Raw genomic sequence first — 144179 nt, 5'->3', positions numbered from 1 at the left:
TTGAAAACGGCGGATGTGGCGATTGACCAAGTGTCCGCGATTGTCACTAAAGAAGTGCTCTCGACTGACAAGGAGGAAGTTTTCGACTCCTCGTTAGTGCTAAACACTACAACAGCGCAAGTTGACGTTGCAACTCAACTGGTCGCGGAAAAAACTGAAGTGCAAACCGAGACAACCACAGCGGAGTACTCCGAAAAAGATAAAGCTCCAACAATGACCGCCAATGTCGAGCAGGAGTTGGGGGAGGGAGTAGTGCAATCGGAGGTGAACGTGCATGAAAGCGAGGCACCTTATATCCCATCCAGTACCGAAACCAAGACCGCCTCTTACTCGGTTGATAAAATTCAGAGCGTTATGGTCTCGCAAACTACTCTGAGTGAAAAAGAGGCACCCTTCGACGTTCTTCAAAAACCCGATGAAGGATTTGCGCAGTTAAACGTCCTAGGACAAGAGACTGTCGAAAAATCGGAGGTCTTTGTCGAAACCGCCACGGCCGAGTTGAAAACGGAAGACGTCGACAAGCACACCGTTGAAACCACGCAACTTACAATTGAAGGCATCATTCAGACGCAACCAGTGGTGCGAGAAAGCGAGAACGTCTGGACGCCCGATGCCAAAACCATTTCGAAAACTGCAGATGTCACAGTCGGCGAAGAAGCCAGCGTGATCATTTCCGAAATCGTGACCTCCGACAAGGAGAGCGCGGTAACACTAGATCAAGCGCCGGCTCTAAGCACGGCAAGCGTCGATATTTTAGACCAACGCGTTGCGACCAAAACAGAAGTGCTCACCGAAAGCTCGATCACGGAACTAGTCGAAGAAGCCGCGGAAACAGTTACAGCGTCCGTAGGGCAAAGGCCCAAGCAAGAGCTGGTGCAGTCCATCGTGTACTCGCAAGATTCCGAGGTGCCACTGTCCGAAGGCTTTAAGCCGACCACAAAGCAAGCCGATTTGATCGTTGATCAAAGCGAGGGCATCACCATATCCGAAATTGTGTCAACCGACAAAGAAACTGCGCTAGACGAGGCGGAACAGGTCGACACAACCACCGCTCAATTTGAAATTACCGGCCAAAATGTCGCACAAAAATTACAAGTGTTTTCCGAGAGCAACGTGACTGATTTGGGCGAGTTTGACGCAAGCAAAGTCACGGCGGAACTGAAACAAACACCGAGCGAAGGTGTGATCCAAACCGAAGTCCAAACGCACGATACCGAAGCTCCGTACAGCCAAGATTTGAAAATAGTAACGAAGGAAGCCGAAGTCTCCATTGAGCACTCGGAGGGCGTTACCAAGAGCGAGGTGCACGTCGCTGAAAGCGAAAGCACACTCGAGACGACGGAAGTACCCGAAACAACGGTCGCGTCGCTCGACGTTATCGGCAAAACTGTCGCGCAACAGTCTGAGGTCCGCAGTGAGTTTCTGTTCTCAGATCTACCAGAAGAGGACGTCAAGAAGGTCTCGGCTGATTTAAAGCACGTCGAAAGTGAAGGTGTTGTACAGACCGATATTGGCGTACATGAAAAAGAGGGCGATTTTGTAAAAACCCTTGAGATGCCCACGAAGCAGGCTGATCTGCTAGTAAAGCCAGAGGAAAGCCTTGTGGTTTCTGAGGTGGTAGTCAGCGAAGTCGAAGAGAAGTTGGATGTCAGCCAAAAGCCAACGGGCATGGTTGCTGAGGTGGATATTGTCGAACAGAAAGTAGCCGAGCATTTGCAAGTACAGACCGCAGCGTCACTGGGAGACTTTACAAGTGAGGATGTCGGAACGTTTACTGCGACTGTAACTCAAGGTGCTAAAGAGGGAGTGATGCAATCACAAGTGACCGTGCAAGAGAGTGAAACGCCACTAGTCGATAAGCACCCAGCTGACTCAAAGTTGGCCGACATTGCTGTCGATGGGGCCGAAACCGTTGTGATCTCCCAAATCGTATCTAATGAAGCAGAGGACTTGTTCGAGCAACCAATGCAGCCTGAGGGAAACCAGGCGACTTTAGAATTCCAAGAGCGGCGAGTCGCAGAGACCACAGAGGTCCTATCGGCCTCCACAATAACGAAATTTACAGAAGAGTCGCCCAACGAAGCAACAGCAGACGTCACACAAACACCAATTCAAGGGCTAATTCATAGCGAGGTTCGCATTGAGGAATCCGAGCAAACCTTTACGGGTGATTTCCAGAAGATACCCTCAACAGCCGACGTATCGCTTGAACAAGAGCAAAGCGTAACGATTTCTGAGGTGGTATCAAGCGAAAAAGAAGACTTGCTGCAAGATCTAAAAAAACCAAGCGAGTCTCAGGCGAACGTTGAACTAGCCGGACAGGCGGTTGCAGAAACGACCGTAGTAAAACCGGAAGAAGATCTGAGGCAATTAGCGGCATCAATCGAAGAAAGCAAAGGTGTTGCGGAAGTCAGTCGAATCCCCAGTGAAGCTCTGGTGCAAACGGCAATTGAAGTGCAAACCACAGAAATGCCCTTCGATGACAAATTTACTCCTGCAGTTAAGCAAGCCGACGTAGTTTTGGACGAAGACAAAGGTATTACCGTTTCTGAAGTCACCCCCAGCGAAAAAGAGGATCTCTTCGCACCGACTGAAGCGCAAATAACAGCGAAGGCCGACACGGAGATTACCGGTCACGTGGTGGGTCAGAGTACCGAAGTTCAGGCCGAAACAGTCGCCTCGGAATTTTCAAAGTTCGACCTGGAGACGCTTCAGGTGGAAGCCGGCGTCCAGCAATTACCGCTGGAAGGGATAATACAATCTGAACTGCGCGTACAAGATAGTGAAATGCCGTTCACGACTCCTGCAGCGGAATTTAAGTCGGCCGATCTAAGCGTTAACCTCGAAGAGAGCGTGAAGGTAACTGAAATAATATATCAAGAGAAGGAGGCAAGCTTTAAACCGGGCGAAGGCCCAAAGACTGAGCACGCCGAGTTAGAGGTCAGCGTGCATGGAATTCCACAGAAAACTGTGGTGGAAACCTCCACGGCACCTGGCGAATTCAAACCAGAAGTGGTAACGACACAGACAGTGGATGTTACCCAAACTTCTCTTGAAGGAATAGTACACTCTGAAGTAAACGTCCAAGAGAAAGAGCAAATGCTAGCGCCTAAAGATGTGGAGACCATGGTGCAAGCAAACATCGCCATCGACTTGCAACAGCTAACCACGACGCACGAAATTGTAAGTCACGACAAGGAAGAGAAATTCGAAAGTCAACCATCGGCGACATCCATTGCGACTGTTAACGTAGAAGATCGTAAGATAGCTGAGACTTACCAGCAAGTGTCAAACGAAAATATAACCGACATGGCCAAAGTAGAAGGACCCTCACCTGGGAGCGCTGAACTCATACATGACACGCTCGATAGCGTCGTACAGACTCAAGCTAGCGTATCCGAATCTGAAGGTACCTTCGAAGAGAAGTTCAAACCGGACAGTAAAATAGCCACTACGATATTTGAGGAAAAAACCAGTATAGATACCTACCAAACCATTACCGGCTATAAAGAAGCGGAATACACGCCAAGTTCCGCCAATGTAGAGATGGCCGAGAAGACCATTGACACTACCGAGGCATTAGAACATCTGCAAGTGCAAACTGGGGAGAATATCAAAGATTTCATTCCCCAAGAGCAAGCCCTCAGTATTGCCAATATCACGCAAGACTCGCTAAAGACGCTTACCATGCAAGAAGAAATGGTTCACGAACGCGAGGGAACGTTTACTAAAGCACCAAGCATCAGGCACGAAGCTAGCGTTGACTTGGAAGAAATAGTTTCGTTAAACATCAGCGAAGTTATTACCAGCGACAAGGAGACGAGTATAGTTGAAGAACAAAAACCAGAGGAGAAGCGGGCCGAATCAGATGTTGTCCCGTTGGAAAGCGTCCAGAAGCATGAAATCCAAGTTCAGCATTCTACCGATACTTTGAGCAGAAAATCGCCACAAAAAGACATCGCACTTCCAGTGCAAACAAGCTTAGATACCATAACCGTCCAGGAAACACAAATACAAGAAAAGGAAGACACATTTGAAGAGTCTCCAGTTGGAGAAAGAACGGCGGAAGTGGCATATACTCCACAGGAGCACGTCTCGGTATCAAAAACAATTACACATGAGAAAGAAGGCGAGCGAGAACAAGATAAGGTCCCCGATTCGGTATCGGTGACTGCCACAATTCCCACTCGGGATAGTGTTCAAACTTCGGAGGTTACAGCGGGGTACAATGTGGAGGAATTGAAGCAGCAGGAGCAACCCAGCGAGCTTGCTGGTAAAACTTTGGACGCGCTAGAGACTGTCAACGTCAGTCAGTTAATATGCGGAGAGAAAGAGGAAGTTCTAGTGGTAAAAGCCGATAGAACTGAAACGGCAAATGTCGATCTGGAAGCTCCAGAAGAAAGCATTATTGTATCAGAAGTCAATTTAGGAAGAAAGGAGGACGTGTTCACACCATCGTCTCCCGCTTCAAACGTAGCCCATCTGACAATATTAGACAATGTGTCAACACAACGCTCCGAAGTGGAAACCTTAGACACGTTGAAGGAGATGGTCGACAAATCCCAACCGGCTTTGGCTCACGCAGTTAAGAAGCACGACACTAGGGAAGGTGTCATTCAGACAACCACATCAGCAAGTGAGAAGGAGGAGTATTACGATGTGAAGCCGGAAAGCTCGCAAACTGCAAGTACGACTGTAACCTACCAAGAAGGTATTAAAGTGACGGAAATTACCCCCATTGAAATGGAGAGCGAAAAATTGATCTCTGGGACGGCATCAACAGAAATTGCCCAAAAGCAAACGCCTAAATCATACGCAGCCATACAAGAGCAAGTTATTGAAATGCAAGCGGAAGGCACGTACGTGCCAGATAAGTTGCAAGAATCTTCGGCGAAAACCACAATAACCGCAGAGAATTATGGCGTAATAGTCACCGAACACACATCAACGGGTGAGCTCGAATCTGTACTAAGCGAACAAACACCTCACAGCAAACAGTTAAGAATGGCCCTAGAAGACCACGACAGCAGTCTCCAAGTAACGGAAGTAATACCAAACGTACGCGAAGGTAAGTACACAAAACCTACCAGGCACGACATAACATACACAGATAAAACACTCGCGACAAAGAACACAGTAATTACAAATGCACACAGCATTTTCAACAACAATGACACACAATAATTATTATAAAACTTACAGGCCACCTGGTCGACACTCAACCACACACAACACGGGCAAGAATAACACAATCAACAACTCAATCCAACGTTACAGAACAAATCATACCCGACCTTAGGGAAAATACAGATACAGTTTCTAAACCTGACACTGAGGAAACATACGAAATTGTAACTAAATTTAAAAGCTCGCCGGATACAGATGAAAACATAACAATTGTAACGAAACGTACGATTATCAAACAAAAAGACAGCCAACAAGATTCTGGTACAGTAGTCGTAGAGGAGGTAATAGACGACACGACGCCTGAAGATGAAAGTGTCGTCATTGAAGAAGTAACGGAAGAGCAACCGAGAAAACGAAGAGTGAAGAAAATCAAGACGGGCACAAAGCAAGAAGTGATAATTACAGAAGCAGAGGAAGAAGAAACCAAACCCACAGTGGAAGAATTGCCAGAAGAGAAAGAAGTTACTCAGGTCATTAACGATGAAGGCAAACGCACCAAGCGTGTCATCAGGAGACGGAAGATCATTAAAAAGGAAGGTGGTAAGCAAGAAACTACCAATATAGTTACAGTAGAAGATGAAGGTCAACCGGCCCAAACCACGGTAACGGTAGAAGAAGAAACGATACCAGATGAAATGACCCAACAGCCCATAGTTGAGGAACTTCCCGAAGAGGAAGAAGTAACGCAGGTTGTGGATACTGACGGCAAACGCACAAAGCGAATTGTAAAGAGAAGAAAGATCATCAAGAGACAGGATGGCAAGCAACAAACCACCGATATCGTGACAGTGGAAGATGAAGGAAAACCCGCTGAAACAACTGTGACGGTTAAGGAAGAAGAATTCCCAGAAGAAACACCCAAGCAACCCATAGTTGAAGAACTTCCCGAAGAGGAAGAGGTAATTCAGGTTGTGGGTACAGATGGCAAGCGCACAAAGAGAATCGTGAAAAGACGTAAGATCATTAAGAGACAGGATGGTAAACAACAAACCACAGATATTGTGACAGTAGAAGATGAAGGCAAACCTGCCGAAACAACTGTGACAGTCAAAGAGGAAGAGGCACCAGAAGAACTTCCCAGGCAACCTATAATTGAAGAACTCCCTGAAGAAGAAGAGGTTACTCACGTTGTCGGTAAAGACGGCAAACGAACTAAGAGAATCGTCAAAAGACGTAAGATCATCAAGAGACAGGATGGAAAGCAACAAACCACCGATATCGTGACAGTGGAAGATGAAGGAAAACCAGCTGAAACAACTGTGACTGTCAAAGAAGAAGAATTCCCAGAAGAAACACCTAAGCGACCCATAGTTGAAGAACTTCCCGAAGAAGAAGAGGTTACTCACGTTGTCGGTAGAGACGGCAAGCGCACTAAGAGAATCGTCAAAAGACGTAAGATCATCAAGAGACAGGATGGCAAGCAACAAACCACCGATATCGTGACAGTGGAAGATGAAGGAAAACCCGCTGAGACAACTGTGACCGTAAAAGAAGAAGAATTCCCAGAAGAAACACCCAAGCAACCCATAGTTGAAGAACTTCCCGAAGAAGAAGAGGTTACTCACGTTGTCGGTAGAGACGGCAAGCGCACTAAGAGAATCGTCAAAAGACGTAAGATCATCAAGAGACAGGATGGCAAGCAACAAACCACCGATATCGTGACAGTGGAAGATGAAGGAAAACCCGCTGAGACAACTGTGACGGTAAAAGAAGAAGAATTCCCAGAAGAAACACCCAAGCAACCCATAGTTGAAGAACTTCCCGAAGAAGAAGAGGTTACTCACGTTGTCGGTAGAGACGGCAAGCGCACTAAGAGAATCGTCAAAAGACGTAAGATCATCAAGAGACAGGATGGAAAGCAACAAACCACCGATATCGTGACAGTGGAAGATGAAGGAAAACCCGCTCAAACAACTGTGACGGTTAAGGAAGAAGAATTCCCAGAAGAAAGACCCAAGCAACCCATAGTTGAAGAACTTCCCGAAGAGGAAGAGGTAACGCAGGTTGTGGATACTGATGTCAAGCGCACTAAGCGAATTGTAAAAAGACGAAAGATCATCAAGAGACAGGATGGCAAGCAACAAACCACCGATATTGTGACAGTGGAAGATGAAGGAAAACCAGCTGAAACAACTGTGACGGTAAAAGAAGAAGAATTCCCAGAAGAAACACCTAAGCAACCCATAGTTGAAGAACTTCCCGAAGAGGAAGAGGTAACACAGGTTGTGGGTACTGATGGCAAGCGCACTAAGAGAATTGTAAAGAGAAGAAAGATCATCAAGAGACAGGATGGAAAGCAACAAACCACCGATATTGTGACAGTGGAAGATGAAGGAAAACCAGCTGAAACAACTGTGACGGTAAAAGAAGAAGAATTCCCAGAAGAAACACCTAAGCAACCCCTAAGCAACCCATAGTTGAAGAACTTCCCGAAGAAGAAGAGGTTACTCACGTTGTCGGTAGAGACGGCAAGCGCACTAAGAGAATCGTCAAAAGACGTAAGATCATCAAGAGACAGGATGGAAAGCAACAAACCACCGATATTGTGACAGTGGAAGATGAAGGAAAACCAGCTGAAACAACTGTGACGGTAAAAGAAGAAGAATTCCCAGAAGAAACACCTAAGCAACCCATAGTTGAAGAACTTCCCGAAGAGGAAGAGGTAACACAGGTTGTGGGTACTGATGGCGAGCGCACAAAGAGAATTGTAAAGAGACGAAAGATCATCAAGAGACAGGATGGAAAGCAAATAACCACCGATATCGTGACAGTGGAGGATGAAGGAAAACCGGCTGAAACAACGGTGACGGTCAAAGAAGAAGAATTCCCAGAAGAAACACCTAAGCAACCCATAGTTGAAGAACTTCCCGAAGAGGAAGAAGTAACGCAGGTTGTGGATACTGACGGCAAACGCACTAAGAGAATCGTGAAAAGACGTAAGATCATTAAGAGACAGGATGGTAAACAACAAACCACAGACATTGTGACAGTAGAAGATGAAGGCAAACCCGCGGAAACTACTGTGACAGTCAAAGAGGAAGAGGCACCAGAAGAGATGCCCAGACAACCCATAATTGAAGAACTTCCTGAAGAAGAAGAGGTTACTCACGTTGTCGGTAAAGACGGCAAGCGCACAAAGAGAATCGTGAAAAGACGTAAGATCATTAAGAGACAGGATGGTAAACAACAAACCACAGACATTGTGACAGTAGAAGATGAAGGCAAACCCGCCGAAACAACTGTGACAGTCAAAGAGGAAGAGGCACCAGAAGAAATGCCTAGACAACCTATAATTGAAGAACTTCCTGAAGAAGAAGAGGTTACTCACGTTGTCGGTAGAGACGGCAAGCGCACTAAGAGAATCGTGAAAAGACGTAAGATCATTAAGAGACAGGATGGTAAACAACAAACCACAGACATTGTGACAGTAGAAGATGAAGGCAAACCTGCCGAAACAACTGTGACGGTCAAAGAGGAAGAGGCACCAGAAGAAATGCCCAGACAACCTATAATTGAAGAACTTCCCGAAGAAGAAGAGGTGACGCATGTCGTAGGAAAAGATGGAAAACGCACTAAAATAATCACAAAAAGACGTAAAATTATTAAAAAGCAAGACGGGAAGCAACAAACCACGAATATTGTGACAGTTGAAGAGGAAGGCAAGCCGGCACACACCACGGTAACTGTTTCAGAATCAGAGATAGAAGAGCTTGAGCAGAAGAAAGTAAAACCGAAAACTCGTAAAGTTCTCAAACGAAAGGTAGTAAAGGAACTACCTGAAGCTCTTGAAACATACGATGTTGTAGCAAAGGATGGTAAGCGAAAGCGATGCACTAAGCGTGTACGCAAAATTATAAAAGAAATTGACAATAAGTTCGAAACAACAAAAATTACCACAACAGAGATTGAAGGTGAAAAGCCCACCACCAATATTACCGTGGAAGATACTGGACCATTACCTGAAAGTCAGTTGTTAGACGCGATACCAATTAAGGAGTTGCCCGAAACTGTTGATGTTGAAGACATCAGCGATGACGAGGGTAATAAGATTAAGAGAATTACAAAACGCCGAAAAATAGTGAAGAAGGTGCACGGCATAATTGAAACTACCGAGATTATAACCTTCCAAAATGAGGGAGCGCAACCTCAAACGATGGTTGTTGTGCAACAAGCGAAACCAGAAACAGCCAAGTTTGTACTTCAACCGGAACACATCAAAGATGAGCAGGGGGTTTTGGACGCTGTTAAGTACATTTTGGTATCAAAGGCTTTGGATTTGGAACTCCCTGATCTTCCAGAATCGCTTCTGGACGTACCAGAAGATGAGCAGAAATCAAAGCCCAAAAAGAAGAAGGTTGTAACGAAGAAAATTTCCGAATCTGAGATCATCGATCAGATCGAGGTGGTAGAGGAACTTCCTGAGAAGGTAACTGTAGTTGAGTACGTTGATGACGAAAATAAACCACGTGTGAAAACCATAAGACGGCGTATCATTAGAAAACCGAGAGGTAAATTGATTGAGGTTACAGAAATTGTAACGACGGAGGAGGAAAATGAGGTTCCACAACATACGGTGACCGTGACTGAATATGATCGTGTGGAACCGAGTACTGAGCCGGTTGTTTACCTGAAGGAAATGCCAGAAACTCAGGAAATCGAGATTGATACCTCATCAGATGTTCCGAAGAAGAAAATAACCAAACGGCGTAAGTTAATCAAACGACTTCACAGAGGTTTGGAGACGATCATCATTACTACAGTTATATACGACAATCAAGCACCGGAATTCGGGGTTAGTATCGAGTATAGTGGCACGGAGGCGCCTGTTGATGACGAAGAGGCCGTTGAAAAGCTAAAACGAATTATGCAGAAGGTTCTAATTAAGGAGCTTCCAGAGGAACTCGAAGTTACGGAAGTTCCTTCGGATACGGGCAAAGTGAAGAAGCGAGTCAAGAAGACCAGGAAGATAATTAAGCAGGAGGGAGAGAAGTTGCAGGAAACTGAAATAGTGACCGTGCAGGATGACGACGAATCTCCGAAAACGAATGTGACCATCAAGGAGATTGAACTACCGGAGGATGAGGAGAAGGTGTTGGTCGTTGAGACACCAGAATTGATTGAAATTAGCGAAATACGCGCTAAGGATGGAAAAGCCAAGAGGCGCATCAAAAAAGTGCGTAAATTGATGAAAGAAACAGAAGGGGGATTGGAGACTACCTCAATTGTTACGGTGGAGGACGAGGGCGAATCTCCTAAGACGTACGTAACTGTGGATACAACTGAAATGACGGAGGAAATTAAAGAGCAAGTTGATAGCCTAAAATCGGAGACTGTGGAAGAATTGCCGGAAGTTGTCGAAGTAAGCGAAGAGTTATCGGAGGATCGAAAACCTGTTAAGAAGACGAAGAAAACGCGCAGAATTATTAAAAAAGGCAAAGAAGTGGTTCAGGTAATTGACCTAGTGACTACCCAGCAGGATAAAGATGAACCGGTGACGACGGTATCCACGCAAGAGATTATGCTTCCTGAGTTTGTAAGTGAAGCGGTGACTGTGGAAGAAATTCCGGAGGTGACCGAAGTTGAAGACGTGCGCACCGACGAGAACAGGCAAAAGCGCAGAGTTAAGAAAATTCGAAAGATAGTAAAGGAAGGTGATGGAAAGTTGAAAACCACGGAAATTGTGACGATTGAAGATGAAGGAGAACTACCGAAAGTTACCGTAGAAGAGAAGGAAGAGGAACTTCCGAAAGATACTAAAAAGCCACGCAGGAAAAAGACAAAGGAGGAACCTACCGAAATAAAGGAGCTTTACGTACCTTCCCTGCATGATATTAAAGACGAGAGCGATGTCTTGAGCTCCGTAAAATTGGTGATTTTACAAAAAATTGCGGGATTAGCACCAGCTCCTTCGGTAGTTGAAGAGGAAACTACCGAAGATCTTCCTAAGAAAAAGATTGTGAAGAAGATCAAAAAAGTGAAGAAGATTCCAAAAGAAATAATTACCGAATTGCCCGAAACGGTAGTGGAGCAAGAAATCTTGACTGACACCAGCAAGCCTAAGAAAAGAACAACAAAAACGCGCAAAATTATTAAGCAAAAAGATGGCGTTGTGGAATTAACCGACATAGTTACAACCCAAGATGATAACGAAGAACCACGGGTTGAAGTGTTGATTCAGGAGGTTCCCCTCCCCGAAGCCGTAGACACATTTACTACCGTGGAGGAAACGCCTGAAATTGTTGAGACTGCTGAAATTAAGGATGACAGTGGAAAGACGCGGAAACGAGTAAAGAAAACCCGTAAAATAATTACAAGGGATGGTGACAATGTAGAAACCACCAAAATTGTTACCGTAGATGAAGAAGGTAAACCATCTACAACTGAAGTAACGACAACCACAGAGCAGATCGATGTTAGGACACCAACAGAGGCTGCAATGGAGCTTCCACAAGTAATTGAGATAGAAGAAGTGGTAGTTGGCGGCAAACCAAAGAGAAGAACAAAGAAAACGCGCAAAATACTCAAAGAAAAAGAGGGCGTGTTACAGGCAACCGAAATTACGACAGTGCAAGACGACGATGAAAGGCCAGAGGTGACAGTCACCACTCAAGAATTTAGGCGACCTTCGGAAATAACTGACGGAGTTAAAGTAGAAGAAATTCCTGTTGAATCGGAAATAATCGAAGATGGCAAAAAGAAAAAGATTAAAAGAGTTCGTAGAATTGCGAAAAAGGACGGCGATAAAGTGTACACTACCAAAATTACTACAACTGAAGAGGAAGGTGAAGCACCAATCACGACTGTAACAGTTGAGGAATCGCCACTTGAAGAAAAACCCAAAAAACTAGTACCACAGAAATTGGAGGTGGTAAAGGTAAAGCCTCAAAAAGTAATCACAATGTCCAAAGACGAAGCTATCAAGTGGGGAGAGATCAAGTTGAAAAAGCCCACACTGCCAAAGAAAAAAGAAATCAAGAGCACGAAGTTGAAGAAAATACTACTGAAAAGTAGAATCAAATTTGTGGATTACCCACCAAAGGAATACACGCCTACAATTAGAGAGCTCCAACCGGTTATAAAAGATGCCGGTGTTCTATCAAGAAACATGGAAGAGGCGGAGAAGGTTATCAAAACCAAACGTCGCAAGTTGAAGGTTAAGCAATTGGACAAAGACATTGACGATTCCAAGCAAAATTTGGAAATCGTCGATGACGAGTACAAACGAGGAAAGGCAAAGGACGAGAAAGGGAAACCGGTAAAAATGACAATTGAGAGATGGGAGATCAAACCGGAAAAAGTTAAAGTGGTCGAATCTCTAAAAGAATTGGAGCAAATACAGCTAAAGAAACCGCGCGCGCCTAAGAAACCGGACGACCAAAAGGTGAGGTTACCGAAGTTCCGCCTGAAATCGAGAATATCATTTATCGAGTTCCCCTCTAAGGGAGAAACCCTCCGACTCCCACAAATATCTCGTATCGTAACCATAAAGGGCAAGGGAGACCTATCCAGAAATATTGAGGAAGCTGAGAAGCTTAGGAAGAGAAAAGTGAGGAGATTGAAGGTGAGAGACGGGGAGGAGGTGGACTTGGAAAAACCCGAGTTCGGTGAAGAGGATGAAGAGGAAAAGGAAACGGAGGAAGAGGAAGAGAAACCCAAGTATAAAAGAGAAGGAAAACCTGAGAAGGACAAAGACGAAGAGGAAATTAAACGTTTGGTGATTGGAAAGGGAAAAGTGCCCGAGGTAAAAGACGAAAGAGAGATAGTCAAACTGAAGCCGGTATCGAAAGATAAACCTGCACCTGACGAAGAGGAAAAGATAAAGAAGGTTAAGGACAAACCTCAAGATGTGAAAAAATCTAAAAAACCGAAAAAATCTGATATAGAACTGTCGCCTTTTGAGCCCTATGACATAGATAGAGAAGATGTGGAACTATTAGAGAGGGACAAACCAGAGAAAGACGAAGAAGATGAAGAAGGTAAGGACGTAGAGAAAACACCCAAGCTTAAACGAAAGCCAAAGAAACCTATGCCTGAATCGATTCTGATACCTCTCGAACCTGGAAAACCAAAGCCGAAAGATACCGAAGAGGATAAAGACGTAAAATTCAGAAAGCCTCAAAGGGATCTTCCAAAGCCAGAAGAGGAAGGCATTCGCCTGAAACCATTTGTAAAAGGCGACGAGGACGAAGGTGAACGTAAGCCGGTCGACAGAGACTTGGGCCCGTTGGCTCCTTTGCCCACGGGCGAACCAACCGACGATACAGAATCGCGTGTCGTAGATGATCGCGATAAAGATGCAATCAAAGAAAAGAAGAAACGCAAGAAGAAACCAAAGGAAATTGTGGAACTGCCCGAAACAACTGAAGTCACAGAGGTTATGTCCGAAGAAGGAAAACCGAAGAAGAGGGTGAAGAAGACGCGCAAGATTGTGAAGGAAGAAGAAGGTGTTGTTCAAACCACCGAGATTGTTACAATTCAAGATGAGGAGGAGCAGCCCACAACTACTGTCACAATACAAGAAGTTCCTCTTCCGAAACTGGAAGAGAGAGTTACAATAGAAGAAATACCGGAAGTAATCGAAGTCACTCAGATTGTTGCCGAGGACGGCAAGCGTAAGCGTAGAGTAAAAAAGGTGCGTAAAATAATTAAGCAGGACGATGATAAACTACAAACAACTGAAATTGTCACGGTCGAAGATGAAGGAAAGGCACCTGAAACAACTGTCACAGTTGAGGAAGAGGAGATAACCGAAGAAATTAGAAGGACGAGCAGGAAGAAGCCGAAAAGAGCAATCATCGAGGAACTGCCTGAGGTAACAGAGGTTACTGAGGTAGTATCCGAAGGTAAACCGAAAAAGAGGACGAAAAAGACCAGAAGAATAGTTAAGGAGGAAGATGGGGTGTTGCAAACCACCGAAATAGTTACAATTCAAGATGATCAAGAGCAGCCAAAATTGACTGTCACAGTACAAGAAGTTCTCTTACCGGAAACTGTTGAAGATGCGGTTACCGTTGAAGAAACTCCGGAAATTGTTGAGGTTATAGAAGCTGTTTCTGAAGACGGTAAACCTAAAAAACGCGTGAAGAAGGTGCGCAAGATTATAAAACGAGACGAAGACAAAATAGAAACAACCCAGATTGTTACAGTAGAAGACGAAGGGAAGGCGCCGGAAACGACGGTGACAGTAGAAGAAACCGAGATAGTAGAAGAGCGGCGAAAGAAGAGGAGGAGGAAGCCTAAGGAGGCTGTCGTTGAGGAGCTTCCGGAAGAAATTGTGGTCACGGAAATAATCTCGAAGGAAGGTAAACCCAAGAAGCGAGTGAAAAAGGTTAGAACGATTGTAAAGGAAGAAGATGGGGTTCTGCAAACTACCGAAATTGTCACAATTCAGGATGAGAACGAGCAGCCGGAAACTACTGTCACAGTAAAAGAAGTGATACTTCCAGAGACTGTCGAAGACGCTGTTACGGTTGAGGAAATGCCTGAAGTGGTTGAAGTCACAGAGGTTACCGACCACGAAGGCCAACGCAAAAAGAGGGTTAAAAAGGTGCGAAAGATTGTGAAACAAGATGAAGATACACTGCAAACGACCGAAATTGTTACTGTCGAAGACGAGGGGAAGGCGCCGGAATCAACGGTGACTGTTGAAGAAACGCAGGTCACTGAAGAAACCAGAAAGCTACGTAGAAAGAAGCCCAAGGCTGCAATTGTGGAAGAGTTGCCCGAAACGACTGAAATCACCGAGTTAATTTCCGACGAAGGTAAACCCAAGAAGAGGGTTAAAAAGACAAGAAAAATAGTCAAGGAAGAAGATGGGGTTTTGCAAACCACTGAAATTGTTACCATTCATGATGAAAAAGAACAACCGAAAACGACTGTCACAGTGCAAGAAGTTACGATTCCAAAGACCATCGAGGAAGCCGTCACTGTCGTGGAGATGCCCGAAATAGTTGAGGTAACTGAGGTTGTTAGTGAAGAGGGCAAACCGAAGAAACGGATTAAAAAAGTGCGCAAAATAGTTAAACAGGAAGATGACAAAATACAAACCACTGAAATTGTCACGGTTGAAGATGAAGGAAAAGCACCGGAAACTACTGTAACAGTTGAAGAAACTGAAGTTACAAAAGAAGTGAAAAAGAAGCGCAAGGTAAAGCCTAAGGAAGCAATAGTTGCAGAACTTCCAGAAGTAACAGAAGTCACCGAAATAATAACCGAAGAAGGTAAGCCCAAAAAGAGAGTGAAAAAGACAAGGAAGATCGTGAAAGAAGAAGATGGGGTTCTACAAACTACCGAAATTGTTACGGTCCAAGACGAAAGAGAACAACCACAAACCACGGTCACTGTAGAGGAGGTCGCTCGTCCAAGTCTTTTGGAAGAAGCAATTTCCATTGAAGATATGCCCGAAGTAGTTACCGAAGTGGTTGCCGAGGATGGTAAACGTAAGAAAAGAGTCAAAAAAGTACGAAAAATTATTAAACAAGACGATGACAAAGTGCAGACGACTGAAATTGTCACAGTTGAAGATGAAGGAAAAGCACCGGAAACAACGGTGACCGTGGAGGAAACGCAAGTGATTGAAAAAATCAAAAAGAAACGCAGAAAGCCTAAGGAGGCAATTGTTGAAGAGCTCCCTGAAGAAATAGAAGTGACTGAAATAGTTACGGAAGGAAAACCTAAAAAGAGAGTTAAGAAGACCCGAAAAATTGTAAAAGAAGAAGACGGTGTTTTGGAGACAACCGAAATTGTAACCGTACAGGACGAAGAAGCACAACCGCAAACGACTGTCACAGTGAAAGAGATTCCCCTACCTCAAACAGTAGAAGATGCCACAATCGTAGAAGAACAACCCGAAATAGTTGAAGTTACCGAAATAGTTGCAGAAGATGGTAAACCTAAAAGAAGAACTAAAAAAGTGCGCAAAATCCTGAAACAAGTTGATGATAAAATTGAAACAACAGAAATTGTCACAGTTGAAGATGAAGGTAAAGCACCAGAAACGACGGTGATTATTGAAGAAACAAGGAAAAAACGTAAGAAACCTAAAGAAGTTGAGAAACCCAAACCTGTGGAAAAGGAGCTGTATGTTCCGTCCTTGGAAGAAATTAAAGATGAGAACGATGTATTGAGTGCGATGAAATTGGTTATATTGAAGAAAATGGCAGGATTACCCACTGTGGAAGGTGTTCGCGAAGAAGAAGAAGTTGTAGAAACAATTACAAAAACAAAGAAGAAACGAGTAAAGAAACCCAAAGAAGCAATTGTCGAGGAATTACCTGAAGTAACGGAAGTCACCGAAATAATCGAAGAAGGAAAACCGAAAAAGAGAGTAAAAAAGACTAGAAAAATCCTCAAAGAAGCGGACGGAATTTTAGAAACTACAGAAATTGTCACTACCCAAGACGACAAGGAAAAGCCCATTACCACTGTCACCATTGAAGAAACTGTCCTTCCAAAGACCGTTGAAGATGCCATCACCGTTGAGGAAATTCCGGAAGTGGTTGAGGTAAGCGAGATTGTCGCGGAAGACGGTAAGCCGAAGAAGAGAACCAAAAAGGTGCGCAAAATTATCAAACAGGATGATGAAAAAATACAAACAACGGAAATTGTCACGATAGAAGATGAGGGCAAAGCACCGGAGACTACAGTAATAGTTGAAGAAGAAGAGATCACGGAAGAAACTAAAAAGAAGCGGAAGCGGAAACCGAAAGAGGCAATCGTTGAAGAACTACCCGAGGTGACTGAGGTGACCGAAGTAATAGCCGAAGAGGGTAAACCTAAAAAGAGAGTGAAGAAGACTAGGAAGATCCTCAAAGAAGAAGATGGTGTTGTGCAAACAACCGAAATCGTCACAATTCAAGACGAAAAGGAAGAACCTAAAACCACTGTCACAGTGCACGAAGCAATCCTTCCGAAGACTGTCGATAACGCCGTTACTGTAGAAGAAATGCCCGAAGTGGTAGAGGTTACCGAGGTTGTGGCGGAAGACGGTAAACCAAAGAAGAGAGTAAAGAAAGTGCGCAAAATTATCAAAAAAGACGATGACAAAGTTCAAACGACTGAGATTTTAATAGTTGAAGATGAAGGTAAAGCACCAGAAACGACTGTCACAATAGAAGAAACTGAGGTCACGAAAAAGGTGCGGAGGAAGAAACCCAAAGCACCAGTAGTTGAAGAATTACCCGAGCTTACCGAAGTGACCGAAATAATTACTGAGGAGGGTAAACCGAAAAAGAGAATGACGAAGACCAGAAAGATTATCAAAGAAGAAGACGGTGTTTTGCAAACGACTGAAATAGTAACAGTTCAGGACGAAAAGGAGGAACCTAAAACTACAGTCACGGTACAAGAAGCTATCCTTCCACAAACAATTGAAGATGCTGTCACTGTTGAGGAATTGCCTGAAGTTGTAGAGGTTATGCAAGTTGTTGCTGAAGATGGCAAGCCAAAGAAGAGAGTTAAAAAGGTGCGCAAAATAATCAAAACGGACGATGACGTGGTGCAAACCACTGAAATTGTAACCGTCGAAGATGAAGGCAAGGCGCCTGAAACGACAGTCATCATAGAAGAAACAAGTGCGGCTGAAGCACCTAAAAAGATTCGTAAGAAGAAAGTTAAACAAGCAATCGTTGAAGAACTACCCGAGATTACCGAGGTAACACAGATAATTACTGATGAAGGTAAACCTAAGAAACGGGTAAAAAAGACTAGGAAGATCATCAAAGAAGAAGACGGCATTTTACAGACTACTGAAATAGTGACAATTCAGGACGATAAAGAACAACCAAAAACCACTGTCACGGTACAAGAGGATATACTTCCGAAAACAGTGGAAGATGCCGTCACCATCGAGGAACTGCCTGAAGAAATCGAGGTTACCGAAGTTGTTGCAGAAGACGGCAAACCAAAGAAGCGAGTTAAAAAGGTGCGTAAGATAATCAAAAAGGATGATGACAAGGTGCAAACCACGGAGATTCTGACCGTTGAAGATGAAGGCAAGGCACCTGAAGTTACGGTTACCGTGGAGGAAATCGAAGAAGTCAAAAAGATTCGCAAGAAGAAACCGAAGGTTGCAGTTGTTGAAGAATTACCCGAAGTGACCGAGGTTACAGAAGTAATCAGTGAAGAAGGTAAACCGAAAAAGCGAACGAAGAAGGTTAGGAAGATTGTCAGAGAAGAAGATGGAATTTTGCAGACAACAGAAATCGTAACAATCCAAGATGAGAAGGAAGAACCTAAAACTACTGTCACAGTTCAAGAAGATGTTTTACCAAAGACCGTTGAAGATGCCGTTACCGTTGAGGAAGTGCCGGAAGTGGTAGAGGTTATAGAGGTGGTAGCTGAGGACGGAAAACCAAAGAAGCGGGTCAAGAAAGTGCGCAAAATCATCAAAAGAGACGATGACAAAGTACAAACCACAGAAATTCTGACTGTTGAAGATGAAGGCAAAGCGCCCGAAACAACAGTGACCGTCGAAGAAATCAAAGCCAGCGAAGAACCCAAAAAGATTCGCAGGAGGAAGCTCACGGAAGCCGTCGTCGAAGAACTGCCCGAAGTAACTGAGGTGACAGAAGTAATCACTGACGAAGGTAAACCTAAGAAACGAGTGAAGAAAACTAGAAAAATTATCAAAGAAGAAGACGGCATTCTGCAAACAACAGAGATAGTAACTATTCAGGATGACAAAGAGGTGCCTCAAACCACTGTCACAGTACAAGAGGCTGTTCTTCCAAAAGCTGTTGAACACACCATCACCGTTGAGGAAGTACCAGAAGTGGTGGAAGTTACTGAAGTTGTTGCAGAAGACGGCAAACCAAAGAAGCGAGTTAAAAAGGTGCGTAAGATAATCAAAAAGGATGATGACAAGGTGCAAACAACTGAAATTCTGACTGTTGAAGATGAAGGCAAGGCACCGGAAGTTACGGTGACCGTGGAGGAAATCGAAGAAGTCAAAAAGATTCGCAAGAAGAAACCCAAGGTTGCGGTTGTTGAAGAATTACCCGAAGTGACCGAGGTTACAGAGGTAATCAATGAAGAAGGTAAACCTAAAAAGCGAACGAAGAAGGTTAGGAAGATTGTCAAAGAAGAAGATGGCATATTGCAGACAACAGAAATAGTAACAATCCAAGATGAGAAAGAAGAACCTAAAACCACTGTCACAGTTCAAGAAGATGTTCGTCCAAAGACCGTTGAAGATGCCGTTATCGTTGAGGAAGTGCCGGAAGTGGTAGAGGTTATGGAGGTGATAGCTGAGGACGGAAAACCCAAGAAGCGGGTCAAGAAAGTGCGCAAAATTATCAAACGAGACGATGACAAGGTACAAACCACAGAAATTCTGACGGTTGAAGATGAAGGCAAAGCGCCCGAAACAACAGTGACCGTCGAAGAAATCAAAGCCAGCGAAGAACCCAAAAAGATTCGCAGGAAGAAGCTCTCGGAAGCAGTCGTCGAAGAACTGCCCGAAGTAACTGAGGTGACAGAAGTAATTACTGACGAAGGTAAACCTAAGAAACGAGTGAAGAAAACCAGAAAAATTATCAAGGAAGAGGACGGCATTCTGCAAACAACAGAGATAGTAACTATTCAAGATGACAAAGAGGTGCCTCAAACCACTGTCACAGTACAAGAGGCTGTTCTTCCAAAAGGTGTGGAAGACACCATCACCGTTGAAGAAGTGCCAGAAGTAGTGGAGATCGCGGAGGTGGTTGCTGAAGATGGTAAACCAAAGAAACGGGTTAAAAGGGTGCGCAAAATAATTAAAAAAGACGATGACAAAGTGCAGGTGACTGAAATTATAACGGTAGAGGATGAAGGGAAAGCACCTGAAACGTCGGTGATCGTCGAAGAGACTGAAACCAAAAAGATCCGCAAGAAAAAACCGAAAGAGGCCGTCGTTCAGGAATTACCCGAAACGACTGAAGTCACCGAGGTCATTTCCGATGAAGGCCGACCCAAGAAAAGGGTAAAGAAGACGCGCAAAATTGTCAAGGAGGAAGATGGGGTTGTACAAACTACAGAAATCGTTACGATTCAAGATGAAAAAGAAACTCCCAAAACCACTGTCACTGTGCAAGAAGTCGTTCTTCCAGAAACCGTCGAAGACGCCGTTGTCGTTGAGGAGATGCCAGAGGTCGTCGAAGTGACGGAAATCATTGCGGAAGATGGTAAACCGAAGAAGAGGGTTAAGAAGGTGCGAAAGATTATTAAGCAAGACGATGATAAGATGCAAACCACCGAGATCGTCACAGTGGAAGACGAGGGCAAGATGCCTGAAACAACGGTAGTAGTTGAGGAGACCAAAGTAACCGAGAAGAAGCGCAGGAGGAAACCGAAGGATGCGGTAGTTGAAGAGCTACCCGAAGTAATCGAGGTGACCGAAATAATTTCCGATGAAGGCAAGCCGAAGAAAAGGGTGAAAAAGACTAGGAAGATTGTCAAAGAAGAAGACGGTGTCTTGCAGACTACTGAGATTGTTACTATTCAAGACGAGAAGGAGCAGCCCAAAACGACCGTTACAGTGCAAGAAGTTGTTCTACCGAAAAGCGTTGAGGATGCCGTTACCGTCGAAGAAGTACCTGAAGTTGTTGAAGTTAGCGAGGTTGTAGCGGAAGACGGTAAACCCAAGAAGCGGGTCAAGAAGGTGCGGAAGATTATAAAGAGAGACGATGATAAGGTTGAAACTACGCAGATTGTGACCGTGGAGGATGAAGGAAAGGCGCCAGAAACGTCTGTTATTATTGAAGAAATCGAGTTGCCAGAGAAACCAAAGAAGAAGCGCAAGAAAGTTCCAAAAGAACCTGAAGAGGCTCCCAAGGAACTGATCATTCCATCTTTGGAAAGCATTAAAGACGAGCAAGGTGTTTTGGACGCCGTTAAGCTGGTGATCTTGCAAAAGATTGCTAAGTTGCCCGAAGTTCCCGAAGTTACTGAAGATACTAAGGTTAAGGATGTAGATGAGACCGCCCAACCGGTTGTTTTCCAAGCGGAAGAAGAAGAAGTCATCGATATCATCTCAGATGAAGGACTACCAAAGAAAGCTAAAAAGCGAGTGCGTCGAATTATAAAAGATAAAAAGGGGAAGCAACACGTAACCGAAATTACTACGATTGAAGAAGAAGAAAAGGCTCCAATCAGTGTGGTTGTTGAAAAAGAAGAAGAAATGACCGATGAAGTGAAGAAGATGATTGAAAGTGCGACAGAAATGGAATTGCCAGAAATCACAGAAACAACTGAGATGTTTGGACCAAACAAAGTTCCCTACGCTACTGCTACCAAAAAACGAACAATCGTACGAGCAAAAGACGGAGCAAAGACGATAATAGAAATTGTAACCACGTTAGACGACACTAAACCAATACAAACGTTAATAAAAGAAAGTGTTATTCCTATCAAACGAAAGAAAGTACCAAGAACGCCCAAGAAAGAGAAAACACAAAAAGAGAGCGAAGGTAAGCGTTATTTTAAATGCAAAAGAATAGTGGATAATGAAACTGGTAAGGAAAAAAGGTCAAGTAGGTTTGTTTGCAGTCGTATCATTGAAGCACGTAAGGTAAAAATATGTTTCTCATTACACCCTCCAGCACAACAACATTGCAAACAAAAACTATTACACATTACCAGTCTCACAACCCATTTACATAATTGAACCACACCGTCGTTGACAAACAATAATCCTTAACCTAATATAATTTCTGTGAAAATTTACAGCTGAAGAACAACCAGTGATTACAGAACTTCCTAGCGACGAAGAAACAATTACGGTAAGTGTAGACGATGAAGAAGCGACTACGCCAGATCGAAAGAAGAAAGTGAAACGCATAAGAAAAGTGAAGAAACCAACCGCGGAAGAGAAAGAAGAAATAACCGAAGAAGAAAAGCCAGTTGTTCCAAAACCCGAGAAGAAGACAAAACCGCTTCCCCAGAAGGTTGCCCTAATGGACGTTGAAATGAAGACAATGAAACCGCAAAAATTGGTGATAACGCAACAGGAAAACAAACCCATTAATCTTGCCGACATAAAGCTACGCAAACCGAAAGTTCCAGAAAAGAAAGACGCCAAACGTGTGAAGCTCCCGAAGTTCATGTTAAAGAGTCGCATCAACTTTATCAATTTCCCGCCAAATTCCGAAATCGAAAAGCGAGGAGTTGTTTCGGAATTGAAGCCGGTTATCAAAGACGCTGGCGTGCTATCTCGAAACCTGAAAGAAGCAGATGAAGTTCTGAAAACCAAAAAGAGGCGCCTAAAGGCGGGCAAGAAGGGCACCGATGAATTGGAGAAGGTCGACAGTCTTGAAGATGATTCGGAGAAACCCGAATTGGAGAAGGTGGATGAGTTGTTCAAATACCAAAGGAAGCCAAAGGAAGTAAAGGATGTTGCACCCGAGGAGGCCAAGAAACTTGTGATTGGAAAAGGTAAAGTGCCGGAAGGAGAGGAAGAGCCTGAGGTTGTCAAATTAAAGAAGATTCCTCAGAAACCGCAAGAAACTGTTGAGGCCACTGATAAAGTGCCTAAGAAAGACAAGGTGCCAGATAAAAAGAAGCCGGAAGTAACCGAGGGTGAGTCTCCTGAACTCTCTCCATTCGAGCCCTATGATATTGAACGGCCAGATCGCGATACTCTCGAATTAGAAAAGCCAGAGCTGGAGGAGGAGGAAAAACCAAAACCAAAAGAGGAAAAAGTACCAAAACTCAAGGAAAAGAAAAAGAAGCCTAAACCTGAAACCGAAGAATCCAAATTGATTAAGGGAGTACCCAAGCCCAAGGACGAGGAAGAAGAAGATGAGGTTAAATTCAGAATTCCCAAAAGAGATGCCCCCGAAGAAGAGATAGAGAAAGTCAAACTGAAACCATTTGTCAAAGAAGATGAGGGTGAAGATGAACAGGCCGCCCCTGATGTATCCCTAGTGATGCCCAAACCTATACCGACAACCGAACCGGAAGAATCAACCGAAGACCGTCAGCCCACAAAGGTTACCAAAATCAAAAAGATCAAAAAAGTTAAAAAGAAGGGAAAGGGTGACGATGAAGTAACAGCTAAGGAAGGCGAGGATGTGGTACTTCAAGAAGAAGGCGAAGATGAGGTACTGACAATTGAAGAAGTGACAGAAGTCCTTCCCACTGAGAAATCAGAGGAAGAGCCGGTTCCGTCACTTGAGAAAGAAGAAGAAGTACCAACTGAGCAACACGAATTAGCTCCAGAACCTGAAGAGATCCCAACTGACGAAAAGCAAACCAAGAAGGTTATTAAAGTTGTTAAAAAGAAGAAAGTGAAAAAAGAAGGCGTCGAAGAAGAAACGACTAAAGGTAAGCCCAAGCCCATACTCATGACACTAGAAACGGTAGAAGTTAAACCACAAAAACTTGTCATAATTGTACAAAAAGACGAACCAATAAAGTGGGAAGAAATTAAGTTGAAGAAACCAACGGTGCCAAAGAAGAAAGAGATCAAAAGCGTGAAGCTCCCCAAATTCCTACTCAAGAGCCGAATCACCCACATCGACTACCCACCCCAGCTACTCATCCCAATAATTAAGGAGTTAGCGCCGGCGATTCGCGATAGTGGAGTACTCTCCAGAAATATCGAAGAAGCGGAAGAGGTGGTGAAGAAGATTAAAAAACTCAAACTAAAAGTCAAGCATCTGGAGAAGCTTGACCAGGAAATGGAAGATTTGAAAAAAGATTTGGAGAAAGTTGACGAGAAGTTTAAATACGAGAAGAAACCGAAGAAAGAGGCGAAGCCAATCAAAATGCAAATAGAGAGGTGGGAAGTGAAACCGCAGAAAGTGGAGGTGGTGAGCGTGGCGGAACTACCGGCGAAAGTCGAAGAAGTCAAACTGAAAAAACCGAAAACGGTCAAAAAGACGGAAATCGATACTGTCAAATTGCCCAAGTTTTTGCTGAAGAGTCGCATTCAGTTTGTGAAATTCCCGCCCGAAACAGAATCTCAAAGAATGCCCGTGATAACAACTATAACGGTGATTAAAGACAACGGGGTTATATCTAGGAATGTCGAGGAAGCCGCGAAAATTAAAAAGAAAAGGATACCAAAGATCAAAGACAAGGATGAAAAAATGCCCGAACTCGAAAAACTAGATTTGGAAATGGAGGAGTTAAAGAAGAAAGAGCTAGAGAAAGTTGACGATCAATTCAAATACGAAAGGAAACCGAAAAAAGCCGTAGAGACGGAAGAGGAAGAAGTTAAGAAACTCAAAATAGGCAAAGGAAAGATTCCGACTACTGAAGAACAGCTGGAAACGGTAAAGCTAAAGGCAATACCGCAGAAAAAACCCGAAACTGTCGAAGACGAGAAGGTGGTAGCTAAAAAACCGAAACCCGAGGGAGTTGAGGTCAAGGAAACGTCTCCTGAGGCGAAACTAGAAATGCCACGATTTGAGCCCTATGATATAGAACGAGACGATCTCGAGTTAGAAGAGCTGGAAAAACCAGAGATAGAGCCCAAAGATAAAGAAGGCAAGGAAAAGGTCGTGAAGAAAATTCGAAAGGTTAAACCGAAGAAACCGGAACCAGAAACGGTGGAGATACCTTTGGAAAAAGGCAAACCAAAACCAAAAGAGGACGAAGAAGAAGTGACCATTAAACGCCGAATTCCCCAGAAGGATAAAGAAGACGAGGAGGAAGAGAAGGTAAAACTCAAACCGTTCGTAAAGGAAGCTAGTGATGAAGGTGAAAAACCGGATAAAACAGTTGAACTCGCCCCTATCAAACCAATTCCGTCGGGAGACCGCGAGGATGAATTGCCCAAAGATGAGGTGCCAGAAACGGAAAAACGGAAAAAGATTAGGAAGATCAAAATAAAGAAGAAAGGCGGAGACGAGGTTGAAGAAGTTAAGGACGAAGGTGAGGTTCCTACCATAGAATCTGAGGACGAAGTTCCCTCTTTAGAAGAAAAGCCTGAGGATGAATCAATACCCGAGGTAGAAGATAAAAAGTCAGAGTCACTAGAAGAAATTCCCATAAGCAAAGTGTCGAAGACTAAAAAAATCATAAAGAGGAAGAAAATCAAGGGGGTGGAAGATAAGGACCAGGAAGAAGTTCCCGAAGAAGAAATCGAAAAACCGGAAGAAAAGGAGGAAGTGAAGAAGAAGCCGAAACTTATGAAGCTTGAAGTGACAGAAGTTAAACCTCAGAAAGTAAAAGTGGTGGAAGCAAAGGATGTGCCCAATGAATTGGCCAAGATTACACTTAAAAAGCGAGTCATCCCTAAAGTCGAAAAGAAGGAAAAGCGAATGCCAAAAATGCTGCTAAAGAGTCGCATAACCTTCATCACCGTCCAAGAAATCAGATATCCCACAATTAAAGAATTAGAAACAATCAGAGATGCCGGAATCTTATCCAGGAACGTAGAAGAAGCTATCAAAATAGTCAAAATTAAAAAACGCAAGTTTAAACCGGTCGACAAGGAAATTACTGATCTGGAGAAACTCGACCAAGAGTTCGACGAACTGAAGAAAAAAGAACCGGAACAGGTAGATGGTGACCACAAGTATACAAGAAAACCGAAAAAGGTTCCCGAAGAATCCGAGGAGAAAAAGAGCCTCAAGATAGGAAAAGGAAAAATTCCGGAGGCAGTAGATGAAGTGGAGACTGTTACGTTGAAAAAGATACCACAAAAAGAGCCCGAAAAAGATGAAGATTCAGATAAGAAGGTAATTAAGGATGAGGTGGCGGAAGTAGAAAAGAAGAAAGTGCCGGAAGAGGATGTTGAAATGGAACCATTCAAGCCGTATGACATTGATAAAGAGGAAACGGAGAAAGAAAAGCCAGAAAAAGTTAAAATTAAGAAAAAGAAACCTAAAGCTCCTCTTCAAGTTGAGGATGAAGACAAGCCTGTTGATGAGGAGAAAGAAGTTGACAAACCAGGTTTGCCAGAAGTAGACGAAATTGAAGGCGAGGAAAATAAATTGAAGGTGGAAGTTGAAGAAGATAAACAGAAAGTTACAGAGGAGACGCCAGTTATCGAAACAGTTGAGGGAGAGAAAAAAGTTAAAAAAGTGAAGAAAATCGTTCGAAAGAAAGGGGATGATAAGGTGGAGACAATAGAAGGAGCTGAAACAATAGAAATAACTGAAGGCGACGAAGTGCGAGAAAAGTCAATTGATGAGATTATCGAAATTGAAGAAGTTGAAGCAGAAAAGACCACAAAGAAAGTGAAGAAAGTTAAGAAAGAAAAGCCTAAGATTGACGAAATTGAAGCAACTGAAGTTGTACAAACAGTAACTGAGGAAGAAAAACCTATCCCAGAGGAAGGAGAAAAGGAGACTCCTGTGATAGCTACAGAAGAAGTAGTAATTAAAAAGAAAATTAAAAAGAAACCTAAGGATAAAGCCAAAGATGAGTCCATTGAAATCATAGAGGAAGAAGAAATCGTTCAAGAAGAGGAAGAGAAACCACAGATCCAAAAAGAAGATCTAATCGAAACGACTGAAGAAATTACAATAAAAAAGAAAATTAAACGAAAACCTAAGGGCGTTCCAACAGCGGAGGAAGAAAAAGAGGTTCCTACAGCAGATGAAGATGAAATAAAACCAGAAGAAAAACTTGAGCCTAAAAAACTTGAGGCTAAAAAAGCAAAACCGGAACTGCAAACTATCGAAAGAAAAGAAATAAAACCGCAAAAAATGAAAATAGTTGAAGCAAAAGATGCTCCCGCTGAACTCGCATCTATTAAGTTAAAGAAAAGAACCACCCCTGAAAAGAAAGAAGTTAAAGAAAGCAAACTACCCAAGTTTATGTTAAAAAGCAGAATCAGACACGTGGACTTCCCACCTCTTTCGGAAATTCTTCGGGAACCAAAGATTACGATACTCCAAACGATTAGAGGAAATGGGGAATTATCTAGAAATGTTGAGGAGGCTATAAAGCTAATAAAGAAGAGAAGACCAAAAATAAAGGACGTCGACAAGGAAATTCAAGATTTAGAAAAATTGGATGTTGAATTAGAAGCGCTTAAGAAGGACAAACCGGAAGTGGTTGACGAAGACTACAAATATCAAAAACAACCAAAGGTAAAGCCCGAAGAAAAAGAGGAAGAGAAAAAGACGATTAAAATTGGAAAAGGAAAGATTCCAAAGGTCGACGAGGAAGGTGAAGTGGTTAAATTAAAGAAAATTCCCGAAAAACCACAAGAGACGGTTGAAGATGCTGAGAAGAAACCCGCCCCCAAAGAAATTGAGGAGGAGAAACCCAAACCTCAAAAGCCCGAAGAAGATGATCAATTTGGTAAATTTAAACCCTATGATATCGAAGCTCCGGATCGAGAGGTAGAAGAACCGGAACATGTGGACTTGGATTCTAAAGGTAAAGAACCCGTGCCTAAACGTAAGGCAAAGAGTAAGAAACCAAAAGCCCCGGTAGATGAGGTTCCGGTCAAGGACGAGCAGCCTGAAACAATAGAGGGAGAGGATAAAGTGGATACTGAAGAAAATGCCGAAGTCGTAACACCTGCGAAAGAAATCATACCAGAAGAAGGTAAACAGGAAGGTCCAGAAAAGGTGGAGGAGAAAGAAGAAGTGCCATCTGTCAAAGAAGTAGATCAAACCGTGGAGACTACAGCGGATGAGAAGAAACCTAAGAAAGTTAAAAAAATTGTCAAAAAAGTCAAAGGTAAAGAAGGTGAAACTGTGGAGCAAGTATCTCAGGAATCAGCCCCGGTATTAGAAGAAGTTGTGGAAAAGAAAGAGGAAGAGGTGGCACTGCCAACAGTAGATGATGAATCAAAACCAGAAGAAGTAGAGAAACCGAAAGCGAAGGTGCCCAAAAAGGTAAAGCCTAAAGCTGACAAAGGTATTTCAGATTCCGAACAAGCACCGTCAGAACCAATCCCTCTGGTTGAAGACCAACAGGTACAAGAAGAAGTAAAAGCCGCTGCTATACCAGGTAAGGGTCTAGTAGATGAGGTACCACTAATTATTTCTGACGAAGAAACAATAACAGAAACCACTGAACAATTACATTCAGAAACAGACCAAAAACCTACACAAGAAATACTCAAAACCAAAAAAATAATAAAGAGAGTCTCTAAAAAGAAGGTTCCAAAGCCCGAAGATGTTCCGCAAGTTGAAGATTCCGTTGAAGACCAGCCCAAGGTAGAAGATGAAGAAGCTCCAGCTGAGATCATTAGCGAAGAGACAACTGTGGAGGTTATCAAGAAAAAGAAAAAGATTAAGGTGCCTAAAGAGAAAGACGAATCAGAGGTTCCAAAGCCAGTGGAAGATGAAATTGTTTCTGAAGAGGTTACAATTGAGGAAGATAAAGAAGAACCTGAAAAACGTCTGAAGAAGAAACGTATAGTAAAAATAAAAAAGAAGGGAGAGTTGCCGCAGGATGAAATAGTAGAAGAGATCACCGAAATTGAAGAAGTAAGCGTCGAGAAACCTGTTAAGGTGCTGCCTCCAAAAATGAAAATTGAAAGAAAAACGCTTAAACCTGAAAAGTTGGAATTTGTGGAAGGCAAAGATCTTCCTGCTATGCTTCAAGCTAAGCAGCTAAAGAAACGGCCAATACCGGAAAAGAAACCCGTGAAGGGTGTCAAATTACCCAAATTTTTGTTGAAGAGTCCTATTAGGTTTGTCCAATTCCCATCACAACCCGAAATTTACAAGGTTCCGGTAATTTCCCAACTGAAAACAGTGAAGGATAACGGGGTTTTGTCCCGGAATGTGGAGGAAGCGATAAAGGTCATCAAGTTGAAGAAACCGAAAGTGAAAGACATACACAAGGAATTGCAAGAACTCGAGAAATTGGATACGGAGTTTGAGGAACTGAAGAAAGATCAACCTGAAAAAGTTGATGACGAATACCGATATGAAAGAAAACCCAGAATACCATCAGAAAAGTCGGAAGAAGAACCGAAAACTATCAAGCTTGGCAAAGGGAAGGTACCTCAACCTGATGAAGAAATTGAAACCGTTAAGCTTAAGAAGGTTCCACGTGAACAGCCGACTGCTGAGGACGCGTCCGAGAAAAAGCCAAAAGAGGAAGCTGTTAAGGAATCGGTTAAACCTGAGAAGAAAGTAGAAGACGTTCCCGAAATGGCGCCGTTTGAACCTTTTGATATTGAGAGAGAAGAAACCCCATTGGAAAAACCGGAAACAGAAGAAGTAGATAAATCAAAACCCAAAACTAAAGTAATTAAAAAGGTTAAGCGTGGAGGTAAGATAGAAACACCCGACGTTGAAGAAACACCATTAGAACCTCTTCCTACAGTGGAAGATGAGGCAGCACCGGAAGCAGTCGAAGCAGCTACTACGCCTGAACAAGCTGTAGAGGAAGCAATGGAACCCATTGTTATTAGTGACGAGGCCAAACCTGAAGAACCCAAAAAAGAAGAAGAACTCGAAGAAGAAATAATTAAAACTAAAAAGGTAACAAAGAAAGTGACTAAAAAGAAGGTTCCCAAACCTGATGATGTGCCACAAGTTGAAGATTCCGTTACTCCAATCGAAGAAGTACAAGAAGAAATGCCTAAAAAGGACGAGGTTACTCCAGAACAGCCAATACTCGAGCAAGAAACAGAAACTCCAGCCGAAATCGCCGTAGAAGATAAACCAACAGAGCCAACAACAGAAATTATCAAAAAGAAAAAGAAAATTAAGATTCCTAAAGCTAAGGATGAAACTCCGATCGAGGAAACTACAGAGGTCTTGCCCGTTGAAGAAGAAAGTATTACGGTAGATGAAGTTAAAGAAGAAGTGAAGGAAGAGAAGGAAGAACACGAGCCGGAAAAGCACCTTAAGAAGAAACGCATAGTCAAAATTAAAAAGAAAGGAGAGTTACCAAAAGAAGAAGTAGAAGAAATAATCGAGACTGTAGATGTAGAAGAAAAAATCGAGAAACCCGTTAAAGTTCTGCCTCCAAAAATGAAGATTGAAAGAAAAACACTCAAACCGGAAAAGGTAGAATTCGTGGAAGGGAAAGATCTTCCGGCCGTGCTACAAGCGAAGCAGCTAAAGAAACGACCAATACCCGAAAAGAAACCCGCCAAGGGTGTCAAGTTGCCCAAATTCTTGCTAAAGAGTCCAATTAGGTTTGTCCAATTCCCATCTCAGCCAGAAATATACAAACTTCCAGTGATTTCGCAAATGAAAACCATCAAGGATAACGGAGTGTTGTCCAGGAATGTCGAAGAAGCGGCGAAAGTGATCAAAATGAAGAAACGGAAAATTAAAGATATACATAAAGAGTTGACAGATCTGGAGAAGTTAGATACAGAGTTCGAGGAACTGAAAAAGGAGCAACCGGAAAAGGTTGACGACGAATACAGATATGAAAAGAAACCTAGAAAACCATCGGAGAAAACTGAGGACGAAGCGAAAACTATAAAGATTGGCAAAGGTAAAGTGCCGCAGGCTGATGAAGAACTAGAAACCGTACAACTGAAGAAGACCCCGAGAGAACAGCCGACTGTAGAAGACAGTGCTGAAAAGAAACCAAAAGAAGAAAAGGTGAAAGAACAAGTAATGCCTGCCGAAAAAGAAGAAGAAGTTCCGGCGCTTGCTCCTTTCGAACCGTTTGATATTCCGCGAGACGAAACCGAGTTGGAAAAACCAGAAACTGAAGTGATAGATAAACCGAAGCCCAAAACTAAAGTAACAAAGAAAGTGAAACCTGTCGCCGAGAAGGACGCAGCGGAAGCCGAAACTTCGCCATTGGAACCTCTTCCCACCGTAGAAGATCAGCAAATACCGGAACAGGTCGAAGAATCTAAGCCACCTGAAAAGGACATGCCGGATGTAGTAGAAATAACTGTGGTTGAACAAGAAGAAAAACCTGCCGATGTACAGAAGGAAGAAAAGCCCGAAGAGGAGACTATTATAACTAAAAAGGTAACAAAGAAGATCATCAAAAAGAAAATTCCTAAACCTGAAGACGCTCCCAAAGTCGAGGAGATACAGGAGGTGCCCCAAGTCGAAGAGGTACAGGAGGAGTTGCCCAAAGTAGAGGAAGAGGTTATTCCCGAAGAGAAAGAGATTCCTGAAGACAAACCTGTAGAACCTACACCGGAAGTTTCTAAAAAGAAGAAAAAGGTTGTAAAACCGAAAGTCAAAGAAGAAGCTTTGGAGGATTCCAAACCAGAAGTAGTGCCATTAGAAACAGACGTTGCTCCTGAAGTAGAGGTAAAGGAAGAAATTATAGAAGACAAAGAAGAACCAGAAAAACATCTCAAGAAGAAGCGCATTGTAAAAATAAGAAAGAAGGGAGAAGTGCCACAAGAAGAAGTTGTAGAAGAGATAACTGAGGTTGAAGAAGTAGTCAAGAAACCTAAGAAAGTGCTTCCTCCGAAAATGAAGATTGAAAGAATAACGCTTCAGCCGGAAAAAGTAGAATTTGTAGAAGGAAAAGATCTTCCAGCCGCATTGAAAGCTAGAGAGATAAAGAAGCGGCCCATACCAGAAAAGAAACCGGCAAAGAGTGTCAAACTGCCCAAATTTTTGTTGAAGAGTCCCATTAGGTTTGTCCAATTTCCATCGCAACCCGAAATTTATAAGGTTCCGGTAATTTCCCAACTGAAAACGGTAAAGGATAACGGAGTCCTCTCCAGGAATGTCGAGGAAGCGGAGAAAGTCATCAAAAAGAAAAAACCAAAAGTGAAGGATATACACAGGGAGTTGCAGGAGCTGGAGAAATTAGACACGGAGTTTCACGAATTGAAGAAAGATCAACCGGAAAAGGTCGACGACGAATATCGTTACGAAAAGAAACCCAAAAAGGCGACGGAAAAACCTGAAGAGGAAAAGAAGGATATCAAGATCGGTAAAGGTAAAGTGCCGCAAGTTGATGAAGAAGTTGAAAATGTCAAATTGAAGAAAACGCCCAAGGAGCAGCCTACTGCCGAAGACAGTTCGGAGAAAAAGCCAAAGGAAGAAACCGTGGTTGAACCAGTTAAACCTCATAAAGTGGAAGAGGAAGAACCAAAGTTGGCGCCATTCGAACCTTATGATATTCCACGCGACGAAGCGGAGTTAGAGAAACCGGAATTAGAAACCATAGATAAATCAAAACCTAAAACCAAGGTGACGAAGAAAGTAAAGACTCCCAGTGAACAAGATGTAACCGACGCAAAAGAGGTACCTTTAGAACCTTTGCCTGTTGTAGAAGATCAAAAAGTGCCGGAAGAAATCATAGAAGATCAGAAAGTACCGGAAGAAATCAAAGCACCCACAGTACCTGAAAAGGAAGAGGAAGATATTCCGAAAACGATTGTGGTTGAGGAAGAAGCTAAGCCTGATGATCTCGAAGCAGAGAAAAAACCAGAAGCAGAAATTGTTAAAACCAAAAAGGTAATAAAGAGAGTCACTAAAAAGAAAATACCGAAACCCGAGGAACAACCCAGCGTAGAAGATTCATCTGTGCCAATTGAAGACGCCAAAATCCCCGAAAGTGAAGTGCCTCAACCTGTGGAAGAGGTTCCAATTGAAACTGTTTCCGAACAAAAGGAAGAAATAATCGAACAGCCTCAGGAAGAAGTCGTTACTAAGCCGAAGAAGAAAAAGAAAGAGGAAAAGCCTGTCGATAAGGCTGAGCAGGTACCTGAACAGAAAACAGAGGAGGAAAAACCTGCCGAAATGGTAGAAGAAGAAGCTAAGCCCGAGCCTAAACCGGAAAGTACCGAAGAACCAGAAAAGCCCACCGTTGCGGAAATCGAAAAGAAAACCGAAGAAGTAACTGAAACACCAGAAGCCGTTCCAGATAAAGTCGTCAAACCAAAGAAAAAAGAGATTTCTGCAAAGAAAGATGAAAAGCCTAAGAAACCTAAGAAAGTAATGCTGAAGAGCAGGATGACTTTGATCAACTTCCCACCAGCGCCCGAAATTGAAAAGATTCCTAAAGTTTCGGAGCTGAAAACTAGCAGAGGTAAAGGCGAACTATCCAGAAATATACAAGACGCCGAGAAAATATTAAAAACAAAACCGAGAAAACTGAAGGATAAAGACGAACCCAAAGAAATTCTGGAGCAACTTGATAAGGAGTTTGAGGAAGTGAAAAAACCGGAATTGGAAAAAGTGGATGACCAATACAAGAAAAGGAAACCAAAAGAGGAACTTAAGGAGAAAAAGGCGCTAAGTGTTGAAACGGTTGAAAGTGAAGATACACTACAACTAAAAGAAGAAATTCCGGCAGTTGATAAGCCCAAGATTGTGGAAGAAGTTGATAAACCGACAGCAGTGGCAGAACCAATGCCGCAAGTTGAGGAACCTAAAGTTGTGGAAGAAGAAAAAGTTATAAAACCAGAGACCCCGCTGCCTGCGGAGACGGTGGTGAAAGAAGTTGAAGAACCGAAAGAGATCGCTGACAAATCCTTGCCCGAAGTCTCTATTGAAGACAAAAAAGAGGTCATAGAACAGGAGCCACTGCCAGAGGTTAAATCAGAGGAGGAAGTTAAACCGGAAGATTTAAAACCTGAAGCAGAAGTACCGGTAGTTGATAAGGTTGAGGATAAAAAAGATAAAAAGGTCAAAAAGGTGCGGATTAAAAAACCGGAGGCGGTCATAGTGGATGAAACGGTTGAGAAGGTGGAAGAAGTAATCAAAGAAGTTGAGCCTGTACCAGAAGAAAAACCGAAACCGAAGGAGGAAGTAACAGTAACTGAAGAAGAAAAACCAGCACCGATAGAAAAAGAGAAACCAACTGAACCAATACGAGAGAGACCGAAAGCTTCCCCTATAACAGTTGAGCGAGTGGAATTAAAACCATGTCTTCTACAAATAACTGATGTTACACCAAAACCATTGAGCGCTACAATCAAAGAAGTAAAGGCAAAGGTCACGAAGAAGAGGGTGTCGTTTGGTAAATTACCGAAATTCTCGCTAAAATCTAGGATGACGATTGTCGAATTTCCACCAAAACCGGAAATGGAAAAAGTCGCAACAATAAAAGAGATACAACCAGCCATAAAGGATAATGCGGTACTTTCTCGCACTATTAAAGAAGCAGAAAAAGTGATTAAAAAACGACCAAAGAAACCTGAATTGGATAAACTCGAACAGCTTGACAAGGAGATGGAGGAACTGAAGAAAAAGGAACGTGAGACGGTTGACGACGCATTTAAAGAAGTTAAACCAAAACTTGTAAAGGAAAAACCGGTGAAGATGAAGATCGAACGGTGGGAAGTCAAGCTCGAGAAACCCAAAATTGAAGTGATCACCGAAACTCCAATTAATCTTGGTGATATTAAGTTGAAGAAGAAGGAAGCTCCCAAGAAAGACGATGTTAAAAGTGTCACACTGCCCAAATTCCAACTGGCCAGTCGAATCGAATACATCACCTTCCCACCACTGTCTGAAATACTCAAGCAACCCAAGATCGACCAACTGGAGCCGGTCAGGGGTAACGGAGAGTTGTCTCGTAATATTAAAGAGGCTGAGAAGATTAAGAAGAAGAAGATACCGAAGATAAAGGAGGTCGAGGATGATCTGAAGAAGTTAGAGGAACTGGATCGAGAAATGGAGGAACTCAAAAAGAGAGAAAAAGAGAAGGTTGATGACCAATTTAAATACGAGCGTAAACCCAAAGAAAAACCGAAGGAAGAAGAGGATGAAACGCAAAGCCTAAAGATAGGAAAAGGTAAAAGGCCAGAAGACGCGGAATCTGAACCAGAGGAGATCAAACTGAAGAAGGTTCCGGAAAAGATTCCTGAAGTGGTGGACGAGAAGAAAGATGTTACTCCGAAGAAAGACATAGACGATAAACCCAAAGATGTAAAGGTTGAGGAAAAGGAAACGCCCGATATAGCTCCCATTGAGCCGTACGAAGTAGAGCGCCAGGTTCCACAGGAGCTAGACGAGGGTATCTCTGATGAGAGAAAGGAAGATGAGGAAGTACCCGTTGAACAAGTAATCAAAAGACCAAAGCCGAAAAAGGAAGTTCCCGACGAAGATAAGGAGGAAGTTACCATTATACCCGGTAAACCAAAAGACACAGTCGAACCGGAACCTACAGAAACAAAGTTTAAGGTTCCCGATAAGAAAGAGGACACCAAAAAGGATTTAGAAGAAAAGCCTAAGGATGTCGCGACCGTTGAAGCGGAGGCGGAAAAGAAAGACAAGGTTGAAGACAAGCCCGAGATACCCAAAGAAGAAGATCAAAGTGAAACGGAAATTAAAACAATTACCCGTAAATCGGCGAAAAAGGTCAAGAAGCGGCCCAGCACTGAGAGTGTCGAGGATGAGGCTAAGCCGCAGCCGGAAGCTGATGAACCCGGTAAAGAGGCGCCCGAGGTCTTTACCATCAAAAGAAAAGAAAAGAAGAAAGAAGTCGAAGAAGAAGAGCCGGCGACTGTGGTATTAACAAAACCTGAGGTGCCTGTATTACGCGAAGAAGAAGAGGCGGTTGCAGAGTCGATTGTGATCAAGAAACCAAAGGTCAAAAAGGTCGAAGAAAGCGTTCCAGTCGAGTTGAAGGTTACCATAACTGAAGAGCCAGAAGAAATCACAGTACACGATGAAACTGAATCACATAAACCCACATCTGAAATAACAATTACACCAATACAAAAGCCAGATGAGGGTAAGTATCTCACTACAGTATTCGCTAATAGCCTACACAATCAACATCAACGCTACGCAAATTCTTTTTGTAATTCCCAAGTTCTAATTACTGACTGTCTAATAGGGGTACCTCAGCCTGAAGAAGCAGACGCTGCCGAGGTGACAATCAAGCCTAAACGCAAACCGAAACCGGTGACGGTCGAAGAGGAAGAAGTCCCGAAACCGGCCGAAGTGGAGGCTACCGAACCGGCAGCCGAAGTTACAATCAAGCCAAAACCGAAACCAAAACCCGATGAAGGTGCCGATGAGGTATCGATAAAGAAAGTGGTAGTTATCGAACCGGAAGCGGTTGATGAAAAACCTGAGACTATCGAAGCGGTTGAGAAACCAAAAGACAAAGAAGCTGAGGTGACACGTATCGAAGAACCAGAAGAAATCACAGTACACGATGAAACTGAGACACATAAACCCACATCCGAAATACCAATTACACCAATACAAAAACCAGACGAAGGTAAGTGTCTGACTACAGTATTCGCTAATGGCCTACACAATCAGCATCAACGCTACGCAAATTCGTTTCGTAATTCCCAAATTCTAATTCATAACTGTGTCATAGGGGTGCCTCAACCTGAAGAAGCAGATGCCGCCGAGGTGACAATCAAACCTAAACCAAAACCGAAACCCGTAACCGTGGAAGAGGAAGACGTCGCGAAACCGGCCGAAGTGGAGGCTACCGAACCGGAGGCCGAAGTGACAATCAAGCCTAAACCGAAACCAAAGCCCGATGAAGGTGCCGATGAAGTATCGATAAAGAAAGTGGTAGTTATCGAACCTAAAGAAGCGGATGAAAAACCTGAGGTTATTGAAGCGGTTGAGAAACCAAAAGATAAAGAAGCTGAGGTGAAAAAGATTGAACCGGAAGAAATCACAGTACATGATGAAAGTGAATCACCTAAACCCACAACCGAAGTAACAATTACACCAATACAAAAACCAGATGAAGGTAAGTGTCTTAGTTGAGTTCAATCAATTTCAATTTTTACAAAATTCTCATTCGCAATGTTGTCATAGGGCCTAAAGAAATAGAGGCAACCGAACCGGTTCCAGAGGTAGCAGTAAAACCTAAGACCAAACCGAAACCTGAAGTTGAAGAAGAACAAGTGCCCAAACCAGACGAGGTGGAGGCTGCCGAGCCGGCTGCTGTAGTTACTATTAAACCCAAACGCAAACCACAGCCAGACGAGGGTGCCGACGAAGTAACGATTAAAAAGATTGAAGTTGTAAAACCTGAAGAAGAAAGCGTGGAGACTGTCGCTGAGGTAACAGTTAAACCCAAACACAAACCGAAGCCGGATGAAGATGCCAAAGAGGTGACAGTTGAGAAGGTCGAGGTTATTAAACCAGAGGAAGAGGTAGTGGAACCCGCTGCTGAAGTTACGGTTAAACCTGAGCCCAAGCCGAAACCAGATGAAGCCGATGATGAGGTAACCGTTAAAAAGATTGAAATTGTAAAACCAGAAGAAGTAGAGGAAGCAGAGCCAGTACCTGAGGTTGTAGTCAAACCTAAACGCGAATCAGAACCAGAGAAGGGAGCCGAGGAAGTCGTAAAACCGAAAGAAGTTGAGGGTGCGGAACCGGTTGCTGAAGTGACAATTAAACCGAAACGCAAACCGGAGCCAGATGAAGGTGCCGATGAAGTCACAATTAAAAAGGTCGAGATCGTAAAACCTGAAGAAGAAAGTGCCGAACCCGTTGCCGAGGTTACGCTTAAACCAAAACGCAAACCAGAACCAGACGAAGGTGCTGATGAGGTAACGATCAAAAAGATTGAAATTATAAAACCTGAAGAAGTAGAAGGGGCAGAGCCAGTTGCTGATGTGACAATTAAACCTAAACGTAAACCGGAGCCAGATGAAGGCGCTGACGAGGTCACAATTAAAAAGGTAGAGATCATAAAACCGGAAGAAGAAACCGCGGAGCCCACCGCCGAGGTCACGCTTAAACCTAAACGCAAACCAGAACCAGACGAAGGTGCTGATGAGGTAACGATCAAAAAGATTGAAATTATAAAACCTGAAGAAGTAGAAGGGGCAGAGCCAGTTGCTGATGTGACAATTAAACCTAAACGTAAACCGGAGCCAGATGAAGGCGCTGACGAGGTCACAATTAAAAAGGTAGAGATCATAAAACCGGAAGAAGAAACCGCGGAGCCCACCGCCGAGGTCACGCTTAAACCTAAACGCAAACCAGAACCAGACGAAGGTGCTGATGAGGTAACGATCAAAAAGATTGAAATTATAAAACCTGAAGAAGTAGAAGGGGCCGAGCCAGTTGCTGATGTGACAATTAAACCTAAACGTAAACCGGAGCCAGATGAAGGCGCTGACGAGGTCACAATTAAAAAGGTCGAGATCATAAAACCGGAAGAAGAAACCGCGGAGCCCACCGCCGAGGTCACGCTTAAACCTAAACGCAAACCAGAACCAGACGAAGGTGCTGATGAGGTAACCATTAAGAAGATTGAGATTATCAAACCGGTCGAGGAAGAGACTACCGAACCAACTGCAGAAGTCACCCTTAAACCGAAACCTAAACCCACGCCCGACGAAGGAGCTGATGAGGTGACAATAAAGAAAATCGAAGTAATAAAGCCGGATGAAGTAGAAGGCGCTGAGCCAGCTGCCGAAGTCACCATTAAACCTAAACGAAAAACTAAGCCTAAGGTCGAGGAAACAGCCGACGAAATAACCATTAAAAAAATAGAAGTCATTCAACCAGACGAGGAGAAAGGCGAAGAACCTACAGCTGAAGTAACACTCAAACCTAAACCAAAGCCAAAGCCAGATGAAGGTGCCGATGAAATTACAATTAAAAAGATTGAAGTTGTTAAGCCCGAGGACGTGGAGGCGGAAGAGCCCGCGGCTGAAATTACACTTAAGCCAAAGGAGAAACCCAAACCTGATGACGGCGAAGACGAGACCACCATTAAAAAAGTTAAAGTGGTCAAACCTGAAGATGCAGAACAAGAAGCGACTGTTAAAAAGAAGCCATCCTCCCGTAAAGGTTCCCTAGAACAACATTCTGAAGAACTTACAGTTAAACGGTTGAAGCCTGTACGCAGATCTTCAAAGGCCGAAGAAGAAGAAGTCAAAACGGTAACGTTCAGACCAAAGGTGACAAAGAGCAAAGAGGATGTGGAGCAAGAATTTAAAATGCAATTAGATTCTTACGCGGAAGAAGAAATTTCAATGTCGAGTAAGATCAGATTGAAACGCCGCCCGACCTACGGAGAGGAAATGGCCGAAGACACGGTGAAGGTTATTCGCGAAATTGAAGATGAAGGCCCGACCATAGAAGAGATTATTGATGAGGGTAGCGATGCCGAGGAGCTTCCTTACGATGGTGAAGAAGAAGAGAGCTACCACATTGCGTTGCGTAAGAAGAAGCCAAAACGAAAACCTTACAAAGTGCGAAAGGAAACTGAAGAAGAGGTTAAACTGGAGATTAAGAAACCGAAGCAGCCCGAGGAGGAATATTCGGAAGGGTCTCTTTCTGTGTCACTCAAACCGAAGAGGAAGGTTTCAGTTCAAACATTCGATGAAGGTTATTATTGAAGCTTACTGAATCGCTTGACTCCCTTTCTTTGTAAGAGTGTTTGTAACCGATTTTTTTACAGAAGCAGCGGCATTGCGCATAGTTCGAGAGCATGAGATCACCGAAGAAGAGCAACCTGAAGAAGAAGAGGAAGACCACGAGATATTCTTCTCCATTTCTTACTATACAGCCGAAACCGATCAAGCCACCGATTTAGTTGAAGGGGAACGGTTGTACGTCTTGGAAACTGATAATCCCGATTGGTGGTTGGTCAAAAAGAGCCTGACAAAGGAAAAGGGTTGGGTTCCTTCAAACTATCTCATGAATGAGCACGACTATGCCATCTACCTGCAGAAAAAGCTCAACGAAAAAATTGATAAACTGCCTACCTTTGAGAGTAAGTTTCACATTCTGTGTCTATCCATTGACAATTGTACTTTTAGAACCCGCATCCACCGAGACCACGTTTGCTCCACGATTCGTCGAGAAACTACGTCCCCAGCACGCGCAAGATGGCTACACCGTTCAATTCCAGTGTAAAGTGATAGGAGCGCCCAGACCTCAAATAACTTGGTTTAGACAAACGGGAATTATTAAACCGTCGCAAGATTACGAAATGTTCTACGATGAAGATAACGTAGCTACTCTAATTATCAAGGAGGTGTTCCCGGAAGACGCGGGCACTTTCACGTGCGTGGCTAAGAACTCGGCCGGATTCGCTTCCAGCACGACAGAGTTGATTGTCGAACTGCCCCTTTCCGATCACGGCTCCGACACAACTGGGCTATCACGAAAGAGTCTGTCGCGAGAGTCTTCGCTGGCGGACATCTTGGAGGGCATTGTTCCAATATTTGCAAAGAAACCGAGTGCCATATACGTAGATGAGGGTACCGATGTGACGTTGGAGTGCAAATTGGTTGCGGTACCGGAGCCTACAGTGACTTGGTCGTGTAGAAAGAAGCATCTGACCACGAAGGACAACGTTACCATTACCACCGAGTCCGATACGCACACCTACACTACAACGCTCAAAATTACGAAGATCAAGAAGACGCAGGAAGGTCTGTTTGAAATTAAAGCGAGAAATCGCGAAGGGAAGGCCTCTGTGACGGTTATGGTGATTGTTCGAACTCTAGAAGATGAGGCGCCCCAAATTTTGGAGAACCTCAAGAGTGTAACGGTTCAAAGTGGAGAGAGCGTAACCTTGAGCACTCACATAGTAGGTACTCCGACGCCGAAGGTAACCTGGTACAAAGACGGTAAGCCAATCTCGTCCAACAAAATTGTTGAGAAGAATGGCGTCTATTCGCTTACCATATCTAAGACCACCACCAAGGATATGGGAAGGTATACGGTTAAGGCAACCAACAAATTAGGGTCTGTGGAAACTGCGGCTGAACTAACTGTGGAAGGTAAATCAGGAAGCGAACTTAATCTGCTGATCTGCTAACCATCAACCAACGCTTGTTACGCCAATGTATTACAATAAAAATATCCTCGCTTTGCTTTTCTTTGATTTTACAACCCTAAGCTTGCGCACAAAGAAGCTTTGCTAAATTGTCTAATATTCCAGAATTCCTGACCGATAAACCAGAACCGCCAATGTTCACGGAACGATTCCAAGGTGTAACCGTGACGGAAAAATCGACCATCCGACTGTTTGCCAGAGTCATAGGAAACCCGGTTCCGGAGGTCGCGTGGTTGAAGAACAACGAGCCGCTAAAACCCAACTCGAGAACGAAGTTGTCGTATGATGGCGAAAATATCGAACTGACAATCACCGACGCCAACCCCGACGTGGATTCCGGCGACTACAAGTGCATCGCGAGCAACCCCGTTGGCAAGGCGTCGCATGGCGCCATGGTCATTGTCGACGTTGAAACCGTAAAGTTCACCAAGAAGCTCAAGAAGACCATGGAAATCTTCGAGCGTGACACCTTGCTCCTCGAATGCGAGACCTCGCATATCATTTCGACGAAATGGTACCACAACAACAAGGAGATTACCGGTATGGACCACCACGTTGTCATGGAGGAGGGCCGCACTCACAAACTGACGGTGAAGACCTCAACGCTTAGTGACGCCGGTAGCTATAAGTGCACGGTCAAAAATCAAAAGACCGAGACGAGCGTGACCGTGATTCCGAAGAAACCCGAGTTTGTAAGGAAGTTGCAGGATTGCGAGGTGAAAGAGAAGGAGAGCGCGATTTTAGAGGTCGAGGTGAGCTCGGATACTGCAGATGTGGTTTGGAAGAAAGATGGCAAGCCAATCACCGAGTCCGATGGTAAATATATAATCGAAAAAGACGGCGGGGTGCGCCGACTTGTCGCCCACGACATCACCATACACGACGAAGGCGAGTACTCTTGCTCGTTGCCCGATGACGAGTGCGCCGCAGAGCTGACAGTGGTGGAATTGCCACCGGAAATTATCACCAAAATGGTCGACCAAACGGTTACCGAGGGAGAGAAGGCGACGTTCGAAATTGAGCTTACCAAAGGCGATGCCTTGGTGCGATGGTTTAAGGATGGGGAGGAATTGCAGTTCTCCGAGCATGTGCAGTTGTCAATCGATGGTAAAAGGCAGAAGTTGAAGATATACAGCACGGAGCTGAAGGATAAAGGCGTTTACTCCTGCCAGGTAAGATGAGATTTTCATTCAATTAACAATTAACTTCTGCTCGTCAGGTCGGAACTCAAAAGTCATCGGCGAAGTTAACGGTTAAGAAACTACCGGCCCGTTTCGTCAGAGAATTGCCGGAAATAACACTAACCAAGCTGGCCGTTGACGTAACACTCACCGTCGAGCTGAACAAGCCCGATCTTGAGGTGGAATGGCTTCGCCGAGGTAGAATCATCGAGGAATCGACCAAGTACACCATTATATCCGAGAAGCATGTGAAGAAGATGATTATACGAAACGTCAAAACTGAAGATGAAGTGGAATATTCGTGCAGAGTGGAAGACGTGAGCACCACGACAAAATTGAAGATTGAGATTATAGAGACGTTACCGAAGCTGTTCGTAGACGACACCAATAAGGTTTACAAGGTTAGAAAAGGAGAAAATGTCACCTTTAACGTGAAATACACTGGTACGCCGACACCGGCTGACGAATGGAGCGTCAACTACACCTTAATACAACCGTCGAGGCGCCACCAACCAGCCATAACCGAAGAAAACGTCAGTCTAACCATACGAAGAGTCGAATTTGAAGACATCGGAAATTACACCATCAAGCTAAAGAATAACTGCGGCGAAGCTTCGGCCGAGCTAACACTTATCGTCATGGGTAAAACGTTGAAAATTACTCTTCGGGTTTTTAATTGCGCCCTTTTTCAGATCTACCCTATCGACCTTTCAAACCCGAATTGGTGGACGTCACTGATAACTCCATCACCTTACATTGGAAAGCGCCGGAATTTGACGGCAATACGCCTATCATCAACTACATCATTGAGTACCGGCTTAAAGACACCACAAGGTAAGCCACACTATGTAACGGCTTAGTTGCATTTACAAGGGTCGAGGACCTCACTTGCATAAAATAAAATTGAACCTCTACGGCACTGGCGCATTAATAAAAATGCTTTTTATTATTCATTTGCCTATTATATGCTAATTATATCTGTCATATGAGATATATAAAGCAGTCTATGACGCCCGAGGGCATAATGGATTGTCATTTCATTATGCCCTCAAACGGCCTGTTATATTATGTAATAAAAAAGCTACTTGATTGGTATGAAGCACTTTACTGTTGGGCAAACAATAATCATTACATTAATTGTATATTGGAAATGCATTATTTGCAACGATGAAAAATAAAATGTTGTATGCACCTCAGGCATTACTCGATATTTAACCCTCGGGCGACTTACAATCCCTCGGACCAGAGGCCCTCGGCAAAATATCTATTATATCCCTTACCTTGCGGATGTTTGGCCCTTTATTTTCTCTTAAAACTTGAAATCTAATGCTCTTGTTTTTAGCCAGCCTTCTTGGTTTACCAAAATGAGTTTAATATCAGTTTATTTGATCCCGTTTTTTATTTGAAAACGGTTCTAGGACTCGAAAATGTTCCTTCACGCATATTTTACCACTCGTAAATAAAAGCCCCTCGTACGAATGCGGATGATATACAATTTTTATTCCTCCCGTAATTTGCTGTAACTCGTTTATTTACACAGGTAACTCGCAATTTTTCTCAAATCCGAGTCTATTTACATCTTCCTCCACGACGTATTCGAAATTTAGAAGTTCTCGCTACATAATATGTTTTTACTCGATATTAAACCGCTAATTCTTTTACTAGTATTCGGATAGATTTCACTCTCTAATTGCATGTTCCCGTCCCGAATTTCAACCGCAAATGTTCACACAAACGTGATGATATTTCTCGCAACGCCGCTAAAAATGTCAGCTAGGTATTTGTACGTGGTTTCTCTTGAAGTTAAACGAAAACCATCCGTGTTTTACTTGAAATAAATTAAGAACAATAATAATTAACGTACCTATACCCAAGTTGGTACGTGCTCGCTCGCGAAAATCACTCGACTCGCGAAATCAAGCAAGACTACTACTTCTGTCGCTATTTGAATCTCGGCCTAAAGAAAAACCGAAAGGGGCCCTTTTTCCGAATACAATGACCTCGACCGGCGTACCCGCATTGAGGTTTTTTCATCCAGCTCAAATAGAACTTTTAGGTCCGAAGAGATCGTGGCAACCGCGCTCGCTTTCCCCAATACGTTTTTTGATATCGCTTGCTATCCCCAGACATACTTTCGTTCACGTTCGCTATGAAGCGGTATATGCGTAAATTTTCCTATGTTGAACAAAATACAAATTAAAAACCAAACTTTTGAAACGGTAAAGTGACCACCTACACCCCATGATAGACCAACTCCATCACCTTACATTGGAAAGCGCCCGAATTTGACGGCAATACGTCGATCATCAACTACATTATTGAGTACCGGCTTAAAGACATCACACGGTAAGCCACACTATATGTTGCATAGCAATGCATTAGTTGCATTTACAAGGGTCGAGGACCTCACTTACCTAAAATGAAAATTGAACCTTTACGGCACTGGTGCAGTAATAAAAAACTTTTTACATCTCGTACCTTGCGGAAGTTTGGCCCTTTATTTTCTCTTAAAACCTCAAATTCAAAATCTATTGCTCTAATTGCTTGCTTTTAACCAGCTGTTACAGTTAGCGATCCGAAAAAAACTTCTTGATTTGATCCTGTTTTTATTTGAAAAAGGTTCTAGGACTCGAAAATGTTCCTTCACGCATATTTTACCACTCGTAAGTAAAAGGTCCTGATACGAATGCGGACGAGAAACAATTTTTATTCCTCCCGGAATTTACTGTAATTGGTTTATTCGCACACATAAACAGGTAACTCGCAATTTATCACAAATTCGAGTCTGTTTACATCTTCCTCCACGACGTATTCGAAATTTAGAAGTTCTCGCTACATAATATGTTTTTACTTGTAATTAAACCTTTAATTCTTTTACTAGTATTCGGATAGATTTCACTCTCTAATTGCATGTTCCCGTCCCGAATTTCAACCGCAAATCTTCACACAAACGTGATGATTCTTCTCACTCTTCTCGCAACGCCTCTAAGAATGTCTATAGCGTATTTGTACGGGTTGCTCTTGAAGTTAAACGCAAACCAACCGTGTTTGACTTGAAATAAATTAAGAACAATAATAATTAGCGTACCTACCCAAGTTTTTTTTCTCCTACAGAAATTGATTTTATTTAAATATTATATAAAATAATTCGAACATTTAAAAAAGGTAAGTGCTCGCGCGCGAAAATCACTCCAACTGACGAAATCAAGCAAGAACCCTCGCTCTACTACTTCTGTCACTATTTGAATCTCGGCCTATAGAAAAACCGAAACGGGCCCTCTTCTGAATACAATGATCACGACCGGCCAACCCGCATTTAGGCTTTTTCATCCAGCTCAAATTGAACTTTTAGGTCCGAAGAGATCGTGGGAACCGCGCTCGCTTTCCCCAATACGTTTCTTGGTATCGCTTGCTATCTCCAAACATACTTTCGTTCACGTTCGCTATGAAGCGGTATTTTCCTATGTTGAACAAAATACAAATTAAAAACCAAACTTTTGAAACGGCAAAGCGACCACCTACTCCCCATGATAGACCAACTCTATCACCATACATTGGAAAGCGCCCGAATTTGACGGCAATACGCCGATCATCAACTACATTATTGAGTGACGGCTTAAAGACACCACACGGTAAGCCACACTATGTAACGGCTTAGTTGCATTTACAAGGGTCGAGGACCACGCTTGCATAATTGAACCTCTACGGCACTGGCGCAGTAATAAAAATGTTTTTTTATATCCCGTAACTTGCGTAAGTTTGGCCCTTTATTTTCTCTTAAAATTTGAAATCTAATGCTCTTGCTTTTAACCAGCCGTTACAGTTAGCGATCCGAAAAAACTTCTTGGTTTATCACAATGAGTTTAATATTAGTTTATTTGATCCCGTTTTTATTTGAACTACGACTCGAAAATGTTCCTTCAAGCATATTTTACCACTCGTAAGTAAAAGGCCCTGGTACGAATGCGGACGATAAACAATTTTTATTACTCCAGGAATTTACTGTAATTCGCACACATACACAGATAACTCGCGATTTTTCACAAATCCGAGTCTGTTTACATCTTCCTCCACGACGTATTCGAAATTTAGAAGTTCTCGCTACTTAATATGTTTGTACTCGAAATTAAACCGCTAATTCTTTACTACTATTCGGATAGATTTCACTCACTAATCTTCACACAAACGTGATGATTCCTCTTGCAACGCCGCTAAGAATGTCGACTACGTATTTGTACGTGGTTGCTCTTGAAGTTAAACGAAAACCAACCGTGGTTTTACTTGAAATAAATTAAGAACAATAATAATTAGCGTACCTACCCAAGTTGGTACGTGCTCGCTCGCGAAAATCACTCGACTCGCGAAATCAAGAAAGAACGCTCGCTCTACTTCTTCAGTCACTATAGTCGGCCTATAGAAAAACCGAAACGGGTCCTCTTCTGAATACAATGACCTCGACCGGCCTACCCGCATTTGGGCCTTTTCATCCAGCTCAAATAGAACTTTTAGATCCGAAGAGATCGTGACAACCGCGCTCGCTTTCCCCAATACGTTTCTTGTTATCGCTTGTCATCCCCAGACATACTTTCGTTCACGTTCGCTATGAAGCGGTATATGTGTAAATTTTCCTATGTTGAACAAAATACAAATTAAAAACCAAACTTTTGAAACGGCAAAGCGACCACCTACTCCCCATGATAGGCCAAAAATCCCTATGACACACGACTCACTAACACGGTTTCATCCATGGATCCGATTTGATCCATGGACTCGATTTGATCGTGAATCAAGTTGCGTCCATGATCGATCAAGTTGAATCTGCGCTTCAAGTCGGTTCTCGTTGGATCCTACTGAACAAACCTACCCGATATGATCCACGAGTCACACACATTCAAAATGTTCTTTTCTGTAACGCACTACAATGTGGTCCGCAGATAGCTATCGTTAGTAAAGTTTTCGGACTTATGTCCAATCTTCTTGAGAATGCCTGTTGTATAAAATAAAGTTATGTGAATACTATACTAAATTTATCTAGAAACTCAAAAGTGAACTGGTTCTGGTCTGAGCTGAAATAATTTGTTTGGGTGATCTAAACAAAAGTACACCAAAATTTGGTTCTTATCTCTGCTAGATAATGATGTCTAGATGAAACTCTACCATTTAAAATGTTTCAGATGGGAAAGAACAACAGAAACTATAACAACCACCAATCACACCATAACTAAAGTAGAAAAACACAAGGAATACACCTTCCGCGTGATAGCCGTAAATGAAATCGGCGAAAGCGAACCTTCATATAACACCGACTACATCCTCATCGCGTCTCCGACGACCAAAGAAGCTCCGACGATTCTAGAAACTCTAAAAGACGTCAAGATCGGTCTAAACAAAGAATTGACACTGTCGTGCGTCATCAGCGGAAACCCGACACCCGACATAACCTGGTTCAAAGATGGAAAAACGATCAAGTCCAAGACGATTACTTACGAAAATCACGTCGCCAAATACACGATCAGGGAGACCGAGGAGACGACCGAGGGTATTTACACTGCCAAAGCGCAAAATCTGCTGGGAACGGCGGAAACGCGATGCCACGTGGTGATACAGGAAGCGCCACGCTTGGAAGTGGACGAAGAGTTAACCAACCTAACTCTCAAGGTCAGCGAGCAGTGGAAGGTCAAATTGAAAGTGTCCGGCTATCCTCACCCCGATATCACTTGGAAGAAAAATGGCGTCATTATGACTTCGAACAGCCACAGTTATTACTACTCGGATGAGCTATCGACTACCATTGTTATCTACTCCTTGGAGCGGAACGATACGGCTACCTATACGGTTATTGCAGAAAATTCGGCCGGCTTCGCAGAGAAAGAAATAAAGCTACGAGTAGTTGGTGAGTTCTGCGAATCTGGTGGGCTGTAGGGTAACATGCTTCTGCTTTCTTCAGATTTCTCAGCTCGCTTACAGTCACGCATATCCGAAAGTACAATTACGGGTAATTAATGCTATGTTGGCGTTGTCACTAACAATTACGCAAGATCATGCGGCTGATCCTTGCGAAGTTTAAAATTTCAAAATAACTTCTACTTTTCCAATAGATAAACCCACACCACCACAAGGACCTATGGATGTAACGAACCTTGAGAAGGACTCCGCGACAATCTCCTGGCGTCCTCCATTAGACGATGGTGGCGTTGAGCTTACAAAGTACCTGATCGAGAAATACGAAATGTCAAGCATGACGTGGACCAAAATCGCAGAAGTGGAGCCGCTCGTTACTACCTACTCGGTTCAAAGTTTGCAAATGAGCGATGAGTACCTCTTCCGAGTGTACGCGCAGAACTCGATCGGAAAATCCGAACCGCTCGAGAGCAAAAATGTGTCTCTGAAAGCTTCATTCAGTAAGTGGCTCGGGTTTAAACGCAGAAAGCTCACCGTTTCATTGCAGAAGTGCCGTCTCCACCTCGGGCGCCATTGGAAGTGTCTGGAATGTCGGCTACATCATTTACCATCTCATGGCAGGCGAGTGCCAGTGACGGTGGCAGCAGCATAATTGAGTACATAGTGGAAATGAAGGAGTCCAACAGGCGCGTGTTCAAAAAGCTGGGAGCCACCAAAGGAGCGGTCACAAACTTCGCGGTGAACTACCTGGAGAAAGACCAAGGTTACAACTTCAAGATAACCGCGCGAAACGCAGTCGGTCTGAGTGAGCCATTCCTGCCCGAGGATACCATCACTGCCGGAGCTCGAATTAGTAAGTTAACCATGCTTAACGCTTTTAACGCTTCTGGCTTGCTGCTTTAGGAATAAAGTACGAGTTTGCGAAAACAGATTCCACGCTATACTGCCTTTTGGGCATTTTTCCGCCCACTAAGCTCGGCACTCCCAGTGAGTAAATGCAGCTTATCGCTTGCGCCTTCCCGAAATGATTTAAAACTAACCAATTCACTTGTAGCCACGCCATCGCCTCCTAGAAACTTGGAGATTTCCGACACCACAACCAAGAGCGCCACAATTACGTGGGACGCACCGGAAAACACGGGAGGCACGGAACTTACCGGTTACATTATCGAAAAGAAATACGAGTACATGCCCAATTGGGAACGGGCTGCCACTTTGGAACCTTCAGTTCACAAGTTCACCTTTGAAAACCTGAGGGAGAAGACTAAGTATGTGTTTAGGGTGTTGGCAGAAAACTCCGTGGGAGTAAGCAATCCGGCAGTGACCAGAACTCTAGATCTGTTTACGTATGCAAGTGAGTTACGTTCACATCGTCTTTGGGGGATGTCACGAGGTTTCGATTTTTCAGCCGTCCCGTCTCCACCGACCGCGCCCTTGGAAATCAGGACAATCGGCCCTAACGCCATCGTGATCGAGTGGGGTATTCCGGAATCCGACGGCGGATCGCCTCTGCTAGGTTACAACATCGCAATCAGAGATACGCGTAAGACCATGTGGATGGAAGTTGGTCGTGTTGCGGTGCCCACGCAGAAGTTTACGATACGCGATCTTCAAGAGGACCACGAATATCTGATTAGGGTGTTCGCGAGGAATGAAATTGGGCTCAGCGATCCTCTTGATTCAGATGAGCCTTTCAGAGTATTACCATCCACAGGTAAGTTACCAGTTTTTATTTCCCCCTACAAAATCCAAAACCAAAATCCGTTCGTGAGTTCACTTTCTACAAGATGAAATTGAAACCATCCAGTGTTGGTTATGGTGTTCGCTATTACAATTTCATTCCTTTTGGCCCCCTAATGTCGCTCGAAACCTTGGAAAATAGGTCAAGGAGAAGTTCAAAGGTCACCTGCCACGTGGCGATCTCGTATAATGAATACCACCTTTGATTCCCTGTTCAAGTTACGATCACTCAAAAGTAGGTGAACCGACAGCAAATGTAGATATCGACTGCTCAGACGTGTGAAGAATTACAACATGAAATTAAATACGTCCGTTCTTCTAGAGTTATGAGGTTCGCCAAAATTTAAATTCGCGCGTTTAAAACTTCCGCTATTGTCCGTATTTATCGTAATAGTTAATAATAAGAGTCACCAAAACTTTATTTTAAGCGTTTAAACATGCCTTTGTTTTGCCGTATTAGCACGAAATTTCTCGAACCAGCACGTGAACGCAAATCGGAACTCCAATTGAACAAAATCGCGTTTCACTTCGTATTCACGTTTGGGGTTGCGTTCTTCACGTTTGGACTCGAGTTCACGTTTGGTTCGATTACGTTTAGGCTTCGAATCGATTGGGGTTGATGGCAAATGTAAACGTGAAGGTTCGATTGGCGTTAACCTGTGGATCACAACCGCGTTCACGTTTCGCATCCAATTACCTTCAAAATGAAATGTGACAACAAAAAAGGGATCACTGACCCCTGATGACCTTGAAATTGAATAATCTGAATCTGAATTCATTAACTTTTGAAAGCGAGAGACCTTTCAGCTTTACCTTGACCTACTTCCCAAGGTCACAAAATTTCCAATGTCACTACCAGAGGAAAGGGGGGCGAGTATTATTCGAACTTCACCTTGTCTTATTTTCCAATGTAACCGCCAGGTTGCGAGCGATCTTGAACGGTGCAGATACGTTTCCTGTTAGTCTACTAATATTCTAATCCTTCAATACAGCAACATGAATGTCGATATATCCCTTGCTGGATCAATCTCGAAATACCCGTTGATCAAAATTATTGATCCAACTCCTGAAACGGAAAATCGATACAAAATTCGCTTAGGCCTCCTATAATGAATGGCACCTTTGATTAGCAGTTCAAGTTACGGTCATTCTTCTAAAAATATGTCACCAAAATTTTAATTCGCGAGTTTAAAATTTCCGCTATTGGCCGTATTTTCCGTAACAGTTACCCCTAGTTCACGAGTTTGAAATTCTTCTACAATTATAAAGGCCACCAAAATATAAATTCGTCCATTTAAAACTTCCGCTATTGTTCGTATTTACCGTAATAGTTTCTAATTCGTTAGTTATCCCTTGAAATTGATAGTCACCAAAGCTAACTACACGCGTTTGAAATTCTTCTTTAATTATGAGTCACCAAAAATTAATTTCGCGCGCTTAAAACTTCCGCTATTGTCCGTATTTACCGTAATAGTTGCCCCTTGAAATTGATGTCACCAAAACTAATTTCAGGGGTTTCAAATTCTTGAAAAAATATGAAGGCCACCAAAATTTAAATTCACGCATTTAAAAGTTCCGTTATTGTTCGTATTTATCGTAATAGTTTCTAATTCGTAAGTTATCCCTTGAAATTCATAGTCAACAAAACAAATTTCACGCGTGTGTAAGTACCAAAATTATGAAGGTCGGCAAAATTCAAATTTACGTGTTTCTTCCGCTATTGTCCGTATTTACCGTAATAGTTGCCCCTTGAAATTGATAATCACAAAAACTAATTTCACTTGTTTGAAATTCTTCTAAAATTATGAAGGTCACCAAACCTTAAATTTGCGCATTTGAAACTTCCACTATTGTCCGTATTTACCGTAATAGTTACCCCTTAAAATTGAGTCACCAAAACTAATTTCACGCGTTTGAAATTCTCCTAAAATTATGAGTCGCCAAAATTTAAATCTGCGGGTACTTCCGCTATTGTCCGTATTTACTATGATAGTTACCGCTTGAACTTGATAGTCACGAAAACTAATTTCAATTCGTGTTGAGAAACCGAGGTCCGGCAAAGCAAAATAAAACTTCTTTTAGCAATCTTCGTAGGTATCTTACTAACCCATTCCATCCATCTTTAACTATATTAAGACTGAATTGAGTATAAACAGATTCCTACCGCTTCCATCTCTCTTTAAGTGGCTTGACATGAGTATTTCAATTCATGAAGCAAATGGTTTTCAAAGAACCAGAACTAAATCTACATTTAAATAGTACCCTCGCACCAAGTCCGAAAAAGGAATTACCTCGTTTGGAAGAAATTTCTGTCGGTTATCTCGGCTTGTGCGGGATCTTGTGGGCTTCGTAGACCGCCACCTCATCGTCCCACCAGCAGATGGCTCTTCTCTTGTTCCGGAAGGTCGTGTCAGTCAGACTTTTTAATACCCCCTCCAGTTCTTCCACATACAATCGGATTAAAATTTCTGATACCTTAAATCCGATTTGCTTGAGCAAAGGATTAAACTTATTTTATATTTTTATTTTAATTGTATTGTCTTTATTTTATAGTGGGCGGAGTAGCTAATTAGCTACTCTTCCCACTCAACCCACTACACAATCACAAACCGCCATGCCTTACCTGGGATTCGAACCCAAGACCCTTGTTTGTAGCCAAAGTTAGAGCTAAATAACATAAACTCATCTGAGGGTCGGCCAATCTCCAAACGTAACTCCCTTCATATCCTCCCACAAAAAGATCGACCTTTTTTTGAATCGAATTGCAATCCAGGGTTAGATTTATCATTATGAACTTTGGTAGGTTTTGTCTTCATCTTACCTCTGATACACAGGAATCGCTCTTCGTTCACCTAGTCCGGTTCAATTTCGGTCAAATCGGTTCCTTCGTGCATGTATTTCGTTCAGCCCACCTGCGTCCTGTGGTTGATCTTCCTATCGAAAATTCCGTCTACTGTAACATAAGACCCCAAGGTACTGGAAATGTTGCCATCCCAATAAAAATCCATTATCTAAAACCGAACCATTCGGCTTCCAGTACAATTTACTTTGAGCCATTTCCCACTGTCTACTCAAAAACGATTTCTTAACCAGATGCTGACGCCGAGGAATTCAAAGAAGTAACAGACCGAGAGCCGACATCCTATAGTACCGAGACAACCACCTCGTGGCTAAGAGACAACAGTATGGACGCGGACATCCACTCGTACTCCAGAGGAAAACTACTGCAGAAGAACGAGTACTTCTTCAAGATATGGTGTTTCGCCGAAGATCTCTTCAAGTAAAATTTTGTAAAGAAAACGGACTGACCAAATTTGACCAAGACTGTGACAAATCTAGGATTAGGATAAACTGTTAGATGTAAATATATTGTATACTGATTGAAACTTATAGGAATTCCATAATTTGACGACATAATCAAATTGTCTCCTGTGATCCTGAATATCGAATCTGACTTTAGAACCCCCCCGAATGAAGTTTTATTGTAATATTTGTTGTAAAATTTATATATAGTTTAAGTGTTTGGGCTTGAGCGAGTTATTACGTATACGACATCTCAAGTTTTATATTGTTCTTTTGTTAAAATTTACGTGCCGCTTTATATGAGATAGTACGCGCACATTATACTGTTGATTTATTTTTTTCCTGGAGGCGCGCGTTTTCAATTTAAGGGAATAAATATAGGTGCATATTATCAACATCGATAGAAATTGAAAACGTGCAGGCTGTCCAATTTTATTTTATTCTGTTATTAAAGTATTTATCAATACATGCTTTATCATTTACCGCCAACGGCGCCAACGAAATTTGAATATGATTTCCCATTGCGAACACACACACAGGGGCACAGCGATATACCCAATAAATCCATCAATCATAAGCATTAATCACTCAGCCCAAATCGTCAGGACCATCTAGGCCTCTAACAGTACCCGGTCCCCATGGCTGCTCTCGGCCTGGGCCGCTGTAATTACAAGAAACACAATTAGGAGCATCTCTGACTTACATAGCTACCCTAATCATGTCTCAGCAACACATGGTACACTTAGTAGATGAGTTAACGAGAATCGAGAGAATCTTCTCACATCCAGGTCCCCATATGCAACACGGCTACGTATCCCCCTGTGCAATCACTGCCACCATGGAACTAAACGAGAACCTGTAAGTCTATCATGTCACGTAACTCTCATGAATGGGGCCTTATGACGATCGACAATAACAATAACGCCTTTATTAGATATTAATCCAAAGGGAGAAGTTCACTTAGCTGCAACATCGCCACCAGGTGTTCTTCCACTTAAACCTGGCAACCTGGAAAACGTAACCCTCATGCACAATAAAAGTGCTAGGGCTCTCATCCATATACTACAAGCATATGGAGGTGCCTGACCACTTATCGTACCGTGCGATAGCCCACCCTCACAATGAACGAGGGCAAGCAGGAGTCATGCAACGCGGTGAGCTCCGACCGACCAGGCACGGGGTGCTTACACTGATCGCAACCAACGCGGTGGTCGCGCACGGAGCACTTCCACAGATCTCCTGGGTCGAACGAAACTTGGAGTACAGAGCACTATCACCGATCAGAATGCCGGCACGCGCCCTTAATTGGCCCGGAGCACTTGCTACCAAAACGTAATTCCACGCGAGATAATGGGACGCCTTCCACGTGTCCAGATGCCAAATCGGCACAAACAAAAGACTAGTCACGTATACAGAACCAACGTATTCTCCATGAGAATAGGGGCCTTACAATGTCGACCGGGCCGAAACGTAAATCCCGCGAGACAAGGGAGGCCGGACCAAGATCACCACCTACAGGCATGGATACTGGCCCTGTGCCTGACGTACTCCCTACAAAGTAGGAGACCTTCTAACGTGGTCGGGTTTACTAGCCTGTCCCAATGAGTGATGAAGCAGTAATTAACTGCACACACAAAATCACATTCAGTAGACGCTGCACTCTTCCCCTGCATTCATCCCCATGTACCGATCCCCTTGCACTTTTCCCGTTGCAGTCATCCACCTACACTCTTCCCCCTACCCTCTTCTCGCTGCACTCTCCCGCTGCACTCTTTCCCCTGCGCTCTTCCCGCCGCACTCTTCCCTCTCTATGTTTCCCCTTACACTCTTCCCTACGCACTCGTTTCGCTGTACTCTTCCCGCAGCTCTCCTCCCCCTGCACTGTTCCACCTGCACTCTTCCATCTGCACTGTTACCGTTGCACTCTTCCCTCTATACGCTTCCCCTTACACTCTTCCCCTTGCACTCTTCCCACTGAACTCTTCCCGCTGCTGTCTTCCCAATGATGCTTTCCTGTGGGCACCAATAACTCAGTGATCTGTCTCCCCAATATAACTTTTTTTTGAAAAGATCTCTAACACTCAGCCTACTCAACTTTGTGAACCGAAAAACGTCAATATTAACAGATAGCCGGGTGGCATTAGAAGATCTAGACGCAAGAAGTGGAATGCTAGAGTGCATTCGAAACCTAGCTAGTCCAGTTGAAGGAAAATAACATGTGATGCTACGGTATCTGGCAATTGTAAATTTTAACCATTCCCGCTTTTATACATTTAATTCGTGGAGAAAAACGCAAACTACGCTTTTACCGCGAATCTTACCAATTCAAATTGTACAGGGTGGCCAAATAAGAATGCGAGGTACTGTATCTGGGAACCTGTCCATCGTAGAGGCTTGCGGTGAAAAAAGTTATTATTAAAACAGCCACGAGAAAAACCTGGAAAATATTTTTAAGTTTCTGAAATGGCCGCTAGGGGGCGTAACTGAAATCTGGAATCTAAAAAAGTGATTTTCTGTGAATTCCGCTATATTAACCCAACAAAAAAATGTCCGGTCTTTGAAGACGACAATAATCTGAACCTTTTTTGTTTGACAATTTTTCCTGGGGGGTATTCAGAGGTTTCCGTAAAGAACACCCTGTATCTTCGAAACGACTAAGCCGATTTTAACAAACTCAGGTTAATTGAAAAGAGTTATTCTTCGGCTACAAATATTATAATATTTGAAGTTTTGTTAGTTTCACATATCGCCGCTTAAGGGCTCTTTTCGACATAAAGATATCGAGATGCTGTTTTCGCGAGCTTGTTTAGGCATCATTTAGGTACTTTTTCATGAAAAAAAATCGAACCGATGCATTTAATTTTTTTGAGAAAATTAACCATTTCTGTCGGAATGTCGAAAAAAGCCCTCAAGCGGTGATATGTGCAACTAACAAAACTTCAAATAGTATAACATTTGTAGCTGAAGAATAACTCTTTTCAATTAACCCGAGTTTGTTAAAATCGGCTCAGTCGTTTCGAAGATACAGGGTGTTCTTTACGGAAACCTTTGAATACTCCCCACCACTTCATTTTTAGAGATACAGGAAAAATTGTCAAACAAAAATTGTTCAGATTATCGTCAACTTCAAAGACCGGACATTTCTTTGTTAGGTTAATATAGCGGAATTCACATAAACATCACTTTTTTAGATTCCAGATTGCAGTTACGCCCCCTAGAGGTTATTTCAGAAACTTAAAAATATTTTCCAGGTTTTGCTCGTGCCCGTTTTAGTAATAAATTTTTTTACCGCAAGCCTCTACGATGGATAGATTGTCAGATACAGTACCTCGCATTCTTAGTTAGCCACCCTGTTCAAGGACGAAGGTTGCGCGTAAAAGAGAGAGATGGCTTGGTTCCCTCCTTCAAGCAAGAGCGAGCTGACGAGGAAGGAAATTTTTAATCGACACAACGAAGATAGCGGTGGTATGGGACGTTTCGCCGTCGCCATTTCACCGTGGCCATGTCGCCGTACCTACACCATCTCGCCGTCGGTCACTTTGCCGCGATACATTTTTTCATCTCCTATTTAAGCCACGGAATTTTCGTTGCGGTATATTACGTTCAAAAAGTAGTGGAGGGGGGGGGCGACTTTAGCCGCGCACTGTATAAGTTGTAGCATTCGTTATAAATACAATGGTAGTAGTTAAAATTGAGTATATAGGTATAGGGTGGAATTTTTCCGTAAATGTAACCCACACTTTATTTAAGATTAATATACAGGGTGTTTGTATAATTTGGAGTATCGAGTGGAACTTTTCCACGTTGTAGCATTTTACATTTAACATACCGAAGTGCGACTTTGAATTCAATTACAATTTGGTTTTTGGTTTGTACGACGATTTGTAATCGGATTTCTGTTTGTTGTATGTGGAGGTGTAAAATGTTTATTGAATTTGTTCTTGATATATTGCCATCATACTGTGCGTACTATGATAGCTGACGCTTTACGGTCTAAATATTTAACCGTCTACGAGGAGGTAGTTTGTACCGCGAATTCGGGCAATACCAAAAGGGTTGACATATTGGCTACTGATAAAAAGAAGAATGCCGGTTGGATTATCGATCCCACTGTTAGATTCGAAGTTGACGAACACCAAAGCAATGAACGTAAATTTAGAAAAACAAAAGATTTATGGTTCAACAACGAGCTTCTTCAAAGAATCTTACCTATGGATTAAAAAAAGTTGATATCATATAGGACTACTTGTTCGTGCTCGCGGAACAATTACCACTTTTTTCGAAAATTTTCCCACACTTTTGGATTACCATCAAAATTGTTAAAATTAATAGCAATAACTACTATAAAAAATTCCATTTACATTTTAAGAAATCATTTATATAAGTAATTAAATTGTTTGTTTTTTTTTTCATGTTCAAGTTTGTATTGTATCCTTTGTTTCACAGCAACCCAGAATGTTGGGAAGGTGTAATTGATATAATAAATTTCTATATATATATGTATATATTGACTAGTAATTAATGATACTTTTTGTTGAAATGTAACATGATTGCTTTTCGAGTCAAAATAAAAGGGACAAACCCTCTGGCCCTCCTTGGTGTACCTGCTACTGATGCGATTCAGAGAAAAGGACAGGGTATGCGAATGAAAGTCATTCCCTCTGAGCTGTAGAAGCAACTCAGTTTTCTCCGTTATTTTAGGGACTATTAAAAAAAACAAAAATATTAGAAACTATCTATCAGCTTTCTAAAACATTTGTATTTATAATTTTTTTTCAAATAACAAAATAGCTATCTATAAATCATTTAAAAATTTTCCAGTTTTGTGGGAAACAGGTTCGTCGAATGGTTCACTAGCTCTCCCACTATTTTTTGTCTTCTTTTCCCTTTTTGCAATTTTTCCGGATGCGCCCCGCACTTCCGCACCGGTAGCGTTTCATTTTATTTGACATTTTATATACATAATATTTGCTACGTTTTTCACTGCCACCGCCGGATTTACTTTTTATTTAGGCCTTACTAGAAAAAAGTGCACTCCTCCTGTTTTCCCTCGTGTTTTCCCGTTCTCTGCTGCCAACGCTTTTCTCCCGATTCAACATTTCCAAACGCCGAAAAAGCTCCTCATAGGGATCAAAGTGAGCGATCATCCAGTTTGAGCAGTGGGCGTAGCTTGTTTAAATATAATGCAATTTGAGCCAAATTTCCACGTTACAGTCAAGACTTTCTTTGCAATGACGAACCAACGAATATTTAGAAGGAACCACGCTCTGCTACCATGTTGATGGTGTTAAATTGGGCAAAAGCTGCGATTAAACATCAATATAAACAACATTTTATTAGAACAATTTCTAATGACAGATACGAATATTAAATTATAACCAAAGACTACCTCCCCAGATCAAGTTAATTTGATGGGGAAATTTAAACATTTTACTTCAGCAATAACTATTTCAACTTTAAACAGGAATTAAATACCGCCGTTTCAACAGTAATTAGTGATTTCATTTTAGTCAGTAATTGTGACAATTCTGATCATATAAACCGAGCTGTGCCCGCATTGAATCTTACATTTGATTCCGCTTCGCCATTTTCAGATTTACAATAAAATAAACAATTTCCAGTGTTACATCAACTGCTCACTTGAGGGAATAAATTAAAATAGTGCACTGGACTAATAATCTCGTGACTATCCAACACCTGATTGCTGACGTCTCCAGCAATTTTCATAAAAAGTTTACATGCAGAAGACGAATTCTTCACCCGCTCCAATAAAATACTTTTTGTAATCTCCGAATCTGCTTCTAAACCGTGTAGCGTTGACAGAAGCATTTTCAAATTCCGCTCGTCGAAGTGTCTAAATGGACACACAGCTTCTTCCGTTGCACTTATGAGACTTCGCTAAAATGCAACCGGTAACAATGTCACAATTACAATCCTTACTCTACTAACTTGAAAGTAATCACACGATCGACTCTTGTAATTCTTCCTAGAGCCGGCGAGTCCATATAAATGGCGAATGCTGTAAACGTACCGTTTCTCATCCCGCTGCCAACTGTGAGAGCACATCTGACAGTTACTGCCGTCCTTCGAGTATTCGCTCTTCCAGAACGTCACCGAATCCTCAAAGGACATTCCGATGTCCTTTAAGAACAGACTGTAATTAAATCTAAAATTTGAGTATCTCAATTATTCTCGCTAGGCAAAGGCAATGAGAGTAAAAAAAAATGTCAAACTATTCAAATTTGCAGGTCTTTCTTTGTGTAAAATCTCTTTATCTTTAAAGTTTATTAACTATTATTTGATACTTTGACGTATGCCTGGCGTCGCCGCCTCTCCCAGGATTGAGTAAACTGTCGTGGGCGCATATTTTTTAATTTTTCAAGTTTTCGTTACTATTCTGAATGTTCCTCGGAATTTTCCTAAGTTTCAAAGTTCTGTTGTATAAATTTTCGAATCCCTTTAAATTTTTATTCATTTTAGGAATTTGTTAATTTCCAATTGTTTTAATTTTGAATTCGGCATTTGCAACATAAATTATTTTCCTAAATTTACTTACTTTACTTTACATTTTTGTACAGTGTACACGCTTGCAGAAATTATTTGGATAACGTTGCATTCTAAGATCGTGTCCCTGAAATCTTCCAGACATCTTTGAATAAAAAATTATTTTATTCAATGCCTACAATAAATAGGTGCAGACAGCTTGTGATAAAACGTGTAATTTGATTATTTTTTTAATTTTCCGAATCTTCGTCTTCGAATTATTGAGTTTTTAATTTTTCAAATTATTTTAATTTTTAACTATAGTCTAAGTTTTTGTAATTACTTCAAATTTTGAAATGTTTCTGAATTCTCCTAGATTTCAATTTTTATGTTCCCGTCTAGGACATGATTTTTTATAGTTTTCTAAATCTTCAATATTAATCTAGACCTCTTTTCCGATGTTTTTTAAATTTTCTAATGAGCCTCTTTAAGGAAAACTTTTTAATATTTTAATTCTTCTAAATTCTTTTCTTCTTAATTTTCCTTGATTTGTTAGTGTTGACTTAATGTATACAACCGTATTAAAAAAAATTTCCCATTTCCTATTCCGAATTTGTTTCATTTTTAATCTTTAACAAACTTATGATTTTCAGAATTTCGTCATTTTTCATATTTTTTTCATTATTCTGAAATTTCAAAAGGAGTAAAGTTTCGTTTTTTGTTTTGAATGTAGGAACTTTAAAATCTCTTCTCTTCCAATGTTTAGGTGAGGTTTTAACTTTTTTCAATTTTACACTTTTTTAATTTTCGTATTTTTTTAGCTCTCTAAATCTCCAGAATATACAGTAAAACCATCGTAACCTTAGAAAATTTGCGCATGCATGTTCGGATTCGTCCGCACTTGATCGGCATTTCTTACCAGGTTCGGCTATAATGTACATTCGGAACAGAAAACCACAACCAGAACAGAAGTAGTATTTGCACATTACTCACGGTATTAATGTCAATATAATTAAGAAAGTTATCGATTTACTAGTTAATAACACATTACTCAATTCTACGATAGTCATTTAACTTAACATCACTCTGAGCAATAATCAATAGCGCACTGAGCCTAAAAACGAACGACTTCTTACTGGGAGTGTACAATCCCTTCCCATGCCTTCTATATTAGCTGCGCAAAGCATACTTTTTCTAAGGTTACAGTGGTTTTACTGTATATGAATGTTCTGTTATTTTTAAATTATTCTGAAAATTTATAAATATTCAAATTTTCGACCTTGAATACTCCCATGTTTTAAATCTTTCTTAGTATTATGATTTTTAAATTTTTTTGAAATTTTTGTTTTTTTTGGGATTTTGTCTAATTTTTAGTTTACTTAGAGTGTGATCAATTTTCCTTAATAAATTATTGAATTTGCACGCATTCATTTGTTTGTACACGCTTACAGAAATATTGCACTGGTCACATAAGATATTTGAAAATGAAAACCGACAAATAGAGCTACCATTTTTATTATCAAAACAAAATGAACATGGGCACACTAACTCCATATTTGTGCAAATCGCGTTGCCACAGATAATGCCGGTCTAACATAAAATAAAATAAACAAAAATATAGTAAAAAAAATTTTAAAAAATAAAATTAATAAAAATGACGCATTCAACCCCAATCGCCAACCGAAGTGTCGGAAGTCCAGGAGAGTTATGTGCCAGCTCGGGGCTAACGCCCCCGGTGACTTACCTAATTAATTGGAGAGGATCGCAGTTAAGCAGTCGCGATGTTTGTTTAAATGACTCTCGAGCACAAAAGACGCCCAGTCAGACTGAATGCTGCCATGCCGCCTTTATGCTTTGTCGCATCTTAATATAGAGTTCTGACCAACAATTAGCTCCCATTTAAGTTAGCTATTTCTCTTGTCTAAAATACCACCACTCATTGCATATTTTTTTTAACTTTATTTTATTTTTATTTTACTATATTTTATTTTATTTTTACTTATTTTTTACTTTATTTTTTAAATTTTATTAATTTTTTAATTCATTGTATTTTATATAATTTTATTGTTTTATTTTGTTTTTATTTAAATTATAGTGAAGGGGTCTAAGGGTTGGTATTTTAAACAAGAGAAGTAAGCAGCTAATTAACTGGGGGCTAATCATTTCAATGTACAATACCGATGAAAGAATAGTACAATGTGTGAATTAGTAGTGCAATGTGCACAATAGTAGTGCAATATTACCGCAATTTGTGCAATAGTTGTTCAATGTGCCCATTTTGTGAGTGCAATTTATGCACAAACATTGCAATACTACCAACCCACGTATTGCACACAGTAATTACTTACCCTCTCGATTTTTTATCGAGGTCCAGTGGGCAAGGTTTCAACCAACCCTGCTTTACCAACCAACCCAACCCACAATAAATTTACCCCAGGACCCTGAACAGAACCTAGATTAGAATCAGATACCCTCGGTACCTCAGTACCATTGTGCCAAGCGGGTCAACAATGCTACAAATAAAACAAGTTAGGAAGGACACAAACGAACACATACATAGCACATTTTGTTACAAACATTTTGAAGGGTAGCAGATTTTAGTAGGAACTCCCATAAGAAATGGTGTAAATTCAAGTAATTTTATGCTTACCTAGCATCATGCGAAAGTCTATGATTTTTCCTTAGTATGTGTTGCAAATTTCCCATGCACAATGGAAACCTTCTCTTTTCCACTTCAAACCGTTGAAAAGTTAACGTAGCCTCAAAGCTTTCCTCACTTTGTATTGCACCCAATATTGACTGAACACGGTGGTCATCAAGTGCCGCCAACACGCTTCTACTAAACCTCATTCCTCTCAGCACAACACAAAGAAAACGATCATAAAGTGCCAAAATTAACTGGCACCACTTCTCACAAGGCACGCGAAGATATCCATTATGTAATGGTACCTCACGGCGGGAGATCATCGAGGGACAGTGCTGAAATGGAACTGAGAACAGTGTGACATCCACAATCGATAAAATACGTACCACGCAGCTCGAACAATTTACACCTGTCGTTCGAGCAATGTTCAGCGTCGAATGTGTGAGCACGATAACTTCGACTAGACATCTTCATTGCAACATTAATAAGTGTATTTAAGAAGCTAGCAATTTCTTCATTGCCTCCCAACTCCACCATAAACTCGTTGGAGTGTCGTAACAGTCGTCGTAAAAATTTGTGAGTGCTGCCAGCATTATAAGCTCGCAAACGTAATCGTAAAAGGTGAACTTCCGAGTGCACAAAGACAGGCGAAAAGGTTTCATTGTGTACGGCAGCTAAACGTAAAGTGAAATGGCCAGCTCTGTCTAGCGCAGAGTCTTCGAGTAAGTATTCGGCGAGATAGTCGTTCGTGTTTGTGGCGTTCTTGTAAAACTTTAGTCGTTGTTCAACGCATTTTTCTAATATGTGAAATTCGATTGTGCCTCTCGGGGGTTTTAAATAGAAGGTCATCACAAACTCACTACGACGTCGCCCCCGGATAATTATTATGGACAGGACTAGGGCACCAAAAAAACATTTTGGATATTTACAATAAAAAAGTGAGGTTAGGTTAAACTTACTACGAAGGTGTTTAATTATCAGTGGCGTAGAGAGACGAACAAGAAAAGTTTTGAATAAGCAGTGGCGTAACCAGAAGAGTGCAAGTCAGGTAAATTATATTAATATTGTCAACGAATCCATTTTGTAGATGTCGCAATACATACAAACTATCCCAGTCAATGTCTGCAATTAGAATTAAGTAATAAGTATTAAAGTATTGTTTAAGATGAGAGTAAAAATTTGATAGTTTTAGTTACTATTTGGTCTTAGCAAGCCAAGCATACCTATTTATCATTACGTTGTAGTGTACTTAACTGGGCCGGGACCCCCAGGTTCTACGCTAACTTCACACTACAAGAACACGGAAATAAAGTCAACCCGGCAACGTTTAAAAATGGCCACCCGAATGACTATTCCCTCCAAAACTAAACAAGATCCTGCTTAAATTTTAAAAGTGGCACGTGATCAAACATCTAAGGCAGGACCCCCTTACGTTAGTTGTAGACAACGTTTTGACCTGAAGCACAGTAGAGAAGGAAGTAAAATAAAACACTGAAATTGTGAAAAGTTTGTTTAATAATGATCGCAATTATTATTGAATGTAAAAGCTCGGAAATTAAAGTCAAAAATAAATTACATTGCAAAAATAAACTTTGAAAATGGTAGTTCACCGAATCAAAACAGAAATAGGCTGGGAAAAAAAGCACTTACCAATAAAAAAAACCTAGCCGCCAAATTAATATCAAATTGTGATTTAAAATTAATTGTTTGTAATGATGTGAATGCGTAACATAAAATTATAACATCACAAAAAGTAGCAGGTAAACTTCAAGAGGTAACATATAGGTTAAAAACAAGTTTTGGGAATTATGGGTCAAGTAAGCAGGTACCAAGATTCTAAGAAAAGGTGAAATTACACAGGATGTGACTCATATTTAGTGCAATAAAGTCCTTTTGTTAAAAGCAAGGTGGAAAATTACCCGGCCTTATGGGCAAATTTAACTAAAAACAAGATATGTGGAAATTCCGAATCGTAACTCATTTATCGCACATAGATTCTAAACTGAAGAGCTTTGATTAGCGTAATCCCGCTCCTGCAAGATAGGTGACCCGCCCCTGATTTCGGGGTTTCGAGCCTACAGTTGAAAGTCGAAGATAATCACGGAATTAGGTGTCGTAGCTCAATTTTGACTACAGTTTTTACCACCCCCGCGACTGCTTCATTCAGGGAAAAAATTATTAGCTACAAACAAGTCAGTACATACATCAAACGAATCGGTAATTTCCACTTATTAACATAAAATGATCAAAACTTATATGAATGTTACTTCAGGGACAAGACCAAGTAATCAACATCACTAAATATAAATTAAGCAAACATTACACCAAAAACGTAAACAATTACAAACAAAAGGATAACGGTATTAAACATTTCATTCTGCATTGCGGTTAAAACAAGTAAGTTTCAAAAACAAAGATTGAAACGCACAAAAAGTATAAAACGCGGCATACAAAACACAAATACGATATAACGAAATGCAAACATTACTACCTGCATTAATGGCCGTTTGCACCGACAAATTTAAGTGGAGCTTCGCTTAAGCGTACCTTAAAATCCATGGCAACCATTGTCTCAATAATCGTTGCCATGGATTTTAAGCTACCCTTAAGCTAAGCTCCACTTAAATTTGTCAGTGCAAACGGCCATAAATAACACAAAATATAACAACAAACATTTATGGAGCGACGCGTTCACGACCGCCATTCAAGACAAGATGCCTAACGTACGTGCTTTTTAGATGGCGCAGGCAGCTTTTTCCCAAGGTTGTTTTTCAAATAACCTTGGCCACCTTTCCCACCTAGAAATTGCATAGTTGCCAACTCTCAAAAATGTATGTATCGTCGTAAGTTGTATATACAGGGTAGAACCTTTCAGCATTAAATACTGGGGATTCTAGGCTCAGCGGCAACAAGCAGTCGGGCTCAGACAGTCTAGGGCCCTCTTAACAGGGCCCCTTGGCAAACCTAGGTCTTCTAAGCTTCTAAAACTGAATAGAAGCCTGATTAGATCACCGGTGTCCTTACGTGGATGGTCAACTATCATCTGCTAAATGAATACCTCCAAGGCCTGCGTGACAGTGATTTATTTTTATATTTATGTTGTTAGTCCAATGTATGCTCTCTGTAAGTATTTTTATATTTTATTTAATTTATGTACTTGGCGATCCAATATTACGTACGTAATCGATATGGGAATAAACGAAATGAGATAGTATACAAATAAATCAATGGCGCTTGCTGAAAGGGCTTTAATTTTTTTTAAAGGCAGTTTTTTGAATGTCATAATCTTATTGGCTTAATACCTATATTGCTAAACAAACCCCACAATAATTCACACTTATCATTGTTTCAACATATTTTTCGAATCTTGGTTGGTCGCCGGTGTTGACAAAATTTATAAAATACTGTTTACCGTCTTGGAAGAACATTACGAAACCTCCTATCGACATTCCTGTATAAAACATCGCACTACGTTTAGGAAATGGGTCAATACAAGAAAAATTTATACCGAGAAAATGCTCGCTCTATTAGTGTCTATTTGTACCATTCTGTTCGCCACTGCCCATGCAGATCATCCTCTTGGTAAGAATTCTCGATTTGGAATGCACATTATGTGTGTATGTTTCTTTTCCAGGACAAAGAGATGCAGAGTTAGGGCCCTTCGAAAAGGCGGTCGTAGAGACCTTATTGGAATGCGCAAACACTGCTGGTTTAAACATATCTGCAATAATTGATTCAAATGAGGTAACGGACAATGGAACGATCGATTTATCAAATCTAACCGCAACCGGATCTACCAATGCAAGGGGAATATCACCTAGGGATGGAAGTGAGGAGCCTGTTAAATTTGACATTACCGAAGTCATACGTATCCTGACTCAGGAGCTCCCATTGGGTATTGTAAGCTCGACTCTAAAAGGAGTGCTTAACTTGCTCAAATCTCTGCTTGTAATACCAGAAGTTATAATATGTTTAGTAGCTAAACTGCCATTCGTATGCGCCGTATTGTCACGTTTGACTTTCCTGCCAATTGTAGGACCAACGTTTGGGAAAATGTGTCCTCCCAAACGTGGCCTGTAAAATTTCTGTTACGTTGACACATTTTTCAAACCCAAAAATAAATTTAAGTTCATTTTTTTGTTTTGTTTTGTTAAAATTCCACCTTTCATCTCTAATGTGGGCGTGCTGTTTGGGTCTTGCAATTATATTTATTTTATTTATTTATTATCCCTCTCTTGTTCTGGGCCCTCAAAAGGCTTGCGCCCAATTACAGTGTGACCCGCGATAGATGAAAAATTCACCTCCACCCAGTTCGAACACCCAACGTACGGATTTATAGTTCAACGCTCTACCACTGAGGTCAGAAGCAAGGATCATACTCTGATCTCTGATAAGTTCTGGTGAGTGTTGTAAACAATGAAATAATTTGTGGTTGGGGAATGACGTGACGGTGCTGCGTTGTGATTGGCTGCGCCATTTTGTGGCGGTAAATTTGAATGAATTTTTGAATTTGCGGATGTCGTTCATTTTGTAGCGATAAGTTTGAATTTGTGCGGGATATTTGAATTTCAGGATGTCGCTGTCCTTTTGTTGCGGTAAATTTGAATTTGTGCGGGGAATTTGAATTTTATACTTGTGATGACTGTTCCATTTTAGATATACAGAGTGTAATGATAGTTAGACACAGGGTGTTTATTGTGATGAGTGTTTTTGTATCGGTACCAATAAGTCGTTAACTGGTCGGCCATTTTGTTCCACTGAGACCAAATTGAATGGGGCACAAGTCTGTTGAGGGCCCAGAAGAAGAGAGGAACAATAAAATAAATAAAGATATAATAAATATACAGGGTATAATGATAGTTATACATAGGGTGTTTGTATTCAGCCACTTTGCTCCGGGGTGTTATAATGGCACTAATCTGTCGACCATTCAGTTCTGCCGAGGGCATTTTGAAGCCCGTAAAATTTGTCATAGTGATTATGTGACGTAACGGCGAATTTTCCTCGGACTGCTTCTGTTTGTAACGTTCATTAGTTAAACTCATTTTTTAAAGAAATAATAAGTTACATAATATCTGTCGTACATAAAATATCGTAGAGCGGTAGTTATAAATTGGTCCCGTTTCACTATTGTAGTGTATGATGGCAGAGCAGACGCCAACAAAGTCATCAAGCTAGCAGGCGACCGGACCTATGACAAATATCATGATTTTCAAACTTCAAAGGAAGAAGAGAGCCGGCTGTTTTACAATACGACTAACGACGATACCGTAAAATAATAGGAAGCAAAATTCTACAAATAGGACTTAATGTAGCAAATGAGGTGTGTTGTTGTGCGAGGGTGTGGTGGTGATCAAAGTGTGTATGTCAATTATGAGATACGACTCATCGATTGCTTATAATTTAATAATGATCTTTATTCTTCTTCTATAAACTTAATAATGACATTGAAAAAAACAAAAAAAGAGAGAAGATTCACAAAACTATATACATAGAGAAATTTTCGTATCCTGTTCTACCATTTAAACCTTGACAGAACATACCAAAAACTAAAAAACTTGGTTTGATTCAAATTCCTGGCGCTTCAAAACGTGTATTTCCGTAAAAAAGTGGGGTGGGGGGGAAGGGAAGAGACGAGTTTCTTGCCGTTTAGCAACTGTCAAAATGCTATGGTAAAGGTAGCTCTGTCCTCATATGTGTCTATCGTGAGCGAGAAATTCAGAAAATAATAATTAGATGGCAAACGCAACCAATTTATTTTTGATTGGTCATTTCATGTACATTAGCTGTTTCCCTGTTATGACTAGCCTGCTTAAGAAAAATGCGAGCAATGGGACTTAGCAAATCAGGACTAGTGTGCACCTTATCCTCTTTGGTTATCCAGCTCACAAATAATCCAACGATTGTTACCACTATAACTGACAAAAATGCATTGTACCAGTGCGACAATCGAAATAAAATAAAAGGTTGGCTCTCCAAAGCAGTGTCTCTATAAAAAAAAATTGCTTCGAAACACATTACAAGAGATCGCGATCATTACCTAGGTAAAGTAAAATTTACTGCTCCGTAACAGGCCTGGATTGAAACTGGTTTAGGAAATGAGCTGATTACTCCTCGTAACTTATACCATTGGTTCATTACAACTATAGTGCCCACTGCAAGGAAACTTGTCACTACTCCACAAAGAGCCCCCTGAAGTTAGAAAATGGTTATAGGTCACTATACCATTCCATTGAATTTATAACTAATATAAATTTAAGGACCATACCTTCGCGTTTGCTATAGGGTATATCATTCCCAAAGAAAATAGCCCCACAAACAATCCTGCTATTAATCCTTGGGAAGCGTTTACGAAATGGAAAAGGCCGCCCATTTTATCTATGAAGAATGTTAGGATAGTACAAACTGTGCCGGAGACTATGACAATTAGTTTCAGCGTGTAATTAGTTCTCCTTTCCGACACATTTGCAGATGAAAATTCCACTACAAAATCGTTATAAATCGTTGCTGATAACGTGTTGAACATAGTCGACAGTGTACTGAAAATCAAAGTGTGAAAACTGGGCCAGACCAGAAAGCAACCTACCTTAGTCCTGCACTAAAGATACCTGCGATAAACAAACCGGGCAAACCTGGTAAATGTTTGGCGACGTCCATTACAAAATAAGGAAGAATTTGGTCGGTGCGGGTCACCTCGCCCGTGGACAGGGGGTCGCATTTTTCGTATCTTACATACATAGTGGTACCAATCAGCACGTTACTCACCTTTAAAATGACCAAACCAATGATTAAGATCACGGACGCCCTGAAAACCTAAATTTGCGTTCCCAAAGTCTCCACTTTGAATACGGTACCGTCGCGCATTAGACAAAGACGAGACGGATATATACTTTTGCACTGATGGTGGTTGCAAAGCTACGTTATAAAGCCAGAGGACTGTGCCCCCTAGGAGTATAGGGAAAAACCCCTCCCGTATCGTAGGATCCAAGCTAAAACTAGAAAGACAATGACATTGTTAGTAATACAGTGATTACTACTCGAAGTCGAATCTTTGTCCCTCACTTGCTTTGGTAAACATATTGGCGAAACCTCCAACCGATTGAACCCCTAAGCTGAAAATTGCCACAATTGCTCCGATCATTGCGGTAAATTGCAGAGCATCAGTCCAAACCACTGCTTTGAAACCTCCAATTGTCGTATAAAAAGTACAGACAATACACACGATGGGTGTAATTAAATATGCACTTATACCGCTTGCTACAAATTAGGATTATTACCGACGTAAAATTAAACAATATCACTTACCTTGCGAGAAGGCAATGGCAGGAATGTAGGCAACGACCGGGTTGTACAAAATAAGCTGTAAGGCAAACAAAAAAGAGGCCAACATTCGAATTTTTCGATTAAACCGTCGATCGAGATAGTCGAAGACGCTGGCGCTTTGCAGTTTCGCAATGACCGGCAGATAGACGTAGCAGGTGAGGAAGCCTACGAAAAGCAACGCAACGCTGATCCAAAGATAGTTGGCTCCGTAGAGGTAAACATCCGAAGGAAGCGCCAGTAGTGTGATCCCCGAAACGTGCCTGGAACTGGATTTGCACCTTACAAAACACCAAAGTTTGGCTTACCCCGCAATTAAGGACAACGCTATTGGTATGACGCTCATACTTTTTCCGCCCAGTAGATAATCATCTTTGGTCTGAGTTTTTCCGCAGAAACCGAAATAAACGCCGATTATCACGCTGATTAGTAGCATACCGAAAAATACTACGTAGTCAATTATGTAGAACATGATGGATTATTAACTTCCCAAATTGTTTCACCAAGTCTTGTATTTAGTTAATGCATATTTGCGCGTACACGGAACCGATTAGCGATTTGTAATACCATAAGATCTGAAGTTCAAAAATTATCAGTAAATGACACATGACCCGTCGGTCGATTTAAATAGTCAAACTGGTTAAGCAAGTTGTCTACATGTAATAATAAGGTAAGTGCATGGAAATTATTTATCACATTAAGTGGGTCTTCCCTTGGTCGAATGACTCAAAAGTGATCGTGAGAATTAGGGTAATACTAAAAAAAGTGTGTAGTACGGACTACGGTGTAATAATACAATTACAGATTACACCACAAAAATCTGTGATATAATTTAGGTTAATACAGGAGCCCAAGTGAAAGGGAAATTAAATGATTCATGGAGGGGTCCATTGGTCACAACGCCCCCCATAATGTATGCTACTCTGGTTAGAACGTCTACCGACGCCTACCAGTCATATCGGCTATTGAATTTGATAGTTCTTGTCTTTTCAAATTGGTCGTAACTGGTAACAACCTCCACCAATGGCTCAAATTCACCTGAAATTAAAAAAAATCGAACTCCTTAACATTTATCAAGCAAAACCAGTGGCAGATTTAGCTCGCTTGTGGCCTAAACCACAATTTCGTTGTAAGTAAATTAAGGTTGCCGTATCCAACTTACCTTCCAGATCTTTACACGTTCATGGCTCTTGGGGCCCATTCCCTAGTTTTCTATTACACTATTGCAGCTTTGTAGGCCCGATTAGCTCTGAAATTATCAAATAAACCTCTAAAACGTCCGTTAAAGGCTATTCAGATATGTGCTTTCCAAAACATGTTGGAAAGACCTAAAAATCTTGGAAAGTGGTCTAAAATGCTGTGAACACTTGTTGTGAAAACTTTCATTACATTCTTCTATGCACTTAGAGACTTTCTATAGCTTTCAAGTGCTTCTCAGAGTTACTTCGGTGTTTGTCCGCAATTCAAAACTTTTATAATCTTCTTATAGTTCGCCCCCTGAATTTTTCCTAGGCCCGTTTCAGGAAAGTTTGATATTGCTTCTAAATCTTGTTCAATAATTCCGAGGTGCTTTCCACAGCATCGCGAGTTTAAAATGGTCTGAAAGGAGCTTAAAACGTTTACCATAGCTTTATACATAAGTGCTTTTGAAAGCATTCACAGATTTCCATATCGATCTGATCGTTTTATGCCCAAGGCTTTCTAGTTCCTTCAAAAGCTCTTATAAACAGCAAGTAACGCTCTCAAACAATTTAGAAAGGGCCTCTGAAGTCTCTCGAAAGTGCCTTAAGAACGTTCTGAAAACTATAGTGTCGTGACCTAGCCGTAGATGCTTAGGCAACACATTACACACCTTACATCAAAAAGAATGACAGTATGGGAAAAATACCAAACGCTCGCTATACGTACAGCACTCGTTCTGCGCAGCTGCCGAATAACAGGGTATTTTCACGACGAAAAGCTTCGCAGATGGTTAACGTGGGTCATTAGATTTCCGAGATCGCAAGTGATGGCACGCGTATACCCAGTTTCCAATGTTTATTTTGTTCTGTTTTGCCATTACAAGTAGGTAGTAATCATTTTATTCTTTCCAGAGACTTACAAGTTTCTGATTCTTTCTTGTACTAAACATCAATCGTTGAATTTCATGTCACAATTTGATATTATTTACATTTTGCATAAAACACGGATATACAGGGTGATTCCTATAGTACCTGCCACCGTTTGGGAGCGTGTAGGTGGTGCGTAGGGGAGTATTTTGATATAGGACACTTGGGGTCGGAAATCTAAATAAGGGTGCCAGAGCCAAATTTACCTTCTGGAATTTCGCGCCTGTAGGTAGGCAACCCAACCGGCCGGCGGTGCACACGGAGCGATCTCAGGCGGCGATGTGTGGCTGACACTTGATCAGAATTTTGTTTAAACCCACGAAATCCCGTCTGAAACGACGCGTATCAAGTGAATAAACACTATGGAAATAGTATAATAATAGTTGGCTAGATGTAGGAAGTGCATTGAGAACAACGGTGGCCACGTTGAACACTTGTAAACGTTATTGCTTTTGACTGTCGTTTTCCCTCCTTCCCTCCCATGTCGCTTCCTCGCGCTAACTCGCTCTGCATCGCTCCGCGCGAAACGTCGGTCGGTTGGGTTGCCTACATACAGGCGTGAAATTCCAGAAGATAAATTTGGTTCTGGCGCCCTTATTTTAGATTTCCGACCCTAAGTGTCCTATATCAAAATACTCCCCTAGGCACCCCCTATACGCTCCCAAACGGTGGCAGGTACTATAGGAATCACCCTGTATATGAAGCGTAGTGTGCTCCAAGCTTTTGTTTGAGTAGGTACATTTACTGAGTCGTGATTGCTTGTTATACTGTACAGATGGTTATGCGGTTATGCTTTTATATTATTTTATTAAAAATTTATATTTATGCATTCATGTGAAAATGTACGTATCTATTATCGATGTGATATTGCCTGCATGATCGATTAACAATTTATTTCCGTGAAGGGGGTACGGCATACAGTTCCGATTCTTCGCTGTAATGTTGCCCGCTGCCGGACGGTGCGTAAGCAATACGAGAAGGGGGGTCCTCTAATTAACTTTTTGAGTGTTTCGTATGTGATTCTGTTTGAAATAAGAATCGAATTTGAACAGGCATTGCTTGCGTTTTCACCGGTACTTTTCATGTCAAATTAATAGCAGTAAAGTTTGAACTACACACAGCCATATGCCATTTTGATGAGATTCCAGCGGCCCCACTGGCTGCCTACCATTTCTTAAGTTTCATACAACGCGTTCAGGATATTTTATACAACTGAATGCAGCTTCTAATGCATTCAGTTCACTCAACACCACCTCCTCTTTAAAAAATTGTTTTATTAGGATCAGAGAAACATGCAAAGGTATAAGATTCGTTGACAGACTCCTCGCACATTATACATTCTCCTGATAGGTACAAGATTGAGAGAAGTTTGAGTTAAAGTAAAACGTTGAAATGTTTCTAAGGTGATGAAAATACCAATTCTGACACATCTTGGTCTCCTGATCTAGAAAAATCTTGTATCAGTTTGCCAACTTTATTAACTTATACTCCGTGTATTAAAAGCAAGAACAGCCTCTCGCACATTACATTCTCCTGATACAGGATTTTAAGATGGAGCACAGCGTTGAATAATAATTGTCTTTGATAATGGAAATATACCCACTCTTTTATCAATTATCATGTACCTATTCCTAGTGGTCAAAAAAATTTTACAAGAGTTTGTCAATCGATATTCCGGACAAAACATTAATACAGAGTAGAGCGTTAAAATAAGTAGTTCTCTTGTTGATAGAAAAAGACCTCGTGCATCACGTTCTCCTGGTAGTCAGAAAACTTTGCAAGATTTTGCCAACTGATGGTATAAGATTCATTGACAGACTCCTCGCCATTTACATTCTCCTTATACGAGATTGGGGAAAATTTAAACCTGAGTAAAGCGTTGAAATAGGTACTTCTCTTATTTACTTATTAGAAACCTTGTCGTCCACCATATGTTCGCCTGGTGAGCAAAAAAATTTTTCAAGAGTTGACCAACTGTTTCTCCGGGTATAGGGCGCAAGAAGACCCCCCCCCCCTAGCACATTATCTTCTCCTGATAAAAGATTGAAAAACAAATGACTACGCAGTAGAGTATTGAAATATTTCTCTTGTTGATAGAAAAAGACCTTGTCCATCATGTTCGCCTGGTAGCCAGAAAACTTTTAGAAGAGCTTGCCGACTGATACTCCTTGTATTAGAAGGAGAAACCTTTCTTCTCGCACATTATATTCTCCTGATACAGGATTGGGCAAGTCAGAATCGTGGTGTGAATATAGCAATAGAACGAAATATTTATTAGAACTCTTTATGCATCATGTTTTACTGGTAGCCAGAAAAATTTTATAAGAGTTACGACGAGTTACGGTTAATATGGTCTCCTCACATCTGCCATGTACCACAATCACTATAGGTATGTCATCAGGCATAGGTGTAGTGGTGTATTTCGCATCACTTAATCTCCTCAGCAGTCCGTCTACCACCAAACACAAAGGGTGTTTGATACCGGAAAGTATGATTGAAACAAAAGCTCCAAGGTCTCCTTTCCTCTCAATCCCACCCAATTTTGTTCAAGGAACAGATTCTATACCCTCTGTTCCTTTTTGTAAGGCTCTTTGGAGTCTGGCACCTTCTAGAATTTGTTCAACATCCCCCGTGCCACCAAGGAACTTTATTTGAGGTTCTCCTTTCTTTTGCGGGACAGCACTCATATGTAACTTTGATCATGCGAAGGTTCCATTCCATGACCTCGAGTGCAGCCGAGTTATTGACTCCTGTAGTTCTCGAGATTTACCTTTTAAGTTCTCTCTATGGGGGTCCCAGTTGGTTCTTCTATATCTATGGTCAGATAGCGATGGCACAATGTACATTCTCCTGATACAAGATTGAAAAAGAATAATATAGTGTTGATGAAAAAAGACCTTGTTCATCATGTTTTCCTGGTTCCTCCTACGAGGTTGCGAAAAATTTAAGCCAAAGTACAGTGTTGGAAAGTAGTTCTCAGACAAGGGGAAATTCTGCTCATCATGTTCTACTAGTGGCCAGGAAGTTTACAAACATGATACTCGATACAATGATGTAATATAGGACCTCTTCACACAGTATATTCTCCTACTACAAGATTGCGAAAAATTTAAACCAGAATAGAGGGATTAAATATCGATCCTGTAGATGGAAAAAGAGCTAGTTGTCTATCATATTCTCCAGATAGGCCGAAAAATTTTGCAGTTTCCCCATTGGCGTTTTAAAAAATCACAATTCGGCTGGTATTGTAGACCAATCAAGAAAGTAAAAATTAAAAATGAGAGATGTGTTCTTTACCTACTATTCCCCAACTTGAAGACGTATGGTAGCAAACCACCCCCCAAGGATCAACTAGGACTCACTTTTTCACGTTTATATACCTACAAGGGTAAAATACCAAAGACTGTAATCCAATATTTATATCATTTATTTGAATCTATTTTTAAATATTTATGACCATTAACATTAATCAATAGTAAAATAAACAGTGTGATGGACGCTTGAAACTTTAACAGCTAAATAATTTGCAAAAGTATAATCGATAAAATTCCCAAATGATCGCTTAAAAACAACATAATTTAATAATTCAAGCTACTCACAATCAAATTACAAATTAGTAACCGAAGGTGTACGAAGCGCACTGGTTATCTTTCATGCATGGTGTTAAAACTGTCTGTAACATTCACAGTGTTACTATTTCTTACTCGTAGATCGACTCCAATATGGCACGGATTTACATACATGAAAAAAAATCGTTTACAGAGTGGACAAGTGGGGCACCGAAAAGGTCATGTAATTAATATAATTACATCAATGCTATGCTATCGTTACAAAAATGTTATAATCACACACATAACAGGTGCTTGTTTGACCACTCTATAATATTTGCGACAGGAGCTAACAACCAATCGCATTTTGCGAAATCTAATGCTAATGAAAATTAGTAAGACAATCAAATTTAATGTCTATGTATGGTGAAACCAATTTAAATTTATTAAAGCAGAAACTAAATTTTCATCCCACTTCTGATGTGTAAAAAAATATTTATTATAAAAACTTCGATGTGTAAGCTCCTGTAGCATTTAGTCCCCTTACCAGTCTTTCAAACATTACTTTCTTACAAAAAGAAACACTTAGAATAAACATTGTTCACTGTTTAATTTAGATAACACCAAACTATTACTTGTTGTAGCTTGTAAATTGATCTTCTAACATAAAATTTATATAGTATATGCCTAAAAGTTGAGACATGTTTACTCATAACAAATAATTAAGATTTTTACACTACAATTCATTCATATTAATACCTATATACAATTTCGTAATTGTTATAAACAAACATGTCGCCTTTCCTGATTTGATTATGTAAATGAAGATGCTAATGAATTTCTGTTCCCTCCAAAGAAATGCTCTATTTATTTACCTTTAAATGGGCACCATACACAAACGTAGAAAATTTCTATCTAATAGGAATATTTCGCTAGTTGAGACGGTATAGCTTGTTATTATATGCAATTTGTTGTGTATTCCGCTGACAATATTGTCGCAAAATAAAATAAAACTTTTGATTATCCTTGTATAAAAAATCGCAAATATATAACAAATGAATAAATCCCACAATAAACTTTAATATAAAACGATGTTTTTTTTCTAATTTTACACTAGTAAAGCTAACTAGAACTATTATAAAATATTTATGAACAAGGTTTGTATAAAAAATACAAACATATTAACTAAAACATAAATTTGACGAAAACGATATAAGTATACGAACTACTACCGATATCAGTCTTTAAACACCGCAGTTACTGTTGCTCGAGTCTTTTTTCTTCTTCTAACATCGCGTCTAATTCGTCTGTTAAATTCGCAAGCATATTACCGATATCGTTAAGCACATCCGCCGGTTCCGATCGCTGCGCTTTGACTTGCCTACTCGGCGCCGGCGAAGACTGCGGTGGCAGGCCGACCCTGGGTTTCGCGGGCGAGTAGTCGCCCGGTCGTCCGCCCGTCCTCGTCTTTATTGTACCCGCGTTTTCATTGGCGAAAGGCAACGAGTCTGATTCCGTGCTTGAACTTGACTGGAAAAAATTCCAAACATAAATATACAGTAGGAACTTGACACCATTGCTTAAAACAAAAATCACCTGGTAGAAAATTATGTCTTAACTAAAATTTGCACCTCCCCCTCCCCCTCACTGAACCAGCTTTTTGGGATATTTACAAAAAAAAAGGCACAATATGTGTCAAACTTTTAATCTTAAACTTGGCACAGGTACATACTGTATACGTCCATAGGCTGTACCTTTTTGTACCGCGGAGGTACAATGTACGTACGACATCTATGTACAGGAAAAGTACTGTACTTACCGAAAATATAGAATATGATGTAAACGGTATCTATACTGATCATATGGTACAAAAAGTAAGCAGATAATTCCACATGTACAATTACATTATATAATTATACAGGGTGTTTGTCAAACTTTGTCGTGCCTTCACGCCACAAGAATGCTAATGAAAAATTGTAAGAAGCGTTGATCATTAACTTTGTATTACCAAGCAAATAACAAAAAAGGGGCAGATCCCACTTAAAAAGATACCAAAAAAGTGCACAGGTAATTAAAAAAAAAAGGACAGGTCCCATTTTAAAACAATAACAAAAAAGGCAGGTTCCATTGCAAAAAAAATAATGGTAGCATTCCAATGAAATTATGGAATGATAAAAAAATAAGTAAATTAAATTTTAAAAAACAAAGCCAATAGCGACCCATATTACTCCTAAAATTGTTCTGTTTACCGGTGTATGTGTTGAGGATGGAGGTCCCATACTACTTTTGAACCTGTTCTGTTTAGCAACTTAACAAAAAACAAGATTTTCAATAGGAGAAATTTTTGCCACTCAGCTCGCATTCGGAAACCAGACTTTTAATCCGGCTCATATTCAATAGCACTGATCTTTGTACTCGTAGAAATCGATTCGCGAAAGTTTGACATCGCTATCTCTTTCCGTTCTCTAGTTACGCGAGGAACAGATGGACAGACAGACGGACAAAACCATCACATAAGGGGAATTTTTTTTCTTTCCCTAGAAACAAAAGAGCAGGGAACAAAGATCGATAAAGTCAGCATAATTCCATACTTCTCTTGAACTTAACAACAAAAAAGAGCAGAGGACAAAGATCCCACCCATTCCGATTAATAGTTCCAAAAAAATGTCAATTTTTTTCGAATCTTCCTTGAACAATATTTTATTTTAAATCTTTCTTTAATTTTTCAAAAATAATGATCCCATTTCAAAAAAAAGTATTCCGGGATGATTTTAAAAAACATTCCAATGATTCCGCAAAAATCATTCCAATGAAAAAACCCTCATGATGATTCCGGAGTTATTAAAAAAACACTCCGATAATTCCGGAATTTAAAAAAACATTCGAAAGATTCTGGAATGAAAAAATCATTCCGATGATTCCACAATGGGAAAAACATTCCGCTGATCCTAGAATGAAAAAAAATATTCCGATGAAACAAAAACAAAAAAAATATTACGGAATGAAAATACATTCCGATGATTCCAGAATGAAAAAAAACATTCCGATGAAACAAACAAAATCTGTTTCGCTCTTTTGCAATTTTTGATTAACCTGAGAGTTTGTGCGTCGGGAGGTTTTTATAATACTCTTAAATCTTTGAGAAGTGGAACATGAAAAAAAAAGAATTTTTCAAACATGCTGCTATGTACCATTATTGAGAGACATTATAATAAATCAAAAATGAATATAATTTAAAAATTACAATCAACCCTTAATAAAGAATTAGACAGATCAATACAAGGCACTCACCTTAAAACTAGCATCCGAACCATTTCGATGTTGCAACGCCAACGTGTTGATTAGTTCCTGTTCCTCCGAACTCCACGATCTAGACGAATTTAGTTTGGATATGCAAGCACCGGGCGGCGTACCGGGCGCGGGCGGCGGCGGTAACGGAAGTTCTCCTTGACTATCTAACGATATACTCAAACTATCTGAGCTGGGGTAGGCGGGAAGCGGAAGAGGGCTAGACGTTTGAACGTGATGGATTTCGACGGTCGTCGTCTGTTCCGAGCTGTCGCTCGAGTCGATTTGACGTTTGGGCGGGCTCGGCGGAAGCTTTTTGCCCATTATGGGCGTACCGTACTGTATGTGGTATTTACTTGTGTCTATTAAGTCACGCGGTAGCGTTTTGTACTGTGGCGGCATGTATTTTTCCGGATTGAACTGAGGTTTTTCAAAGTCTGGGAATGTTTCGCGCGCTTTCGCGGTGATTTTTGCGATGGGCCGAGGTCGAATTACGCCTCTGGGCCTTGGAAGAGTGCCACCGCCTTCGTACAGCAGACCAGAATCGTTCGTCGGCGTAATATCGCCGTCGTCGTACGATCTCGGTCTCCATCCCACCGACTGCTGATAATAAAATATTTGAGTGTTATCTGCACTGAACGTGTGATGCGTACGCTCGTTGGGATCTTCTAGGGATTCCAGTGATTTTCCCCTTCCAGTTCTAATCTGTAACCAACAATTTTTCATTCTTTATATATAGGCAAGCATACCATAGCCATCAAAGATTACAAATCAGGTGATCGTCCTCCTTCTTCTAATCATAAACCTTTATCCTCCAAGAGGAAAACAAAACAAACAAAAAATCATTATAATAATTCCTGTAATTTTATTAAATGGAGTTTATTGTGTAAGTGTTTCTTTGGCTTTGCGTTTGGGTTGAATACGAGTGGGTTGTGATAACGTGGTGTGTTTCTGTGAAGAAGGAGTTTTGTGTTTTTTAACTGTGCTATTATTATTATTATTATAAAAAAGACGTACAATTACACGTAGAATTCAAAAATGCATTCAAATACAGGGGGTTATATTTAAAAAAATGTACCATTTGGGCGCCCTACTTTTTGGGCGCACCCTGTATAATTCCAAATATTTTTAAAATGTGGGGAATATTCAACCATATCATAATACAAAAGCACTCTATCGAAAAATCTCATCTTCAAGACATTAAGTTACTCCGCGCAATCGTTGACTCACCCTGTACGTTTGGAAAAGATCTTGAAAGCGATAGCCTAGAATGCTCTTGACAGACGCTAGAATGTTCTGGAAGGGCAGTAGAAATTATCGGAAAATATTTGAACGACTCTAGAAGGCATCAACGGTATTTTAAGACTTTCCAGTGCAATTAAACACTTACGTCTTTTCCAGAGCAATAAGCGTCTTGAAATGCTTCCTGGGATGCATCTCAGAGCATTCCAGTTCATTCCCGAATTTTTCATGGCAATCTAAGATTTTCCCTAGAGATCGAAGGCTTTGTGGCGACTTTACAGGCCATTTCTATTGCCCTCTAAAAACTTTTAGACCTTCACCCTCTTTCTATCGTTAGAAAGCGTTTATAAGACTGTGTGGAAAGTTTTCCGGGATGATTCCCACGCGCTTTTTCAGAGCATTTAAAAGGCTTTTCATAGCAATCAGATTTTCCACAGCACGAATGACTCTTTACTCCATGTAGTTCCCAGAACCTTATGGACTACTTAGAGGCTTTCTTGAGCCTTCTCAGAGCTTTGTTGCCTTCATATCCACGGAAAGGACCAGAGAGCTCTGGAAAGAGTTTTGATTGGAAGCGCTAGGAAGAATATACTTAAGGAGAAAATAATATTCAAGGTTTTACCTTACTGATACTCAGACTCAGACTTCAGAAGCCTTCTGGAGACTTCTATGCACTTTTGAAAACTGAGTAAGCCGAGCTTATATAGTACTGTGGTAGGGCATTATTGTAGGACCTGATCAAGTACCAACGAGCTTAAGGGTAGAGGATACTTATCTTTCTCATTGTATATGATCACATTCCGATAATGTTCCTTGAAGAGGATAATTGTAACAAAGTATCAATTTCTGCCCAGATATTGCAGTACATTTTCACCTTACACCTACACACAGTGATGTAGTGTAATTGTGGTTAAGCTACAGTGTCATGTAATTCGTTATAATGTAATGGTATATTGTAGTACCTATAGTTGTATGGTAGAGTAGGCCAGAGATCCTTTTTGATTATAGTGCATAGACTTTTTGTTTATTAACAATTTTTTTTATTGTAATGGGTGTTCTACCAAAAATCAACATTTTTTTAAGACTCGATATTTTAAATTTCATTTTGGAATAACGCACACAATTCCAAAATTCAGATTCCCTGCCTAAATTTTAGGGTAGTTCAAGTGTTACGAATTTTAAGCTGTACTTAATCTAAACCTCTGCTTGAATTTGATAGTGCAAACTGTCGTTATTCGATTAATTTTCCATGAGCAAAGAGTAAGAGGGTAATTATGTTTTTTAGCTCCATGAATGCTAACAGACTAACGCTGAAAGGAGTTTATTTTCGGTTGTAGTTGGTATAATAATTTGGGATAATGGCGCGTTCTCAAGACGATCACGTGATATGTGAACTTCGATGATCATTTTTTAAAATTGCAAGATCTCCGACTTGAATCATCATTTCATTGACTTTAAAGTTTGCTTGGAAAACAATTAATGCAATCACATGCAACATATGCTGTAAGGTCTAAGAAGTGGATTTCTACCTTTATAGGAACAATATCAGTGCAAAACATGGGCTGCACGTAGTGTGAACCGGCGGCGAGTTGGCGTGTCTGGTCGAGCTCCCAGGGCTGATGGAAGGATCGGAACGTGGTGTGAACAGCGGGAACGCCAGGCGAGGGCGGGCCCAGGGGTGCGTGCACCATCACGTCCTTACACAAACATGCAGCATAAGCGAGATAGCTCATAGCACGCTAAATTGTGATAAATCGACAACAGATATTTCACATGTGCACCGCATCAGTGCAATAATGTGAATAATTGACACAAAAAGTAGATTGGTAGTGAAATATCTAAATTAAGACTGAGGAAAATGCATGCATGAACTTCACTTGGTAACACCGCAAGTAAAAAAAAAACGTTATGTAATCAATATGGCAAAATGTGGCTTACTCGATTCGATTCATACCTGCTGCATGTGAATTCTATTGTAATCTATACTGTTGAAGCGTTTCCCCGCTCTGATATCCTTCACTCTCTTTATTGCTAACATAATTTTCTTTTGATGACCCAGCTTTACAATCCCAATATCCTCTAAATCCTCCCACGTTAACTGCGTTACATCATCTACAGTATTGTAACCTGTAACCAAAATCGTGTACACGACCACTTAATAATTTTCAAAAAAAAGCACCTTGCGCTAGTAGAGCCGGTAGATACTCCTCCAGCCGCAGAAGTCGCAGCCACTCCTCTAACGAACCCTATCGATCACTTAATGGTAAACAACAAAACTGGGAATGAGACCGACTTACCGGTATGTAATCGGGTAAGTTATCCGGTAAGTTTAGCTGCGCTATTTCCGCTTTTAACCTCTTCCGATGGTGTGGTTTTGTTATTCCAATTGCCGTCAAGTCTTCTGGCGTCATTCTCCCAATGGTTGGCAAGTCGTAGCCGGCCGATAAAAATAAGGTGAAATATTCTTCAAATTGAAGATCAACGAGCCACGCGTGTATAATTTCTTGATCCTGAAACGGCGTGTGAGTAAAAAGACAGGTTACTCATTCTAGCAGCCTCACCGGTACGCCTTGATGAATCATCCTTTCTACTCTGCCCTGATCTGAACCGATGGAACACGAGCTGAGGGAACATCTCGGACTGTTTGAGGAGCCAATCGTGCTTCGTCCTGCGTTACTAAGCGGATGATAGGAGGCTCGGCCGCTGTCTAAAGATGCCGTGCTATGTCGTGAGCCTGAGCCTGCGCTTCCACTCGAGGATCCGGGGCTGTCACGACCGGGTGACTGTAACGATAGCTGTAAGTGACGTACATTGGAACGAGTGAGAGGCTTACTTGGGTCATATCGATGCCTTGGTCTTCCTGTAGACTAAGCTGGTGATGGTAGTAGACTGCCGCCTTGTGTGTAAGAACGCCACCGGAAGGTGGTTGGCCGGGGAAGGTGAATGTGGGGGGTGGGTAGATGGGACCAGGTGATTTTCCCGTACTGCTGCTAACAGTACTGCCGTAATCTGAGTGATCATCTGAAACAAAAATATAAGTTATTACTATACAACTACTGTGTAGTTTCTAAAAATGTTTAATGGTTTTTAAGATCATTTTGAAGCAGAGTTCCGTTTCTAGAAAGGTTTGCAAGTAGGGTTTCCATTAAAAAAATAAAATTTGAGTCTTTATTTTTAAGTGGACGGGGTTTCAGTCAAAACCTGGTGTAACAACCCACCCCACTACACTTTTACAAATATCAATTCCCGAACTCGGAGTCGGAGAGACCCTAGTGCCGCAGTCGGATTCCATGCCACTGCGCCACACAGTCCGGAAAATTCATAGATTACTAATCAAGTAACACTTGAAAAGAATTTGGGCTTCGTGGGTTAATCCCCCTACTTCCTTACAGCTTTGCGTGGGTTAATTAACAGGAATTTAATCAAAGAATTGTTTCGTATTCAATTTCCTTATGTTGGCGGTCTATCAAAATCAAAATTCATTTAAAGAGGTTGAAATCCATTGCTGGAATGTTATTACTATAGCTTCACACGCAGATATCGATAACAATTTGAGAGATGGTGATGCTATCGCCAACTTCACGACAGTACAATGGTTTTACCCGGAGGCTTCAAGACTACCTGCACTTTAAATATTTCTTTAAAGAACTTTCAGAGAACGTTTGGAAACCGTTTAAGTGTTTTAGGAAGGGCCTTTCGAGATCCGTCGGCGACTTTTCGGAACTAGGGCCTTCGCGAAGCCTTTCAGGCGCTTACTAACGATTTCAAGGTTTGCTTTTTTGCTTTAGAAATAGCACGAGAAGCCCTAGAAGGTGCTGGAAAGCACTTATTTTGTAAAAAAGTTACTACTTTTCCGCCTTCAAGCTTCAAATTCATATGATACTTGACGTTATGGCCACACAGTATATTTCTGGAGTCGACCACCTTTGCTGAACACCCGGTATCTAGAAGCGTTTTAAGTTGGGCGCTTCGTTACTAAGAAATAGTTTCTGAATTTATTTATTTGCACTAGGAGACGAGGAGTGAACTTTGCGTTTTCATTTTGTTTAATCGTTTGTCTTACCGTCGATAACACACGCAAGTTTTCTTGTAAATTTATCCGTTTTGCAACCATTCCTGTAGTTATATTTAAATTGTTTTTACAGCCGCCGAAAAGTCTCTTGCCAGAGAAGAAGAGAGAGAATCAGTCTTATTAAGTTTTATGTCCGTGAATGACCGATTAATCGATTTTAGTTTTCTAATGGAAATCCAGGATTGAACTCGGCGAGCTTGTGCAGTTTAAGGAAAATATCAACGTGATAATAGCTTGCGCTTGACCTCACATTCCAAGGAGCAAAAGGGTATTGCTGGACTGCCAAATTTGGAGATTTAATTCCGACTATTTGGATAAGTTACCGTAATTAGTTGAATGGGTTACAGATAACAACCTCTGAGTAAGTCGAGATTACACCCGTTAAGTGCGCTCTTAAAAAACTTGATTATTGACACCGGTCCCATATTTTTTCTGATGTCGGGGGTGTGTTAGCTTCGACACACGCCAAGAAGTCTAAAAATCACACGAACGATTTTCGGATTTTTACCGCCCGCATTAGTTAAAAATCCCCCCCCCCCCCCACTTTTTTTACGGAAATCCGAATCAAAATCTAGATGATGTCGATCGGTCTGTCGCTTTGTTTGTTTGTACTCTCATTTCCGGCTAAACGGCTGAACCGATTGGAACCCAATTTGGTACATAATTCTTACACATAAAAGGGCAGAATCGCCCGGGTGTCTATGATAGTCACAGCAAATTTTTATATAGTTTTAAGTTTACTTTTAAACGCCTGATAAGGCGCATTTGTAGCGCATCTTATCGCGCTACTTTTTTTTACCAGTTTTCCAGGTCACTTATAGATTTTGATAGACTTGTATAATCCTGGATAGGACCCAAAATATTCAAAACCCTATTTAGGTTTTTTTTCCTTACAGAAATAACGCCAAAGGTTTCCAACTCCTTCTACAGCTTTGAGAAGGTTCTGAAACAAAGAAGAGGCCGGTCTTAAAAATGCCTATCAGAACGGAGACACGTCAATACCACTCCTTGAAGTTTCAATCCCCAATCCAAAATATTGCTCTTTTGACATAGAACAGTATATTATACATACCAAGGGACTAAAAAGTGTGTGTTTCAATCCCGAGGGTGCAGATTGTTGCCCGAAACGTAGTTAAAAGCTTAAAATGTAAAATTGAAAACGTCTTAAAATTATAAAACAGGAAAAAAAAATATCCGATAGTTTGGCTATTCCGCGGGAACTTTGTAATGGGGCCCCGTTAACGGATTTTATTTGATTCACATTTTTCTAAACTGTTGCATGTGTTCGAGTGGTTCGTAAATATGTCCCTAACTTTCAAATGCGTGTGAAAACTTAAGGTACCGGGAAGTCGCGGGGCAGGACGAAATTAGCTAGATATAGCATCCATCGTTATCAATCTTGCTAAGTAGCATTTGAATTGCTGATTCAGCGGTAGTCCACTTCACGCAGAGTTGAGCTATTGATGTCAAGGACTCTGATTGGACAAAAATCAGTGGAAAAGGTTGCACCTCCCAGAACGGTCGGGAATCGGAAAAGTAAAGTAGTACAAATTAGGTTTTTGGGAGAGGGCGGTAAGACGGTCACCCGTGGATAACAGTGGGGTGTTATTTTTTTATGTTGTGAGATTTATTATTATTTTACCTGGAATTCATCGCACGGTGGATTTTTTTGTGTTCTTTGAATTTGTGTCGGGTCAGCTAAGTTAAGTCGGCCATGTGTAAATGTTAGAGAAATTGCGTGCGCCTACAGTAGCAAAAATACGAACAACTGCGCAGTTTTAAAACGCGCATTAAAGGTTTTTGTGACATTCCCTCATAAAGGATAATTTATGGTTTAGGAACTATTACCGTACATACGAACAATAGTGGAAATTTTAACCAATAAAGATTTTTTAATTTGTCAATCATATAGAGAAGAAAAAAGTCCATTCTCCTGGAAGTTTATTTAAAATTTCGTTATATTGGCACACATTTTTTGTGAAAGAAAGTAACAACAAAATTATTAGTACGAACATCCCTATGTTATGATGTAGAGGTTGTTACGCCTTTATAGTATTTATTTATGTATTCGTGGGAGAGAGTATCCAGTGTCTTGTTGCCCTGTATGATTCTATTAACCGTTTATACCGTGGAGAAAGCACCTAATACAGTTCCGATCTGTTCCTTTCTCATCTCGTTCCCGCTGCCGGACAATGTTGAGCAATACAAGAAGGGAGCCCTCTAGTTAACGTTTCTTCTATTTGCTTCACCTGCACTTTTTAATGTTACATGCTAGACGATGCCGGAGCAGAGATATACTATTTTTATGGTTTTGATTAGTATGTTATTTTCTGATTTCTATCTCGTTTTATTATATTATTTAACTGCATTTGACTCGATTAGATGATTTTTGTTGTGCGATTTGTCTATCTCTATTTTGCATTTTTTTAAATTTATTTCTTGTATCGGTGTGTTACGCCAGGCATTTTTTCCTTGTTGTTTTTTTTTCCTGGCTTGTCGTGCATAATATATTTCAATTTTATTATCGTTCCTTAGGCACAAACTTCTTAATGTTATTCAATTCCCTTCCCAATTGTCTCACGTCCCAACACATAAACAATCACCATAGTATAACATAACGTAGGAGTCCCATTCTTACCACCCAATTTTGAGGCGACTGTTACCGAGATTGGAAAGTGGCGCGAAACGTCTATTTGACAAGAAAGTTAGATGGCTCCGTTTGAAATTTGTAACATTAGAAATGTTTATGGTTTCGTATATGGATACAAGTTGCGAGTTTCGTTCAAGGCCGATGTCGCATCAAGTGACGATTGTACCGTATTCGGCCGTGATCGGTAGGTTAAGGAAAAGTAAGGATACTGTCGATACGTTTGGATTGTTCTGTTAATTCCAATCTAAAATTCTTGCACATTTTCTATGATACTATTACGAGCTTGTTACGACGCTTATTATTCAAGGGTTATGTTTGCGACACGAGCGAGCTTGCAAGCGAGTGGAGCAAGTGATCCGAGTGGTTTTAAGTATGGCGTTACATGATTATCATTTCCAATGTCTCCGATGTATTGCATGGATTGCGAAATCTGTGAATTTATTTCGCAGCATATGTCCTAGAAAGGACTCTTCTATTTATCAAGTGCGAGTATAAGTGAATGCTATTATCGGCTGTCACTGGGTACACAATTGATGCCAAATTGGGAACGTTTTAAAAATGGGTAATAAAAGTAAAAATTTCTAAGAATTTATGCGATTCGCACGAAAAGCTTGGCCTCTTCATCTGAAACTACGAGTTCGGTGAATTCATAGTTACAGAGACCCATAACTCAAACATGCGACATGTTAGTTGAATATATCACTATTATACCACGCAACTATTAATTTACAATGCTTCCTTATCGAAATCCTCAATCGTAAGTCATTTCTCAAATCGTTGTTAATGCATGGAATGCAATCCGAAAGCCAATAAACCAGCAGCAGCCATCAAAAGAAAGGAGGCATCAAAACCGATCACGTAGCCGGCCTTTTTTATTTTCCAACATTTATGAATGCCTTAAATGAAAAATTAACAGTACAAATCCAAAGGCGATTGCTGCAAAAGTGCATTCACCGATGCTAAATAAGGTAAAACGAGTACAGGCATCTCGACAACCGATTGCAAATAATACACGAGTCGAGAATTACCGCAAACGTCAACTCGACGACGATGGTAACATAATCTTTGTGGATGTTTTAAAATGACAAAGATGCTAAAACAGACATTCGCATTTAATCATTAACAACAACCCCTCCAACTCTTTTTCCAGACTAATTAAGATCGTCACGGTAATTTGCCTCGGAAAAACGAGCTTAGGGAAGATTAATTTAAAATATTCACGAGCTTTGTGGGTGCTTGTTTTTAGATGCGTTCAGTCAAGTGCAGGATTTCTAAAATTATCTCCTGCACCTTCTTTCAGGCACCTTAATGGGGACTGTAGATGACACATTTCTTACGGGAGATCCCACTGGTAATTTTAAAATGGAATAGTGAATGAACATCATGGCAAACATATTACTATGGTTGTTTTTTTTTTGGTGAGAAGGGATAGTAACAATACCCCAATGTCGTAAAGTTTAAACAGCAGCATTGAAACTATAATTAGAAATTATGTTGCTTTACACATATGGTTAAAATTGTAATCCTCGAACATCCGGCAATAAATTCAGCGCAAATTGAGAAATCTTGTTAAACTCCAAATGCTTGTTTGTGGTTAACAATAATTTTTGTTGGGATTTAAATATGAAACGGTTACCACTAGTTGACTAGTACATTCAACCGACGAAATTAAATTGCGACTATCAATTTAGATACTGTCAAAAATGATACTTTCAGTTAAACCCACAGGAAGCAGAGCAATTTATTAACTTTTTTACTCCAATGTTCGTGGTAGGTAGCGAATATAATACTGTCAAAACCACTTATTAAAATCCGAAAATTGTTTAGATAATTTTTGAAACGGTTTAGACTCTTTCTAAAATTTTCGTATGTTTTCCTTTTCCAGATTTTCCAGAGAACTACAAAGTACCAAAAAAAACGTACTAGAAAGCTCTAAAATTAGCTAGACATATCTGTTGAGGCCTACTGTGTGCAAGCTGCTTAATATTCCGAAAGGTACATATGTAGAAGGCACTAAAAAGTAAAGACGGGCATTATTGGAAAGTGTGTAGAGAGCCGAACCTTCTAGCGTTCCAAAGTCCAGAGATACTTTCCATAACTACATACGACTAGAAAGGTTTGAAAATGAAAGCTCTAAAAAGACTTCATGAAGCCTCTAGAACAGGCATGACCAACCTGCGGCCCGCGGGCCGAATGCGGCCCTCTGCACTATTCTATGCGGCCCGCAGTTCGAACCTGAACAAAGCAATGGAAAGGTTCTATTAAATGTTTTATTTCAAATAGAACAAGAAAAACATTCCAATATTACTCAAATACAATGTTAATCAGTGTGAAACTTGAGGTTGTTTTTGTAGCGCCTACTTCTTGATGTCAGGTTCAAACTTTGTAGTGGTGGCCCTTAGTAGGTAATGAAGATGATCATCTGTAAGGCGAGATTTTTTTACTTTTGATGCATTTGATTCTTGAAAATGTTTGCTCACACAGATATGTGGATCCAAACATGGAAAAAATACGTTGGGCCAGTTTTTTATTTCTGGAAAACTGTCGTCGATTTTTGTAAAAGTTTGGTAAATTTTTTCGATTTTCCTCATACAAGTCCTTAAGTGGGGTATTAGTTTTCAATTCTATTAATTCCATTTGAAATTTTTCCTGAACTGCAGCTTCATCCATCTGGAAAGGATTCCCAATCAATTGAAACAGCATCCTTTGCTCTTTAAGTTTCTTAAAACGTGTTTGGAATTCAGTTTTCAGTTTTTCCAACAAATTCAAAAATATTACAGATGGGAAATCTGAAGCATGCTTTTCTTGCATTTTTTTACAGCAATTGAAGTGTACAAAATTTTTATTTTCAATTTGCCTGGTAATTAGTTTGAGCTCAAAAGCAGGTAGGGTTCAGGGGTACTCGCGGGATCGTGTAATTGGTTAAATTACAGTTTTTTTTCATAATATGAGTTTTCATGGATGTGCGGCCCGTATAGGCTTTGCTGAAATCACAATTGGCCCGCAAACTTGAAAAGGTTGGTCATGCCTGCTCTAGAAGGTAAAAAGTACGAGGTAAAGTAGTAAAGAATTTTCATGTACTCAAGTAAAATTTATTGATTTTCTTTATGCTTTCCTTTAGAAGGCTTTAAAAACCCTCCAATATTCCAAAAAGGACTTTTAAGAGGTCTTTCTAGAGTTTTCCGCCTTTTCAAAGTTACGTGAACTAAACAAGAATCAAAACGCTCCGAAAAGAATGTCAAAATCTAGCTCGAAAAAGGATATAAAAAACTAGATACTCACTTTTTAGTGCTTTGTATAGCACTGCAAGGCTTTCCGGAGCATTCTAGAGCTTTCTAGTACCTTCCCAAACCTGTATGAGCGTAGAAACTAGTCACCTGAAAAGTTCTGAAAATTCACTTTAAAGTGGCTCTTTGGGTGCTTTTTCAGACTACGTTCTCGCTAAAGACTTTGTGTCTCTGCCCAAAGCTTGAGAGCTTTGAAAAGGCCCAGAAAGCTCTGAAAAGGGCTTATCGTTATGAGAAGTTCAGAAGACTCTGAAAATGACCTAAAACGGCCACGAAAAACGCCAAAAAGTTCTGTAGAAGAGAGTCTAAAGCCCTAGTGAGAGCAATAATAAGCCTCTCAGAAATGTCCAGAGAATTGAAGTTCTGGGGAAACCCCCATTTTCCACATCTTTCTAACCATTTTCAGAACCAGAACTAAATAGGGATCTCCTAGCTCTAGAAAGCACTCAAAAGAGCCTAACGGACCTCCCGAAAGCACATGAGGTATAAAACAGCGCTTTGCATAGTTTTTCTAAGAGCTTTCCGAAGCTTTCTTATGCTATTTTCCAGAGTAAGTCTTAACCCTTAAACCCTCTTGAGCACCTGAAAAGTTTCGTAACCGCCCTAGTTATAGAAAACGCTAAGCTAAAATGCTGTGAACACTCTGAAAAATGCATAGAAAAAGCCAAGTCCCCTTGATCACAAACACAGACTTTATAGAGCTTTCGATACCCTTCCCTGCGCCTTCAAGACATCCTAGATCCTCTAAATCGATAATTACACGAGCCTAAAAACGTTGGAAAATTACTTGGAATTATCTGCAAAAAGCAATAGAACGCTTTAAGTAACCCAAAAACCTATGAAAAAGACATACAGCATTGACAAATGTCAATAAAACACTCTGAAATGGTGTTAAAAGAATCTAGAAGGCGATAGAGACCGTGTGCCTTCTACCTCTCTAGACCTTTCGATGCCCTTTCCTGCACTTTCCAAACTTCCTAAAGAAAAAAAGGTTTGAAAGTAGATCAGGTATATCACACTATGGGAAAGTGAATCTAGAAAGCTCTAAATAATATTCTGACAACCAGTTTTCGGAGAATTCTTATGAGCTTTCGCGAGATTAAAACTTTGGAACCTTGGTCACTTTCCAGACCTTTCTAGGCGTTTTCCATAACTGTATTTCGTTTCCAGACCCATACAAGCGCAGAAACTTCGGGAAATAATGTGAAAATGTCGCTAGAAGACTCGGAAAAGGATCTAAAAATAAAAGAAAGATATTAGAAAGGGAACGCAATTCCCTAGAGCGCTCTACAAACCCATTGAATACCTTTTCAGACTTTTCGACTCTGCTTTTATGCGCATTTCCTATACAGAATCAAACCAGAAAGCCTCGAAAAGGAATAGGAAGCCTGGAAAGAGACACAAAAGACACAGAAAACCAGACTTCCCAAAGGAGGTACGAAGTTCGCGATGTCTGCTAGTAAAGGTATAGAAATTAGCTATGGTTCGGATCTACAAATGAAAGAGCGATAGAATCGAGGATAGATTGCTATAATAGGAAGGCGCTATAACTAAAGCTTTGGTAAACACCTAGAGAATGCTCTGAAAGCATTTAAAAGACTTTGGAAAGCAACCCTACGGCTGTGTCACTACTAGATTTTTTATCTAAGAAAATTTTTCTGTTTCTCTAACAAAGACCGCTATAGGAAAAAATCTATTTTTTCGCTTCTCATAATTTTATACGATTGATTTTTTAATAACCAAAACTTAAATAGGACATTTGCTCTACTTTAGTGAGCATTTTTGACCAAAGAAACCCAAAATTTGATTGAGAAAACGGCTAAATGCATTGATAGAGAACAATAAAATTGGCTCTGCTGGAAATCACGGTTAACCCTTTGGGTCATTATTTATTATGTGCACTTTTCGAAAAAGAAATGGATTGCGCATGCGCACTCAACTTTCGTATTCGTGGGCGATTTTGTCCAAAAAAAATTAATTAAACGTACATAAAAAATAGACTGCGCATACGCAGACTTAATTTTGACCTTGGCATTTGACCTCTAGGTAGCTACTAACTCCAGGAATATTTTTAAAAAATGTTTCAAAACCTACGTAACACAACTGTAAATGAGTAATATAGTCCATAGCGTCGACCAATTCGCGAAAACCCAAAGTCTCTAGGTGGCTCAGGTGAGATCTCGATGGAACAGATATTCAGACAGACAGACGACGGAAAATCGACCTTAACCTTTCGTTGTGTTACGCTAAAGAACATCATTTTACCGTTACGGCCTGATGGAGGGATAGACGAACAAGAATTTCCATGTGCAATGACGAGATCTTTTTAAATACAAAATTCATTCAGCATGTTCCAAGCCGCGCAGTGATGAATTTATATAATTTTATGCAAATCTTAATAACTGCAGCCGTAAAACTCGCTACTTAAAAATAAATTTACGGCAATTACCATATCAAACTTGTCCTTGATAGGAAGAAGAGTGCTGCACACATGCATCAACCCAACGTAATAATTTCCCCAAAGGCAAAAAAAAGGCAAATTATTCCGGCAGTAAGACGATGAATAATAATCAAAACGTAAATTTGCGACCTTGCATATTCTCGGTGAGATTTCACCTGAGGGCGTAAGGAGAACCGTTTTTGTTTTACTTTTTTCTGCGCTAAACTTGTAATCTAGTAGAACAAATGGGTAATTTTATATTTCAAACGTGACTTGTAGGTTTTATTAATTCTGTCTATTGAATAATAATTTGTGCTGAACGATGCCTTCGAACTCATCGTATACTATAAACAATGAGATTGTCTTTAATTCGCGACTTCCTTCCATTATAAAGGCGAGACGATTTTAATTTTATTTTTTAAGCCAAGGTTTCCAGTACGGGTAACGGGCCACGTCCACACAAATAATTTTGAAGAGTGATGGTCTAAAAACGATTTTCCAAAAACGTATTTGCTTGCAATCTGCTCCAACTATGAAGTGTTTTTTATCCTTTCGCTATAACGAAAGTTGCTGGCTAAAATTAGTAATCAACTGAACGGTGGATAAGGGTTCTGGGTTCGAATCCCATATAAGGTAGGGCTTTTTGCGATTGTACAGTGGATTGGAATTAGTTATCAAAATAATAAAAGCAATAAAAATTAAAAGTCGGAGGAAAAGGTCACAATATTGTATATTTTTTTTACTTGTGGTGTGCTAAAAAGGTCGGATGCTGCAACGCGAAATTTCGTTTGTCAATTTCGTCCTTTCTGTCGATGCAGTCGGTATTCAAAGATGAACGGATTTGATAAAACAAAAATTGCATCACAAACGGGAAGAGGAGAATTTGTTCCTTTATTTTATGATTGGTGCTTTGTCGAATTCAAATCTTGAGTTTGAATACAAAAGAACCGAAACAAAAATCTATTGTTCCTTGTTAAAATTTAAATAAAACATGTATCATAGCGTACGTGGATCGGTTCCCGCAAGTTTTATTGTTGCTATTACACAGAATCTGTTTGATGATTGAACTAAACGTAAGAATTTATATACTATTCTCGCCAGGAAAGAATGCCGGTACGTCATGGGTTACTAACAATCGGATAGTGTAATAAAAAAAGCATAGGTCAAATTAATTGCGTTATGAAGGCATGTCCACATTTGCACCATTGTCCCGTGGCGAATCTCGTCGTGAACCAGCAGCGTTTCGAACCGTACCGCACAAGCAGGGCTCATCTTTCTTGAATTCAACTGTAGGTTCATACAGTGAATTTTTTTTAAATGCGAACATAGGAGTTTGCATGTAATGTAATTTTCCTATGTTCGATTTTAAAAAAAAACACATCAATCTATGAGGTGTGCGCGGTTCACATTCCCAAATCGCGCAACTTGTGTGACTATGAACAGCAACTGTAGTCTTTATGATGAAGAGCACTCGGTAAGATTTTTTTAAAGAAGCCATGTGAAGCCATAGCAACTTTAAGATACATTTTTCTTAAACTTACGATAACTTGACCTCACAGGCCACGCACTGACACGACAACTGATTGTGAACCAACCTTCAATTATTTGTAGGTCATGTGCACCTGGTATTCTACTAATTTGATCTATTCAATACATAAATGAAGAAAATAAATACCGAAAACAATTACAATAAATGTTCGAAGTGTCCTCCTTGACATTCTAAGCAATAACCTAACCGATTTCGTAATTAAATTGGACGGCGGTATTTTTAAAAATGTGACAGCTGTCAATTGTATCTACTACTCATTTGAACTACTCAATAGATTGATGTGTTTTTTTAAAAATCGAACATAGGGAAATTACATTGCATGCAAACTCCTATGTTCGCATTTAAAAAAAATTCACTGTATAATTATGACATAGCGGCATTCTCCGCTGGCGAGAATAATAGAATAATAGAGACTCCATGCATTTGTTTAAAGTAAAAATCTCAATACGCTATGTTACAATTTCAAAGAAATATCTCCATACATGCGAGTTGGCATTGCGCAATCTGCGTATGGAAACATTTACTTCATGCGATATGTTTGCCTTAGCTAGAAGCGTCTAAGGTTAAAATTTGAAAATCAATCTATGGCATTGCGTAGTCTGCGCACATTAATCGTCAGGACTTTTCTTGGCTCAAGTGCCAGAACTAAAAGCTACCGAATAAAAAAGGAACGACCTAGATATATCGAAACTTGTAGAGCCTCGGATGGGTGGACAGACGGACGGACAGACAGAAAAATCGCTTCAATCACCCAAGTTCGTTGGAAAATGCACTAAAAAATGGAATATAAAGTGAATAACTGAGTTACGAGTTTTCCCGCCGCAGACAAACATTAACTCAAGTTAACTTAATAAAGCAAATATGTTTTTTTTACCTCATTAGCCCAACCCATGTTAGAAGGCACAAGGCACCCCTAACGACTACAGTTTTCAAGATACTTCCTTCGTCGTTTTTGGGAAATCTTGACGATTCATATATACGCATGTCGCAATGTCAACGTTCTTTATAGATATTTTTTTTTAATTTTAACCATAGAGATGCTTCTAGTAAAGGGAAGCATATCGCATATTGCAAACACCACAGATGCTTCTAGTAAAGAAAAACACAGCGCATATAGCTTTAGTCTTTTAGAAAGTACCGGGAAATGCACAAAAAATGCGCTAGTTACTCGCCCTAGGGCGAAAACCTTTTTCATTTTTTTCTTATTGTACGGATTTCTGCCACATGATACGATATTCCAAATAAAATTAATAAATATCGTAAAGCATTGTTCATTTTTTACGAGTTCTCTCCGGAGAAAAATTCACCAATAGAAAGATTTTCAAAAAATGCAAATAATAAACGCGCTAGCGAATGATGACTTAATGGAGTACGTGAGAGAATTTAATTTCTAAAATCGACAAATTGGAAAACAAGACTTTTTTCAATATTAATGCAATGCGACGCGCAATCTGTCTGCTTTATTTAATTTGATAAGACGTTTAAATTGAACAAAATGTGCAGGTGTGTTCTTTTATTAAGTTTGATTATTTGTTATTGTTAAGACAGTTTATTATAAAGTTGTGCACTTGGGATACATTTAATGCGTTCATTAATAGAACAATATGAATAACATGTTATTTGCGTGTGATATGAGTGGAATGGGTAAGCGTTTTCATAACACTAACAGGCTGATTTAATAAGAAAACAATCAAATGCACTATACAATTATTATTACAAGAACCGATTACAAAGCTAAATCTTCGTTTTCAACAATCAAGACGAAAACTACAAACACGTACAGCGAAAGAAGTCAGCAAATATGGAGCACGGCGAAATGACATTTTTCTATTTTCTTCCGTGTTATTTGACGAACATTAATAATTATTTCGGGATAGATTAAATTTAGTAGTAGGAATTTTTGTTAGTTAGAGATTCATTTTAGATATAAACTTATTGTAATTGCTCAAAATTTTTTTGTCAAGTGTGCTCACGAACCCAGTCAATGTTGAGTTTCATGGCGATTTGGGCAAGCCGAGTGGTAATTTGTATTGTGGAGTATAAATTTAATGAAATAGAGCAAGTAAATGTTGTGGTAAAATTTAGTAGTTTTGGGGATGGCAGATAGACAGAATTAGTATACAGTGCTTAGGTTGTTGAAAAGATCCAACCAAATTGCCTCAATACTCAAAGACTTCAGCTCGTTCAATCACGTGCATTTTAACAAAAGGGTATTGACTGTTGTTAGCGCTACAGCATTTGAAAAAGGTTCAAACTCATGACACTTTATTCGATTTGACCAAACGTCACAGCTTGCGGGGTAGCGTGAATTCTGCAGATTCAGCGAGATTCTTCTCCACGCGGATGCTGAGGAATCTCATTTTCTCAAGTTTGATTGGTGGGAAAGGTTGTACGTTCCAGAATGGGTGTTATAAAAAAATATAAGTAGTTGGAACGAAGTTGCTGGTAGATAGCCGTGAAGAATGCGCGTTAAGCCACGATAGCATTCGCGTCAAGTGGTGAGGAAAATTTAAGTCAACCACCCGTAAGTTTGCGCGCGTTGGTTTAATAATTTGTGAAAAATTCAGATTCGCGTCAAGATCCGGTAGAGTGGTTTCAAATTTTATGAGTTGTTTTGGCGACCTTCAATGCAAGGGTGAAATTGGAAACCCGCTCGGAACAGTATAAAATTCGTAAACCTAATTTTAGTGATCTACAGTTTAAAGGGAATTTTACGATTTACAAACTATTACGGTAAACAAATTGGATAGTAAACAACTCTAAAGCTTCCCCATGAGGAGACAATGTATCATTAACGTAGATACTTCTTATTACGGTAAAGGCGTGCTATAGTGGTAGTTTTTTTTAACCCGATTAATACACTCCATTCATATACGACCAATCAGCTTGGTGATAGTTACAAATTCTAACCAATCAGATAATTTCACTGTGCAACAAAATTTTGATCGCTCTCATGCCGCAAGTCGGAATCATCATGTCACGTTTCTAGAGGTCAAATGCAATGAGGAATGGTCTATGGGACGTCTGGGGTTTGGTGCGTTTGTCCAAAACATGGAACTTTACCTTTTTCTTAAGAAAATTTGAAAAAAAAAATGACTTTAAACGGGGTTTGTGGTTAGTTGGGATCCGTACGAATCTAAACATATATACAATGCGTTCGAGTAAGATCAATATCTCCTTTATTTTTATCTATTTGGCGAGATACAAAAAATTTGATAAATATAATTTCATATGTGACATTACGATCTATTTGATCGGAAATTCAAACTTCCGGTATCACCGAAAATCGATGCCACTTTTGTTTTTCAAATGCAATGTCTATAGCTTTTTACGATATTTGAAAAGAGCAAGCAATTTGCTGTACGACAACATAAAATATGGATATGGTATATATACAAAAAAAAATAGAGAAATTTGTTATTCAATATTTGGAAAATGTATGAAATCTAGCATGCTGTGTGCCATATCATACAGAAAATTTTTCAATCATATAGAGAAGAAAAAGATCCATCCTCCTTGAAAATATTTGTTAAAAAATGAAAAAAAAGACGAGCAATTTTATGGAATTTCAGTACTGCCCGGAAGGTAACGTAACGGGACTATTTATGTGTACAAAGAAAAATAAGTTATGGCATAAATGTCTATAAATAATAGTTGACATTGCGCAAGCCCACATCTGAATTTTACAATATGAGATGTGCTTCTCTTTACTAGAAGCATCTGTGGTAATTTCAACAAAATATGTTCATAAATAAGAAAGTTGGTATTAGGTACATAGTCTGCGCATGCGCACATTAATTATTAAGATTTTTCTCGGTTGAGGTGCCAGGGCTATACGCTAAGTACTGAATGCCAAAAGAACGAACCAAATATCATAAAAACTGTAGGGGTAGCCTCGGGCGGACAGAGGGACGAAGAAAGTGGCCATAATTTCAACATGAGTTGCAAAATGCGCTAAAAATATAGACATATTGAGCTAACCGTCAACAGAATTTATTGCGAAAAAAAAACATCAATTTAAAACTTTCAAACACTTTTAGTAGTACGAGAGTTCACTCGTATCTATCCAAACCCTACTTACCTCTGGGATTACCTGGTGTATCGGGAGGAGCGAGGAAGACGGCATCTTCGGACGACGAATATCCTGCAGATCCAAACGAGCTACCCGAGTGGCGAAACTCGTGCGGTACAGCAGGCGGTGCGACTTTTTTGGCGGTGGCCGCCGGCTTGGGGGGCCGGGACATGCCACCTACTGAAAAAAAAATCAATATTAAAGCCACAGTAATGAAACAGACCATATTTTTTCTTGAACTGATTTTACATCGTCAAATTCTACACGTATTTTTACATGACGTAAGGAATATTTGTAAGTTTCAGACCCTTCTATTAAAGGTAACTAATAGTTACTTTCTATCTGTTAGTTTTGTTTAACAGAAGATGGATAAAATCGCTCTAAGTAGGTAATTAATAAACAAGATGTGTTTGGAATGTTGACAAGCAGAAATTCACAGCAAATGTCCAGTTCTAATGTTCTACATGCAATGTGAATGCAGAATGGCTACATAATAGACAATTGTTATACGATTTACATTAAATAAAAACAGCAGTGGATGTTTCTTTAGGAATGGGCCCAACTCGCGTTGGACTGTAGTGTAATCGTTGCTGCCGAATTGACCTTTAGTAAAATTTCGGCCGCGCCATCATTTTTAAAAGATAGTAACGGTTTTACTGGCGCCAAACACTTGTTTATCCGCGAAACATTCACTTTCAGGTTTGAATTCCGAAGGCCTCCTCTAGTAAAAGAAACACGGAAAGCTCGTCTCGTAAAATAATGTCGAAACGCGCGCCCACGTGAACGTTTTAATTGTGGCGCCTCGCAAACAGATGTAAACGCGAACGTTAATTGATTTTTAAACACTTTTTTTCAATTCTCCGTTAGCGACCTAACAGAAACTTTTTAACATTCAAATTTTAAAGATGACGTATTCCACGAAAATGGTTAATTAAGTGGGCCCTGTCGTTTTCGTAATTTTTTTTCCTACACGCGAACACATGTGCGAAACGAACATCTGGTTCTCTAAGCCTATGATTTAATGAATGAATGCCGAAATAAAGAAATACGCTACCATAATGGAATGGATGTGGGCTGTTTACCAATCCCTAAATCGCCTACTTTAGACCCTGGCTTGAGACTGTATTGATTTCTACATTACGCTAAGTGATACTTCATCTGTCCTAGATAGACGAAGTCATAAAATAGTATAAGGTAACAACGGTACTAAAAACGATCATTAATTCAGAGATTAATATTCTAACACACAATAGTTCAGAAAGAGCCATATATTTTGTGCCACTGACGAGTAAGCGACAAAAGAGCAGGCAACTAACCTTTCGAACACCCTTGGGTAACATTTTTAAAGGTGGTAACGCCCTGAAACTAAACACTACTCTGCATTTTTTGCTCTGATCACCAAAAAAATAACGACTTGCACTTTGCGACACGATCTTCCAAAAAGTAGTTCAACACCATTGCAACGCATCGGGGAGGGTCTTGGCATTCCTGAACATAGCTCCTTGCTGGATGGAGGGAAAGGAAGTTGAAATACGCCCCCGTTCCGAGCATTTTGGCAAACTGAACATATATCTCAGGTTTGAATTTGAAAATCCGTTTTTTTGGGTGTACTTAAAAAATGGCCGCCTCAAAGGACACTAGTTCAGTGCAGTGGATGCAAAAAAGTTTGAGACAAATTGGTAGTAGCATGCAAACTTCATTCTCATTCGCATTTACGTTTCGTTTTCCCCTCAGACCCTTATTTTTCAATATATTAGCATTTCAAGTCTCGTCGAGACATACCATTTTCCTTTTGTGAGTTCTCTCTTCCGACACTCTCGAGATGCTAGCATTTGAAGTTTTGATTCCACAAATATGTCTCGTCCAGACGTCCCATTTTCATTTTATGAGTATCGTCCTGAGATCCTCCGTTCTCGAGATATAAGGAATTATAACCGATATCGATAAGTGATCGAAGAGGTGGGCGGTAGTTTACATGAAAGCTCGAACTGTGTTCCTCCACCCAACAATTCAAAAAATTCCAAGCGGCATTAGTTTTTAGTTTATCATTACTCGACCATAAAAAATTCAATATGGCGGACTAGATACCTAAATGTAAAATTTGGAGCATATGATTCGTGGTATGTAAAAGTTTTGCATGTTTTGCTTTCCAAATAAATCGATTAACAGTTTTAACTAGGTAATTCCTACATCGATTCTGAACGAGCCGAAGACGAATTCTGCATAATTCAAGCAAATAAAAGCAAATTAGTTCTCAAAGCGAAATAGTGAGCGCCAATTGTGCCGAACTCACCTTGGATTCGCTCGGCATTAGCATAGATAAATAGTTTAAACACAAATATAAATATGGCGTGATAGAATTAAAAAAAGCATATCTGGAATATATGGATGGAATGTGTTTAACTCGATGTTTAAGTTTACGAGTACTGAAAAGTAATCCCTACACCTTTACCACGTTTCCTTTCTAACTTCCCCTTTTTTAACCCTCAATTAACAATAAATATGACAATTTTATACATAAAACATCATGTTATAACTAGCGAAAAAATTAGACTCATATAAATAGGAATAGCCTTACTTTAACTGACAATTTCAAAAGAATCCAAAAGTGTTCAAATGAAATTATTTTTTACGAAACACTTCTGCTCTATTCAGCCAATCTACAAAGATCAATTTTTTAAAGAATTTTCCGCATTACTTTCAAATTTAATGCAATTTCTTAAAGAGAACCGATAGTTATATTAAATACAAATCAAAAGGAATTGCGTTACCTTAATTATCGTGTTTTCTAGAATCGTTTCCCTATGGTACAAAGCAGTACTGACTTTCTCAAAAAGATGGTCCCTTAAAACTGGATCTCTGGAAGGAGTACTGCTGAAGTTTTTTGGATTTTGTGTACGATTACCTTGTAGTTGATCGCGCAATGAACCGTCTATTTTTATCATCTGCTTTGAACCAGCTTTTCGCTCTCGCAATATAATTTATTAATAGGGCACTGGAAGGCCAACAAGTTCCGTGTCAAACACCGAACTCATTTATTTTGTTTCGAAATGATTGTGATTTATTCACCGGAAAAGTTTGTTCGTACATTTATAATTTTTCGATAGTTCTAGAATCTCGCTACTAAATTTACCCCGCGCTGCTTTTACCGAAAAAGTATTCGCGATATTGCTAATTGCGCTACTTAATCCTCTCGTAATGTTTATTCGACGACCGCAAAGGAACTTTTACTGCACGGTATCACTGATACGGTTTCCACTTAGATTTTGATGTTACGAAACGGGACGTAATGGATTTTGATTTAACCAGCGACGCTTCCGTACTAATAATGTGCGCGGTTTTTTCAGAATTCGGTTATTTGCAACTCTTCGATTTTGAACAGCTTCGCGCTTAGTGCCCCCAAAACAGACCCTATCTACTTCGCCCTTATTTTCTCAATATTGCAAAAAAACCGGCTACAAAATGGTGCTAATAGGCAATCTGTAATCAAATAAAACCCACCAAGTGCCAAGATCGCTGACTTCGGGTTTCATGGCAAACAATCTGAATCAACCGTTTTGGTTATATAAAAGACATTAATATTGTGTTATCGCTCGCCTAACTGGCGCTGGTAACTTATCCCTTGCGAATAACCGGCCACGAGGCATCCGAATGACCACTGATTTGCAAAAGCCAAATTCAGTAAGAAATTTGGAATAAACAACTCTAACTCAATATACTTCATAATACTCAATACCAAAAAAACCCGCAACCCCAAAGAAAATTCAAAAAAAAAACCCGTTAGTTAGGGGGGGGGGTGTATTTAAAAAACGGAAATGGATGATGGTGATGAAAACGATGAACCAAAAAGGTTTGATGCTACATTAAAAATAAGAGATTAAATGGAGTTGTGAAAATGGGGGGCGATGAGGACGTAAAGGGCACATGAACGTGAAAGATCAAGAAAAAAGGTATAGAAGTTTCGGAAATTTCGAAAATATATATCTTTATTATGAAATTATTATTAGCGGGAAAGTGACAACGTTGAAGCTCGTCCGAGTGCTCCAATATACACTGAGGGGTGTCCTACTCCTATAGGCTTTGTAAAACGATCACTTATCTTATCAATTCCTTATCCACTATCATTCTGCATTTAAACTCTTACCTTCACTTTCTCTTTCTTATTTTATCTTCCTTGAACGTGCTTAGTCTTTGTTTATTTATTAATGGGAATGACGTTTTCTTATATTAATGATTGAGTTGGTTTGATGTCTGTTGTAGTTTGTGCTCCATCTTTTGATGTTATGATTTTTGCACTAATTGAAGCATTCTCATTTTCAATCGTACTTTCAGTTACGTGCCAATTTTTTCTCTATTCTGCTCTATTGATTGTGCATGTATGCTCACGATTTTTGCGTTTTTGGTTTTAGAAATATTTCGAAAATTCAAATGGTGGCCAACTCTCCCCCAAAAATTTAACAGTGGGTTTAATGGCCAGAGTCTGAGTGTTTTTATTTTCGGATATATTTGGAAAAATCAAATGGAGGCGAAGTGATCGAATTGGCTCATTTTTGGGGTAATGAGGGGGGGGGGGCACTTTTCTGCTTCTGAGTATTGAGATATCAAAAGTAGTATTTGTCATAAAAAATCGCAAAAGGGCTGAAAGTTTAACAATTTGAAGGAGCAGCTAAGACCGGGTGGTCTGTAATAACCCCCCCCCCCCCCCCCACTACCACACACAGGTATACACTCCAATTCGTGAGGGAGATTCACGGAATATTTCTTTCCTAAAATGTATATATCTGCGTGACACAAATTTTTGCCAAGACGACTTTTCGGACTTAAATCAATTATAGGGTTTGCGAAAAGGATATGACAACAAATTAATGTTCTCTTGTCCAAAATGTTCATTAATGATCAATCAAATTAGGCAAATATCTGACTGACGACGGTAATGAAGGAAAGAAATTAAACAAGTAAAGATTTCATTTTCTCATTCTAATGCAATTATCCGACTTTCCCAAGTTTGCATGAAAATTAATTAAAAAAATTCATTAAATTCTCTCCCGTGCGACTAAAATAAAGCATCGCACCGAGAGCGAACTTAATTATGATTACGAGACCCTTAAAAAGTTGGAAAGAATTCGGATGGGGGGGTAAATTTACGTAACTCCTACCTTCGGAGCTCGCTAGGGAGGCGATCAGTCAAGCCAAAGAAACTACAGAATAGTTTCACTGACACGACACTACCACTCAGATGCACACGAGAACAATCGGGCAGCAAAAAACCGAAACTTGGAGAGACGCCAGATTTTGCTCGCAAACTATCTGTAACTGCCACCGAAACGACGCTTCGTGCTTTACTTTGAAAATCTAAACGCAAATATGGTGTATTTAAATGACGTAAAACAGAGTTCTGTCAGCAGCAAAAAAAAGCTCGATAAAAAGCTCATAACAAACATGTGAAATTGAGGCTGCTTGAATTTAAACGAGATTGACGCTTTCCCATAACAAATCTTTCCCATTTTTTTTTCCGGTTTATAACGTGCGGATGCATTAATAAGCCGTAATGTTTCGATATCGGTAATTTATTACTTTCTGATATTTCCTACTCGAAAACAAATAACCTCTTATGCGCGCATAAAGCCTTTACTATGGCCGTAAAATACACCGGCTCACAACGCCGCGAGGGAGAGGGTAAATTTCGGTGGATGTTGGCAAATTTACACTCGGCGAAAATGGCCGATGTAAATATTGTACTGCAAAATCAAACTTGATAAACTCGTACGCTTAAAGAGAATAATGGGAATGATAAAGGGGATTTTATCTGTTTCTTATTTCATTTATTAGGGGAAGAAGCGAATTGGAGAGATGCCAAAATATTGCACCGAATATGGGACGATGCGCGATGAGGTCGTTCCACTTTTAGCGCTGTTGGTTTTTATTTCTGTAATTGCGCAAATCGTAATTTAAAATTAAATTATTTTGAGGGTTAATGGGTCGAATGACGTGCGGAAATGGGACAGGTCGTTTCGTCTTTCTTATACGAGTTCTATCCGATTTCAATATTGATATTTCCTTATTATCTATTCTTCGTTTCCTGTTGATGAAACATCTCTCATTTTCATTTCATTACTTAGAAATTTGTTATATGGATATTGTTTATCGGTCAGATGAACATAGTAGGCGTGTGAAACTAGCCGGGTAATTTACAATTTAAACGATACAACAAATACATAATTAAGCGCCAATTATGCGCCGATGAAATGAGATTTTGCGCCCTTATACAAAGTAAGATATTTTAATTAATTGACTTCAAGGAATCGCGGACTTTTTAGAAATGAATTTTGTATAAGTACAGGATTCGTACGAGATACCGAAAATAACCAGAATTACGTGACTATCCTGTTGAGCCAGATCCGTTCGTTATCTGGGTGTTACGCAGCGTTTGTTTTTGCAGAGTCTACAAACCGGTCCAGGTGGATCTGAGTCTGTCGTTGGAAAATAAGCGTGGGACAATACGCGTCTAGCCACGATAACGCTCGCGTCGACTCGCCAGAGAAAGTTTGTCGATCACCCGTAAATCTGCGCAGGGTGACTACTGTCGGTGAAAAGATTCAATTTAAGCCGCCAAAAAAAGTCGAACCGCGAAAGGGGTCGCGTGGAAAAAAGCTTCGTTTTAGCAGTAGAGTATTTTTGGGTAGAGCGATCGTGTCGTATTGCAAGAATCTAGGTCAATTATCCTATAAATTACCCTTAGTGAATTATTGTTAGTAAAAACAAGATACCGTATATAATTTACCAGTTTTGTAACCGTTCCCGTGGGGATATTTCAATTATTTTTTGAAGCTTTCGAAAGCTCTCGTCATCTGGAAGATGAGGGAAAATTAATATCTATATGACTGCAGTTCCGTTTATTAATTAGTCGCCTATTTTATGTTCACAATGCTAAAAAACTAGGATATACATTGCTAAGACGTTATCGTTTCGAAGGTAACGCAACCTCACGATTGACCGGAAATTGACAAGAAATAATTTATTAGTATTACTGGACTTAAGGACGTAAGCATAAATACCTGCAGCAGTGGCGCACCCATGGTTAATTAAGCACTGATAGATTTTTTAAAAATAATCTTTTCCTACAATCGTTTATGAATTAATCATTCCCGCACGCAAATCGCGTGCGCAAAGTGATCAATTCGCGCACTATAATTTGCATGTTTAATCCATACCAACCATGTAACTGTGTAATCTTTTGTTTATTAAAAATATAATTTATATTAACATTTTGGATTTACTAATTTCAATAACCCCCACCGAATTTTTTTTCTGGGTGCGCCACTGACCTGCAGCTAATTAGATATGTTGCAGCAAACGGCGCTTGATTGGAGTATGCTTGGTATCATTTAAAGCGCGCTTAATTATCATGCCATTCGAGCTGAGTCTCACATTTCTTGTGTCATCGGTACGCAGAAGAATTAATTAAAGAAAGTTTTAATTTTAAACAATATCGTACGAGTTCGTTGTGGAAATTTTATATAAGATGAGAGCGTTGTAAACGAGGTTGTAAAGGGAGGACCGTTCATTTTTGGATCTTTACATTTATTCGTATTTTGATCTACTTCCATTTTCTTACTTTATTAAAGTTATATCCGTTAATTTTAAGGTAGATGTTTAATATTTTTATTTGCGTTGATAATACGAGAAGGTGTTTACTTTCATTTGTTTTGTTTCACCGTATAGTTAATTTTTTTCCGTTTCCGCTTTGGGAAATTGTTTTCCATGTGCCGTAATTATGTAGATCATCCGCCAGCGACTAACCGCCGATTCCTGGGCCGGCGCTCCTTCTACTGGTTTACCTATGCTATGACTTCCGAACTGAAACCATTCCGCCGACCTCTGGTGGCGCTCAAGATTTCCGTTCCTACTCCGCCGACTATCGAAACCACCGTAATGAAACGGTAAGTTTTATTTGGACGGAGATGTCATCGCGAATGACCAAAGCTTATTTTTTATACGTAACTCTCGTGGCATGTGACGCCAATTATTTAATGAGGGTAATTTTGCTAAAAATCTTAGATCGATCATGTGTAAAAACAAGTTCTCAGTTTTAAATTATCTCGACATCTATCTTGGAATGCGCCTACGAAGACACATGCATTTGCTCCCTTTTTTTCGCCCTTGAAACATGATACCAGAAAATGTGATCACCAAATATGTAGTTTTGAAACCAGAACATTCTCAGTAACTTGCCCCTAAAAAAGACGCCCGCTTTCGGAATTGATGCCCAGAAAAAAATCGCAATCAGTTTATTGCTTTGTATTTGAATTGAGATCATTGACACTTTTCCCGATCTACGCAGGGAACATTTTCTGGTTCTAGAAACGGCCATTATTCGTTGAGCTTGAGGACGAACATTTCAGAGGCGACTGTTCAGATTTCGAATACTTATTGCGGGTCTGAAGTCACTTCCCGGTAAATTTTCAAAAACTAATCTGAAATTTCTGAGATTAGTCATTAATTACCTAATTAGTACATGGCAGTTATTCAAGGGAGTGCTTTCCTGAGAGCCAATTCCTGACCATGGAGTCTCCGGGAGCGAATCTTATAGGGTGAACTTTCCGAAGCAAATTGTTGGAGGACAAATCGGAGGCGAACTTTAAAACATGAATGCTTTTTGAAACAAGTTCCTAGGGGCCAGTATTTTCCAACATGGCGAAAATTCTAGCAGCGCAACCAAGTCGAGACGGTGGAGGGTAGATGATTCTTCCGAGTGTAACTTTCCGGGGGTGAATTTTCAAAGAGGATTTTACCATCCATGACCGTTTGAGATTTTATATGCCATCATTTCGCCTTTCCTACAAAACAGTTTCTTTGTTCGTAACTTAACAATGAGGGGCCGAGGTGGAGGAGTATGATTGGTAGAAATTATTTCCTTTCGTTGAAACCTGTCGCTAATATCATGAAGGATAAAACCAGCCCCCCCCCCCTTCCGCCAACCCTTTTGATAAGGGATAAAGAAGAAATGCGGTAGGTTATAGAAAACACTTCTTTTTGATGAAACCTTTAAATAGAATACCATTAAAGATAAAATAAATGTCTACTCCCCGCCCTCCCCCCGACTGACCTCAAAAAAGTATCGACGATCCAATATTGTTCACTGTAACCATTTATTTTCTCCGTTACGAAGCATTATTATTGTTTACGGTTTACTACGAAGAACCCGCGTAACATTTGAAGCGATTAGATAGATGGCTCCACCTATGGATGGAATTTAACCATGGAATTTTTCCGCGCAGAATGACTGCATTTTCTTTGCCTTGATTTGTGGGTGTACATTATCATGTCCTTTTCTTCGTAAGCCGCCAATTTACAATTTACAGCTGAAACCGTAAGGTAGAACGCATGGAATTCTGATTGCCATCTTTCGAATATATTCATCTCCGGCGATTGAATTCATAATTTGGAAATTCCGAAGTGATTAGTTTGGACGGGATTTTCCTGTTCTTCCACGGGAGGTTTTCATACGCGTTACCCTTGAGTTACCTGCGGGTCCCGATGCCCTTAGCTTATCTCCACGTCCACTGTTAGCGAACAGCCATTGTGCTGTGAAACCAGTATCAGAAATAGGTCACTGGATATCGAATGATATATTAACAGCGAGGATCTAACCTAATATTGGAACAACTTCCTTTACTTCTGCATATTATAAAGCGTATCGTTAAATGCTTCTTAAAGGGATACATTTTTGGATTGTAATTTGAACGCGGTAGCTGCATTGATGTTTTCTGCGGGTAGCTATCCTTCTGATTGCTATAACGACTGCATATGGATAATGGACTTACGGACACAAGTAATATGCATTGCCCCTTCAGGCAATAATTAGTTACCCACGGTACCACCGAGTTAGGTTAGGTGAATTTTTGTTTGTGCCACAAAGTCGAACCGCTACGGGAAAGCCAAGTCTATGTTGAGCTTTTGTTGGCTAAATAAACCAGTATTTCTTTTGGTACCTAAATTGATTTTAGCGTCGAGTTTTAAATTCTCCCAATTGTACGACGCTCGCTCGCTCGATGGCTTCATGTCCATCGATTTTAAAGAGAACGGATGGATTGATTACAATGAAATTTTGCAGGTGGATTCCTTATCAAATTTGTAGATCGGAGTTGAAATGCATGAAATTTTGTATGTAGGCATCTCGGATAGAAGTAAAACTAATGCCGAATCAAAAAATTTGTTTTGCGCATGCGCAATCCATTTTTTTTATTTGTTAAGATATTTAAATGAAATTTTGTATGTAGACACCTTGAATTAAAGTAGTTCTAGTGTTCACATATTCAAATGGTGTCCTTATCCAAGTTCCACCAGAGCGCGGGCCTCCGCTCAAAAACTCGACGCTAACCAAGACGCGGGCGGCATCCATTCTACCTACTGTGACGTTCGGTTCTGAAGACATCTGTAATGAACGAGGTTTGTAATGGGAGAGATAAATCGGCTTCCAGGCTTTTACTGTTATTACTACCCTCGTATCTTCCCAATTTCATACAGGGAGAGTTGATCTAAGAAAAGTTCATTTGAAACAAGTAAATACGTCTACAAGCCCAACAAGTCTGAGCTTGTACAAACCACTTTGCAATGATTGTTGTTGCATGAAAAGGTGCCTTAAGTGTTGAAAGTTGGTTCTAATTCTGTTGAAATTTGACCCGAAATTCGGTTCAAACTGCGCTCCATGGTCACTATAAAAATTGGTTTGTAAAAAATCCTATAATTGGTTGGAAAAGAAAACAAAAATATCGTTTTGTTTTGCCACAAGTAATTGATGATTCACTGTTGTATAACAAAATGTCAACTGATCACACATAATGTTTTTCGCTTATTTATTTACAAATTGTAGAAAATAACACGATCAATAAATCCCGTCACTCATCATTCCACACCAGTCATTCATTCTACATGCAAATCCAATTTAATAATAATAATTGTTGAGGCGACAGGCTTCGGGCTAAAATAGAACTGAAAACAGTAATGACAGTAACTAGGTACCTTATCGAGATTATTATTGTAGATGTTTTACATAGAATTCCAAACGAAGTCCGTAATGGTAGCTAACGGCGATTTGTTGTTTTTCTGCTTTTATTGCATTCGTCGTGAAATAAAAATGCGACTTGATTTGTTAAATCGATTTTCAGCTACCCCCATCGTTAATACTGGAAAAAAACGAAATTTTTTGTTAATAATACGGTAAACTGTATCGAATTGAACCTATGCGGAATAAATATTTACGTTTCATAGGTAATCGCCGCAATGACTATTACAAAAAGTATTAAATTACGAAACAGTACACGGATAGTGTTTTTGTTCATTTATGGTAAGTAGGATTTATTGGGACAAATGCGATTTACAATCGGCGATGAGTAATTGGGGCTATTTACGTTTATTGACATTTAGTTAAATGGATGGAAGAGAACAATTAAACGCGGCCATCACAAATCTTTGCGCGCTATTAATTAAATTTAATTAATAACTTTTCATCTTGAGATCACGTAACGCACCTTTTCTTTTCTTTACCGGGAAGAACGGAAAAATAGCAAATTCAGATCCGCCCATCTTGGACATTTGAAAGCTCACCTGCGAGGATGCAAATATTAAGAACAGGTATGGGGTAGCACAGGGGCCAACCTCGGGTTCTGAACTGTTTATCCTGTACAGATTGATTTTATCAAAATTTAAAATAAACTCATAATGACATTTTGATTTCGGCAAAGGACTCTGAAACAGTGGGGACTACAGTTTTTATCTAGACACCTGGATAAATTCTAACTGCATAAAGACTCCAATATTACGGAATGGGATTTCGTATAATGGGCGTTTCTAATCTTTGAACTAAATTTACGTTCGTTCCGCACGTAATTATAGCTTTTTCATTCGCGTTTGGGAAGACGGATACTTAAATTTCTAAAATACCATTTGACAAACGCCACACCTTCAAAACTTATTTGTTCTAGTGCTCGAAAATACTACACACGTTTAATTATCGCGCGCACGTGTCGGAGATTAGTCGAGATCTAAGCGGATACTTTTTAACGAAATAATTACGTCTCGGAATCTCCACCGAATGTAATCGAGATGAGCATTTTCAAGAGGTAGATCGCGTGCTGCTGATGAACCAGAACAATTGCATTCGTGTAGTACGAAAGCGGTTTGTTGGAAACCGTGACACTTCTTATTACTCGAGAATATTAGGCAAGCTCCGAGGGTAATAATTGTTTTATGAGCAATGGAATTCTTGCACTTCTCTCCGTCCATCTACCTTTTAACGTCGTTCACGTTCCTTCAACTGCTACAATGGCCATATAGGTGTTAATACCGGACTTGACGAATGGTTCGTTTTTGTTTATAACTTGAATGTAGGCCATTACCTATTTACATAAAAATGCAAAATCACTGCTTTTATTGAACTTGATATGACATTTTTGCAGGTTTTTCTTCGTGTACAATTTCTTTATCTTTAAAGTTTATTCATTGAGCATTATTTTTGTGTAACATGGGCATACGTGTTAAATGTTGATGGGCTTGGATAAGACATTAATTGATAGCATTTTGTTTACATGATAAGACAGATGTTCGTAAAAATGTTGCATCTTGAGAAAAACTGAAGTGGAGTTCACGATAACACGCAAGCTGTGGAAGAAGTTGTCAGAAGAATTGAGAGTAAGCTCCGCGACCCTTGTGAACGCTCAGAGGCTAGACACTAGATCTTGACGGCAACTGCAACCTCGTTGACGTTTTTGAAAAATTTAAAAAAGCTTTTAAATTGAAGGTGGACCCATATTGTTTTTGGAAATTCAAATAATTGCACTGAAGATTCTCATCATAACCAACAACTGAAAAGATAAGCGTTCAAATTTAACAAAATGATGTATGCATACCGTGAAGGTCGTACAAGTGTTTAAAAAGGAAGTAACATTTTCTTTTTATTTTCGTATGCGCTGTTTGATCAACATTAAATTAGTTTTGGCGTAGATTTAATTTAGGTATGGTTGGGAAAGGTAAAAGCTAAAGTTTTGTTTTTCAAAAAGTTAGTAGTGTGTGTTCGGGACCCAGTAAATTTCGAGTCTATTGTAATTTGGAAGAGCCGAGTGTTTATTGGTAAAAATAAATCTTTCTTCGTTTCGCCCACTATACACGTTGAAACCTATTAAATTAAAAAAGTCTTCTACGAGGTCCGGGTATACAAACCCTCAGACTGAAGGACGAATAAATTTCACGCAAGGGTTTCATGAAAAATATGGTAAAAATGTAGTAGTTTTAAATATTTAAGAATATCGCGCATTTTTAAAATATGAACAATTTTGTTAGACGTTTTTTTACAATTGTGTTAGATACTCTTTTATAGAACCTTCTTAGAATCCATTAAAATCCTTACAATCTTGGAATCTAAGAAACTTTCTTCATATGACGATTTTAGGATATTGGGATCTTCACAGAGTCTTTGTATAATTTAGAATATTCAGAACTATTTGAATCCTTACAATCTCCTCTTCCTATTGTCATCTTAGAAAGCTCTTACTATCTACTTAAAACCTCCAATTAAAGTTAGAATCTTCAGAATCTCTACAACCTTCAAAACCATTAGAATCCTTAGAATATTCTTAGTGTCTTTCTAATATCTTCTAGGGCCATAATACAATCTTTCTCGAACTTTAGAATCCTCTTGCAATTTTCAAACAATCTTCTCCAAATTCTCTTAGTACCTTTTTATAGTCCTGTTAAAACTTTCTAGAATCTATTCTGTCTAGAACTTGAATCTAAACAGTGTCAGAACCCATTGAATCTTTGCAGAATCTTCTTAAGAATCCCCTTATCTTGAAAGAATGAACGATGAAAATTAATTTTGGCGAACGTAGCTCTCAAAAGAAACACTACGCACCCTTAAGCAGTACAGTTATACATTCTGTTTGTACCTCTCCACTTGGAGAGGTGGAATGTACAACTTGCGCCTTATCTTCAAGTTCGAGAACATGCCATCTTAATTCTTACTTTTTCAGCTTTATTTCATGTACGACTTTCCCCTCCGTGTAAGTTCTGCAGGTTTTGCTTCATCGTTAACCGCAATGGGAGACCGTTTTGCTTTTCTTCAGGGATTTTCCCGGTATAATAAGTAGGTGCATGGACTGGGCTTCCGGTCTTCCTGATCTTCTACAGTAGGAAGAATTATAATGGTCGTACTTCAACGTCGAATGTGCCTTTTTTACTAACGCGGTTAACATTTTAGATCAATTGCATTGGGGTAAAAAATGGCCCCCCACTTTTCTTTTACGAAAATGGAGGTATCCGAATTAAACAAAATCTCGATGATGTCAGTCTGTCTGTACTCTTATTTCCGGCTAAACGGCATACCCGATTGGAACCAGATTTGGTACACATATTCTTAGACATATAAAAGATAGGGCTGAAAAGCTTTTGGGCAGAACGCGCATGCGCAGGTGGGCGGGTGGTATCTGTGCTAGCCATAGCCAATTTTTTGAAAGGTTTTCGAGGTTATTAGTGTCAATCGCCTCCAGTTAATCTCCTCAAAATCTGTGCTTAACTCCGTTGTAACTTTAATAGGGATCTTCGACGCTTTCTATCACAGTCTCAGTTAACTTTACATTTGTTACTATTTCCGATTTCGTCCTTTGGCTCTTCTTTTTTATTAATATAGGAAAGTACCTACAAAGGGCGATTGGGACGGTTGGAAGAAGTAGAACCATTGGGCATTGAAATAAAATTTGATACATAGCCACTTGGAATAAAACCAAATTTAACACCAATTTCTAAATTTGGTTTGCGCATGCGCAGTGCCAACTTTCTTATTTATGGAGAGATTTAAATCAAATTTGATGCATAGCCACTTGGAATAAAATCAAATTTAACACCAGTTTCAAAATTTGGTTTTGCGCATGCGCAGTGCCAACTTTCTTATTTATGGAGGGATTTAAATGAAATTTGATACATAGCCACTTAGAATAAAAGCAAATGTAGCGCCCGAGGTAGCGCCATTTTCCAAATTTGGTTTTGTTGTAGGATGTGCAGTGCCAACTTTCTTATTTATGGAAGAAATTTCGTAGGGGAATTTAAAAAAATGCGCTTTACCTGCCCAAGGGTTGTGCACAATTTGATCTTGTTTTTCCTTTACATCGGTTCATCTCAAAAGCGATCTTGGCCTATTACAAACTTAGCACATTCTAAACCGGTGCCTCGGGTTTTGCTCTAAATACAATATAATTGCTTATCTTTACATTTGACGTTCGTTTGCGATCTACGAAGTTTTGAGACATATGATTTCCACTTGCGTAATGTGGGAAATTTGTATTACAACGATTAAAAGTGTCTATAGAATTCCTGTTATTCCAGTGATTCAGTATTTCTTTAGTGTATCTAATCGTTTGTAAATTTACTTTATTGTTTATGAGATATCGTATTTGAGCCACATGTGGAATCCGGCCAAGCTGGTAGCTGTCCATTTATATTTGACGCAGATATATTCTGCATTCTCTTACTATCTGCATTAGTTTAAATTAAATTAACATCTTTGTTTATCTGTAGGTAAACATTTGCTCTCTATATCTATTGTAAATTTCCGTCCATTGTTCTAAGCTAAGTCGTGTTAATTTATGATTTCAATTAGTTGGTTTGTGCCATTATACGCCATATTGCAAATATTAGCACATTTTGGTTTGTCTAAGATAATAATCTTCATTTCAAAATCGGCAACTCTGTTGAAATCAGGGTTGAAATCAATTGGTACAACTGATGACAAACCCTCAAAAGGGTTATGTATATTTTTTCCCAAATTCAGTACGTACCTACCTTGAAATCTTATAAAACGATGCTACCTATAGGTACGAAAATATAAATAAAACATATATAAGGAAAGTTAATAAAATAAGGATTTGGAAAGCACTTACAGTTCAATAAATTTTTCCAGCTTCCACTTAGAACTTTGATGTACTTATTGATGGTCATAGGAGCAAAGACGCCCTTCTTATCGAGATTTCCATCCGACTGACTGCGTACTAAAGGTGCTTTAGGGACCCTCTTACGTCTACTTAAGGAATTGGTGTGAGTAAGCCTTTTATTTGCTTTATTTGGGATATTTCCATTCGGCTTATTTGCCTTCTCGAAATCGTAATCTTCAGACGTCAACGTGACGATCTCGCTCTCCTCGGCCGGGTCGCGAAAACTGTGATAGGTCGACGACAGCAAGCCCTGACTTTGCTTCCGATGTCTCAGGGCGGACTTCCGGTTGGGCGGCAGAGGCGGCGGCCCGAAACAGGTCGTCGTCATCGCCACTGTTTTTTTTTCTGTTTGTCGAAAACCGCACTTCACTCTAATTTACTATCGAATGTAATCATAACTTGGGCTTAACACACGATGAAACCAATAAATATTTATGACCTATACGAAATTCGATGCATTGTTATGCAAATCCCATTTTCCTCCCCCTAGTACCCACAGCTATAATACCGAATGTTAATTATTTGAAACAATGCTGCGGTTATCCAATTTAGATTATGTAATTCGACTAGGACCACACGTGATGGGGGCGATTAAATCGTTCCGGAGGAAAAAAAAGTGATTTGCATACGGTTTAAAATTGTATCACCTCAATCTCGAGATTTTCATGATAATCATCAAATTTTTACATTCCTAAGCGTTGCACACATGCGTGGGATTTAGTCAACTTTTACAGATTGCACTTTTGGTCACCTACGGCCCCGGAATGCACGACTAAAATTTCTGTTTGCATAAATTCATAAAAAAACATCGTTAATCAATACATGATGAAACGACGAATATTTTTTAGGCGCTTTGATGTCCTTTCGTCGCCTACGTATATTTCTACAGCGCGTAATAACTCAGCGACAACATTTTTGTTTAAATATTATAAACTGGCAACTAATTCCTATGTAGTAAATGGTTGTCGCTGTCAAATTAGTTAAACTAATGGGCATACTTAGCAAGGAAGGGCATTTTGGATGTACACGTTTCGACCTTGATAAAAAATGTGGATATTTTGTTTGACGACTTTCCTATATACTAAAATCCAAGCATAATATATGTATTAATGAAGAAGGCGAAAGCTGTTGAATTTCCCATTTTTTTAATCGACAAACTCATCGAAGTAGCCTTTGCGAAAACCTCGGACAAGGGCGAAAAATGTATCATCATACCTTGCTTTCAAACGAGTTTGATTGTTTGCTAACGTGTTAGGTAGTGTAGCGAATTTTCTAGAGCGATGTCAAGGTGCCATAGGTCGCCATCAAGTCGACAGAAAAACGGTGATAAGAAATGAAAGCCGATGTCACTGTATACCGGGTGACCCAATAAGACTGTTCCTCGGCCATATCTCGAGAACCGTTCGTCGTATGACTTAGAGGTAACAACATTTTTGGGTAAATCGGTCATGAAAAATCGCTGGAAAATATGTTCTAAAAATGACCAACAGAGGCCGTAATTGCCATCTTAAATTTTAAAATTGCATTTTCTTCCAATTTCGCATAGTAAACTAAAAAAAATGTGAAACATTTTTAAGGAGAACCAGTTTATCTATCATTTTCGTAAAACAAAAATCAGTTATTTCAAAAACAAAAGATGGTGTGGGGCGTTCAATTGCTTTTGCAATAACCTGCTTTAACTTCTTAACCGTTTGACCAATTTTAACAAATTTGGTATGCTAGAAAAGAGCATTCCTTGGGCAATGAGAATCAAAATATAGTTAATTTAGTTGAATCCTTCTCCGCCAGGGGGATAGTTTTGACACTATGATCCAAAATCCTAAAAAAATCAAATGGAATGGTATGACTTTTTCTTTATGAAACAGTAGCCAAATAACATCCAAACAGGCCAGTGAAAACCGTTTTTCAAAATCTCGTTCCTAACCTCAAATCAGATTGATTAATTAATTAATTAATTAATTAATAAAAATTCGTAAATTGTATCTCAAATTTTCTTTTTACGTATTTCCGGTATTTGTCGATGGCGCGAAAGAAAAGCACCCTACACTTTTAGGTAGGCCTTAGAAAATTAAACAAATGAAACACGATGCATTATAAAATAATAACAGCCGTAATTTGTAAATTATTCTGCTGTGTTTACATTCAGAAAGTGCAGATTTTTGAATTTGTAATCTTTTCTAAAATTTCTAACCAAGAAACATTTAATATGATAGCAATATATTTTGAGTATTTTCAAAATATCGCTGCCCACATCTTCTATTTACGTTATCCGAATCGACCACGAACCATCGCCGCCAGCATATTAAATGCTTCTTGATTAGAAATCGGCATTTTAGAAAAGATTACAAATTCAAAAAACTGCACTTTCTGAATGTAAACACAGCAGAATAATTTACAAATTACGGCTGTTATTATTTTATAATCCATTGGGTTTCATTTGTTTAATTTTCCAAGGCCTACCTAAAAGTGTAGGGTCCTTTTCCAAACAACCTACGCGCCATCGACAAATACCGGAAACACCTCAAATAAGATACAATTTAAGCATTTTTATTAATTAATTAATTAATCTCTTTTTTCCCAATATTTGAGGTTAGGAACGAGATTTTGAAAATCGGTTTTCACTATTTGGGTGTTATTTGGCTACTTTTTCATAAAAAACGTCATATCATTCCATTTGATTTTTTTTGGATTTTGTATCATAGTGTCAAAACTAGCCCCCTGGCGGAGAAGGATTCAACTAAATTAACTATATTGATTGATTCTTGTTGCCCAAAGAATGCTCTTTTCAACGATACCTAATTTGTTACAATCGGTCGAACGGTTAAGAAGTTAAAGCAGGTTATTGCAAAAACAATTGAACGCCCCACGCCATCTTTGTTTTTGAAATAACTGAGTTTTTGTTTTTACGAAAATGATAGTTATACTGGTTCTCTTTAAAATTGTGAAAAAAGAATGTTTAGTTTATTATGCGAATTTTAAAGAAAATGCAATTTTAAAATTTAAGATGGCAGTTACGCTCTCTGGTGGTCATTTTTAGAACTTTGAAAATATTTTCCAGCAATTCTTCATAACCGATTTACCAATAATTTTTTTACCCCTAAGTTATACGACTCAAGAATTCTCTTGAAGCTTTTTATTTGCTAGACACTGTCTACAAGATAAGGATGTCTTATCATGCAGGGGATCGAAACCCATCGAAGATAAGACGATGGTCAATTAGAAAAGAGATGCGCAATTAAAAAAAAATAAAACCAGAAAATTCCGAGTACTTCCGAAGATATGCCAGAAAAACCGGATTTTGCGGAGTTCGTTTTTATTTTTTTCCGATGAACGATGAACAAATACATAAAAATTAAAAACACTTGCTCATTGCCACTTTTTGAGCTCTACAAGATACAGTAGAGATTAAATACAACGTTTAGTTCCGGAGAAATCGTCATCAACTTTATTTTCTTATATGCCCCGTAGCAAAAGTACCTAGTGTGTTGTGTAGCATTTTTTATTACGAACACAACGACATACGGCACAAAAAGAAACAATAGTTGGCAACTCTGTTGGTTTCAACAGGATGGTGCACAAAAAATGTCCTAGAAAATGGAAAATTTGTCCGATGCGTATTCTTGCACGATTAGGGCGTTGTACGCGGGTGCACCATCCTGTTGAAACTTTGGTTTTTTATGTATGCCACATATCGTTGTATTCGTAATAAAAACTGCTACTCAATGCCGTGTGTACTTTTTTACGGGCTATATAAAAAAATAAAATTGTATTGAAAATCCCTTAACAATACCTTGTGGAGCTCAAAAAGGGGAAATCAGAAAGTGTTTTGTATTTTGTTGCATCTGTAATCGGAATTTTCTGGTTTTCTTTACAGAACGATAACTGTTTCATTGCGCAAATTTTCCCTAATTTGACCATCCTCGTATCTTCTATGGTTTTGGAGATCCCCACGATAAACTTTATCTTGACACAGCAAATTAAATTGTGTTTAATTTCAGTTCCAACGTCGATGCCGTCACTAATAGTGTAATTATAAATGTCAGTACAAGTGAATGATAAGTTATAATTAACTTATAAATCAATCTATTTAAGGACCGTTATAAATTCATTAATAATTAATTGTAGATAAATAAACTACAATGGTACTTGGAAGCAATAGACTATCTAGTCTTTTGCACCAAAAATGACCTTTGTGTAACTAGTTTGTGAACCAATTCAACAAAAGTTCTTTATTCTCTATCGCCTGTCAACACACGAGCGAGAAATACCCTGTATATTTGGTTGTCGGATGCAACCGGTTAAGTAGTTGTAGATTCCGGGGACATGAGCCACCGCCGTCGCCACATGTTTGATTGATTTTTGCTACCCGCTATTCGTCGTCTAGTATAAAAACAGTCGCAGATAGCCGCCCACTGCAAAATGTACGTACTTTTCTTCGCATGGGCTAGATAGAGATGAAAATATAATAGCATAATTTGTGTGTACCTCACAGGCGACCAGTTTTGCAGTAGACGGCTACCTGCGATGATTGACGTGACTGTTTTTATATTAGAAGAGAGTTAATTGGACTTGACTTCCGTTTGGTAGATTCCGAGTTATACTTATAGCCATTGAGTTTTTGCCTTGGGTTTTTTTGTGTTAATTGTTAGACAAAGCTCATATATCAATAATGTGCAAGTCATGCCAAAAAGTAAATAAAAAATATAAACCAAAAATAAAATAAGAATGCAATTGTGAATCTTCGGGCACCGGTGGGTATTTACAAACAATCTCGTCTTGGCAATGAACAATCCCTATACACAAATAATATTTAATTGCATAAAAAAGTCATTAATTAGCAATTCGTGGCAAGGATACACTTAACCAAATGCAAATGTTCACCCCAGCTGATCACTTATCAAGTAGGTATAATAACTTAATCTAACTTCGATTAACAAGATTCTCTAACTGAATTACCTCGCGTTAACAGAGACGACAAAACCAACGATAAGACACTTAATTAAGCATGCATCTGCAACTTTTGTAATCAAAATATCAATTGCAGAGCAATTCGTCACGACATTGGTAAAGATAAACTAACGACAAAGGCGATTACCAACAGGTTACCTATACGTTTGCAATTTCCGGTAGTTGAGATAACATTTGCTTAGCGATTCTTCGTTCCTAGATGCAACGTAATAGGTCAGTTCCAGCTAATCGACAAGTAGCACTCTCCAATTCGAAAGCGAGTGTTTGCATTTCATCCAGAACACGATACCTACTTCTTTAATACGATCAGCACCAATGCTCGTAACGTAGAAAGAAAAATATATCCAAAAACCCATTAATAAATGCGTTTCGGATTGCGATATACAGGGTGATTCCTATAGTACCTGCCACCGTTTGGGAGCGTGTAGGTGGTGCGTAGGGGAGTATTTTGATATAGGACACATGGGGTCGGAAATCTAAAATAAGGGTGCCAGAGCCAAATTTACCTTCTGAAATTTCGCGCCTGTAGGTAGGCAACCCAACCGGCCGGCGGTGCACACGGAGCGATCTCAGGCGGCGATGTGTGGCTGACACTTGATCAGAATTTTGGTTAAACCCACGAAATCCCGTCTGCAACGACGCGTATCAAGTGAATAAACACTATGGCAATAGTATAATAATAGTTGGCTAGATGTAGGAAGTGCATTGAGAACAACGGTGGCCACGTTGAACACTTGTAAACGTTATTTTATTTATTTATTATTTGACTGTCGTTTTCCCTCCTTCCCTCCCATGTCGCTTCCTCGCGCTAACTCGCTCTGCAACGCTCCGCGCGAAACGTCGGTCGGTTGGGTTGCCTACATACAGGCGTGAAATTCCAGAAGATAAATTTGGTTCTGGCGCCCTTATTTTAGATTTCCGACCCCAAGTGTCCTATATCAAAATACTCCCCTAGGCACCCCCTATACGCTCCCAAACGGTGGCAGGTACTATAGGAATCACCCTGTAGGTAAAACAAAGTTAGGTAATTAAAGTAACACAGATGGCATAACCTAAAGAGGATACTGCCACCTCCCCATTCGTGTAAAGACACTTAGATAATTAATTTAAACAATTTTGCCGTGATGACTCTGGAATTTTCCCATTCAAACCAACATTTTTCGCAAAGATCGGCCTGTCCTTTCAACTACAAAAGCAAAAGTGATATGATCTCAATGCCAATTGTACTACTCCTAACACACAAAGAACGCATTCAGTCAGTTACACGAACCAAAAGTACATTCAACGGAACGTTACAAGAGCTAGATAAATAAACCTAAAAAGCTCTAAAACACGGTTATAAGGCGCTAGTTTTCTACTTTTTCGGGGATCTTAATTTCTTCTTGGGTCTTTTAGAACGCTTACAAAAGACATTATAAATCTCTGGAATTTGCCTAGAAAATGACAAACTACAAACGAAACCGGATACCTCTGGACGCATTTCAAAAGCTCTAGACGCGTTTAGAATATCCACGCCCCAGAGATTTGAAGAATATGAAACAAAAATAAACGGAAAGAAGTGAATAACTGGATGTATGGTCTGAAATGAAAGATTTGGAAGCATCCTAAAACTGACCTCTAAGGAAATTGAGGTAACAAACGAACCGCAAGAATCTGAAAAGTCTAAAGAGACAGATGCACCTGAAGGATAAGAAAATAATTGTTGTCAGTGCTTAGATGTGGTTTTTTCTTTCTAGCAGGAACGTAGGACCGTTGATAAGTTCATACGGTTTGATATTCAAAATCACAAAGTGCGAAGACACTTGTAAATTTTCAAAAAACCTGATTTTAATTTGTAAAAACGCACGGAAATTCGAAAAGTTGCAACAAGTTAAAAAACGAAGTAAGGATTTGTGTTATGAAATGATCCAGGTAAAAATACAAAAGGCTCGTTTCTCGTTCCCAGAGTTGTCCGTACCTTGAAAACAGTCGTATAAATTTAGTGAAACTTTATCTCAATAATTTTCGAGAAAATGTTAACATTTTCATTGCACAGATGCGAATCGTACTTGCGTGTTTTTGGCGCATACAATGTGCGTAACGACCTGAAAGAATTTAATTAAAAATGTACAAGACGCCTCGGGCAAAAAAATCAACTTTTTTATACGTCTAAAGCTATCTACCATATTGCAGCAGGCAGCAGGTACAAGCCTTCCTATTATGCCACACGTAATTTATATTAATGAGTTTCAAACTGAAGCTTTTACATGTCCATTTATATTAATTTACCAGATAAAGAGATAACAATATTTATTTTTCGTTCACTCGTAGAAGATATCCTTACAAAAAAAAAGGACTGAGCGTTTTCACGTGTAAAAAGCTTGCGACATTTGGAGAAAGGTGAAGGTGTGCGAGTACGTGCATGTCTGTTTAGGGGAAACATATTTGACAACATACCTTTAGGGAAATTAAGTTCGGGATATAGCTGCTGATGCATAATTTTTTTTGTGTTGTGTGGATTTATACGAGGCGCCACGCGGAAACATTTTTGCTTTCAAATATGAACTTTCGTGTTAAATTCATAAGTGTTCCAGCTTGTAGTGTCAAAATTGAACTTCCTTTGTACAGGCACAACTTTGAAACATTTACTATTAATCTCAAGTGTTAAATTTAAATCCGAAAAGCCACTGATTGTACATGCAATCAAATATTTCTTGGATGGGCGGCTGCGCGGCTCACCTCCCTCTATTATGCTTGCTGATCTTGAAGGGTTTCATCAACCAATGTTAGATGTCTGCAATCCAATGTGAAATAATCGCTTGAAGATGGGGTCACTGGAGGTCCAATTTGTTAATATAAGAACCGTTCAGACCTTTTTAGATCTTACCAAACTTAATGATGTGGATTAGTCCAAAGCTGTACGCCCCTATAAACTAACATCAGACAGACAAACGAACCTTGCCTTTTATATACAGTGCGATTTATTAAGAAGTAGACATAGTGATTTACGTGTATTGTTTTACCCTGTGTCTACTTTTAAATGACAAAATCTCTTCTAAGGGGCGCTTACTTTTATGCATCCAAAATAACGTCTTAAAACAAATAAAGATCTGGCTGTCATGTTAATTAATTTTAATATTGTTGCTTTGACTTCACAGAAAATAAACCTGTTACACTTCTTAAACTGTTACCGGTACTATAATAATACCAGTTGACAATATCAACGTTTTCTCTAGTTGAATACATCACACACGAACGAGAATAAAAATACGAAAGCCAAAACGATAATATTCAAATTAATTAATATGACAAGTCAGATCTTTATTTGTGTTAAGAAGTTACTTTAGTTGCATAAAATTAGGCGCCCTTCAGAAGATGTTTTATGATTTAAAAGTAAACATTATTTAGGGAAAAATAATATACTATATACGTAGAGAGTCATATCAATAATCCGAGAGGCGAGACACTCCTAAAAATTGGTACCTACATTTACTTATAAATACACTTCATTTTGCCGTTACTTAATTTGTATTTATAAATATTTATTGTATTTATGGGATTTAAATGTATTTAAACGTATTTTCTGTACATCTTCTAAGAAAGTAATTTATAGGGTTTGAAATTGATAATTTTTTGATTTCCCCTCGTATATCTTAAGCGAGGGAAAATTTTCAATTTTTTTTTGTCATTTGACGTTTGACCCAAAAAGAGCACATAATGGGACACCCTGTACCTGCACCTACAATAGCCACTGTTCACTCTATCCTTATTTCGTGCTCTTCTCCGTTCTCTTTTTAATCACCTGTACGTACGTACAGAATTAAATAAATGCGTTTAAAAATGTAAGTAGGTAATATTCTAAATAACTGTACAACAATGATTACACACGTTTCTTTATAATGATTTTTTAATAATCTGGAACGAGATCTGGAATTTCAAAATAAGTATACGGGATCAGGAAAAAAGTTATAGGACCTAACGTAAATTTGTTACTGAAACACCCTGTATATTTTATTCTAAAAAGATAGCGTATTAAATTATCTTTCTGAAAATATACCACTAAAGAAATTTTTAGAAACTCAATTTTGGTTCAAAAACATTCAACTTGTCGTTTGCATACATTTTTAGGATATCTTGCCTCGTACGATAGCCTCGAAAACGCTTTCCATACTTTTCAGAGTAATGTAAGGCGCACTAAAGCTTTTTCCATAGTGTTCCAGCACCTTTCCAACGTTTTCTAACATCTCTCTTAAGCGTCTTAGACCCTTTCCAAATATTTATGAGCAATTTCCAGAGGTTTCTAATTCAAACACAGCTTTCTAGGCGTTTCCAAGCCCACATAACTGTGGAAAGGTCACAGAAGTATTTCGAAAACCAGGGGTTTTGATACCCGATATCTCGTGTCAGCGGTGTTTGTGCATGTTCATTTAGTACCACATTATATACAGAGTGCACATTTTGTCTGGAGCACTGAATATCTCTTTAAAACAACATTCACTTTAAAGAAGTTTGTATGGCAACCAAAAGTTTGCTACCAATATACATACTTTAAAATTGCGGTCAGTGCCGTACGTATGCAGAGTCAAGATGGGGGTATACCGGGTGGTGCCTAGCGCGACGCAGCATAGAGATTTCAATGGTAATTTCTTTATAGTCAATTACTAGCTCCCCAAATTATTTTAGAGCAAAAGTCTGAATACGTTTATTTTAGAGAAAAAAATACTGCATCTGTTCATACCACTAATATAACATCAAAATATACTTCACGTACCTATGTAGACTGTGATAATATCCAACTCACATGTTAATTGCTATTTATGTTGTTTGTTATTGTTACTGACGTGTCAAATTTTTATACATATGTCCACAGGAAATAAAGATTATTATTATTATTATTATTATAAAAGGGCAAAATCGCGCATGCGCATGTGTGCGGGTGGTACCACAGCCACAGCAACGAAATTGGATGCGCTATTGCCGCCACTTTCTCTTTTTGCATTCGGTAGCGTATAGCTCTGGCACCTGAGCCAAGGAAAATCTTGACGATTACTCTGCGCAATGTCAAGTTTCTTATTTATTAATATATTTTGTTGAAATTTTAACCACATACTTCCAGTAAAAGCAAACATATCGCATATAGTGAAAATCAAATGTGCGCATGCGCAGACTGCGCAATGCCAACTTTCTCATTTATGGAGATATCTTTTTGAAATTTTAATCACAGATGCTTCTGTTAAAGGCATGTCCAGTGAATGCCAATTTCCTTATTTATAAAGATATTTTTTGAAATTTTAACCACATATGCCTCTAGTTCTAGTAAAGAAAAACATAGCGCACATAGCTATGGCCTTTCGGGAAGTACTAATCAATTCATGGACAATGGGCTGAAGTTATTCGCCTTAGGGCGAAAACCCGAGCGAAAACCTTTTTACTTGTTTTTACTACAGCAATTATCGAATAAATTTGGATTGTATTAAATGAACAGTTTTGTGTCAGATTGAGCTTAAATAACGATCCTGGATTTTAAGAGATGTTAATTGTTTTTGTGAGCGACTTTATTTCATTGAGCTAGCTAGACAGGTGTTTTGTGGGTGCGTTTAGTGACCGTTCCAATGGCGCCCAACGTGGGGCACACAGAATTATTATTTGGCACCCAACGTGGGATACACAGTAATATATGTATACATTTTGAAAGTTCGATTTTGTTATTTGCAATGAAGGGGTTCAGGTGCGACGATTATACAATTTCAGGTTTAGCGAAAAAAAGTCCGTTTTCCTTAAAAAATATTTGTTAAAAAATAATTTAATAATACGAGGGGATTTCGAAACCTGCATTTGTTACAACCCGTTACAAAGGTTGCATGTTTTAAACACAAAAGTCCCGTTAGTCTTATCCATTATGCTTGAATTATTTAGCTTTATTTTCTCTCTAAATAACAAGTAAGTAATAATTCTGAAAGTTATGAAAAACTAAAGAACTAGTGAGAGACCTTAATTGAAAATGCAATTTTTGTATTATTCTGATTTTTAAGGGTAAATTCAAGATGTATTGTGGGTGCAAAACTTAAATTTTTAAAAAATGTGGTGTCGTGAAGTGATATTAAAATAGAGGGGTTGAACACTTCTTGGCCCGCATATAGGAAATTTCGAGGAAATTGTAGCAAATTCTAGGAAAATATTAGACAATTTTGAGGAAATAAGAGGAAATTCTGAGGAAATCTAGAAGAAATTTTAAGGAAATAAAAGGTTTCTATAGAGAAGTAACGTAATTTCTATGTGTAAATTTGTGAGAATTTTAGGCAGCTAGAAATGTTGGAGAAATTAAGGGAAATGGTGGCAATTTTTAGGCAATGAAGGAAATCTTTGTCCCCCAAAATAAGTCGTGGTCAACTCCTAGGATACAGTTATCAAGACCTCCAATAGATTTATAACATAGAATCTAAAAATCGAATAAAATACAGGGTGTCCATTTAGAATTTTCAAGTTCGGGGCTGTAGACCACCCTGTATAATTACAACCAAATTTGAAAAAGTGTACTTAGGCGAAACAATTCTTGTCGAGATTTTTGCATTAAGTTTATTTTTGCGGAAACTAATAGAAAATGAGTTAGAGGGGGGTCCAAATATAGTGAATAATCCGGTATAACTGTAGAACGGGCGCAAATAGAAGTCCACAGACCTGCCTACCACGTAAGTGGTAAGTTATCTTTTATAAAAAGAAACGTTATCGTGCTCTTGTTTATCTTTATCGGGAACACTGCGATATTTGCATAGCACTTCTCGATATCGAAAATCAAGTCGATTAACCAAACACAAATATTGACTTGCAAGAAGTCATTGCCCACAAGCAGCTATTTTTTCTTGTCAAAAAAAAAGAAATCTTATCGCGTTAATAATTGGCGTTTTCCTTCCTCGGATCGGATGCCACAGGATGATTTGTCTTTTAAATATGAGAGAAGTCGGCATATCCCACCCCCAAAATACGACTACTTTTCTAAGCCATTCGAAATTAACATGAAATCTTACGCCCTGTGTAGTTAAATTACGAAACGTGCCCGGGGCGAACGCGCGCTCCCTTTTACTATCCCAAAAAGTTCCAGAGGGCGGATTACAGTTTTATTATTTTAGGGACCGCACTAATTGGATAACTGAAGCATTGCAAAAAGAGACGCGGGGTGCTTCTAAAACGAATAGGAAATGCCATGCGGAGTTTGATAATTGTCGACAGGTAATGTTTCGCAAATGTAATATTTACAAGTTTATGGCAGTCATTTAGGACTACTGCAGCAGCCAGTTTGAATACAGTGTGCAACGCGCGGAACGGGTCAAGGTATTTTAATCTAAATTTACCATCTTCGTGTAATAAAAGACACAATAAAGTCAACTAATTATCACTTGCGAAAGAGAAACCAACTTCTGAACTAAACAAACGTTGCACTAGTTTCTGGAAACAATGGAACTGGCCGAAATACGCGTCGAAAAATCGCGAATTTTTCTCACGTTGTTTTTGTAAGCGAGCTCGAGCGCGTTGCGCGAAGGGTTAGCGCGAAAAAATCGGGGGTGTTCGCCTAATCGCGATTCGAACTATCATATGCGCCATAGACGACTGAAGCAAGCAAAATTGTGGTCCGGCGAAGTGGTATCCCGAAACCCACGTGAACTGCAAACCAACAAAACGAAGAAATTCGCCCACTTGCCTCTCTTTCTTAAGCACACGATATCCTTCGGTGACGCCTATGAGAGCGACGAGAAAAAAATCAAAACAGCCCGAGGTACGAACTGGCGACGCGTACGCGAATTAACATTTTGATAACGACCCGTGCATTTCAATTAAATCAAAATGTGCTCGCTATCGATTTTATTCGTTAACGTACAAAGTATTGATTTATTAATTACTTATTCTCCTTTATGCAAATCGAATTTGCAATTCACCGAGACTAACGGAAATCCCACGTTTTCTACACGCTTTTTTAACCCCTCGAACGAACTCCTTCTACCTGCTCGCTATCTATTCTCGCAATCCTACACAAAACTGCCTTTATGACAAAAATTAAATTACTTTCACAGGCACTGAGCATTTGTAAATTTAATACGACGTCCAGCGAACAAGCGCGCGTTGGCCGCATGCAAATTCCGGTAGTTACAAATTTCAATGGCAATGGATAAAATTGTTTTGCAATCGACATTCCTGAAACGCCTTCAACCTGTCGCGCAAATTTCCACGTTTGACATAATTATCGTCGTACAAGATTTTTTTTGCTATTCCCGTTGGCGAGATGGCAATAATCTTGGTCGGTAGTCAAATAAGGCAACGACCGGTATCGGCGGATTAAAAAACCATTAAAGATGGTTTGGGGTCCCGTTTTAAGTACGACTCTTTGTAATGGATTTATCGTGTCCACGCTTACTTTTGGGATGATAATTTGGGCGTTGATTTTCTTTCACATTTTGGTGGCACTACTAGAGCGAATAATGTAATGGCAGGCGTCGGCGTCCTTAAAAGCAACAGGCTGTAAATTCCAACCGTCATACAGCGCCGAAATACTTACTCCTTCACCCCCCCCCCCCCATCCCCTTATACTTTATACAGGTATTTTAACCACTCCCCCCCTCCCCCAATTGATTTTTTTAAATTTCCGTTTCCAAATTTTTCGTATTTCGGTTTTTCTAGAATTTTTTAATCCCATAATTAAACATTTCCGAGAGAAATAACTAACCTGTTGTGGGCTCGGGGGGTCAATTTGTTTGTATACACTTGGGTTTTTTATTTTTTAAATTTTTTCCGAAATTATAAATTTGAATTTTTCGGTACGATTATTGAATTTGTTTAATTTTTAGAATTTTTCAAGTGCCCGTCGATTGATTTGCGTGAGTTTTTAAATCCTTCTAAATTTTTCTCAATATAGCCACAAATTCTGATCGAATTTTTTTTTCAATACCCTGTATACTTATTGAATTTTATTAATGTTACCTGAATTTCTTCTCCACTTCGATTTTTTGGGCACATGTTCTGTTTCGTATGTAAACACGGGTACTCTTGTTGTCATTGAAGTCACAAAAAAGTTACAAATGACAGTCTTGTTAAATTTTTATTTGTGAATTCCAAATTTATAGAATTATAACATTTTTACTGAATTTTTCATACTCTGAATTCTCCGGAATTTTATAAATTTTCTTTCCTCAAATTTTTGTGATTTGTGCAGTACACTTGAATATTGAATTTTTATTAATTGCTAAAATTTTGACGAATTTTATGAATTTTTTGTATAAATTTTTGGCTTTTTAATATTCTCTTGGCGTTTCTTTTACTTTTTATTATTTCGACATTTTATAAAACGTTCCAAATGTTCATGATTTTTTTTTCTATTTTACGAAATATCCTAAAATTCTCAAAAAAAACGTTAATATATAGTATATTCAGTAACTATTAAAATACCACCACTCCGCTGACCCGAAAATAACTTTAAAATGTTTGCGGACACTTTACATAATTTTCCAAATTTTTCTATTTTTCATACACGTTCATAAACATTTCGTATTACGCCATTTGGAAGAATCCCAATTTTGTCTAAATTTTCTGATTTAACGCTCATTCTGAAGATTCCAGTCGGTTTTTAGATCATATCTTAAGAGCACCCCCCCCCCCCCTCTCCTAAGATGACAGTTTGGTAAATAATACGGTAATAGCTTTTCCAGGCGACGGAATTAGTGTCATGTAGAATACGTTTGCCGGTACTAGTGTCAAATAAATCACTACTAACCTATTTTGGTCTGCCACCTTGCACACCATATTGAAATTCTTAATTTATCAATATCGAAAAGTTCTGAATTTTCAATATTTTCTGTATTGTTCAGAATTTTTTTGTATTTCTGCATTGAATACTGAATTTTTGAAATTTTTACTAACTGTCCAAAGTTTAGCAGAATTTTCTGAATTATTATGTTTTAATTTTACCAATTTTCCAACAATTCTTGTAAACTCACATGGACATTTAGTTCTATGTATAAAAAACCACATTTTCACTGATATTTTGAGTTGGATCAGATTTGTCTGAACTATTTTTAGTTAGATATTACTTAATTATTTAATATTAATATTGAATCTTCTTGGTACCCTTATTTTACCTGAGTTTTTACGAATTTTCTTGCGACTTTTTCAATGTATGTCAATTTCCACATTTTTGATTTTGCAATAAATTTGTATGTACACCCCGACGGAAATGCATTTTTGTGTATACATACTTGGAGCTTTTTTTTAAGTGAAATGAAATGTTTAGGTACAAGGTTTATAAAATTATGCCGAAAGTTTAAAATGTTTGGAAATGTCGACCCTTTTGGAAAACTTGGGAATAGAAGATTCGCCAAAATTGTACTTTCGAGTACTTCGACTAGTTTGAGAAGTAGGTACTTTGTAACGCTATTTTCATCCCTATTGAGACTTCTGATTTACATTCCATTTAAGTAATTATTTGATTTGTGCTCTCATTTAAATTCTTACGCTATCTAGGGATTCCCTTTGTAACCACTGTCAGGTAATTTCTGTAGTAGATTTTTTCATTACTACCTTAGTTCTTTATTTTCGCTGTTATAGTATTAGTTCTTTGTTTTGCCGTTAGAGACTGTCCGAATGTTAAGAGGTTTCTTTACCCTACTTCTTTGTCTTATTGCTAGAGGTCACGCTTTGTACCTTTCTGCTTTCGCTTTGATTACATGGAAATTTTTCTCTTTACTTTACTTTTACCGACTTCGTGTCTTACCTATAAAGGTAAAGTTTTGTATTTTGTACCAATGCTGAATGTTAGAAATGGTTTAGAGATGCCGAATAATTTCGAAATAGAATATTTTGGAAATTTTTTAAAATCTTTCGGAATTATTTTCGAAATGTCGAACGTTTTGACAAAATCGAATGTTGTCCAAATCACTAAAAAACTCGGAAATATGCGGGAATTTTTGAAAAGTGGAAAATTTTGAAAATGTTTTGGAAATAACTAAATTTAGGAAACCTGTAAGAAATTTTGGAAATGTGTACGGCGTCCGGGAAATACTTTGGAAACTTCAGACAACTTCGGAAATATTAAACATTGTTTAATTGTTTCAGTAATACGTCGGAAATATCAAAAATATTTTAGAAACGTCAAATGCTAATGTTCTGAAGTTGTCGAATGGTTTTTTGGAAATCTCAATGCATTGGAAATGTTTAGTAAATGTTGAAATTTTGAAGATAAATATGAAGCAACTTTCAAAAACATGCCGAAAATGTTTTGGAAATATGACATTTTTGAACATGATATTGTTTGGGAAATATCGAAAATGTTTCTAGAATCTTTTGCAAATATGACTGTTTTCGAAACGCTTTCGAACCTTTTAAAAATAAGAAAATTTCATAATTTTTGTGTACACCTCTATTTTTTGGATTTTTTTGAATTTTCACAACTTTTTAGATTACCTAATTTTGCTAACTTGCGATTTTTGAAAAAAATGGAATTCTTGGTGCACACTCCCAAAATAAAAAAAAACACTTTTTTGCAGACTTCGTTGCATCCTTTAAATATTTTTGAATTTTTCATTTTTAATATACCGTTGTTGCACCGCCTCAACAGTCTAAGCAGCTCAAAATTTCGTATCGCTTGATATCCGTATTAAAAAAATGTCCACGGCTGTGTGACAGCAGGATCAGCGGTTTTCTAACTTTTTTTTCTTCTAGAATTTTTGACAGACTTTTTGACGAAATTTGTAAGATTTTCTGATTTTGCAAAGACCTGACTCTTAACTTTTGATATTGAATTATAACTCGAGAGGGTAGGATTTTTATGCAAACTTGGCAGAATTTAGAATTTCTTGGAAAGCAAATTAAAAGCTCCAGAAATTTTGAAAATATTTAGGAAATATGTAGGAAATTTTGGATACGTGGAATATTTTGTATCTATTTTAAAAATGTAAATTTCAGGAAATATTTTGGTAATGTCAAAATTGTTTTACAAATGTCGAATGTTTGGAAATGTCGACTGTTGCGGAAGATTTTTTCTTTTTGAGATAATTTCGAACAGTTTTGGAAATAAATAAAATTTTGTAATTGCATAGGAAATTTCTAAATTTTAAATGTTTTGGAAATTTTAAGACATTTTGTAGGTGTTTCGAAAATGGCGAATAAATGAAAGAATGATCGCATATTTTGGAAATATCGAATGATTTTTTTAAAAACCTCGATTTTTTTTTAAATTAGAAAAAATTGAAAACGACGAAAATAATTGGGAAAAATAATAAATAATTGTGTTGAAATCTTGATGATATTTAGTAAGTATGAAACAACTTTTAGAAACACAATAAATATGTCTGGAATCGGATTGTTTTGGAAGTCAAAATATTTAGAAAATGATTTGCAATTGGAATCGGAAATATCGAATCCTTTGGAAATATGAATGTTTTCGGAACGTTTTCAAAATATTTAAAAAATTTGAAAAAATTTCTGAAATATCTAAGAAATTTTAGAAACATGAAGTGTTGAATGTATGAAATATCCAACGTTTTGGACGTGTTGGGAAATGTGCAGGAAATTTCTGGTTTTTTTAATGAAATGTCGAAACTGTTTTGGAAATAATAAAGTACATGATGTTTTAGAAATGTAAAGGAACTTTTGGGAGTATTTTGGAAATATTTAAGAAATTTTTAAAAATGATTCGGAACTTTTTCAAAATTTTTTTAATGTTTTAGAAATGTCAAATGTTTAGATCAATTTTTGAAAGACTAGGAAATAATATTAAAAAATTGAAAGTGTGTAGAAAATTTTGAAAGTAAATGTTTGGACAATTTGGAAAATTTCCAGGAAACGTATAGGAAATTTTGGAAATATTTTCGAAATGTCGGAAATTGAAACATTTAAGATATTTTAAAAATGTTTCATAATTTTTTTGAAAATATCCATGCTTTGAAAATGTTAAATGACGGAAATATCAAATATCAAACCGATTTACGACTTACACAATGGTGTCAACAGTGTGCCTACGCACGTTGTGATGTTACGCAATGAACCTGATTGGTCGTGGGAGAATCATCATAAACAGGCCAGAGATCAACGTCAAAGTGTAACAGACAGGCAGAAATTGAAGTTTTCGCAATTAAATAAAGCGATATGTTTATCTGTCGCCGCGAAAGCTATCAAATCGTTTCTGGAAATGCGAAAGGGGTTGCAGCGAGGAGCACTTGACACAGTTTCGGTTTCTACTGCAGTATAATTTATGGAATGGACTACTTGGCAAAGTTAGAAGATAAATAATTGGAACTCAAGATTTTTGGACCCAGACGGGATGGCTTTCTTGCTCGTAATAACGTACGAGCAATCAATAGAGCTGCGGTGGTTATTTAGAAAGACGTCAGTAGATAACGCGTCAGTTTGCCAAAACTGGGGTGATTTTTCTTCATATTCCACTTTTTTAGTCCAAATACGTGCCACTAATCAATACCAAGTTGCCAGAAAGTCCTGAAGTTTTTAACTGCGAACAATGCCAGAAGTTTCCCGATTTATTTCGCTGTATACAGGACGGCTCGAATTACTCTAGCATGTAATCAATTTTTACGTTTTAAATAAACGTCCATTACACTTTTGGAAACGAAATAGTTAACAAACTGTCAAGTTCAGAAACGTGATTAACGTTTCAATTATTTGAAAAGCAATTAACGTATGTACAGGAACCGCTTCACTCGGTACAATTAATAACAATACGTTTGATCTTAACTTGACGTATCTAAAATTCCGGCCGGCCGATTTTCTCGCATCGGTAGTTAAGTTATACAGAAAAAAGTTGGAAAATCACTTGGGGAAAGTTAACTACACGGGACGAAATTGAAACGTGGCTTAGGTTTCGCAAGTAAATAAAATCAACAGCGGCGCGGCGTTTAATTAACGCGTTAAGGGAGAGTTTTTGGAGTTAACCACCTTCGCGTTAACGCTGCTCTTTCTAAACAGAACGCACCTCGGAAACTGTGATACAATAAAATAATTATTCAACGAAGTGGCTAACATGTGATGACAGAATTATGTCATCCAATTAAAAACTAATTGTTTGAAACGTTAAAAGGAGTTGTTCGACAAGGGCGTTTGCGATTGTTGTTAATCGATTTCACCATTTATCAATATTAAGCAGGTAGAGATTAATTACGAGGGTGGGAATAATGAATTTCGTTCGTGCCGCGTGTCAATATTATGCATGGTGGTGGTGCGCAATATGAATGACATCTACATTGCAAAATCGGAGTAACGGTACCGAAACCGACAAAATTTATACAACAATTAAAACATGGTACCTATCTAACACAGTATCTAATTATAACAATTATAAATTTAAACGGTCATTGCCCTTTATCGAAAACCGTTAAATAGTTTAATTAAGAGCGAGCACAATCTGTGAATTTCCTTCAGTAGGACGTACCCCACGCTATTTGAACTCTTTTGGAAAAGATTTCAGCTATATGCATGGGATGGCATGTTGACAATTTAATATTTTACGACCACGTGCAAGGGTAGTTGTATAAGAATGGGAGGTGATAAATTTTGTATATAAAAAAAGAACGACGACATAATTGTATCAGTTACTTGTGCAAAAAATTTGTCCTTGTTTTGTAAAAAATATTTTGACCCCCCTTTACATGTCACATGTTCAGAATTCTAAAGTTGACCCTCTCCGCCATGGGAGGCTCCCTTTGAATTTGTATAACCTTTGTATGAAACTTTTTTCCAAAAAAGATGATTGCATCTAATTATTAAATTGTCTTTTGATACTGCAGTATGTTATACAGTGTGTTCGAGTCACCTCAATATCTCTCTTTTATTTGGCGAGAGTCGAAAAAATGGTCAAATATGATTTTGTACGCGACATCACGAACAACTGACGATGGCATATTGAAATTTCCAGTATCATTTCCGGTTAAACAGATTAAGACATCGATGCAAATTTTGCTTTTCAAATTCAGTGGCTATGTATTTTAAGATTTGTGAAAAGAGCAATATATTGCAAAACTGTACGACAACATGCATAATTATATGCATATACAAAAAAAATGAGGATATTCGTGATTATTTATTTAGAATATTTATGAAATCTCGCATTCCGTGTGCTGTCAGGATGCGCGGCGGCGTCTGTTGCTTTTCATGGGTAGATCGTATCACGCAAAAGTAAATCTTCAAAACGAAATATTGAACTAGTTGATGTAGGTCTTTTGTCTGTGATATGGCACTGTCACTGTTAAAATGAAGATCATTCAAAGCAGTCGAGCAACCAAACACTGCAACTGTTGCATAGGTATAGCATGTACGTTTTCTAAAAAGCTTAAGATGTTTTTAAAGAAATTAATTTTTTAAAAATCATTTTTCAATCTTTCGAGTGGAAACCGCAGAATTTTGAATTTTCTCAATATTGCGCAAGGAAAATTCATTGTGAAGGTCCACCGTGATCTATCATTTCAAGAACGGCGCCATAGATGAGTTTCTACCTTACCGGAAGATTAATTACATGATATCAACTTTAACCTGATGATGATAAGTTCCTGTAACTGCAAGTGTAACGAAACCCTTTTGGGAGATTAACGATCTTGTAAATTGCTCCGATATACCTAATTTTACTTACGCTGCTTCTGTCGTTGCCGAAGAATATTTTTCGAGACCCGATTTGATCTATATTGCTCCGAAGATTCAATTGTACTAGCTTGACTACGTTTCATCTCCTTTATATTACTTGTGTGATACCGATATTAGTACCGTTGTTGTGTAAATAAGTGCAGTTGAAGTTACAGATACTTGGTCCGAGACCAATTTCGATGATTTTTCAAGTACGTTATCTGTTTACTCTGAAGAATTTGCTCGTACTAGCTTATTTACATTTTCAATTAATTGGATCAATAGAAATTTAGTTATTTGTGCATCGTAAAGTACTTTTCTTGAAGTCACGTTTATGCTTTTATACAGATTTTTGTAAGGATAACCTGTGGTTAATCAAAATTTTGCTTTTGCAAGAGTAACGGCATTCAAATTATTGTTCTTATTGAGTAATTACAGTTTAATATACGATTGCCTCCGTTTCAGACGTTAGACATTGGTATTTCGCAATACTCTTTAATTTGGTTGTTGTGTTGTTATCTGTTACAGATTTGCAGAACCCGCGCTTCTGAGCTCACAAGGTTGCGACCCGAAGTTCAAAAGTAAATTTTTATTTTTCGTCTACTCCTTGATTAACGTTTGATTTTCCGTACAATCGAATTGTAATTATTACATTTGTTTAGATCTCGGTTTTGATATCCACTTAACAATTATAACTCCGTTGTTTTCTGTTATATTTTTGAGATAATTTATTGAATTTCCGCGATTGATGACGTGAATTATTGTTTATGTTTTATCCCTACCAAGTACTTTATTCTCGACTTTATTTCTTTAGCGTTTCAAGACCAGAACATGGGTCTCTTAGTGTGCCTTGTTGTTTTCCCTTCTAGTAAGTATTCTCACTTCTTTTTTGACATTCAGTAAATACTAAGTGGCACCTATCCGGTTTACTATTACTACTTCTGCCTTTTTGCTTATTTTTGCTTGTGGACAAGAACCCTGATATTCACCCCGACCCACCTCTACTTTGCCTGAGCTTACCGTGTGCCTCAAGGTAATTTTGTTAGCTTGCCCAAAGTGAGCGAACTAAATCAATGGTTCAAACGTTGAGGGCACGCAACGAAATATTTATCTTGGTCTCTTTCTTGTTACATTGCTAGTAAAAATTTAGTCGCGATTTTCGTTGGGAAAAAGGCAAGACTTGATAGTTGAAGAAGATATTTCTATCTGGCTCAAGATTGCAGACAAGATATTACTGTACAGGGCGTTCCAATTTCGACGACGGAGTAGGACTCGACTCGAAAAGGACGTGTAAAATAGGACTTCGATATTTTTGCAAAAACAAATTCTCAATATTTTAAAATGCGCGGTTATCATATTCATTTTATATTTGATGATTTATTTTTCAATAGTTTTTCTTTGTCCGACGCATTATTTTTAGGACATTGATCCTGAAGTAAAACGATTTTTATTTTCTTAAGGGAAAACCATGCGTTGGGACAAAACAAAATCAAAAGATCAAATTTGTTCAAAAATGAATGAAGATTTAAAAAATAATTTTTATTTTAAGAGAAAGCAGTGGCGTAGTTTTTTTTCTCCAAAAATATTCAATGCAAAAGTCGTACGGACACCACTGGTAGAGAAAATAAAAACTTTTGCACATCAGAAAATGCATCTTGATGCATAGAAGACATGTATCAAATTTCATAAAGATGTCTACAATATTATCTCTGTTATTATTAAAAAACTAATTTTTGTTAACTTTACCACCCTGTATCTCAAAAATTAAAACGTGTTTTGTTAAAATCGGTCCAAGAATCACCCCCTTAAATATTAGCATATCTTTAAGGAACACCCTGTATATTCTGTTATATCCGAGGTTATATCATATTTATCAAATTTTTGAAATGACACGTTTCCACCGTCAACCATTTGCATTGATTGATATCGGCTGCCTTAGAGTTACCATCCATGGATACAATAAACAAAAGTGCCATAAATCCATCCATACTATTTAAAAATCGTAAAAGATACGGTTTTTATTTTTCGTTCATACATTAAAAAAAATATAAGTTCTGATACCTCAATGTAATCAAGAAAAAGAATGCAAAAAATTGGCGTTAAGATGTACAGGGTGTTGCAATTAAAAAATACCGACTTTGGGTTAAATCTCAGAAACGATAGTCGAAAAACTACGTCACTGGCTTCTACGCAAAAATATCTTTCTACTTCGTGGACAGTAAGATATGATAACATTCCAAAAAAACCGAGAAAAAACCAAACTTTTCGTTTTCATCCTGTATCTCAGTAACAAACGTAGCTAGATTGATTCTGTTTGTGTTATTAAGAGATAAAAAGTGACAAGAGTCGCGAAAACCGAAAGTCTCTATCTTTAAAAACAGCTGAGATACACTGCAGACCCGAACAAAGTAGGACACACGGTACATCGGCTAATATACGTACTGGCCCACTAAAACCAACAATAAATGATGACTGTTTTGCAGACTAAATAGACACTATACAGGGTGTTTATTTGGGAGCTTTAGTTAAACGTTTCTGGGAAAGTAAAATAAGTAGGTTTTTGAAAATCTGTACTTAAGGAGTCCCTCTGAAGGCCGAATCTATGTAAAATATTTTAAAAATGGTCGCACTTCCGGAAACACCGGAAGCAAATAGTAACTTCGTTATTTTAAATGGCAACCCCTATTTTTTATTGCATTTTTGGATTCTACGTGAAATACGTTATATTGATACCCACATGTCGATATCTGTTATTTATGGTTTTTAAGTTATTTTGACTTTACGAAAAAAATGGCGGATGCAGATGGTACCTTGATAATTAATTACTTGAAAACGGTTATAGTCATGGAACCCATTTTTATTAGTGCATAGAGAATGAATAGGGCTTTCTTTTGAGTGCACTTAAAAAAAGTTAAGTTGCGTACAACCGGACCTATGGAGATCCAAATTAAAGAAACTTCAAAGTCTATAAACTCAGTTTTTTTTAATGGAATGAGCATGTTCTTAGTATTGCATGGGATAGAGAATCGAAATTGGCATATTTTGATATTACATGTTCCTATAGCTATCTTTATCAAAATTTGCCAATTTCGATTCTTTATCTCATGCAATAGTAAGAAAAATTTGGATCTTCATAGGGGCGGTCGTACGCAACTTAACTTTTTGACCTAAAAAAAGCCCTATTCATTCTCTATGCACTGATAAAAATAGGTTGCCATGACTATAACCGTTTTCAAGTAATTAATTATCAAGGTACCATCTGTATCCGCCATTTTTTTTCTTAAAGTCAAAATAACTTAAAAACCATTAATGACATTTATCGACATATGGGTATCAAAAGAACTGAAATTTCAGGTAGAATCCAAAATCCTACAAAAAATAGAGGTTGCTATTTAAAATAACGAAGTTACTATCTACTTCCGGTGTTTCCGGAAGTGCGGCCATTTTGAAAATATTTTACATCGATTCGACCTTCAGAGTAACTCCTAAGTACAAATTTTTAAAAACCTACCTATTTTACTTTCCCAGAAACGTTTAAGTAAAGCTCCCAAAAAAACACCCTGTATATGAGAGGCCGGAGGAAGCGAATTTAAGAAAGGGCCCATTCGCAAGGATGCGAAATACGAACAACTAGGACGCATTTGTCAGGAAAGTATAGATATTTCAAAAAAACTTTAAAAACCTGAGATCTCAGTAGTCAGTTTATATTTTGGGTTAGTTGGGGTTGGGACAAAAATAAATTAGGGCGTGACGTATTTGCCCAACTCCTCTGAATTCCACGGACGACACCCTCAGATATCCGTAGAACATCATTGAATATCGGTGTAAATGTCGGATATTCTTAGGTCATTTACTACTGTATCTAACTAAGATGTCCCTTGGGATTTTCCTCTCGACTATAGTTAACTGAATCCGCCATTTGAGTTGGTCCTGGGACCTTGATCGTATTGGTTTAGCATTCCCTAAATGTGACTAGCAAGTAAAAAAGAATGATTTCCAATAACTTGTAAGTACTGTGGGGAGGGTGCTAAAAGACGAAGGATAAGGTAACCAGTTTTACCACAAAAAAGTTGTCTTATAATAATCAGAAATCGAACCCGTAATTAAAACTTTCACACGCATTTGGCACGTCGGTTTTGAAAGCAGATTAAACACCCATTGGAGGATTTCAAGGGAGGAGCTCTTTTTGTGACATTTGCGACAGTACCGGTATTCGCCTTGGTCATGTAAACAAAACTTGAAATATCCTTAGCCTTTCCAATTACATTTTTAATTAATTGTATCAGAACTAAAAAATGACATTACCATTTACCTTGTGCTTTGTTCATAAACGTGGGGGAGCAAAATTAGGCACAAGTGTCTCTCAGAAGTTCCATTCTCCATTGCTTAAATTAATTGAATACAAGGTAGGTAAGTAGGCTCCTATGTTCAATAGGATAGCTAATTAGGGAACTAACCTGACCTTTACAACAAACTCCTATTAAATTATAAAGTTAACATCAAAGACCTTTAAGTTGGCGAAAATTTTCATGTCGATGACGTAATTAATTACCGACGAGTCCCGATTTATCAAAAATTGAATGACATCACAGAACTGTTAATTCTTGAATGGGCAAATGTGCTTCAAATGTGTGTCCCACATCGGCATCAGATGTTTGAAACGACAAGTGGTCGACCTTACAGACAAAAAGTAGCAGTTCATTTCTCACCAGCTTTTGCACACTTTCGGTTTCGTAAATTAAAAGCCGTCACCCACCGCGCGCGCTATAAAAATCCTACCCGTCCAACCTGTTTTTCGCTCGCCGACCACCATTTCGACGTGTGCGAAATCGAAATTGACCGCGCGGGAACGCCCAGTGCAACTGGCGGATTTTGGACGTTTACAAAACATAAGGGAACCAAAATAAACAAGTTGATATAAATAGAAATCGGAGCGCACGAATTTCCGTCAGTGAATGTCGCTAAAATGGAACCGGCATGTGTACATACGCTTAGGCGTTAAGGGAACGGTATTTAAATACACGTGCGACCGGGGAAAAACGCGGGGGTAGGTAACCTTTGCGTAACGACAATAGGTCATCATCAATCATAATCGATGACGTAAAAACACGACCGACACCGCAGCAGCATCTCCCCGTTTACAAAGTACATCGACCGAGCCACAACTGACTGAACTGTCGCGTTTACTGGAGACGCACCTTCGGCCCCCGATGCCAGTAGTGGTAGTACATAGCGATACAATTTAATCGAACGCGTGATTCATCTACATACAAATCACTGTTCGTGGAATCGGCGATCGTGTCTAACTTTCAATTAAAAATCGGTAGGACATGCGGCACGAGCGACTGACTAATTGACCTTGACAGTGTAAGTGAGTGGGAAGCGAATTAGGGTTGATTACGTACACAATTGAGGGGGAGTGAGAAATAAACACTGGACGAATTGAGTTCAATTTATTAAGGTTAATTCAAATAAATTTCCAGCGCTCGCACTTTTAGGGGATGAGTTACCCTTGAATTTTAGAAATCACATGACCTTTTCAATGCGTGGTATTTATAACAAAAAGCGTAATAGTGAACTAGGTACGCTATAACGGAATAATAAAAAATAACAATTTAATTTAAAAAGTACGTGTACCTAAAAAGTACTGTGCTCATTTTTTAGTTTTTAAGCGCACAGACATTGTATTGATGTACAGGGTGTCCCATTACTAATGGTCACAGGCCATATTTATGGGACCGTTAATTGCACAGCTTCGGGAAAAAATTGTGTTAACAAAAGGGGCCAAGAGAATTCGCTAGAAATTATTTTCAAGTTTCTAGCTTCGCCGCTAGAGGGCATACGATTCATGGTTAAGTAGAAAAATGAATTTTCCTAAAATATATCCCAACAAACATGCATAAAAAATACATGCGTAGCAATATTGTATCAATTTTGCATCATTTTGATGCAGCACATATTTGCTCTAACTCATAAAATATGAGGGGTAGGGGAAGGGGAACATCTCTTTAAGGAGTTGAATGTAACTTCGGTTTAGGTTTAGGTTAACAGATTTTCACATAATAGGTCTTGTTGGAAAGAGCTCTCTTCGTGGAATCAGATTTTACCTGAATGAATGGGATGAGTGGTAGAGGGCGCGATGTGACATTAACACAAACTTTGCAGGTTTTTTTGAAAATTTCAAATGAAGCGATATAATTAGATTAGATTGCAATGTATGTATTTTTTATGCATGTTTGTTGGGTATGTTTTAGGAAAAAGTCATTTTTACTTAACCATGAATCGTATGCCCTCTAGCGACAAATCTAAAAACTCGGAAATAATTTCCAGCGATTTCTCTTGGCCTCTTTTGTTAACGAATTTTTTTCCCCGAAGTTGTGCAATTACCGGTTCCACAGATATGGCCTGTGACCTTTATTAATGGGACACCCTGTACAGCAGGCATGTCAAACACGCGGCCCGTCGTTTTGCAACCTGCGGCCCATAGCAATGTTTGCAAATTATAACATTTACTTGTACCGTGTGTCCTATTTTGGTTGAGACTGCAGTGTTTTTAAAGGTAGAAACTTGCGGTTTTCGCGACTCTCGGCCACTTTTTAGTGAGACGTATAATACCCCAAACAGTTTTTTTTTAGATACAGGGTGAAATCGAAAATTTTGACTTTTTGGAATGTTATCGTACCTTACTACCGATGTAAGATAGAAAAAGATAAAAACTGGCTATTTTAGATATTGTTATATAGAATTGGCGTAGTAAAAAAAAAAACTTTTGGACTGCCGTTTCTGAAATTTGATCCAAAGTTGGTACGAATTGCTTTTCATACCTTTTCCTGTTGATTACATTGCTGTATCACAACATATATTTTTTTAATCTTACCGATGAAAATTAATAAAAACCTTATTTTTTACTTTTTTAAATAGTAGGCCATGGATACATGGAGATTTTGTTCTGTTTATTGTATCCATGGTAACTAAGGCAGCCGATGTCAATCAATAAAAATGGCGGGCGGTAGAACCATGTTATTTTGAAAAATATATTTAATTAAAAAAAATATAGGATGATTCATTAATGTAATCACGAAAAAGAAATGCAAAAAATTGACGTACATGGTACATGGTGTTGCATTTAAAAAATATCAAGTTTGGGTCCAATCTCAGAAAAGGTGATTCAATTTTTTTTACTACGCTACTGGATTTTTCGTAAAAATATCTAAAATAGGCAGTTTTTCCCTTTTTTCCTATCGTACATCGGTAGTAAAGTATGATTGATAACATCCCAAAAAGTCAACCTTTTCGTTACCCTGTACCTAATAAGAAACAAACGCACTTAATTAGATTGATTCTGTTTGATTGTGTTGTGTGTAACAAAAAAAATGGCACTGGGTCCCCAAAACCGCACGTCTCTTATTTTTAAAAACAGCTGAGATGGCCCGCAGCTGTATGTGGAAACCTTAAAATGACCCTTGGCGATAAATGAGTTTGACAAGCCTGCTATACAGTGTGTCCTATGTTGGTTGCGACTACAGTCTATCTCAGCTGTTTAGATACAGACTCGCGGTTTTTGGGATATTATTGTATCAGACTACCGATGTAAGATTAAAAAAAAAGGTCAAAACTACCTATTTTTGATACGCTTCCGTAGAATGCAGTGGCGTAGTCATAAAAAGTTTAACCACCGTTTCTAAGATTTGGTATTTTTCCAATGCAACACCCTGTATGTCTCAATTCTCGTCAATTTTCGGATTATTTTTTCAGATTACACTGATGTATCACAATGTTTTTTATATAATTGAGGTTAAGATATACCGGCATTTAAAAAATACCAATACTGGATCAAATTTCTCAGAAACGATGGGCAAACATTTTTCTGACCACGCCAGTGGATTCTACGTGAAAGTATCTAAAATAGATAATTTTTAACAAACGTGATTCTGTATGTGGTATTAAATACACGAAAAAGTCCTATGCAAGAGACCATCCATCTTTCTTAGGAAGCGTACGGACATATAGAATAGTCCAATGGCATTTGATACCAACGAGAAATAGCATTTCAATAAATCAACGAATTAAAAGCTTTTGTCTTATACTCAAAGATATTAATCAAGATCGTGATTCACAGAATGCATTAGCAAGAACCAATTTTTCGTAGCTCATTCGCGTGCTCTTTCAAAATTATTGGTTCCTACCACAGCATCAATTCTCAGGTACCCATATATACATTATTATTGGTCGAGTATCACTGCAATTTTTGGTTGAGGACCACTGTTGTGGCAGCTGGTTTAGTTTAACGAGCTCCGATTGGTGTACATTTTTAAGATACAGTCTTGACGCACTTCTTTTTTTTCTTGAGTTTTCACTGAACGTGCAAATATGTTTCACAGTTGTATCCATTTTTGAATGTCGGTTTTATTGCGAAATTTTTTAACTATTACTTTTCTGGCGATTAACCGCATTTGGTGTGATTTCGAATTGGTTTGGAACGAGATATACACTTTTCTCTCATGTTGGAGGCTATAATTTGAATTTAAAGGAATGCATACGATTTTGCCATTTGAAGTTGGAACCGATTACACATTGATTTTTAAACGTTGCTGTGTGGTTCTGGTTGTAGTGTGAAGTTAGCGTAGGTCCTGGGGGTTAACTACACTACAAGTTCATAATTATTTTATTTATTTCTTCGGTAGCAGTGTAACGGGATCCCGGTTTGAGTTTAAAATTTTTCCCAAATTTTCTATGAGTAAACATTGCATATATACCGTTTTGTACGTATAGAAGGCGCGTGTTAAGTTATCAACGATAAACGTACGCATCTAGAACGTTTGGGTCGTTACCAAGACAGCATCGAGCCTCACTGACGCGGTGGTTCCGTTTAGCCGAGACGAAAAATGGGGTGTAAACAAAATATGCTGATCTGCTATTAGTTTAACGGGGACGTCAATCTCAAAAATTGCGTTGGTTCCATTTTGGCCTAATATAAATAGCGAAGCGCACAACGAGCAAGCAATGTGTAGCGTGTATTCATCCTTGCGTTTTTGATAGTAAATCAACGAAGGGAAGGTTTTTTTGAACGAGTTAATGTTAGGTTATATTTTGTCGTCATATGAAAGTTTATGAACTCATTCCCAGTTAGGTTTTACAACTCGGCATTTGTCCATTTCAGGTGCCTCATCCCCATTTACTATTGTGTATTTTTCTTGCAGCGGGGCCTTTAAGTGAGTAATAACAGTTTCTTTAATTAATAAATATTATTGTTTTTTTTCCTTCCTTTATTCCTTGAGGAATTTACCAAGAGCTATAGCCGATTGAAATACAATACAATTTCATGTATTTACAAACTCGGTTGCACTACTACTGTTTGCTACCAAGCTTACCTGTCACCAAATTCCTGTTTATCAGAATTAATGAAAGCGGGCCTGTTATGCAATGATCATACAAACACTGAACAGTCTGCTAAAAATAGTATTCCATGTTATACAATGGTAAATGGTAGCCTAAGTATTAAATATTATAAATAAACTTGTCATAAGATTAATAATGGCCTAGGTTTTCATAATTTCCGTTTATTCCCCCCGTTGTTCTACGAGAAATCCATAAACATTGCGCAACGATTTATTTTAACTGCCATCACCCGAAGAAGTACCTATAAACAATGCCGTTTCTAATAAGTGAAAAGGCATTCGGTAGCTGCCGAGTATTCCATAATTCATTTTATATTAAAAGCGGTAAGCGGGCTCTTCGTTTTACGACCTTTTGTCACAAGTATTTCCGATTGCCTGCCAATAACATAACTGTCGCTTATTTAATATTTTATTAAAACGTTGCGAATCGGACGCCGCCGCACTGCGAAACTAAATCGAAATAATTTCGAAAATTTATGAAGTTGTAAAGTTTAATTGGAAACAAAGCCTGTTGTAGCGTGATCAGCACCCTACACGCCATTTGATTATTAAAAATAAACAGTTTGCCTCTTATTTTAAACTTACTCGTAGTTTATATACTTAAGCGGTAGTTTCCTGTTTAACAGTGTATATTTGCTATGCTGACAGAATTATTTATTATT

At 39.2% G+C, this 144179-nt stretch overlaps 5 protein-coding genes across 11 annotated transcripts in view; 2 read left to right on the top strand and 3 right to left on the bottom strand.

Annotated features, from left to right (window-relative positions):
* The window catches only part of LOC116173610 (titin-like), an 80759-nt gene extending 27413 nt beyond the window's left edge, over nt 1-53346 (top strand). Inside the window, exons 10-28 of one of the 5 annotated variants that reach the window (XM_031491229.1) lie at nt 1-5068; nt 21892-35709; nt 35815-36204; nt 36310-36696; nt 36765-37519; nt 37751-39296; nt 39370-39684; nt 39731-40699; nt 40861-41927; nt 41975-42578; nt 42629-42770; nt 47111-47829; nt 47884-47931; nt 48035-48337; nt 48385-48690; nt 48741-48824; nt 48892-49191; nt 49246-49551; nt 52671-53346. The exon at nt 1-5068 is cut by the window's left edge and continues 5900 nt beyond it. In XM_031491229.1, coding sequence (XP_031347089.1) covers nt 1-5068; nt 21892-35709; nt 35815-36204; nt 36310-36696; nt 36765-37519; nt 37751-39296; nt 39370-39684; nt 39731-40699; nt 40861-41927; nt 41975-42578; nt 42629-42770; nt 47111-47829; nt 47884-47931; nt 48035-48337; nt 48385-48690; nt 48741-48824; nt 48892-49191; nt 49246-49551; nt 52671-52861 — 27318 coding nt within the window. In that variant the 3' untranslated portion in view covers nt 52862-53346. Of the gene's footprint in view, nt 5069-21891; nt 35710-35814; nt 36205-36309; nt 36697-36764; nt 39297-39369; nt 39685-39730; nt 40700-40860; nt 41928-41974; nt 42579-42628; nt 42771-47110; nt 47830-47883; nt 47932-48034; nt 48338-48384; nt 48691-48740; nt 48825-48891; nt 49192-49245; nt 49552-52670 lie in introns of all 5 variants that reach the window. The other 4 variants (XM_031491226.1, XM_031491230.1, XM_031491227.1 and 1 more) reach the window with 4 other exon arrangements.
* A 4843-nt stretch (nt 53347-58189) lies between these two features.
* On the bottom strand, nt 58190-62967 carry LOC116173475 (DNA primase large subunit-like). Of its 2 annotated transcripts, none has more exons than XM_031490970.1 (4): nt 62394-62967; nt 62014-62353; nt 58830-59046; nt 58190-58778 (listed from the first exon to the last, which is right to left on the bottom strand). In XM_031490970.1, exons 1-4 carry the CDS (start codon nt 62854-62856, stop codon nt 58509-58511), a joined length of 1290 nt encoding a protein of 429 aa, XP_031346830.1. In that variant the 5' UTR covers nt 62857-62967; the 3' UTR covers nt 58190-58508. The 2 variants fall into 2 exon arrangements, with proteins under 2 accessions (XP_031346830.1, XP_031346831.1); XM_031490971.1 differs by having other exon boundaries at nt 58830-59034.
* Nucleotides 62968-65117: 2150 nt separating this feature from the next.
* On the top strand, nt 65118-66145 carry LOC116173474. Its single transcript, XM_031490969.1, has 3 exons — nt 65118-65130; nt 65486-65589; nt 65642-66145. Exons 2-3 carry the CDS (start codon nt 65523-65525, stop codon nt 66085-66087), a joined length of 513 nt encoding a protein of 170 aa, XP_031346829.1. The 5' UTR covers nt 65118-65130; nt 65486-65522; the 3' UTR covers nt 66088-66145.
* A 1250-nt stretch (nt 66146-67395) lies between these two features.
* Nucleotides 67396-69941, bottom strand: LOC116173473 (sodium-coupled monocarboxylate transporter 2-like). The gene is made up of 8 exons (XM_031490967.1): nt 69636-69941; nt 69313-69590; nt 69045-69264; nt 68862-69002; nt 68594-68812; nt 68276-68546; nt 68048-68199; nt 67396-67996 (listed from the first exon to the last, which is right to left on the bottom strand). Exons 1-8 carry the CDS (start codon nt 69797-69799, stop codon nt 67762-67764), a joined length of 1680 nt encoding a protein of 559 aa, XP_031346827.1. The 5' UTR covers nt 69800-69941; the 3' UTR covers nt 67396-67761.
* A 5855-nt stretch (nt 69942-75796) lies between these two features.
* LOC116172940 (caskin-2) lies at nt 75797-139299 on the bottom strand. 2 transcript variants are annotated; one of them, XM_031490217.1, is made up of 11 exons: nt 139176-139298; nt 113513-114002; nt 97593-97763; nt 82347-82534; nt 82075-82296; nt 81811-82023; nt 81693-81759; nt 81468-81640; nt 81043-81210; nt 78275-78976; nt 75797-76513 (listed from the first exon to the last, which is right to left on the bottom strand). In XM_031490217.1, the coding sequence occupies exons 2-11, from the start codon at nt 113889-113891 to the stop codon at nt 76241-76243; spliced, it is 2556 nt and encodes an 851-aa protein (XP_031346077.1). In that variant the 5' UTR covers nt 113892-114002; nt 139176-139298; the 3' UTR covers nt 75797-76240. The 2 variants fall into 2 exon arrangements, with proteins under 2 accessions (XP_031346077.1, XP_031346078.1); XM_031490218.1 differs by lacking the exon at nt 81043-81210 and having other exon boundaries at nt 139176-139299.
* Between the last annotated feature and the right edge of the window lie 4880 nt (nt 139300-144179).

This window comes from Photinus pyralis, unplaced genomic scaffold (assembly GCF_008802855.1).
Source record: "Photinus pyralis isolate 1611_PpyrPB1 unplaced genomic scaffold, Ppyr1.3 Ppyr1.4_LG6, whole genome shotgun sequence".
Taxonomy (NCBI): Eukaryota; Metazoa; Arthropoda; class Insecta; order Coleoptera; family Lampyridae; genus Photinus; species Photinus pyralis.
Note: the sequence above shows the minus strand (reverse complement) of the source record. Positions and strands in the feature narration are given on the sequence as shown.

Excerpts from the sequence above, each read along its gene's own strand:
- LOC116173475 (XM_031490970.1), bottom strand. The coding sequence starts at position 62,856 with ATGACCTTCTATTTAAAACCCCCGAGAGGCACAATCGAATTTCACATA. Across the intron at positions 62,354-62,393 it reads TAAATTGTTCGAGCTGCGTG|TTCCATTTCAGCACTGTCCC; the intron begins GTACGTATTTTA and ends CACTGTTCTCAG. Across the intron at positions 58,779-58,829 it reads GATCGTGTGATTACTTTCAA|CGAAGTCTCATAAGTGCAAC; the intron begins GTTAGTAGAGTA and ends GTTGCATTTTAG.
- LOC116173474 (XM_031490969.1), top strand. The coding sequence starts at position 65,523 with ATGCTCGCTCTATTAGTGTCTATTTGTACCATTCTGTTCGCCACTGCC. Across the intron at positions 65,590-65,641 it reads CCATGCAGATCATCCTCTTG|GACAAAGAGATGCAGAGTTA; the intron begins GTAAGAATTCTC and ends TTTCTTTTCCAG.
- LOC116173473 (XM_031490967.1), bottom strand. The coding sequence starts at position 69,799 with ATGTTCTACATAATTGACTACGTAGTATTTTTCGGTATGCTACTAATC. Across the intron at positions 69,591-69,635 it reads GCGTTGTCCTTAATTGCGGG|GCACGTTTCGGGGATCACAC; the intron begins GTAAGCCAAACT and ends ATCCAGTTCCAG. Across the intron at positions 68,813-68,861 it reads TCTTTGTCTAATGCGCGACG|GGCGTCCGTGATCTTAATCA; the intron begins GTACCGTATTCA and ends TTAGGTTTTCAG.
- LOC116172940 (XM_031490217.1), bottom strand. The coding sequence starts at position 113,891 with ATGACGACGACCTGTTTCGGGCCGCCGCCTCTGCCGCCCAACCGGAAG. Across the intron at positions 82,535-97,592 it reads TACACCAGGTAATCCCAGAG|ATGATCACTCAGATTACGGC; the intron begins GTAAGTAGGGTT and ends TTTTTGTTTCAG. Across the intron at positions 82,024-82,074 it reads TGATTCATCAAGGCGTACCG|GATCAAGAAATTATACACGC; the intron begins GTGAGGCTGCTA and ends ACGCCGTTTCAG.